Source organism: Camelus bactrianus, unplaced genomic scaffold (genome assembly GCF_048773025.1).
Source record: "Camelus bactrianus isolate YW-2024 breed Bactrian camel unplaced genomic scaffold, ASM4877302v1 HiC_scaffold_33, whole genome shotgun sequence".
NCBI lineage: Eukaryota > Metazoa > Chordata > Mammalia > Artiodactyla > Camelidae > Camelus > Camelus bactrianus.
The window spans coordinates 3,126,575-3,270,753 of NW_027413948.1; the positions used below are offsets into that span (position 1 = coordinate 3,126,575).

Genomic DNA, 144,179 nt, shown 5'->3' on the forward strand with positions numbered 1-144,179 from the left:
GGCATCCACACTGCCCCTGCCGTCCCCAAGCATCCCCGACGCCCCTCTCCCACTGGTGGCCCCCCAGCCTGTCAATGGTCTTCTAATGACCCTCCCAGTTGGTGGCACTCTCCCCCTCTTCCCCGCTTCACACACACACACACACACACACACACACACAGCCAGGACAGCCTTCCCAAAGCACAAATTTGATTACGTCACCCCCACTTCAAACCCTTCAGAGGTTCCCTGGTAGAGTTCTAGCCCCACCCCCGACCCTGCTCGCCCAGCCTCACCTCAGTACCCAGGTCCCCAATGACCTCAGGTGCCCCCTGACCTGCTGCTACTTCCCACTTGCCTCCAGGCTCATTTTGATGGTTTGTCAAGGAAGCCTTCCTTCCCTCGAACCTCTGCACTTTGGGTTAGGTGCCCCTGCTGTGTTCCTAGAACATTCTACGCTAAGACAACTTCTGACACTGCTAAGCTCTCAAGAAGCAATACATTTTGCTTACTACTGTGAGTCCACCCTCTCTCCCCTGGACACTCAGAATTGCATGTGTTATGAATAAATGAATGAAGGGGTGGGTCTCAAAGGGACGGGCAGAGCTGCTCTCGCCCACCCCGACCCCTTCTTTCTGTAGAACATCAGAAGCAAAACCAGGAGTACCTCTCCTGAGGGTCACTTTCTGCTGACACCCTTCACTGCCTCTTCTGTGTCAGTTCTAGTAAAAAACCAAGCTCCTCCAAAGCCCTCCATCCCTAGGCCCACTGCAGGGTCCTTCCAAGCAGGGGCACCCTCCACCCTGGACCACACAGTGCACTCTCCCCGAGTCCCCACCCCACAAGCCTCCAGGCCTCTACCCGGGCTGCTCCTGCCACCTGAGTCACCCTCTTGATTCCTCATCCTGGCTGACTCTTACTCTGTCCTCATAACTGAATGTAGAGCCCATTTCTTCAAGGAAGCCCTCTCTGATGATGTCCTTTAGCTCTTGGCTGGGCTCCCTCTACAGCAGGACTGCTTGGCGACCAACTGGTGTTTGTCCACCTGCTCCTCGGAGACCATGACCTCTTGGAGGCCACGTGAGAAAAAGGAGTGAGACAACAAGAGGGGTGGGAAGAGCAAAAAGCAAAATCACAGCCCAAGTCCCAGATTCAAGGATTCTGTCTCAGAAGAAAAGAATAAAATGTTTCATACGTATGTCATTTGGCTATGAGTTTTGTGGCTCATGGAAAGCAAGAGGTTGGTGTTCTAGTCTAAAATCCAAGTTACATGCAAAGAAATGTACATATTCATATCCAAAGGAAACCAGAGCTGCTCAACAACAGTTTGCAGTTAAAATCAAAGGAACTTTGATAAAGGCAATCTCTCTCTCTCTCTCTCTTTTTTTTTTTTTTTGTATCATATAGTTGTAGAAGTATTTGTGTAACTAAGTGATGGCTACAGCCTATGATTCTGCACTGGAGTGTTTGGGGCTGAGGAAGCCCAGATTACATGCACTGTGTAAATACAATCACACCAACACACTGACAGGCGCCCTACTGGCTGAGCTGAAGTTCCAAAGCAGACAACCTTACGTTGCAAGACATCTCTCATTAGAAAGTAAGGAATGCAATATTCTGTATTCAATTACATACGTTATATGGGCCATTAAGCGATAGTGCATCTTGTCTAATGAAACCCCAAAATAAATTGTTAACGTCGATTTTCTCCATCTGACCCTTCTTTGCTAACTTTGGATATCAAACCCTCACTCCATACGGAAAGCTCAGATCTACGCTGCAGCAGGTTACATCCCGTGGAAGAAAGCCTATCAAGGGAGAACTGGAGAGTTTCCCTTCAGAAGCTGCTAAGTCTGGTTTTGCACCTGTACGTCATTTGCAACCACGTCAGCGTCAAAGGAGTAAGACCGTACCTCTGTGGGGCGAAAAGCACTGCGGTGCTTCTGAACCATCAAAGAACACTGAGCTTTGTGAAACAGTCCTGAGGCACTTAAATCGTACTTTTTGAGAAAGGCTCCAAAACTGACCCAATTCACGAATCCAGGTAAAACAGGGAGGTACCGGAATTAGTAGATAGAACATGCCCTTGAAGTCTGACAAGGCCCTGCTTGAATCCTGCTACAGCATTGACTAGCCGCTAAACGGACCAATCCCTTAACCCCTCTGAGAAGGCTTCCCAATCTGCAAAAGGGGGCTGCCACCGCCCACCTGGGAGACATGGATGTGAATGCAACACGCAAGTAGTGCGGCCGACTGGTACCTGACACGAGGCCTGGCTAGTTTCCCTCCGCTGCCCTTCTCCCCCTTTAAACTTGCATTGTTCCCCCTGGTAAGGGTCAAACCCCCGGACCAGACTGCCCGATTCTTCTGTGTATCCCCGGATACATGCCTTAACTTGAGGAGGCCAGAAAAAGAACTATCTCCTCCAACGTCACTATCAATGTTCTTAAGAGTCTGGGTTTTTTTAACTCTATTTTGCAGGGAGACTATTCCAGAACTGTCCAACCACCATTCTCCACTTTGGCTCCTCTCCCAGCGCCCGTCCCTTCTCACCTCAAATCTTCTGCCTGCTGGCCTTTTGTTCGTGGGAAAGAGAGTCCGCTAGGGTGGAGACTCCCTAGGCCTCTGTCCCTCCCTCACAGGTGAGTGTGACTACCTTCTCCCCACTCCGACTCCAGCTTCCGAGGAGGTTCCCCTCCCGGACCATGCAGCCTCTGCATCATCCCAAGACGCGCACGCGTGGCCACAACCCTCCCTTCAGATTTCTTCCTGGGTGGCCCTGCCCACCCCCAGGACCCTTAAGGATAAATGCCATTGCTCTGAAAATCCCAAACGCCACTGACTGACACACCAAAGCTGCATGGTCTGGGCTTTCCTCCAACCCAGGCACAGCCCTGCCCCGCCTCAGCCTCAGTCTGCACCTCTCGAGATGAGCTCATCCACCTGCACGGCTGTGAACACCAGCTAAGAATGACGACTCCCAACGTGTATCTGTGGTCCGGCTCCTTCACCTGAGCCCCAGGGCCATAGACCAGAGTGCCTCTTTGAAGTCCTAACTTGGATGACAAATGGAATCTTAAAAATGCCTCATGTCCACCATTTACTCTAGAGTTCGATTCCTGGCAGGTACCTCCCAGGCTCCCGATTTTAGTAACAGACCCAGAACCCACCTAGGTGTTTGAGGTCACATTCAATTTCCCCTATTCCTCCCCCCGGCCCTGCCCTGGAATCAGTCCTGTCATTTCTATCGCTAAGCCAGTCTCAAGTCTGGTTCTGCAAGGACCACGGATGGAACCCCACAAGCTCATAGCAAGGTACAGTGCGTCACAGTCCTCCGAAGAGAGCTCCCTGGAGGGGGAGGTATCTCCTGCCGCTGGTCACCTCAGAAGGCACTGGATTCTCACAAAGGAGGCCCAGGAGAAGGGACTCAAGGTTCTCCTGTGGTCTGAACTTTGAAGGGCCCGAGGTTTGGGGCAGTTCCGAGTTAGCAGACACACCTGCCAGTGAGCAGATGAGGATGGGGGAACCCAGGCAAGGCTGTTCTCACTCCGACCCCTGGGCTATCAGGAACCACGGAAAAGGCCTGTGTCCAAGGCACAGCCCAGCCTTCACAGATCCCAGCCTGCATTTGCCAACCCAGATAGCCTAGACACCTACTTGCTACTCTTACTTCTGTTCTGTTCCCCCCCAGAATGTGATGGACTCTTTCAGAAAGTCTGGCCTGTCTCAAGCGAGACCAAGTCAGTGAAGGATGAAGTGTCCACAATTGGACCAGGGCATGAAAGGAGAAACAAGGTCTCATGGCCAGCATGACGGTGGTGGCCAAACCCTTTCCCCGGGTGAGATGAACCAGGGTGTGGGTGAGAATGCAAGGTCACTTCACGGCTGACTGGGGTGTTGGAGACTCACTACCGCAAACTAACGACACGGCCGTCAGTGGTGGACGTCAGCTGCAAAAGACACGGAGTCAGCTATTTACTGCCAACATGGGTTAATAGTAAAGGCTGGTACAGGGAGGCCTGCATGGCTGCTGAGGCAAACCACAGACCCGGCTCTGAATGCCCACTGGCTGGAGCAGAGAGGAAGCTACGGTCCCCTTTAGCGGTCCCTGTGTCCACCAGATCCATGTGAGCCAGCTACTTAGGAGAAGGCCATGTTGTTCTGATACTCAGAAAAACCAGCCTCGTAAAGGGAAAATAAGAGTGGCATGGAGTTTAGACCCGCTCCTGCCTCTCTATGAAGGCAAAGTAAAGTAAATGGCACGGGGAAGGTGAATGCAAAAACAAAAAACAAAAAAACATAAAACCGGTGACTGCTTCCTCCAACAGCATCCCCTGCAGCTGCTCATCTCCGAGCCTGCCACTTTCTCACCAGTGACCACCGGCCTGGAAGCTCCGTCACGCACGTCACACAGCAACAGCCCAGAACCGCGTGCAAAGCACGTTTGTGTGAAAGCCAGAATCAAGGAAGATGCTGTAGATTTTGACTTTCCAAGTTTAAATACTCCATGAAAAAAATCCCTCAGCAGCCACCTAAATCAATTCGCATCTCACTTCTTCAAAACAATCAAACAAATTTAATAAGGGCGCATTTGTCACCAAACATAAGGAGGACCAAACTGGTTCCTCAAAGCAAGGATTTTAACAGGTATCAAACACCAGTGGGTGATGTGCTAACAAAAACAAAAATTCCAAAAAACTAGAAAATAAAAAGATGACTAGGATAATATACGGATCAAGGCAACTGTTAAGGTTTTTGCTTTTTAAAGCGATGGGGACAGCACGGAGGACAATCTGGCTATTTCCAATGCAGGGTGTGCACAGTCCACTTTTCAGACGCAACAACATGCTCACAGGGCGGTACAAGATAGAAAGGGAAATAGAAAAAGGAAAAGAGGAACAGCGAAAATTAGAAACACATGAGAACAAAAATAACTGACAGCAATTACAAGAATTTAGGTGAGTTTGGTGAGGACAGGGACGAGGGGACGGTGAGACCCACCCTCACCTATTGTTCCAGGGAAGGCAGGGGCCTGAGGCGAGCGGCGCTGCCGGGGGACCCCAACGTGGTCAGCGCCCCAAACCTAAACTTCACCTAGATGCGTGTAGACAGCTTTTGAGCTACAAAATGTGGTCGCATTTCAAGCTGGACAATTTTACTCACTCCCACCAAGAGTAACAGGAGAGAATTAGGCTCTGTTCCTGCACCAAAGCATTGTTTAAAAAAGTAATGACTGTGGAATAGTAAAAGCAACAATGGAGTAAAAGTGACTGGAGGAGAGCGTACTTGACCCGAGCTCACTGGCCGCGTTATCTCACTGACGTTCAGATGCTGGCTGAGCCCTTATGGTACCAAAACAGACAGACCCACCAGGAGGGAGGTTTAATGCGCTGCTGTATTTTGATGCCGAGAGCCATGCCTGGTACACGAGGTTCTGGGTAAACAATGGTGACAGTGTCAACCACTATGGGCTAAGCACACAACCAGCTACTCCGCCAAATCCCAAGGACACACTTCAAAAGGCAAAAACAAGCTGGCATTCTCTGGTGGGTCTGCAGACTCAGAGCCAAGCAGTTGCTGAGCAAACATATCACCAGTGCCTCCTGTGACAAAAGAGGAGGCACTGGCCAGGGGGCTGGGGCAGGGCTCCAGGCTTCCACTGCTCACCCACCATTCTGTCCAGGGGGAGAAGGTGGTCCCTGCTTACGTTGCACCGATGCACCTACATTCACTGACGCCTGGGGACTGAGCAGGAGGTGACAGGTGACGGGAATGGAGCCAGCCTGGGAGTGGCACGGTGCTGGCATCTGTGCCCTCAGCTTTGCCCAGACCACTACATCTGCCAGCTCATCTACAAGAAGCAGAAGGGGAGAAAGCCGTGTAGATCACAGGGCCCTGCGAGGACAAGTACAGGTCATGGCCACGATATGCCTCGCCCCTTCCTTAAGCCATAGAGGTATGTCCGGGGAGGAAGTGAAAATTCATCCAGAGCCCGCCAGGCACCACAAGCAGGTGGGACTCGGGTCCCCTGTGCCTGTCACTCACAGGACTGGTCTGGACTATCTTTTTATCAATTCTCTGGCATCTTCTCCTCCAACTTACCAACAACCAGAAAGTAGAATCTGATTTTAGACTCACAGAGAATCGCAGAACACCTCCTCCACTTCGGGCCCGGCAGCACGTGCCAGGTCCTCCGACCGTCACCTGTGGGACCACCATGAGCCCTCTCCAGAGTCAAGGCCCGAGGCCGTAGGCCGGGGGGACACAGATTCCCACAATCTCCCCAGCAAAGGGGGACCACCTCTCGGCAAAGGCATCTCACCCTCTTCTTCTCGAGGGATATCTCAATAGATACACAGGGAAACAGAGCAGAAGGTAGGGGGGTAGGCAGCCCAGAAGAACTCGTCTGCACTTCCAAGGCAAAGTGGGTCCGTTGACCTAATCACAGGGACAAAGTGAGGACGAATCTTTCCCTGCTGTGCCCCATACTCCGTGACACGCCTTTCCCTGCGTAAGGAGCTCATTTGGAAGCCCCTGGCAGTGTTTCTGTTGTCCTAAATTGGCATGGTGGTTGTCAGGCAGGGAGAGAGGGCCTGAGCCGTGCAGGTGCTGGACCTGGGAAGCAGGAGACACTGGCTCCACCCCCAGCTCAACCAGCGCCTCATTCTGCATCTCAGGATTCAGCATGACATCTATAAGCACAGGGATGAGACTGTCCCAGGAGAGGCTGTCCAACAGGAATGAAATGTGAGCCATGTAAAGAAAGTTTCCCAGTTGCCACATTTAAGAGGTAACCCCCACCAAATAAAACCCCTAGAAACTGATTTTAAGAACATATCTTACTTATTCTACTGTATGTAAAATACTATCATTTTGACATGTAATCAATAAAGAAAGTAACAAGATAGTTTACATTCTTTTTACTAGACAAGTCTCAGCATCTGATGTGCATTTGACCTAGAGCACATCTCAGCTCAGAGCAGCCTCCTCCCCAGCTCTCCTAGCATCAGTGGCTTTGGCTACTCTATTGGACAGCAACTCCAGGGGTCACACCAGGGTAATTGGCTGAAAAGCGGGAGTAAGTGTCCATAATAACCCTAAAAGAATCTCTCCGAAACAAAGGCGGATTCACTTTTAAACGTCTGAAAACCGGCGGGTTGCTCCTCCCTCACGCCTTGGCTACAAGACAGCCCTCCTCCTTGCTGATCCCTTTCTGGATGTAGGGAAGCAACCCTTCACATAGCCAGGGTGGCCGGGCATCCAGGTAGACTTTCCTGCTCTCTGTGTCCAGTCCCACGAAGTCCTCATTCGCAAACAGGATGTAGAGCAGGAGGATCTTGTCCCCAGACTTGTCGGATGCACCGTCCAGCCACTTGGACTTGAGCATGATGAAGAGAGACTCAGTGAAGTCCTCGATCCTCTTCTCCACCACCCTGCAGTCCTCGTAAATTGAAGGCCACGTCGGTGCGCGGCTGCTCGGCCACCTCCCCATGCAGCACAAAGACAAAGAGCCGAGAGTCATAGAGCGTGGTGCCATACAGCTCCTCTGCACGTGGAGCTTCTCGAAGGTCTTGGCCAAGAGGCAGTCGGTAATGGTGACAAGGCCCACGACCTTGTGGTGGGTCTGGAAGTCGCTCCACCCATTCTCGGGCGCATAGTGGTGACTTTAGTGGATACAGAGTGCCCACTGCGAGCCGCACGGGCTGATCTGCCTCACCAAGGAGATTCGCTTATAGATGCACAACAAATTCTGCTCTGAGATGATCCCCACGGGTTGGACCACCACGGGGAGAGTCTGGTGGTCCTCAGCACACTGCACGTAGTCAGGGATGTTCATGTTGCAGGCCCTGACGAGAGGGAAGAGGAGACCGTGGTACATACTGTGCTGCGGGCTGCGGGCCTCACTGGGTTGCAGTGACCTGGTGTGTACCAGTCAGAAGGCAGGGGAAGCCCAAGCAAAGCCGGGGGTACAGTTTGTCCTCAGCATCTGCACATGGCTACCGCAGCTCAGATCACATTACGCAGCTTTTGGTCTAGGCCTCCGCCCTCTGCAGAAAAGGGTCATTTCTTGTTTTCTATTTCCAAGCACCTAGCCAGGCCCTGATGCAAAGTCAGTGCTCAAAATTGCTGAATAAAGGAATGAATAAAGGAACTGCTTTCACACCCCTCAGCAGGATATAATGCAAAGAAACACAGTAGGATCAAAAGACCTGGATTTCAACTCCAATTTATTTGAACTCCTAAGCTGCAGAATACTTGATAAGAAAACTTGCTTTGGGGAGGAGGGTACAGTTCAGTGGTAGAGCACATGCTTAGCATGTATGAGGTCCTGGGTTGAATCCTCAGTACCTCATTTAAAAAAAAATGAAACAAATAAATAAACCTATTTACCCCCCTCAAAAAATATTTTTTGAATTCCAAATTCAAGAAAAAAAAAAACACCTTGCAATTGACACAACGTTGTAAACATGAGTATACTTCAATTAAAAAAAAATCCTTGCCTTACAAGAATATATCTGGATTATGGAAGTTTACAAATGTAAAATGCCTAGGGTCCCACCCGCATAAGAAGAAGGAACTGTACAAATTTACTATCCCTCATTTATGAGCTATATTTCCTTTGGGGAGTTTATAACCTCTCAGAGCTAATTTTCTCAGATTAAAAAAAAGAAGGAAACATTACCGGATTCTCCATACTGCTGAAGAATCAGATAAACCTATGATAGCATCTGACCCACAGAGTTTACTCAATAAATGCTTGTTGAATGAATGAATAAACAAGCAAAGTGAATGCTGCTCCCTGCCACAGAGCATCATGATGGTACTGCCTGGAAATCCCAAGCCCACGTTTCACCCGACTCTACACTAAACATGGGTGACCTGGGCAGGCCTGTGTGCTCCTCTTAACCCCAGTTTAATCATGAATAGAAATGAGGGCAATAACACAAACCTCAAAGTGTTAGTGAGTCATTACTGAATTGTATCCCAACTTTGCAAGATGGAACCTTTAAAGAAACTTCGGCAAAAAGTCCGTAGGCCCTCTCCATATTATCTCTTACAACTACATGGGAATCTACATTATATCTCAAAATAAAAAGTCTAATTTATTAAAGAGGCTATTGAGGTTAAATGAGCTCACTGTCTCAAATAAGGAACACACAGTACAAATAGGTCAATGCCCAGCCCATGAGATACACTCAGTAAACATTCCCACTGAGCCCACTGGTCCCTCCAACTTCAGAGCACGATGATGTGTCCTCATGGCCAGAGGCCCCTGCACCTGAAACTAACAAAGCTAATGGTCCCAACTTTCAAGAGCCCCTGCCACCACCGTAGGTCTAATTTTGTACTTGTAATTTTTTTTCTTTTTATTAAATAGAAAAACGTAATTGCATAGCCTTCAGGTCACCAAAAGCTGACTACAGAGATCATGATGGCAGCCCTTCTTCGTGAAACAATAAAATGAAAAGCCATTTCCACAAGATCTCTGTGTAAATCTACTAGGGAACTTCATCCAGGACTGAGAGGAAGAGGACTGGGGAGGAGGGGGCAATCTGCGGCACACAGACCCATGGGCCACCTGTCTCACGATGGACTTTAGACCCAACACTCACCCTCAAGGAACTTCAAAATAGACACAGACAGAGTGCTGTGGACAAGATTTTTTTTTTTAAAGAAATCCCAGATTCTCTCGCAGGTTTTGTTTCTACCGAGAAACAAATGTCTTATGTGTATAATGTTTCACAAAAGACTTAAATTATTATCACTAGATAATTTCTAAATCTAGCTATCATGTGCATTTTTTCTTTGCTTTGGTTTTCTTAACTGCTAACAGATATTTTTAATTAAAAAATTAAATAAGGCCCCAAATAGGATAGAACATTGAAGAGGAAACAAAATTAAAGGGCAAAGACAGAAAAATGATAAGTACTCTACAAGGTTAATAGAAAACATACACTATGGATCAGATCAGCAATTCTCAGTAACAGCTAATTGAAACCTGACCATGAGGTAAAATGTCTCTCCTGTCAGGAGATGGCCAACAGAAAACAGAATTAAATCAACAAACTAAAATTCTAAGTCTGGCGAGGTAGAGAAGTCTACCAGCTAAATGTGTTTTCTTCTGGAAAAGAGGGAGACACACAAGACCTTTTCTGTGGAGCCTGAGCCCAGGTGAAGACAGTGAAGTGAGCTCTGTAAGTACCCAATTAGCAAAGTGAGTGATGAATAAAGAGACGTGAGCTTTGATGACAGAGATGATACTACTATTCACTTGTCCTGTATGTCTTCATGTTCAATGATCAATACCTCGGCGTCCTCAGGGATTGAGATTATAGGAAAATGCACAGCCAGGGCCTAGACCTCCTCTATGATTGTGGCACTGCACTTAGATGTTTCAAGGGCACCTCCAACTCCACCTGCAAATAGCCGATTTCATGGTGCTCCTCCCATAGCCGTCCTGCCCAGGGCCCCTGGTCGGGGGGCAAGGTCTCTCTGCCTCTCCCAGCTCAGTCCCATCACTCAGATGTGACTGGACCCCTCCTTCAGGGCCCAATTTCCTCAGTCAATGAGTCCCACCACCCACACCTCACCTACCAGATTCTCACTGGCACTCCCTCAGCACTGACTCTGTGCTGGGGACCACGCTGCACATTGTGCACACGTTATCTCACTGGATCTCCACAGAAGTCCTGGGAAGTTGGTATATCACTGTTTCAATTAATAAGATAAATTGTTTCACTTCCTTGAGTGTGCCATCCAAAGTGACACGGCTACTGAGCCACAAACCAGGGACTGAAAATCACTTGAAAATTGAACACTGCTACACCTCACAGCCACCCTACTCTGACTTATCACATCACCTCCTGCAGAAGCCTTCTAAATGTTTCTAAGCATTCTACGAGACAAAAGTGATCTACGAGAGCACCCCTCTCCCCTACTTAAAATCTGACAATGACGTTCCACTTCCCTTAGGAGAAAGCCCCACCGGGCCTGAGCACAGCCCAATGGCCCGGCATCCGCGTTCCCTGCGCGACCGCGCCGCCTCACCCACCACGCAGCGCTACATGTGCAGTGTCCAGGACAGGGATGCTGATTCCGTACAACCCGGGGCTCGTCTCACTCAAACAATGATCACCCTCTTCAGTGCTGACTCTCAGAAAATTGTTTTCTCAGGATGAATCAATATCTTTTTCCTTACAACTTCCCATCATTGATAATGAGCTCCCCCCAAAAGAGAGAAGACCTAATCCTCAGACTCCTTATCTGTAAAGTGTGAATAACAAGGAAATATGAGAGGTTTTAAGCGAAATAATATTCATGTGAAGCTAAAGGACAATTCCCAACATACAGTAAGCGCTCAATATGTGCTTACTTAATATTAATAAGAATATGAAGCATTCCAGCAACCTTAAATCAATGCTTTATGGCTTTGTCCAAAAGACTACCGACAAACTATTGGACGAACCCCTTTGAGCAGATCCTCCCAAGCGTACTGGGATAGGTAACCCTTGACTCCAGTTACAGCTGCAGCCAACCAGCACTACGGGGCGGGGGCAGTTTGCTCAAACTCGTACATGTTGTTTGAGCATTTAGTTGTAGTTATTGAATAAAGACAGGTATTATATAGTCAAAGCTCCTGAAACACAAATCTTCAAAGATTGATGCAAATTAGTTTCAAGTACAACACTCTCACTAGAAATTATTTGAAAATTATAGTCTTAGCTCCTCCACACATCAAAAGGGCATTTTCTTAATGTATCTGACTATATACACTGAGAGGATTGTTTAAAAGAAATTAAGATGAAGCCATCCTGAATAAGCTCTCAGTATCATCTACACAAAGCCCCACCCAAGGGTCTCACTTCTCAGTTACACATAGGTGTTCAGGTAGCTGAACCTGGGTCTTGGTTTCTTATGACACGGGGGTGGGAAGAATTGTGGATAGATTTATGTAGCAAATATAAATCTAGGGTATTTGCTGTGTAGGAATCCTAGAAATAAATAAATTGATATATAGTCCCACCCTTAGGAAGCTCAGCCTTTCCAATTACAACAGCATTAAAAATAAAATGAGAGATACATTTAACAAAATTTTACAAGATTTGCACATTGAAAATTTTGAAGTATCACCAAAAAAAAATTAAAAGATCTACATATATGGAAGGCATCCCATGTTCATGGAATGGTAGACAATATTGTTAAAAATGTTAAGACTCCCCAAAGTGATCTACAAATTTAATGGAATCCCTATCAAAATTCCAGCTGACTTCTTTGCAAAAATTGAAAAACTGATGCCAAAATTCATATGGAAGTTCAAGGGACCCAGGTCAGCCAGAACAATCTTGAAAAAGAGCAAAGTTGGAGGACTCACTCAAAGGTAACTACAAATCTATAGTACTCAAGTCATTATGGTACTGGCATACGTTTGGATGCATAAATCTATGAGACCCAATAAAAAATCCAGGGGGGAATGTTACATTTACAGTCATTTTTCCAGAAATGTGCCAACAACACTCCATTGAAAGAATAGTCTATTCAACAAATGGTGCAGAGACACCTGGGTATCTGAAGGCAAAAGAATGAATCTGGAATCTGGACCCCCGTATTTTATTTAACAAATAAAATATTACTTCAAAATGGATCACAGATGGAAATGTAAAAACTAAATGTATAAACTTTCTAAAAGAAGACATAGTTTAAATCTTTGTGGTCCTAGGATAGGCTATGGCTTCCTAGATACAATACCAAGAGCACAAGTGAAAAAAAAGAAAGATAAAATGGACTTCATCAAAATTAAACCATTTGTTACAAAGGACATCATCAAGAAAGTGAAATGAAAGGGGAAGGGGGTAGCTCAAGTGATAGAGTGCGTCCTTAGCAAGAAAAATAAAATGAATAAATCTAATTACCTCCCCTAGAAAGAAATTGTTTTAATGTTTAAAAAAAGTAAAGTGAAACGACAATCTGCAGAATAGGAGAAAAATTTTGCAAAGCATATATCTAATAAGAGACTTGTATCCAGGATATAAAACAAATGCTTACAAATGACCAATACAAAGAAAATCGACCCAATTTTTAAATATGCCAAGTATTTAAATAGATACACAATTGGCCAATAAGCATATGAAAAGATGCTCAGCATCACTAGCGAAATCAACATCAAAATGAGATCTGATTTTACACTCACTAGGATGGTTATAATCAAAACATGGACAATAACAAGTGTCAGTCAGGAGGCAGAGAAATGGGAACCCTCAATACGCAGCCGTTGGAAAGGGGCAATGGTACAGCTTCTTTGGAAAAGCCTGGTGTTTCCTCAAAAGGTTAGAATTATATGGCACAGCAATTCCACTCCTACATATAGAGTCATCCCTCAGTATCCTCGGGATTTCGTTTCAGGAAACCCTCACCCTGGATACCATAATCCAAGGATGTTCGAGTCCCTTTACAATCAGCCATCTGGATCCATGAAGTGGAAACTACAGATATGGCGGGCCATCTGTACAGCCAACAGAATGAAAATATATTCTCACAAAACTTGCACATCAATATTCATGGCAGTATCATTCAGAGTAGCCAAAGGTTACAAACAATATCCATCCATCAATGAACGGATAAACAAAATTACTAAGAATAGTCCCACAAACTTTTGGTCATTGAATCTTTGACAAAGGAGGTGAGAACATACAATGGAGTATAGACAGCCTCTTCAGAAAATGGTGTAGGGAAAAGTGGACAGCTGCATGTAAATCAATGAAGTTAGGCTACTCCCTCACAGCATACACAAAAATAAATTAAAAATGGATTAAAGACTTAAACATGTAGACAAGACACTATAAACCTCTTAGAAGAAAACATAGGCAAAACATCTGACATACATCTCAACAATGTTTTCCTAGAGCAGTCTACTCAAGAAATAGAAATACAAGCAAAGTAATACAAGTGGGATATAATTAAACTTACAAGCTTTTGCACAGAAAAGGAAACAAAAAGCAAAACAAAATTACAATGTATGGAATGGGAGAAAACAGTTGCAATAAATGAAACTGACAAAGGCTTAATTCCCAGAATATGTAAACAGCTTTTACACTTAATAAGAAAGAAAAACAAACAATTCAATTCAAAAATGGGCAGAAGTCCTAAAGAAACATTTCTCCAATGAAGACATACAAATGGCCAATAGGCACATGAAAAAAATGCTAAATATCATTATCAGAGAAATGCAAATCAAAACTGCAATCAAGTCTCACCTCTCACCAGTCCGAATAGCCATCATTCAGAAGTTCACAGATAAATGCTGGAGAGGCTGCGGAGAATTGGGAACCCTCCTACACTGTGGTGGGAATGCAGTTTGGTGGAGCCATTGTGGAAAACTGTACAGAGGTTCCTCAAAAGACAAAAAATTGACCTCCCATATGACCCAGCAATCCCACTCCTGGACATATATCCAGAAGGAACCCTAACTCAAAAAGACACTTTCACCCCAATGTTCACAGCAGCACTATTTACAATAGCAAGACATGGAAACAACCTAAATGTCCACTGAAAGATGACTGGATAAAGAGACTGTAGTATATTTCTCCAACAGACTACTATTCAGCCATAAAATAATAACAAAATAATGCCATTTGCAGCAACATGAATGGACCTGGAGAATGTCATTCTAAGAAAAGTAAGCCAGAAAGAGAAAGAAAAATACCATATGAGATCGCTCACATGTGGAATCTTAAAAAAAAAAAAAATCAAAAAACAAAGACACAAAAAGATAAACTTATCTACAGAACAGAAACAGACACAGACATAGAAACCAAACTATGGTTCAGAGGGGAGAGGGTGTGGGAAGGAATATATTGGGAGTTCAAGATTTGCAGATATTGAGTATGTATAGAATAAACCGCAAGTTTATACTGTATAGCACAGGAGAATATATTTAATATCTTATAGTAACTTATGTTTAAAAAGAATATGAAAATGAATACAGGTATTCCTATTTAACTGAATTGTTGTGCTGTACACAAGAAACTGACACAACATTATAAACTGACTAGACTTCAATGAAAATATTTTTAAATAGACCAAAAACGAAAAAAAAGAAAAAGGATATTATGAAACCAAAAGAATAAAGTACTGACTCAGGCTACAATATGGATGAACCTTGAAACTTTATGCGAAAATAAGCCAGACACAAAAGGACAAATAGTGCCCTTTAAGGTGAACTGTATCTAAGCGTTTACTGTACTACTTCTGTAAATTTTCCGGAGGTTTGAAGTCTATCAATATCAAAATAAAATGTATTATTCATTAAAATCATAAAACGCTTCCTCACAGGAGGGCTTTAATTATTAAATGCAGAAATGCATGTAAAGCTCCTGGAAAAACACTTTGCACGTCCACACACAGACACTGCTGTCACTGCCGCTCAGAGGGTGGTGCCAGCGCTGATGAGGGCTGCCTCCACTCGCTGCCCTGCAGACAGGAGTGAGGGCCTGGGCTCTGACAGGCAGGGTGAGCGTGACCCTGGGTCAGACACAGCCATGCCCCAGACTCTGCGTTACCCAACTTTCTTATACAAACTGCAACATGTAATGTAAACACGCTACAGGGATGTATCTTACAACACAGGGAATACAGCCAATGTTTACAGTAACTATAAATGGAGCATCTATTGTACACCTGAAACATATCATTTTAAATCAGCTATATCTTTGTAAAAAATTAAAAAATAATTTAAAAATGTTATCACTTTAATATTCAATTCGGTTTTTAAGTAACTACTAAACAGCTTAGAATGTATAAAAGCATTTAAGTGTGCTGTTTGTTTACATGTTTATTTACTTTCAGCCTCCTGCTAAAAGAGAAATTAAACAATTTTTTTAAACACACCTTAACAACCATAACAACAAAAAGGCAAAATTGAGAGTGAAGAGAAATTGGAGATTCAATACTTAAATGAAACCTGGGGGAGGTAAAGTCATAAAAATGGATTCCCTGGAGTCAGGGCAAGTGTTAAAGGCCGACTAGAAATTCAGCTGTCAGATTCTTGGCAGCTAAAGCAAAAAGAAAAGATCATGGGGGGGTGGTAGAGCGTGTGCTTAGCGTGCACGGGGTCCCGGGTTCAAGCCCCAGGGCCTCCACTAACAGATAAATACACCTAATTACCTACCCCCCCAAAAGAGTCCCAAAGAAAAGAAAAAGAGAAATTTCTTTCCAAAAAAACCTGATATTAAATTTGGATTAAATACTTTAAAAAAAAAAAGAAATATAGAAAAGATGAGTGACACTGTGAAGGAAAAGCCCAGCTGGGCTAACGAGCTAAGTCACAAATCTAAGTGTGATAAGTGTCGGTTTACTGATCTAAGTATTGCTGGGCTAACTCGTAAATCTGAAGTTTAGTGTCAGTTTACTGGGCTAATAAGCTAACTCGTAAATCCAAGGTCAACAATTGTCAGTAACGTGAACTGTTCCAAATTCATAAGCTTCAGTGTACTGATTCCTTGCTTTTTGTTGTTTGAGCCTTATTGGCTAATAGCCCCTTACTTGTAATTAACCCTATAGAACCTCATGTGCAGGTCTTGGAGGTGCTCAGAGCTTCGGAACAGGAGCCCCTCTGATCCCGCCAGGGTAATAAATCTCAGTGCTTGTTTCTTGGCTGGCCTGTTCTTTCCGTAACAACACAAGCGATAATGCCCTTGAGATAAATCTGTGATGGCTGCTGGCAGGTCCCCATGTCTCACGTGGCAAAATCTGAAACATCTTTCTCACCACTCAGAGTCATCATAAGCCCACTCCACACTTCCCGCTGTTAAATGCAGGAGCACAGGCGGGGCCCGGCCTTTGCTCTCTCTGTGTCATTACAGTGAGACAGGATGGAAGGGGCAGAGCACAGCCATTCAAGGAAGGCCACAGCAATTAACATCACAATGGTGAAGGATTCAACCCCCAGTAGGCCTTGAGGCTCAAGATGAAGAGATTTAACTTCTAGCAGAGCTTGAGCTTCATTATTCACCCATTGTAATAGTAACATGGTGAATTTACATGCCCCAAGGCACCATGGCCATCCCAAGGCTAGCCACAAAAGGTCACAGGGTGGGAAATGGCCAACTCCCTGGGAATCCCAGCCCCTTGCCCTTAGGCTGGTCCTTCTACATATTAGCAAATGAAACCACCAAGCCCAAGAAAACGAGCAACACAGCGCCACCTCGCGGTCACCCCTCTCTCTCCCTCTTCGGGGAAAGCCCACACTCTGTGGAGTGTGTACCTACTTTTAATCTGAGCACCCAAACCCCACACCTCGTGGCCTTTCTCTTGCCTTTCAATGTGTCTCTGTGAATAAATCTACCTTTCTCAACACTGGCTTGCTCTTGAATACTTTACTGCACGTAGCCTAGGAACAAAATCTGGTGGGACACATCCCAGGGGCTCAACCAAATCCTGGGACACAGCCCTTCTCATGCCTCACGTTTTTTTCCTTGTATCAACAGGACTGGATTGTGAAGGGAGCTCTGAGGCCCCAGCTAAGGGACAGAAGCCGCCCCCAGGTCTCGAATTGGCGGGCAAACTCTTCCCCAGCAGGGGCCTTGGGGTCTGCCCGGTTCTCTGTGTTTCTCTGTTGTGCTGACTCCCCAGCCACAGAGCGTTCTCCCTAGGCCTGTCCCCACAAAACCCTTCTCTCCAAAATACAAGCACATCATGTCACAGTCCTCTTGTTCAACCAGGAAATGCTTAACCCACTTTTTCCCTCCACAGTAAAATACCTGTCCTCCCTCCCATCCCAACACTTCTTTCTTTGTGAGAACTATGCACTCCCCACACACCATCCTGAACGCAGGTGCCTTGCTGGCTGGGAACGAGATGTATCAGTCTCACACAGCCTGCATTCTTTCACTTTCCCCTTGTTACCATAAAAAAGCCTTTCCTGAGTCACCCACAAATCTGATTCTGAACTTCATAAAGTGCTGAGGTTGTAGTCACTGTGTGCATACCTCCCAGGTTTTGACTAAGTTTCTTTCACGAGATCTTCATTAAGGAGCTGCATCAAGAAGTTGAAAGAGGATATTCTTACATCTGAGCGGAGGAGCGTGCAAGAAATTTAAATGGCTTTCAAGAGAGAGTTAACCAGTGACAGAGAGGTCGCAGGTCCTAGTCAAGAGTGTCATGAGGCAAAATGTTCTTCAAAGACTCAGAGTGGCTTCTGAACGTGGAGTCGGCAGGGAGAAGGTGACACGCAGTGAGTGGGGTGAGTGACACAGGGTACGCTCCCCCAGCTGGGGAAGAATTGGATTTTGTTCTAGTTTTCCAAACAATTTCTTAATACCTTTTTCTCCTATTGTCACATACTATTTCCTATGAATTAAGAATATCAATGTCAGTCATTTGGGCCGCTTGGGAGAGGCAACATGATGCCATTCACAGGGCTGGGACATGACAGCCACACCAGTCTAGGTTGAAAGACCAGTGGGGGTATTTCCATGGTGATCACGGGCATGCAGCAAACTCCCCAGCTTCAATGACCTCATCTCAAAGGTGGGGCAATAAAACTACCAAGAAAAGTGCGTGATGATTATGGCCAACATCTGTTTACTAGGTAAGTGCCCGTGACAGCTGCAGCTTAATGGGGAATGAGTATGATTAACAAGGCCCTGTCTACCTGGCCACACGCTCCCTGCCTTCCTGCCTTGGTGCAGCAGCAGTTTGTTTAGCTGAGTTGAACGCCCCCAGAGCAGCCCCGACGGGAAAGCTCGCAGCTCTGCATTGTGAGGCGTGTTCCTTTCCTTCTCAGTGCTGATCACAGTTTGCTGTCATCTGTTTTTATGTTTATCCCTTTTGTAACTTCCTCTCCTCCGGAGTTTTTGCTCAAGCAGCGCGGGGCCAGGTGTGTCTTGCGGCCTCCCCGATATTCTGGGCTGGGAAACAGCCGACCACACATCTGGCTCTGGTGCTGAACGGAGAGGGCAGAAGGCCCTGGGGCCCATGCTGAACCGAGGCCCATGCACCCAAAATTATGGTCTGACTTTGGGCAAATTACACAGTCTTTTTTACCCTGAGATTCCTCATCTGCCCATGAAAATAACTGCCCATGGCACACAGAGTTACCAAGATTAAAGGAAATCACCAAATTCACAACATATTCAAGGGGCTACCAGTGCATCCTCAACAGACAAATGCTGCCTTTATGGCTCTGACACACGCCAAGCGGGGCGGCCACACACAGTGAACACTGCTTAGTGCTTCATGTGTGCTACAATACTCTTTAGAACTTACAACAATCCCAGGAAGAAACGAATATTAGCATGCCCATTTCACAGATTCACCAACAGGTTAAGAGAGGTTACATTTTAGTCCAAGGCCGTATGGTTAGGAAATGGCGATTTAAACCGGAATCTGGGCCCAGGCTTAGGCTCCATCTCTCTCCCATCCACCTGACCACTTGCCTATGAATTCCACCTGTCCAATACACAAGTTTGCAGCCGGCCAGCTCTTAAATGCAATGTGTGCCACCATTTGTCAATGTTGGTTAATTACCATAAACTGTTCTCAGAAACCACTACAGAAAAGAAAGGTGGACTTAAGGAATTCTGCATTGCGTTCTCCTGAAATGTGCAGAAACCCTTCACTACACCACCAAATCCAAATTTATGCTTCCTCCATGTTTATGTTTGCACACGGCTTATTAAAGTAGAAGTTACCTGCAGTATTTCCATCTCGGTTGCTTTCCAAGGTTGCAGATTACCCATAATCAGTCCGTGAATGAAAATACTACAATGTGAATGAAAATACTGCAACCATGTCAGTAAACAAAGAATGCTGAAACCAAGTCATCAGCGGCTGCTGCCACCCCCCAGCGAGTGCATGCCTGCAGCCCAGCCTCTCAGCCACTCACAGTGGTGCCCTCTGAGCGGACTCAGAGTAAGAAAGGACAGGATACTGGCCCTAAATACCTAGGTACCTGCCAAAGGGATGAATTCAATGACACAAATGTTTGCTTCCTCCCATACATAGAAAAGCACTAAATACTTGATCTTGAGATATCTGGTTTTCTTTAGATAACAAGCAATATTTTATTGTTCCAACTACCTGGTCTTTCTTGTAAAACTTCTATATATCCTAGTTCCTCCCCTACCTCTTGGGAGCAGTCCCTCAGAGTGATCTGAGAGGTTGCCATCCCGGCTCGAGTCCTCCAGCCAAATAAAACATAACTCTTAACATTTAGGCTGAACGTTTATTTCAATGAAGACCCAGAATAGAAGGAACTCATCAATTCTGTAATGAACACACTGGATCAGGAAACAAAATCGTGTTTTAGTCTGGAAAAACTACGATTTCCTCTTTCTTCCTGTCATTATACAATCCCACCAGAACTCATTAATTTGCTGTCTGCTCATCTGGCAACCAAACTCAGAGAAGAGTCAACTCAGCAGAGTGCTCTACTCGGGAGAACAACCCGCAGCAGCACTGCAGGCTACCTGTCCTCCCGCACGCTCTGCTGAATCTTGGTGTCCTACATGACGAACAGGACAACAGAGCTGTTCCCAACAGCTGCGAAGTCACACACGTTAAATAAATCATTTTATTTTATAGGATATTTTACGTATATACCCATCTCTGAAAACAGCTTTGCTAGAAGCCCAAATCTGCAGCATCAATCTGCAAAGGCAAATCCGGTCCGCAAGGGAAAACAAGACTTAAGAGGAAGCTAAGGCGTCCAAAGTACTCTCCACAACCTAAGGCCTCCAAAGTCCCCTGCAGGACCTTCAACCAAACTGCCTGCAGGCCTGCAGCTGCAGGCGGCAACATGTCTGCTTTTAAAGAAACCCTTTCCTGCCCTCGGGCACTACAATGTCCCTCTACGCCCTCCCATCTCAGGGTAAGAGCAGCCGCTGCAGAACCTCACAGGGCAGCACTGACAGGACTGGACACAGAGGATCAGAGCTAAACTAAGCCTTCTGATGACACTAGCTTGTCACTCTGTCACTTTACAGATGAAGATATATATAGAGAGAGGTGGGGTGATCTTGCTCAAAGTCACACAGCTAATAAGTGGCAAAGTCTATAACTCTGCTCCTCCCTCCGGCGTGACGCCCCAGCTGGGACGCCCACAGGGTTCTCTCCTGCCTGCCGGACCAGTCCTTTACTGTCACTCAAACAACACCACAGGGTCTGACCCTAGCCTAACTTTTCAGCATCTTTTCCCTGCAGTCTTGCAGAAACAAGGTGGTTCGGGCCATTGTATGACTTCTGGCTCCCAGAAGCCTCCGTGCTCAGGCTGGTCTTGCCTGTGCATCCAGGACTCTGCTCAGAGGCTCTTCCTCCCCTGCGGGTACACGTTCCCACTCTCCGCATGACACCCCCTCAGGAAAGACCTCTTCTCACCCTCAGCTCAGCAGGTGTCCCAGGCCACATCCCGAGCTGCCCCATTAGGACTGCGGGTGCCCAGGTTTGCTAGTCAGACCAGCAGCCTCAGTGCCAGGGTTTATGCCCGGGTCACCCTGCAAACATACTGCCCGCCATACAGCCCCCAGCCAGCAGGTCACCTGAAAGTCACAGCAAGTGCCCCACCCAATCCCGAAGTCTCTTCATTTGCCAGCACCGCTGATGACTGGTCTCCAAACTTTGGTCAGTTTTGCACAAAACAGCAGCTTCCACTGTGAAGCAGGGGGTTTTCTCTTCTGCTCCCCATCCTTACTGGAAACGTCTAGGGAAATGAAAAGGCCTTTTCTCAACACTTTTCTGATGACACCCTCCCACCCACAATACTCACATGCTCAAGAGCTTTGGCTCAACCTGATTTTGTTTCCCTTATGCTAAGGGGCTCAAAACAGTGCGGGATTCTTTCTCTTTTGAGGGTATTTTTACTCAGTTTATCGGCTTTAATCTGTTTTTGTCTCTTTCTTCAATATCCCTAGAAGTTGCCAATTCTTATTCCCTTCAGCAGCCTCCCTCCCAACATCTAGTCTAGGAAATCAGCTGTGATGAGGGGCCCGGGAGCAGTCACAGAAGATGCATCTAAGGCACAGAGAGGTGACATAATTTGCCCGAGAAGATCAGCTTCAAGCCCCAACACTGTGTGTCACGTCCCTCTGTTTAACTCTTATGCTAAACAAGCGAAATTTTTGTAGATTATGGGTATAAACAGATGAGGTATGAAAATACATACAAGGACACACATCAACTCTAAGATATTCATTAACTCCACTATTTTGTTTCTATTTATTTTATTTCTATTAAAAATATTAAGAACTTCTGCAGTCAATATAGCAAAATGTTACTGGGCTTTAAATACAGAATATAGAGGTTTTAATTGTGTCATTACTCATCCTTATTTGTATGTTCACAAGACAAACTGATTTGAAAGTCTCTCTCCCCTCCCCCTACTCACTACTGGCTCTCACCTGAGCTCCCAAACCACACATCTAACAGCCTTTCACTTTACCCACAGCTGAACTCATCAGTTATCCCCCAGAACTCCCTCTACAGCTTTCCCTCCTCAGAGCACAGCAGGACCATCATTTACCTCATTAATCCACCCAGAAACCTGTTCCTTCCTCCATCCTACCTTCACAGACAGCATTCATCCTTTACTTTTTAGCATCTAAACATGCCTTCAATCTGTTCGCTTTTACCCACTGACCGTCCCACCGCTCAAGTGGAAGCCACCAACACTGCCCACCTGGACTCATGAGTCTCCCAAGTGGCCCCAAAGCCACTTTCCCCTACTTGAGACAAATGGGATTGTGTCACTCCCACGCTTTTAGGACTGTTTCAAACCCACTGTTCTTAGAAGAAACTCCAAGTTCTTCACCTGATGAATGTCTTTGCCATCAAATTGTCAGCTCAGGAGGGGAGGACAAGCCCTCTCCCCTAGGACCTGCCCTCTGGCAGAGCATCAGCTTGGGACGACCTGCTGAGCTACACCAGCCTGTATTCTAACCCTGGTCTTGAGTTCTTAGCAAACTGCTTCAACTATCCATACAAATCCAAGGTAGATTAGAAAGATTTTACATGTTGAGCTAGACTATTGATTTGGGGATTTTGCACTAGCAACCTGCAAGTACATGTTCTAATGATTCTGTCTTCTTAAAACCACACCCAGATTTAAGTAGTATTTGTGGAATGTCTTCGGAGTAAAAGGGACTGTACTTTTACAGACTATATGTTTTATACCATGAACAACCCGGACAGGGTCAGAAATGGAACCGCCTCACAAGTGACGGAAGACAGCTGACAGGCATATAGCAACAGGTCACAAAGATGGTAAGAGCAAAGTTGTTTCTCCAACCCCCCAAAAAATTTTTGAAAGAACCGAAAACTCTGAATTTTGAAAGTAAAATACTATCATATAAAGAAATAAAATAATCCTCTTCATCAGTGTTTCAAAATCTGACTCCAGAATTTTTAGCATGCCATATTGAATCCTAGCACAGAAAAATCAGATGGACTAGTGGTGAGTAAGTTCCAGGAAAACTGCAGTAATTCCTCCACTTGTAAAAGGATATAAACTCACCTGTCGAAGATGAAAGTAAACCGCATTCTGGAGAAATTCGGAAGCTCCCAGGCTCCGCTTCTGGATGGCAAGGACACGGACAGCTTTGAAGCATGCTTCTAACTCAGTCACCAGCATTCTTACACTGCAGGGGTAAACGGAGGCCCTCAGTCAAGAGCAGAGGTGTTCCTGTCGTGTCTCGCAGGCCGTGCCTCGGGGACTCAGTGCCCTGCAGCAGCCCGGCCCCAGGCAAGGACCCGCAGCATGGCCCACCCAAGCAGGAGGTGCACTGGGCTTGAGAAAGCCCATCCCCGCTGGGGGCAAGAGTGGCTGGTGGGTTTGAGTGAACATATAAATGCCCATAGAAATATGCCTGCATTCATTCAAGTGATACAAGCAACAGTAGAAGGCTATTTAACAAAATTTCAACTGTCAGTGGAAATTTAGAATTCCTTTCTGCTTGTCCCCTGCACTCTGAGACAGGCTTAGGCTCTCTCACACCGGCAGCTCTGATGCAATAGTTGTGAAGTCGTTTTAATTTGCTGCAAGTGTCCTCGCTCCCCGTGTGGCTGTGACTGTCGTCTCTTAACACAGTCAGATGTCTTCCTGGATCTCTCCCTGCGTTCCTTGCTCCAGCTTCTCAGATCCTAAGATAAAGGGCAAGTGAAGACACATGACCAGAAAAGGCACCGTGGACTTGAACGAAGTCCTCAGTGATCCCCTAGGTGAGTGCTGCCCACCCCTTACCTTCGATTCTCAAGGTTCTGCCCAGGGTGACATCCAGACAGGAGAGTGTCCTGGGCCAATTAAAAGCTGTGTGACTTGGGCCCTGGGACAGGTGCTGGAGCTGGTTCCAGAGCCGTGCCCCACCCCACCTCTGCTCCCCTCTCTCCCAAGGACCCACTGCCAAGCCCCCAGGGTCCCTGATATTCTGTCCTTCTCTTCTAATCTAATCCAAGCACTTTTCCTCTTCCTTTATTCCCTAATTATCACCAGCTGAAGTGGTTTTTCAGTCACAGTATCTGAAAAAATTTCCGGCAGCTGAAAAAGAGGTCTCCAGATTTCAAAGCCCATATGCTGGTTCCTGAAGAGAGCCCCTGGTTATGGGGTCCCTCACCAACACCCACGGGGCATCAGACATGTTGCAGAGTCGACCACCCCCAACAAGAGTTTGCTGTGACCCCAATGCCCGCACAGCATCTCTGCTCTCATAAATGTATTTGGCCCACTTATCCGTTACTCAGAAGCAAAAGTAAAAAAATTGCTCATGTTTCTTACTAAAATTATTTATGAGGTGGAAAAAGAAATTGTAATAGAAAAGAATAAATTTGACTGCATGTTAGATCTGTTCCTTTGGCTTTAAACCTTTGCTGTTTTCTAGGCTCAGACTTGGTAGCTCTGTACCTTTTGTAAAAGAAAGTTGCCTTTAGCCTGAAATATCCAGGAGAGCCTATTCTCCGGGCTCTGATCTTTCACGATGTTAACTCTTCTGCACTTATATAGAGATGGCAAGTTGCAAAATAGAGAATCAACTTTGTTTTTTTTTTTGGAGGTTTTAAAGGGGCACCATGATTTGACCCACGTGGACAGCTGCAAGAACAAAGAATTCCAAGGAGAAACAATTCGTACCGCAAGAAGTTTGCAACAACCAACCACATCCCCGCCCCTTTTTAGTATAAAAGCGGACTGATTTCTGACTTGGGGGAGACGGTTCTCCAGCATGTCATTCTGCCATCTTCTGGGTCTGCCAGCTTTTCAAATAAAGTCACTATTCCTTGCTCCAACACCTCAATCTCCCGATTTATTGGCCTGTCATGCAGCAAGCAGTACGAGTTTCGACTTGGTAACAAGATGACTGCATTGGAGGTAGTATGTCTCCACTCTTTCCTCGTTTCCAATATGTAACATGCACATCATTTATGATCTAGTGCAAATAATTCATCAAAGACTACCACAAAAAGAAACTACACTCACCTAGCTATCAACACTGAAGTCACAACCTATCAATTTTATATGCTGTTTAACAACACAACTAAAAAACCTAACAGAGGGAATTGATTCCACAGAAATAAAATTATTTCTACTCCTTCAAAACCTTTTTTCTTTTCTATTTTATTTTGTTTTGCATATTGAAAAGAAAATAAAGGACAAATCATTTTATTTCACGTATTTTGTTATAGCTACATAATTTAAATACTACAAAGAGATTTAAATTGCAATAAAAATTGTTCATATATTGTACAAAGATATATACACAATCAATGTGGATAAGGAAAGGAATGGACATTTACTAAAAATCCACTGCACATCCAGTCTTTTACAAGCATATCCTGGAATATAAGCTCTATGATCCAGGGGTCCCCCACCTGCATTCTCACTGCTGAGTCCCTTAGTAATCTTCTACCAAGGCACCAGCATAGAACCATGCGATCAGTATTTTCGGTATAAATGAGGGAATTAGCTCATTCAATTCTAAAACAAAAACACTAAAGTAAATACTGAACTTATTTACAGATAAAGAAAATTGGGCACAAACAAGTACAGTTTCTTCCCCAAGTTCACAAAGCTAATAACTGGTAAAGGCAAGATTTGAACTCGTCTGTCTGATTCTAAAAACTAAGGTGGAAATCCCTTATGACTGGGGAGGGTCCAGCAGCACAGCCTATCACCCTATCTTTGTTCAGATCTAGCCTTAGACAGCCTGAGACAGCACCCCATTCCTATGGAACTTGAGGGCAAATGATAACAATAAGGATTTTATATCCAGTAGTTTCTTAGGTATCATTTATATAAACTGTCAGCAGGACAGCAGAAAAACTCTGGGAAATATGAGTGGGTCCAGGGCTTTTTGCTGATTAGAAACTCAGTCTATCAGGACAGAGTGACCTTTCCATGAGAGGCCACACGGACCTAAACTAAAGGCAGCTGAGCAATGAAAACTAGCAAGACCCTGGAACTCAAGCAAGAAGGATCCCTGCCATCTCCCGCCCTGTTGCCTCTTCATCCACGTGGACACGAAGACAGAAGACCTAGGTTCTTGTCCAAGTTACACTATCATGAATTCTCACCCATAAAAAGTTACGACTCTATGCTGTCCTAAGTCCTTTCCAACTCAAATATGTTGACACCAATATCTCAGCAGAATGTCTATGTCTCCACATCCTCTCTTCTATAAGGAGAATAGTTCTATGGCCACAAAGCAGAAATCCAATTAAAAACACCATGCACTAAGCAAGGTGAAAATCTGCGTAAGAGACTTTGCTCTCACGCTCAGTGAATGAAAACTCAGAAAAATTGGTCCTTCTCCCTCAGCAAGTGGGAGGTAGGCTGATTGTGTGTGTGGGTGGGTGTGCGTGTGTGTGTGTAAATCAAATACAATGACGTCTGGGATCTGTACAGATTTTTTTTAAGTTACTGTCATTTCATGAGGATGAGACACCCTTTAAAGTAATTTGAATCTAGTGTTCTGAGAGAGTCTCAGGATCTTTTGGTGGAGGAGGGGAAAGGAAAGGAGGAAAGAAGTAAATGAAGCAAAGGAGTAATAATACTGCAAGGGAAAGGCAAGACATTAATTTTGTTCCTACTTGCATCACAAACAAATTACGGACTGGCTTTGCCCCGATGTCCTGTCGAGCACTGAGTTGCAGATGAAGAGGTGACAGCCCATTTCTCACTGAGCTTGTGACTGTACGTGGCATCTTATAGAAACAAATCATTTATCCTGATCAAACACTCTAGCAGCAGGCCTTAATTCTCCTATTTTGAGAGACAAGAAAATAGGAGTTCAAACAGGGTAGATAACTTGACAAAAGTCAGAGGACCAGTAAATAAGAGAGGATGAATTCAAACTCAGATCTGAATGCAGAGTCTGATCTTCCCACTCCCAGGACTGGAAAATCATTAACACACAGACTCCCCAGCTCCCCTGCAGGGTTCCTGGCACCAAGCATTTCCCATGGTGATGGACTCCAGTTCTCACAGACACAGTGCTCTGTGCAGCCAATGACCTTGATCAGACCTTGATCATCTACCTGCCACGCCCAACAGGTTTCACCATACAGGTAGGAAAGCTGGCTTTCAAGTGCATACAAAGCCACCCCTGGTCTAACGTGGGCTCTTCTGGGGCTTCTCCAGCGTAAATGCAGCCATAAAAGTGCTCAGAGTTTGTACATGAGCCACACTACCTCTCTCCATCTGTCTCCACACCTATACTTCTTAGCTATGACCATTTTGATAATATTGGAAACAAATTTTTAAAAACACAAAAGAAAGGATCCTCGAACAATTACTTAATACTTACAATTTTAAATGATTTCTTACAAAGTGAGTATTTACAAACCGAATCTGCCTTCCTAGGTGTCAGTTTAAACAGTTAAAAAATATAATAGCAAAAAATTCTCACTTACAAAATTAACAAAAACATCAACAATAATCTGGAATAAACTCACAATTAATGCCCATGTTGTACATGGAGAAAACTACAGGACTGTACTGAGGGATAAATAAGAGGTGTGAATGTAGAGACATCAACATATTGCATGGAGGAAAACAGTTATGTATATATGGAAGTTCTCCTAAAAATAATTCAAAACTTAATAAAAATCCCATGAATACTCTTATCTGATTTTTTTTTAACTTGAACAATATATTTTAGAATTCTTCAGGAATAATAAAGTCATAATAATAGCCAAGAAAGTTTGGGATGGAAGAAAAGAACAAAAAAAAAAAATCGCACTGTCAGATAATAATTAATTTTTACAATATGTAAGATATAGCGCTGGAGTAAGGAAGTAAGATTGACAGAAATAAAGCATGAGCTCAAAAAGAGACTCTAGTGTACATAAGTATTTTATACATGTGGGATTTCAAATCAAAGAGCAAAGTATGAATTCAATAATTGTCCTGGGACAATCAGAGAATCACCTGGAAAGAACAAATTCTATTCCTGTCATAATGACCACAAAAATAATTACAGATAGTGATGTAAATATTAAAATACTAATAACAGCAAATACAACTCTTTGCTCACATTAATTCAACTTCTCCTCACTATAACAAGTACTATTATCATCTCCATTTAGACATTAAATAAACCTACATAAGAGATTTATACCATTATAAGAAAGTATTTCTAAGAATAATAACAAAGATAAAACACAAAAGGAAGACATTTACTATCTTAAGAATATTTTGAGCCACAACAAATATAAACCTACTGAACAAAATGAAATGAAAGAAATGACAAGGAAAAACTCTGTGATAGATGTTGATGAAGACAAGGGATTAATGTTCATAACATACAAAGAGCTGTCACAAAGCAGAAAGAAGCTTCCTCACTTAAATTTGTGCAAAGGACAAAATGGATCATTCACTTTTCAAAAGTCAGATGGCTAATCAGTGAAAAATGCTCAATACCTCACTGGTCATCAAATGCAAACTAAAACAATGAAAAAGCACTTTTGCTCATCTTATAGGTAAATATTTTAACCTTTATGGAGGATGACATGTCAATGGATATGTAAACTCTGAAAAACGTGTGTACACACTGATTCAACCCCACTTCTAGGAATCGTTTCGTTTAGAAAAAAAATCAGTTCAAATAGATGTACTGTTTACACTGGTGGGAAGAAAAGCTGAAGTGAAATCATATCCAGCTATAGAGAATTGGTTACGTAAGTAATTCTACATTTCTCATTCCACACAGGAGAAGGAATTTCTAGTCACTTGAAAGTAGCCTGTGATGAAAGTAAATGTCACATCCAGGGAATAAATTTCCAGAAGACTTAACTAAAGGCATGACCATACAAGATCACAGGAATGTCTGTTAAAGAAAGATGCCAGTCAAACATCCTTTCTGACAGTGGAAAATGGAGAAAAGTTAAGTGTCCACCATCAAGACAATGAAGCGCCTAAATCACGGTGAGCTGTGGGCACTGAGGGGGCAGGCGTTTCCCCGTGGCCCAGGGCCTTGTCAACAGCATTCTCCCACCAAAGGTGTCCTTGCACAAGAGACCACACCTGCACATCAGGAGACCCCTCCACTCTATCTGAAAGGACCGGGTGGGTCTGGAGTTTGAGGACGTCTATGATATACCCCTGAGTGAATAAAGCGAGCTGCAGAAAACATATAGTATGGCCTTACTTTTCAAAAAAGAATATATACACACATATACATAGATTTCTCATATGTATATATGTACGTATGTATCGGTATATATATATGTCATAGGCATAAAGGTCATGAAATATATACACCACATTGGCAACAGCTTTTACACTCAGGAAATAAGGGGAAGGGAGGTAGGGCTCTTTCGGTACCACCACAGTTCTCTTTTCAGTATTTCAGTTAAGTACACTTGGAATTTAAAAGTTTATTTAAGCCCAAAGTAAAATGGAAGATGCCTCCACAAGACATAATGCTATACTGGTCATTAAAAATCATGCCAAGGGAGATAGAATATTGTAGAAAAACATGTAATAAGCCGAATGGAAAATGGAGGTCTCCACACAGTAAACAGGCACAGAGTGCTCACTGGTTTATATGACAGAGCTGATACACACTGATGAAAAGAACAGAAAGTAGATGTTAAAGTGTTAATTATTATTTCTGACTAGTGGGACCTGGATAGACTTTTTTGTCCCTTTTTTCAGACTTATTGCATTAAATATACATTATTTTTCATCTGAAAAAAGCATTTTTAGATGTGTAGTACCACACATTGGAGAATAATACACGAGTACTTACAGAAACAAATAACTAGGAGACACTGCAGCAGCGCCACACAATGTAGAACGGGCGATCCTGATTAACACCGCGCAGTTACATAAGGACCCACAAAGTGAGAGCAACTGCTGTAACAGGGCGCGGCCCCCTTCTATTTGTTACCTGTGTCTTCAGGGCTGAGGCAGTTCTGAGCATGGCCAGTGTCAGTGTTGGTGTCTGGATGGATGCCACTGGATGTGAGGGCACCTGCAAGCCGAGAGGAATAACAGAAATCATCCTCTGCCTTTTCTGTCTTGTTTCTTTGTTACTTTAAAAGAGAGGCATAAATAAGATAAACTGTGTATCTTCCCTACTGAAATTTCAGTAATGAAACCGTTTTCAAAGTGTTCACAACTTTTATTCTGCCTATAACCGTCTTTTCATCAAAGCTTCATATTTATTAAATGTTAATTAACTCAGTTAATTAACTCCCTGTTGAAACTTTCTACTATAGAACATGAAATGCACTATGTGAAAGAACCACTCCTGCAGTGACTAGCTTGGCTGTCTTGACGTCAGTGCAGTCAGCCCCCAATATCCCGTGGCTCTGAGCTCCTGATGCTGCTAAGAGAGCACGCTGCAGCCTCAGATGGAGAGAAAGTGTGAAAGCATTTCCTGAAATCTACAGCACTGACAAAACATAACTGACAAATCCCAGGCTCCTTTGAAGATGTCATTTTCGGTTTCTGGCCAACCCCCGTCAATGAGCAGAACCACCTCATTCCCGAGCAATGGCACTCACTTGGTAAGGAGATCTGGAGAAATTTCCAGGTATAGAATGTAACCAACTATACGTAGAACTCTGACAAAAGAAACAATGCAATACCCTGATTTTGGAAGACACTCAAAATATTCTCCTAAGCCTTTGTAGCTGGAAAGGTTGGGCTTCTCCTGAGCCACTTATTTATTTCACAGCCAGTGAGCATCTCCCACAAACCCTGTTAAACTGTGTCTGCTGGGAGCCTCAGGCACACTCTTGCTGTCGATCTTATAAGTCACATGGCAGAGGTGTGTGTCTCACGGCTGCAACCCTCACACAGGCTCGCCTCCTAGCCTCACAGTTTGAACTTAGCCCCATTTTCTAACCTGATTATTTGGTATCTGTTCTTCTGTAAGCTGCCTGAAATGCTATTTGGAACAAGTCAGAAGAATGAGTGGGTAGAGAAATGGACAGATGGGCAGGTGAGAGATGGGCAGACCGAAAGAGAGACTCCAAGAAAAGGGGAACAAATAAAATTTCCTGTGCAAAACCCTCTTCTAGTCAGGGAAGAAAACCACCACGGAGAACAGTGAAGAGGCAGGTAACTTAGGACTGTTTCCTGGATTCCATGAAAAGTCACACCAAGAGATGAGAGGGTAGAACTATAAATAATAAAAGAAAAAAAGCACACATGCTTGAAAAATATATCTACAATATGTACTTTCTAAAGAATAGATTCAAATCAGCAGGGCCCAATACCACAATCCTTGGGTATTTACAGAAATGAGAATCCCATCTCCAAACCACAAGGCATCCCTTTGGAGCACTGAGAGTCTACACGGGGCAGTCATAAAGCCATCACCGCAAAATTTATGCTATCCTGCACTTACGAGGAACGAGCAGTTGTGCACGTGTGACAGTTACACCCCACAGCACCTCTATGGGGGAGGGAAGCCTAGCGAGCCCCATCTCTGCAGGACAGAAAACCAGTCCTGGAGAGCCTAAGCCAACCTACCAGTTCTCCATCTCACAGGACTGGTCACTCCAGAGCAGGACTCGAACTCGGACACACGTCTGTAAGCACGATATTATCATGCTTTGTGTGATTTTTGTGTGTATAATACATTTGTTTCTGGCATGAAAGGATATTTAATAAATGATTCATTGTCTTGTCTATCTCATTAGCTCACAATCAATCTTTATACTGTTGAATTGTACTCTTTTCCACTGGAAAATGGAACGGAAAAAGCGGGGGTCAGAATGAGGTGGAGCTCCATTCTTTATCTGGTATCTCATCTCATCCAAGTCCCCAACCAGAGAGAAGGAGCCAATGTTCTCTTCATCTTTTAAAGAGAGGTCTCCACTGATGATGACTTACTCAACCCAAAAACCAAGGCTGGGAGAAGGGCACATGTAGCAACCAGAGCAGTATCAGATGTAGGAAAGTGAAGAGAGCTCACGGGAGGGCTCAGGGGGTCAGCCTGATTTAATTTCAATCGATAAAAATACCACACTGTAAAAATACTAGCATGAAATGGATTTGTTCTTTCTTGACATCTAGCAAGTTTCCACAGCCCACATGTAACATTATCGTGAACCAGTGAAAAGAAGAGTCTACAGATAGGGAAAATCAATGCCACAGGCAGGCTGAAACCCAGGCTGGAGTTTAGGAAGAGAAAGGGCATAGTTAAGAATTGGGGAAAGGCTGGAGGAAAAAATCACAAGGACTCTCAAGCATCATCCTACAATCATATAATCATTCATTCAAGAGAGAGTTACTGAGGTCCTATTTTGTGCAAGATTGTACACAAGGCAAAGCAAGAGCGCAGCGACCATGTTGGCAGCAAGGGGCGGGGCTAAAATACACTTCTGATCCCGGTACCTTGCACACTTGTTCTCAGTATAAAGGCAAAGAAAAAAGTAAAATAATATTCTGTAAACTCAAAGCATTGCTGAAAAAAAATTAAAGAAGACCTAAATACCTGGACAGACACGCCACGTACATTCCTGGATCAGAAGACAGTGCTCTTGGAATGGCAGCGCTCCCCAGAGTGATCAGTATATTCTACGTGGTCTCGATCACAATCCCAGCGGGCTCCTCTGGAAAAACTGATTAGCTGCTGTTATAATTCATATGGGAATTCGAGGGTCTCAGTAACCAAAACGATCTTGAAAAAGAAGAACAACATGAGAGGACTTGTAATTCTCAATTTGAAACTTTAATACTGTATCTCTAGGTGAGATTAGAGGCCATTTTTAAGTTATTAGTGTGTTTATCCTTATTTTCTAAATTTTCTAGAATGAATATAATTGTTATAATAAGGAAAATAAAAAGTAAGGTATCTTTTAAAACATGCACACCGATTCATTCATTGGAAAAAATGTATTTTAACTATAAAGGGGTAAACAAATATCTAGTGAAAAAGGACTACTTAAAAACAAGAGTGCATTTACATTTTTCATAAATTGAAAACTGAAAAGCACAAACACATCAAGTTTCTAGGGAGACAAATACAACATATTAACACTTATTTTCAAAAATTCTAATTGAACAATGAAAACTCAAGAAAGGGAAAATCGCGATTGACAGCCAAATGCAAACACATGGAGAGCAAAGGCCTAGAAATCACAGTTCCTTTAACTCTGCTACTACCTCAGTAGGGGAGGAAATTCCTCACTGAGGAGACAGTGGAATCCCATGCATAAGACAGGATACACAGTACAAACTGCGCTAGAATCGGGGGTGACTTTCTTAGAAGAATTCTAAAGTTAGAACATTGCTGAAAAACTATAAATACACTGACAGACAGATTAAAACACACAGTAATAAATATTATATAGAAACATATGAAGTCTGCTCCCATGTTACATAGAAATACAAACATATTTGTTCATTTATGGACACTGATTACTTTTTCCCAGGTAGAATATTTCAACTAAAACAAATAATCAATAATACACACCTCTTGTCAAATCTAGTTGATAAGTTATTCTGCTATGTAATCATAATATGCCTAAGATAGATCTAAAATAAGTGAAAAAGATCTTTGTATGGTTTCTTGAACTCTTCTCAACATTCCAAACTTAATTTTAAAATAGATCTGAGCAGTATTTCTATATTATCTTTTCCCTCGTGAAATGACCAATACAGTCTGTTGTCAAAATTCTGTCCTTACAATGATTCACGAACACCGTATCCTCACAAAACTGCTGGACAGCAAGTCACTATCCAGACACGGTGACCAAACAAACGAAACACAAGGAAGACAGTGACCCTATTCTGGAGGGCTTACCGTCTGCGTCAACAACGGGGTTTTAATTTGATTGGTTTGATTGGGTAGCAAAATAAAATCGATCAATTATTTTCTTCTCTGAGCATTCTGTAAGTCATGACTCTTTTCAGTGTCATGAGCAGGAAAGACTTAAGCATGACTTGATTAGGTCAAATAGCAACAATCATCACCGGAGAGTGAGTAATAAAGAAGTTAACTGATAGCAATTCTTCTGCCTACATGAGACCTAAAATAAACCTACACTGATATCCGAAAGGAAAATGAGGAGATGAGGTTCCCAATGAGAAAACAAACAAACAAGAAACCAAAAAATGAAAGACTTTTTCATTAACGATTCCAGGCAGTAGTGGAGCATGGTGGTGAAGAGCACAGATGCTTGGGGACAATCATGAGGCTCTGAATTCCCACAGCACTAGGAAGCTTTGACACTCATAACTCAGTGAAATTTTCTGCATCTCAGCCTCCTATCCATAGACTGGGTATAACAACAGCACCCGTCTCCTAGGACGGTCCTCAAAATTAAGATATTTTATATGTAAATTTTAAATAAAATACCTCAGATTTTAAATATTGCCCCAAAAGCACAAGGAAAAAAGAAAACAGAGATAAATTTGAGTTCATCAAATTTAAAACTTTGCTTCAAAGGACACCATCCAGAAAGTGAAAAAAACAACACTCAGGAGAAAATATTTTCAAATAATTTATCTGATTAGGAATTTGTATCTCCAAATAAAAAAGAGCTACTACAATTCAACAAAAAAGACAACTAAATTAAAAAATGAATAAAGGATCCGAAACGGTATTTTTAAAGGAAAATATACAAATGGCCAATAAGCACAATGAAACGATGTTCAAAATCATTAGCTGTAAGGGAAATCATGTCAAAACTACTAGGAGAAACCACTTCACACTCACTACATTAGGTTATAATTAAAGAAAGAATAACAAGAACTAATGAGGACACACAGGAATCAGAGATAGCAGCCCTTGCTGGTGAGATGTAACGCTGCGTGGCTACTTTGGAAAACAGCCTGGCAGGACCTCAGAGAGTTGAACAGTTGGTTTCTGAATGACCCAGCAATTCTACTCTGTGGGCACACACGTAAGAGAACTGAAAACAAATGTCCACATAAAAACTCCTACAGGAATGTTCACGGTGCCATTATTCATCACAGCCAAAAAGAAGAAAAAACCAAAATGCCTATCACCTGATGAATGGGTAAACAGAGGGGCCCAGCCATACAGTGGAATATTATTCAGCAATAGCAAAGCATGGAGTACTGACCCAGGCAACAACGTGGACAAACATTGAAAACGTTACTCAGTTTGAAAGAAGTCAGTCACAATAGACGGTTCCATTTACATGAATTGACTCGATTTACATGAAATGTCCAGCACAGGCAAATCCACAGAGAGAGAAGAGTGGCTCCCTGGGGCTGGGGGAGGATGGGGAAGATGGGAATGAGTGCTTATGCATATGGGGTTTCCTGTTAGGAGGATGAAAATATTCTAAGATTGACTGGGATGCACAATTCTTGGCATAGAGTAAAAACCGGTGTAAATATTAATGGGTGAATTGTATTAAAACTGTTAAGAACAAAAGCACCTCGGGCCATTACCTTCCCATAGTAGATGCAAATTGCTAACTTTTATTACAGGAAGAAGAAACTGCCCTCAGCATGAAAGCAGGAGATCAGCAAATGTGAGTTAACCGAAATTGGACAAGAGCAGTTCACTTGAAACAGTTGCTGAGTGTATACGAAATATTCAGAATGAAGAAAATCAGTTTGACATCAAGATGAAGCATTCTGCTTCAAATGCAGATCAAGGATTCGGCAAGCCCACCTGCTAGAAATAACCAGAGAAGAAACCTGGTTCTTAAAACAAGCACCACATCCAACAAGGAAATGGTGGTGAGGAAAGCAGTCAGCCAAAAAACTGGAACAGTTTGCTACAAATAATTTCTGCACTGAAATTTCAAAAATAAAATGAAAGTGATGCAATGCTGCGCTGCCCTCACGTGAATGGGCTTCCTCCGGTTCTCGACAGTTCTGTAACCCCGAATGAGAGACTCAGGAGAATCAGCATGGCTCCTGGGAGTCCCCAGGTGACTGCCCACCAGCACGCTGACCACCATCACATCTGCCAGGGTTGAATTGCAGAGAAGAGACCAACTTCTGAAAGGCACAGGAAATGTTGGCAAGGGAAAAAATGGCTGCAGTCAGTCCTGGGACAGAGGCCCTGAGAGCAGAGGCCAGAAGGCTGCAGGTGAACTGGAGTGGCCCTGGGGAAGGAAGGGACCACAAGGGAGCAGATCTCAATTCTCTTCTCTCTCTCCCTTGGGTAGGAGAGATAAAGCCTGCATCATTCTCACCTGGAACTGTGGGTTATGGCTGGCAGAAGTCCTACCGAAACGGAAAGATTATTCAAGACTCTGTGGGAAAAGTCCAGAAAAAGAGAAGGAGTAGGGAGCCAACTCCATGAGCCTCTCAAATGCTTCTATATTTACTGTGTATAACGAAAAGGAAAAGTCATTAACAGTTGTGTGATAGTAAGTAGGAACTTGAGGAAAGACGGGAGGAGACAGAGATTGTAGAATCCACAATGAGTACAAAGGCTTAGTGTATCTTTAGGGAAGTCATGGGGTGAGGGGAATAAGATACATTCTTTAGATATGTGAATTACAAAGCAGACCACGAGACCAGCCAGGTCCTTGTTTTGGGGATAATAGACTATCTAAAAGCACACAAGCCCAGCTTTTATAGCTGAGGGCCTGGGTCCTTGCTTTGAAATGAGCAGAGTGCTATTTAAAGCATCAACTATGCAAGCAAAGCATTGTCTCTGCTTTTTAAGGCAAGGAGACAGGAGTGAGGATGCACAGGCTCCTGTTTGCAAAGCAGTTACTAAGCACACATTTTTCTTCTGAACATTGACAGGCGGCTGGGATCTGTTACAATTTGTTAACCTAATCTTGGGCTCCCACATGTAACCATTATGGAACCATTATGGAGGACACCCTAGGATAACAAATCCTAGCCCTGGGTCTTTTCCTGCCACCTTCAGACACTCTAGCAGGATCTAGACACATCCCTGACTAACGATCCCACAGAACCACCCAGACTCTTAACTCCTGGCGCTTGAAACTTAATTTTAGCTCTACACAACTTAACAAAGAAAAGTTTCAGAAATAGAAGATATTACATTCTTTTATATCTCATCATATGAAGTAATTTTTCTGATTGCTCTAAGCTGCTTCTAATTGGCAAAGCACCTAATTCTGCAGGTGAATTCAGTACTTTCCATTGGGCATAACTTGCCAGTTTGGGCTCGCTGAATTCTATTGGTCAAATACTGATACACTTAATTGATTTCATTGTTCATCAGTTTCAGCCGGGAGGAGAGGGAGTGTCACTCTGTTCCTCAGCCCACCCTCAACTCTTTTCTCATCAGCAACTCAGGCCTCCTGAAAATAAAACAAAGAATTTGTTTCCCTTCTACGCTTTCCACAAACCCAACAGGAAACATCAGCTTGGAGAAAGAATTCAACAAAAATGTTCAAACAAAAATCTATAAAACCTGAAGCAACTCCATCTCCGAATCATGATACACAATGACATGAATGTAAGTGTGTCAAGCACAAAGCATGCGTGAGCCTGACCACCTCATTTCTATTCTTCAATGGAAGGAAGGTTTTCATATTTTTTATTATCACTCTTTCTCATTGCTTCTGATTAAGCCAAAAATTAGTTTATGAAATAATTAAGCACTGCAATAACAGATTTTTGTTGTATCAATTATAGAAGGCATTCAGAGGGGATAGGAAAACCCACCTTTGTAAAAAATGTAAAATTTCTTCCCCTGTTAAAAACACGTATACAAAATGCAACAGAGAATTCAAATTCTTGCGGAGAGGAGCAAAGCCACAGAATCTAAGCAAAGTCATTACTATGAGTCAATTCAAAATTCACTAGACAAGCATGCTCAAAGCATTCAAAGAATTTTAAAGGCACACTGCAAACCATTCACTTAATGATCTGCAGGCTAGAGGAAGAATTTCCCTCTTTAACAGACAACATAAATCAAAAGGGTGCCCCTCCAAACAAAGACAAAAGATCAATCAGGTTTTTAACAGTTCTGATAAATCAGCATGTTCTAAAGAACAAAATTCAGAAATTTTAAACATTCATTCAAACCACAATGAAACAAGCACTTAAAAAAAAGAAAAAAACCCCAAAGAAACTAAGCACATTGATCATGCACTTGGATAAATGAGAACGTCTTTTACCCTTCGAAGAAAGAACAGGCTATAGCCTTTTACTTGAAAATTAACACTACTTTAAAGATAACTCCTAAAACGGATTTCATCATTCATGTTGCCTTGAAAACTCTGAGGCACTTGTATCTGATCAGAAAAGCAATTCTGAGTAATAGTATGTTACAATTCAGCGCCAGTTTGCTTTAGAATAAAAAAGAATAGCTACTGTTCCTCAAATCCTGCACAGAGTGTGAAGTGCCTCCCGGCCTCTTTCTCCTCCCGTTTTCTAAGCTCATGCTCCCCAACACTTCTGAAACAAGTATGACAACCTCTTATTTCCAATATGCCAAATGACAAAAGAATATCAGTTTATTTGTGTAAATATATGCCTACATCTTGAACTGGAGGAGGAAGGTATCAGAGGGCTACATGGAACTTATTTCTACCTTCCTGAAATCACACACAAACACGTTCACACAGACACAAACACATACACACTGAATTACTGAGCACTTCACATGCTTAGGAATTCCAACTTCTAGAAGATAACTTTGCAGTTAGTTTAAAATACAAAACTGTCAAATTTTGAAAGACTTGATCATCTGCTAAATCATCCAAATATCAACGAGACCCAATTTGCCTTCTCTGTAGAATGTAATTTCCCATGATGTCAAAGCAGACCCTAAGAAGTACTGGATCCAAGACTCGTGTTTATCACTAGCTATTATCGTTTTTAAACAAGTAAACAGATTCAGAAAGGTATGTCCCAACATTTATTCTTATTGAAATAGCATATGTATTCAATTGTCTATACAGAAAATAGGTCCCATGATGGTGTTTAAGAGCTATTCTGTGTATTGCAATATTTATTTTTAAGTGAAGACAAGGAGGGTGGTTATTACTCAGTTGTAGAGCACTTGCTTACCATGCACAATGGGCTGGCTTCAATCCCCAGTAATCCCCCCCCCCAAAAAGTGCTTATTTAAAAATAAGAAAAAAGTTATAAAAAAATGCAGACTAAAAACCACTGCAATGTAGAAGCCAGAACTATAAAAAAAACATGTGTTTCTATCAAATACTGACTATATGTCAAACACAGGGACATCCACAAATCACCCCTGACAACCATCACGTGTGGTTCTCAGCAACCCTTCTAAGTAGACACGGATGAGAAGCCCAGCACTGCGGATGAGGAGACGGAGCTCGGAGGAGCCGGGGACGCTGACCGTCCTGCTCCCCGTGACACCACGTCAGCCCAGGACAATTGCTGACAGAGCTGCAGTGAGGGGACATGCAGCTGCGTGGAAACTTCGGGAGCTGGGAGTCCCAGAAAACACGAAAAATTGTTCAGTGAAAAACCAGCTCAAATATATTACACTGTGTCACATTCTTTAAACAGGGAACATGACTGAGACCTTTTTGATGCCTCCGTGTCCTTTATGCCATCATCAGTTATTTGCCCTCACAGCATGACCAGTGATGATCTGGACCCCTTATGAAGTGCACTCAGATGGCAGAGCTTTTAAAGCTGTTTTATGAAGTTTGTAAGACTCTGTCTATGCCTCACACAGGCGGTCATCCATCACTTCTCACCGGTGTGGACGTACCACCTGAAATCACTCCTTTCTGCTTTTTAAAATCCCTTCATCTAATCCAGACTTTTCAACAGCAATGAATCAGCTCAACCACAGACAGTGAACATCTTTTCACCAAATGGACTCGAACAGCCCATCGGACTACCTGGAAGCCCTTTTCTTTTATTAAACCCACTTCTGTGTACTTCATCATTTTCTGATTGGTGGACTTGGCCGCTGACTGGCCTACTCAGAGAGCTCCCAGCCTCACATCCGGGGATGGGAGAGGGCCCTGCTCTTGGGAGAAATCAGTGAGGAAGGCGGACATCCTCCAGTCAGGACTGCACGTGTAGAAGTGCCAGAACGTGCTCAGAAATTATACCGTCAGCACCCCTGGGCTCCCACGGACTGGTTTCACATTAACAAAACTCACGAGACACTGATGCAAGAAAACCAGAAACTTAAATTATTAATGTAACAGAATATGTGAAATTATGAACCAGACTGAAATATCAGAGTTCAACCATGAGTACAGATTCTCCTCCACGGCCTAATCCCGGGCAGGCAGTAACATGGCAACCATGGACAGAAGCAGAGCAGGAAGGGTTTCTAGATTAACTCAATGGACTAAATTTCTGTTATACCAACAGATCTACTGCCTGGAAAACAATTAACGCTAATCACAGTGCACTCTTCGTGGACAGTGGCTGAGACACGACTGTGAGCACCTGTGTAACTCTCCTTTCCCTGTCCTTATTGGGCATACAGATGCACAGAGGTACAGAGATCCAGGGATGCAGATACCTATAAACACCCAAAGCCCATCCCTGGGAGCCTCAAAACCAGACAGCCAGGGTTTAAATACCAGCTCTGCCACTTACTAGCTCTGTGACCTTGGCCAACTTACCCTCTGTGTGCCTCAGTTTCCACACTGTAAAACTGGGATAAAAATCAAACATTCCTTACTCGATTGTTGAGAAGATTGAAGGATTCATTTCTGTAAAACTCTCAGAAAAGAATGTAGCACATTATTGGTGCTCAACAAATGTCAACTTAATATTAAAGTGATTTACAAGTCTCCTTTCTAATTATCTTCTGTGTTTCCTGGCTAGACTAAGTCCCAAAGAAAATCCTTATTTCTCCTTTTATAAACTCTTGGGGAGCACCCTTCTGTTCCATACCACCACCTGTTTAAACTGAGGGAGGGGATGCCTCCTCCCCACTCCTCTTGGCCACGGAGAGTGCTTCTCCACACCACAGAACCATGGCCCACAGCTAGCCTTTATCACACTAACAGAGTGAGGTGTGAGTCCGGAGAGACAAGCAGGGTATGTGAAACCGTTCCTTTCCTTCCAGTGCTGGCCACACTTGCGAAGCACCCGGGTTGCTCAGCTCCATGGCAGGACAGCCCTGTGCATGATGGGGCAGGTCCTCTCAAGGGAAGGCTCGCTGTGGCCCAGTGTTACCTGGGACAGGGTGAGTCTCTACTTCTGGGACACAGTATAATGACACGCATTTTCCCACAGCCCTGAAGTTCATGGAGAACGTGGCTTCATCAGTAAAAATGAAGACATATATCGCCTGCTTACTCTTTTCTTTCATCTCTCAGTTGGCTGCTGGAGACAACATGTGTATAAGTATTTGATCCCATTAAGCCCCAACATATTTGAAGTAACAAAAAATTCTGTGGCTTAACGTTGGTTCAGGGCGACTGTGTAAAAGTTCTGACTTTGCTGATGCTAAATTATGGGTATAGGAACTATCGAACCTCCTCAAATATCTTTCATCATAAAATCAGCTTTCCTTATTTTCCTGTTTCTTAGTAATTGCCAAAGACTATCAAAAGATGGCTTCTCACAAAAATGTAGCTAAAGTTTATGAGCCCTCTTGACATACCCACTGTGGTAAACACTTTACATAATTTCTAATTCTCACAATTCTACAAAGCAGATATGAGCATCCCCATCTCACAGACGAGGTAAATCTCAGAACGAACTGACTTAGGCTCACGTGGCTCAGTGACAGCGTGTGCACGCAAACCCAAGTCAAAAAACTACACCCCTTCCTATATGTACCAAATCTCCTACCACTAATTAACACACAGCAGCGGGGTCAATACTCAGGGAACCCAGTACAATGTTCAGCTTTAAGGTGCTCCAGAGGCCGCTTCTAGCTGTTTTAAAAATTCCCGGCTCACTGGTTTCTAGCACTGGAAGAAAAGTCCGATTTTGCCATTGTTTGCACAGCAAGTCTGAGATGCTCACAGCGAGATGACAGAATAAAACTAAGATATAAGCAGAACAATTTTTACAGGTAGACAGACATAATGTAGACTGTGCTATTCTGAAGCATTAAGCAAAGAAATCAAAATAAAATAACGTTGTTTAAGCTTTCTTTAACAAATAGGAAAATTCAGAAGGTAAGACGGTGCAACATCTCCACCTGTGGCTAAAAAGACCTTCCAGGTTGCCGGGAAACATGCAACACAAAATTGCCTGTAGGATCAGAAACGAGAATCAGATAACTAAAAGCTTCTGTAGCACATACTTCACTTTGTTTCAGGGTAAGGGAGGGGTATTCAATATTTAATCTGATATTGCTAATACTCCTGAATATAAACAAAAGACATAGGCTTATGGAAACTCATCTTAGAGGAGGAAAGAAACCAGTCCAGCCTCTTCAGTTTATAGGAGGGGAGACTGGGACCTGGGATATGTCCTCCTGGCAATCGGCAGCAAAGCTCTCCTAGGCCTCATGTCTTGCACTGTAGCAAATACCAACAGATCTTTACTAGGCCTATATTCATAAAAGTAACGTCTGTATTTTTCCAACAGTAGGTAATCTAATTATCTTGCAAAATACTTCTCAAAGAGCCAGGAAATCTTAAAAGTTTGTTGAAATACAAAAACATTTATTTACATATTAAAACAGCATGAGATTTATTCTATTAAAAAAGTTACATGTCAAATCAATGTTTTGATATTTTAAACCTGTTAAAAGTGCAAGAAAAAAAATCAAAATTTTCTTTAATCACAAAAGAGAGAAGATTATTCCCTGAAAATGATAAATGTGGATTTTTTTAAACTTAATGGATCTGGTCAGAATCCACGAATTTAAATGTGTGAGTGGATGTTACACGGTAACATGAATTCTGAGTTGTAACAATACACATTCTGTGTAAATAATCTTCAATGTCGTCTGCTTAAGGCAATTTAAATAATCCCTGTCTCAATAGAATGATACAGATTTCATTAAAACTTAATAGTGTACTAAAAAAATAAATGAATCCTTGTTACTTTAAGCCATATTCATATATATCATTTATATACATATTGAATATGCATCAGAAATAAGCCACGCCCTTTAGTATTCAGAGTTGATCCTTCTAAAATACCTGTGATTGTGACAGCACATTTTTATTAAGCACCTTTTGGGTGCTTTGTATACAAGGCGTCTAAATCTCACAGACAAGAAAAACGATATTACTCAAATTTCACAAATGAGGAAATGTACTTAAGCCATAAAAACAACTTACCTATTCATCATCAGGAAAGAAAAGAGTAATGATTTTACTTACAATATTCACTGACAATCTTTTCTTCCATACAAAGACTACATAAAACCAATTCAGTCTTTCTAAGTATTTCTGTCAATAAGGGCCACTAGAGAAAAGCAAGTAACATCACTAGCAATGGTTGGACTTTCAAAGCCCACTTCTCTTTTGCACTATAATTATTTTTAATGTTTTGTTTGTAGTGCTCACAGAGCACTAAAATTAAAAAAAAAATTAACTTTTTAAGTCATTACATGAGAATAAAAGTTTTGTAAAAATGTACAATTTTAATTTATGCCACTCTGTCTCACATTCTCACTGGTGTCTCTCCTTTGAAGTCCTCATCAGGCTGAGATCACTAAAATTGGCCATTTATGGAGTCACAGGAGTTCGGGAATCCACTCAACGGGAGGCTGATTAGAAGAGCAATTAAAAATGCATTCTGTGCAGCCAGGGTTCCAGCACAGAGCTAGCCACTGCCAGCTGTGTGTAATTTGGGACAAGGTGCTCCATCTCTCAATCCCTCAGCTGCAAAAAAGGAGACACTGATACCTACCCTCAAACACCTGCTATGAAGTAAAACATGAGGAAAGCATTTTAGCCTTAGGCAGGTGTCCATTCAGAGCGAGTTTGGTCATTATGATGATGAGGATGGGTGTTAATAAATTAAGCTAGACCAGAAAGTAGAAATCACCATAAAGGAGAAACATTTAAAACAATGAGCATTTTCTTTTGGATGGATTGCAGAATATTCTATTGATTTTTTTAATAAACCAAGATTTGTCCATTAATAATAGATATACAGGTTCATGGACAAGTCTCCAGAAAAAGAATTAGAGGCCTCTAACCTCTGAATACTAAGAAAGTAAAGTTTAAAAAGAATTCTGGGGGAGATTATACCTCATTTGGGAGAGTATGTGCTTAGCATGTATGCGGCCCTCAGTTCAGTCCCCAGTAACTCCATTTAAAAACTCTTTTTTTTAAGAAATAGAGAATTAAAGCAAACAGATGGAGGAATGCAGAATTTTTTTAGAGACTCAACTCAGACTTCTGATGGGGAATAAAACATCCATTTCTCAGAGGAAATCTTGAAAACTATGTAAACTGGATCTGAGATGTCTAGTCTTTTAACATTATTGAAGAATTCATATTACCAAGTCTTAAAACTACCTGAAACCCACAGTGGTGATAGTGATCATAACAGCTGCCAACACGGATGGAGCTCCGGCTAGGACTGCTCTGTTCTGACATCACTGCCCCTGAGGCCTCACCAGGCTGAGAGCACTAACTTCGGACATTCATGAGCATCTCGTGTAAGTCCTCAATTTGTGCTTCTCACTCCCCCCTCACCAGGCCCTCTGAGGGAAGCACTGTTATCATCTTCCCCACCCGCAGTTAAGGCCACTAAGGCACAGAGACTAAACCCGATCCAGGTCACACTGGCATTAAAGGACGTGTGTATTTCTGCTGTTTTACTTTTTACAAAGGAATCTGAGATATCAATTCAAGGGAGACTTTTAAATAATCAAGTCTGTCTGGTCTCCACCTCAAAAAGCACATAATATAGATTCCTGATGTAGGATGAGGCTGCCGCCACAAACTGACCCAGTTTGAAATTAATATCCAAGATGAAGCAGCGAATACACGTAAATATTCACGATTGTCAACTCTACTCACGGGTTTGGGCCCTTCACTGCCTGAACGGCGGTGAAATCCCTACCCCTCTCAGGGAGGGAAGAGCGGCTCTTCCAGGTCGCACCCAGGCTTCACGGGCTGTTTCCCCTCACAGACTGTCGTCAACGATTAAAAAGCTCTCAAGAATTTTACACCATGCAAAACTGAAAGACATTTCTGCAGATGGAGCACTTTCTCAGGCTTAAACAATTTTTGCCTACACTCAGCATGGGGGAGAAAAGAAACATGACTCTGCAAAGTCTCTGAGCCTCACCACTCACAGGAGTAGAACAGCCTCAGCACAAGATGACTGTTCACATTGCAGGGTGAGAACAAAATAAAGCCGCCCCAACCACAGGCACTCCCAGAGACAGCGCTCAGCAGTCTTCTGCACACTCACGTTTGTGCAGCCCTCACCACCATCTATTTCCAGAACACTCCATCATCCCAGAAGAAACCCCCTGTCACTATCAGTCATTCCCTAATCCCCCTCCACCCAGCCCCTTGCAACCATCACCTGCTCTCTGCCTCTGCATTTGCCTATTCTGCGCATTTCAGATCACTGAAGTCAACAATATGTGGCCGTTTATGTCTGGTTCCTTTCACTTAACGTGCTATTATCAAGGCTTTTCCATGTTGAAGTGGTATCAGCATCTCTCTCTTTTTTTTTTTTTTTGAAAACGTTAGTTTATTAAAAGGTGGTAAGTACTATCAAAAAGAGTAAAGTGGAGCATAAGGAGTGGGGATTCAAAGGGAAAATGGTGGGTTGAGCAGTCAGGGTGGACTTCCCAGAACAGGTGGCCTTTTTCATCTTCCCCTTTATTTTTTTTCCTTTTTATTCACCCTTACGTATGAATAATGGAGATACTACATTCAGTTCATCCATTCAGCAGCTATGTATGGACGACATCCAGAAGAATGAGTGTAAGAGGTGACTAGCAGGGATGGCATTTAAGCAAAGGGCAAGATGTGCTTTAAAATAAAAAGCCAACAAACAGAGGCACAAGGAAATTCAGTCCGTTTCTGAGCAAAGTGCATGCTTGCTTCGGCAGGACTACCGTGCAGGGCTGGGGAGGATATTGGCAGGAATCACGGGGAGGGAGTCACCTAAGAAGACTCCCCACCGAAATCAGCTCAGCCAATTCTCCTCCCTCATGTTTCTAGGCTTCTCTTATTTCATGTAATAGCATTTTAACTACACATCTGATCATGTGCATCAGACCAACTTACCTTGAAGCCACAGAAAATCATTCACTGACCGGAGCAGATCCAGGACAAAACTGTGATGGACCAGGGAGTACTGCAGCATCCCAGCCTGCAGGCACAAACCCCACATGTGCCTTGGTGATGTCCAGAAAATAAAATGCATGGAAATATTTCACTGTTGGTGCACAACATCTGCCCCCAAATTGCCCCAAAATCATGCTGGTAAAGCACTACTCAACCCTCTCACTACAAAAAAAAAAAAAAAAAATGCTAAGAAGGCAAATTTAGGCTCTGCCATTGAAAACCAGCAACCATCAATGCCAGTATCTGAGCTGGAATGCTCCTGACTTCAAAAACCACTGCGGACTTATTTTTCAAACGGGAAAGCATATATGTATTCCACGTAGATGATATTACAGTAGGATTTTTATTTTCGAAACTTCCAGTTCAACATTAGCACAAGAAAGATTATGTTTCAGCTTTTAAAAAACTCAATTATCTTCCACTTTCTTAATTTTGAACCTATTATTATTTTATAAATGGAGCAATGCTTCATATTATAAACCAAGTGTTTGGCTTCTGCAAACAAAACCTTTATGACCTCACTATTTCAGAGCAAACTTTAATGATGTTTTGAGAGGTGGGGCCTGGGGCGCTCACTAACAGCCCTTTAAATACTGACAAGGATGTGCTATTAAGTAATGCAAAGGCACTAAGTCCACATTAACTAGGAAACCAAAGAAACTACACCAAAGCCTTACTTTATGATTTTTAAATATTCCTATTGTTTGAATATTAAAGTTCTTAAAAGATATGATTTTTTTGAGAAAGACAACAGCTGTATTAAATTTCCTCTCACCAAGAAAGCAATCTTTATCAAGAGTAAAAACCCCTATGGAAATTCAAAAGACAGGACGTTTCTAGCTAAGTGAACATGCAGATCTGAACACAAACATAAATCCTATCAGATCTCACTCGAACCAGCTCAACAAAGTCCTGGGCTACCCTGGAACTTAGCTCTTCTCTTCCAAATGTTGGCTGAGCTAACATCATCACACAAGGCAGGGAAGAAGAGAAGAGGAAAGTCCACCTGGCGGCCTCCATCTGTTTTCTTCAAGCCAAAAGGCGCCGCAAGGGCGGCCCAGCTAACAAGCCCTCCCCATAAGGAAATCCGGCATCCACACTGCCCCTGCCGTCCCCAAGCAGCCCCGATGCCCCTCTCCCACTTGTGGCCTCCCAGCCTGTGAATGGTCTTCTAATGTCACTCCCCAGTTGGTGGCACCCTCCCCCTCTTCCCCGCTACACACAAACAAACACACACACACACACACACACACACACACGCGCGCGGAGCCAAGGCAGCCTTCCCAAAGCATAAATTTGATTACATCACCCCACTTCAAACCCTTCAGAGGCTCCCTGGTAGAGTTCTAGCCCCACCCCCGACCCTGCTCACACAGCCTCACCTCAGTACCCAGGTCCCCAGTGACCTCAGTGGACCCCTGACCTGCTCCTACTTCCCACTTGCCTCCAGGCTCATTTTGACTGTTTCTCAAGGAAGCCTTCCCTCCCTCCAACCTCCGCAATTTGTTCCTCTGTTCCTAGAACATTCTAGGCTAAGTCAACTTCTGACACTGCTAAGCTCCCAAGGAGCATTTTGCTTACTAATGTGGGTCCAACCTCTCTCCCCTAGACACTCAGAAGTGTGTGTGTTATGAATAAATGAATGATGGGGTGGGTCTCAAAGGGACAGCCAGACCTGCTCTTGCCCGTCCCGACCTTTCTTACTGTAGAATATCAGAAGCAAAACCAGAAGTACCTTTCCTGAGGGTCACTTCCTTCTGACACCCTTCATTGCCTCCTGTGTCAGTTCTAGTAAAACCCAAGCTCTTCGAAAGCCCTCCACCCCAGGCCCTCTCCAGTGTCCTCCCCAGCAGGGGCACCCACAACCCTGGACCACACATGGCACTCTCCCCGATTCCCCACCGCACAAGCCTCCAGGCCTCTACCCGGGCTGCTCTGCCACATGAGCCACAGTCTTCATGCTTTCTACTGGCTGACCCTTACTCTGTCTTCACAACTGAATGTAGAGCCCATTTCTTCCAGGAAGTCCTCTCTGATAATATCCATTAGATCTTGGCATGTCTCCCTCTGTAGCAGCACTGCATGGTGACCAACTGGGTGTTTGCTTGCTCCTTTGGGACCACGACCTATTGGTGGCCACGTGGGAAGGAGTGAGAGATTACAAGAGGGGTGGGAGAAGCAAAAAGCAAAAATCACAGCTGAAGTCCCAAATTCAAGGATTCTTTCTCAGAAAAAGAATAAAATATTTCACACGAGTACAATTTGGCTACTATTTTTGTGGCTTGCGGAAAGCAAGGGCTTGGTGTTCTAGTCCAAAACCCGGGTTACATGCAAAGAAATGTATATATTCATATCCAAAGGAAACCAGAGCTGCTCAACAACAGTTTGCAGTCAGAATTGAAAGGAATTTTGATAAAGGCAATCTCTCTCTCTCTCTTCTTTCTTTTCTGGCATCATATAATTTTAGAAGTATTTGCATGACTAAGAGATGGCTACAGCCCGTGATTCTGCACTGGAGAGTTTGGGCTGAGGAAGCCCAGATTGCATTCACTGTGTAAATGCAATCACACCAACAAACTGACAAGCGCCCTTGTGGAGGAGCTGATGTTCCAAAGCAGGCAAACATATGCAGTAAGAAAACTCTAAATAAAAAGTAAGAAATTCAATGTTCTGTACTCAATTTCATTAGCTATATGGGCCATTACCTGATAGTATATCTTGTCTAATGAAACCCAAAAATAAATTGTGAACGTTGATTTTCTTCATCTGACTATTTTATGCTAAATTTGGATATCAAACCCACAATCCATACGGACAGCTCAGGCCTATGCTGCACCACAGCTACATCCCGTAGAAGAAAGTCTATCAAGGGAGAATTGGAAAGTTTCCCTTCAGAAGCTGCTAAGTCTGGTTTTGCACCTGTACATCATTTGCAACCACTTCATCGTCAAATGAGTAAGACCTTACCTCTGTGGGGCGTAAAGCACTGCGGTGCTTCTGAACAATCAAAGAACACTGAGCTTTGTGAATCAGTCCTGAGGCATTTAAATCGTACTTTTTCTGAAAGGCCCCAAAACAGACCCACTTCACCATTTCACGTACAACAGTGAGGTACAGGAATTAGTAGAGAAAACACGCCCTTGAAGTCTGACAAGACCCTGCTTGAATCCTGTTACAGCATTTACTACCCTCTAAACGGGCCAATAACTTAACCCCTCTGAGAAGGCTTGCCAATCCGCAAAAGGGGGCTGCCACCGACCACCTGGGAAGCATGGATGTGAATGCAACATGCAAGTAGGGCGGCCGACTGGTACCTGACACGGGGCCTGGCTAGTTTCCCTCCGCTGCCCTTGTCCCCCTTTAAACTTGTGCAGTTTACCCGGTACCAAATGCCCGGAAAAGACTGCACGAATATTCTGTGTATCCCGGGATACATGCCTTACCCTTAGGAGGCCAGAAAAACAACTGCCTCCTCCCCAGTCACTATCAATGTTCTTAAGAGTCTGAATTTTTTTAACCTCTATTTTGCAGGGAGACTATTCCAGAATTTTTCAAGCACCATTCTCCAGGTTGGCTCCTCTCCCAGAGCCCATCCCTTCTCACCTCAGATACTCTGTCTGCCTTCTGTTCATTGGAAAGCGAGTCAGGAAGAGCGGGGACTCCCTAGGCCTTCTTCCCTCCCTGATATGTTAGTGTGACTACCTTCAACCCACGCCCCACTCCAACTCCAGCTTCTGAGGAGTCTACCCTCCCGGACCCTGCAGACTCTGCAACTTCCCAAGACACACACGTGGCCACGACCCTCCCTTCAGATTTCTTCCTGGCTGGCCCTGCCCACCCCCCGGCCCCTTAAAGATAAATGGCATTAGTCTGAATATCGCAAACGCCGCAGACTGACACACCAAAGCTGCATGGTCTGGGCTTTCCTCCAACCCAGGCACAGCCCTGCCCCCCCTCAGCCTCAGTCTGCAGCTCTCAAGATGATCTAATTCACATGCGCGGCTGTGAACACCAACTAAGAATGACGACTCCCAACGTGTATCTCTAGTCCGGCTCCTTCAACTCAGCCCCAGGCTCATAGACCCGAGTGCCTCTATGAAGTCCAAACTTGGACGAAAAATGGCATCTTAAAAATGCCTCATGTCCACCATTTACTCTGGAATTCAATTTCTGAAAGGTACCTCCCATGCTCCCCATTTTAGTAACAGACCCAGCACTCACCTAGGTGTTTGAGGTCACATTCAATTTCCCCTGTTCCCTCCCTCCAGCCCTGGCCTGGAATATTAGTCCTGTCATTTCCGTCGCTAAGCCCATCTCAAGTCTGGTTCTGCAGGGACCACGGCCGGATCCCCACAAGCTCACAGCAAGGTGCACTGAGTCACAGTCCTCCGAAGGGTGCTCCCTGGAGGGGGAGGCATCTCCTGCCGCCGGTCACCTCAGAAGGCACTGGATTCTCACAAAGGAGGCCCTGGAGAAGGGACTCAAATTTCTCCCGTGATCTGAGCTTTGAAGGTCCCGAGGTCTGGTGGAGCTCCTATTAGCAGACACACTTGCCACTGAGCAGATGAGGATGGAGGAGCCCAAGCAAGGCTGTCCTCACTCCGACCCCTGGGTGCTCGGGAGCCAAGGGGAAAGGCCTGTGTCCAGGGCACAGCCCACCAATCACAGATCCCAGCCTGCATTTGCCAACCCGGACAGCCTAGACTCCTTCTACTTGCAAGACTTACTTCTGTTCTGTTCCCCCCGAGAATGTGATGGACTCTTTCAGAATATCTAGCCTGTATCAAGCGAGACCAAGTCAGTGAAGGATGAAGTGTCCACATTTGGACTAGAGCATGAAAGGAGAAGCAAGGCCTCATGATCAGCATGATGGTGGTGGCCAAACCCTTCCCCTGGGTGAGATGAACAAGGGTGGGGGTGACAATCCAAGGTCTTAGATTGGCCAAAGCATCTTCCTTCATGGCTGACTGGGGGTTGGAGACTCACTACCGCAAACTAACGACACGGCCGTCAGTGGGGGACGTCAGCTGCAACAAACATGGAGTCAGCTCTTTAATGCCAACATGGGTTAAAAGTAAAGGCCGGTGCAGGGAGGCCTGCACGGCTGCTGAGGCAAACCACAGACCCGGATCTGAATGCCCACTGGCTGGAGCAGAGAGGAAGCTACGGTCCCTTTAACAGTCCCTGTGTCCACCAGATCCATGTAAGCCAGCTACTTAGGAGAAGTAAATGTTGTCCTGATACTCAGAAAAACCAGCCTCGTAAAGGGAACAAAAGAGTGGCATGGATTTTAGACCCACTTCTGCCCCTTTATGAAGGCAAAATAAAGTAAATGGCACGGGGAAGTTGAATGCAAAAAAAAAAAAAATTATATAACCAAACGGTGACTGATTCCTCCAACATTGTCCCCTGCAGCTGCTCACCCCCAAGCCTGCCACTTCCTCACCAGTGACCGCCGGTCAGGAAGAGCCGTCACGCACGTCACACAGAGACAGCCAGGAACCGCGTGCTGAGCACGTTTGTGTAAAAGCAGGAATCGAGCAAGATGCTGCAGACTTTGACTTGACAAGTTTAAATACTCCATGAAAAGAATCCCTCAACAGCCGCCTAAATCAATTCGCATCTCACTTCTTCAAAACAATTAAACTAATTGAATAAGGGTGCATTTGTCACCAAATATAAGGAGGACCAAACAGGTTCCTCAAAACAAAGATTTTAACAGATATCAAACACCAGTGGGTGATGTGCTAACAAAGCAAATATTCCAAAAAATTAGAAAATAGCAAGATGACTAGGATAATGCATGGATCAAGGCACCTGAAAAGTTTCTGCTTTTTAAAGCGATGGAGACAGCACGGAGGGCGATCTAGCTATTTCCAATGCAGGATATGCACAGCCACCTTTTCAGACGCAACTGCGCGGTACAAGAGAAAAAGGAATAAAGAAAAAGGAAAGGAGGAAGAAGCGAAAATTAGAAACACACAAGAACAAAAATGACTTTGACAGCATGTACAAGAATTTACGTGAGTGTGTGAGGCCAGGGACGCGGGGACGGTGAGACCCACCCTCACCTCCTTCTCCAGGGAAGGCAGGGGCCTGAGGGGAGCGACGCTGCTTGGGGACCCCAACGTGGTCAGCGCCCCTAAACAAAACTCCACATACATGCGTCTAGGCAGCTTTTAAGCCACAAAATGTGGTCGCATTACAAGCTGGACAGTTTTATGCACTTCCAACGAGAGTAGCAGGAAAGAATTAGTCTCTGCTCCTGCACCAAAGCATTGTTTTAAAAATTAATGACTGTGGAATAGTAAAAGCAACAATGGAGTAAAAGTGACTGGAGGAGAACGTGCTTGACCCGAGCTCACTGGCCGCGTTATCTCACTGACGTTCAGATGCTGGCTGAGCCCTTATGGTACCAAAACAGACAGATCCACCAGGAGGGAGTTTAATGCGCTGCTGTATTTTGATGCCGAGAGCCATGCCTGGTACACGAGGTTCTGGGTAAACAATGGTGACAGTGTCAACACTATGGGCTAAGCACACATCCAGCTACTCCGCCAAATCCCAAGGGCAGACTTCAAAAGGCAAATACAAGCTGGAATTCTCTGGTGGGTCTGCAGACTCAGAACCAAGCAGTTGCTGAGCAAAAATGTCACCAGTGCCTCCTATGACAAAAGAGGAGGCACTGGCCATGGGGCTTGGGCAGGGCTCCAGGCTTCCACTGCTCACCCACCAGTCTGTCCTGGGGGAGAACATGGTCCCTGCTTACGTTGCACTGATGCACCTACCTTGACTAACGCCTGGGGGCTCAGCAGGAGGTGACATGTGAGGTGAACGGAGCCAGCCTCGGTGTAGCCCGGTGATGGCAGCTGTGCCCACAGCAATGCCCAGGCACCTAAACCTGCCACCTCATCCCCAAGGAGCAGAAGGGGTTGCGGACGTGTAGATCACAGGGCCCTGCGAGGACAAATAAAGATCATGGCAACTACATGTCTCACCCCTTACTAAAGTCATAGAGGTATGTCCGGGAGGAACAGAAAATTCATCCAGAGCCCGCCAGGCACCACACGCAGGTGGGACTCGGGCCCCCTGTGCCTCTCACTCACAGGGCTGGTCTGGACTTTCTTTTTATCAATTCTCTGGCATCTTCTCCTCCAACTTACCAACAACCAGAAAGTAGGATTTGATCTTAGGTAAGTTCAAGAATCACAGAGCACTGCCTCCACAGCGGGCCTGTGCCAGGTCCTCCGACCGTCACATGTGGTACCGCCATGAGCACCCTCCAGACTCAAGGCCCGAGGCCGTAGGCCGTGGGGGCACAGCTTCCCTCAATCTCCCCAGCAAAGGGGGACCACCTCTGGGCAAAGGCATCTCACCTCTTCTGCCCGAGGGAAAGCATGATAGATACACGGGGAAACAGAGCATAAGGTGGGGAGGTAGTAAGCCCAGGAGAGCTCGTCTGCACTTCCAAGGCAAAAGTGGGGCCGTTGACTTAATCACAGGGACAAAGTGAGGATGAATCTTTCCCTGCTTTGTCTCATACTCCGTGATACACCTTTCCCTGCATAAGGAGTTCAACCGGAATTCCCTGGAGGTGTTTCTGATGTCCTAACTTGGCATGCTGGCTGTCGGGGAGGAAGAGAGGGCCTGAACCCAGCAGGTGCTGGGCCTGGGAGCCAGGAGACACCGGCTCCAAACACAGCTCAACCAGCATCTCGTTCTGCCTCTCGGGATTCAGCATCTCATTTATAAGCAAAGGGATGAGACTGTCCCAGGACAGGCTGCCTAACAAAATTGAAATGAGAGCCATGTAAAGAAAGCTTCCCAGTTGCCACATTTAAAACGGTAAACAAAGAAACAATCAAACAAACAAACAAACAGATACTAGAAACTAATTTTAAGAACAGATCTTACTTAATCTGCTGTATGTAAAATACTATCATTTTGACATGTAATCAATATATGAATGTAACAAGATAGTTTACATACTTTTTACTAGACAAGTCTCAGCGTCTGATGTGCATTTGACCTACAGCACATCTCAGCCCAGACCAGCCTCTTCTCCAGCGATCATAGCATAAGTGGCTGTGGCTACTCTATTGGACAGCAACTCCAGGGGTCCCACCAGGGGTCTTGGCTGAAAAGCGGGAGGAAGTCTCCACACTGACCCTAAAAGGATCTCTCTGAAACAAAGGCAGATTCACTTTTAAATGTCTGTAAACCGTCGGGCTGCACCTCCCTCTGCCCTTGGCTACAAGACAGGCCTCTTCCTTGCTGATCCCTTCCTGGATGTAGGGAAGGAACCCGGCACACAGCTAGGGTGGCCGGGCCTACAGGTAGACTTACCTGTTGTCTGTGTCCAGTCCCATGAAGTCCTCCTTCTCAAACAAGGTGCAGAGGAGGGGGATCCTTTCCCCAGACTTGTCAGGGTCCCATCCAGCCACTTGGACTTGAGCAAGATTGACAGTGACTCAGTGAAGTCCTCGATCCTCTTCTCCACCACCCGGCAGTCCTCGTAGTTTGAAGGCCACGTTGGTGCGTGGCTGCTCGGCTACCTCCCCATGCAGCACAAAGACAAAGAGCTGAGAGTCATCAAGCGTGGTGCCATACAGCTCCTCTGCACATGGAGCTTCTCGAAGGCCTTGGCAGAGAGGCAGTCGGTAATGGTGACAAGGCCCACGACCGTGCGGTGGGTCTGGAAGTCACTCCACGCATTCTCGAACGCACAGTGGTGCCTGTAGTGGATACAGAGTGCCCACTGGGAGCCGCACGGGCTGATCTGGCTCACCAAGGAGATTCGTTTATAGATGCAAAAGAAATTGTCCTCTGAAATGATCCCCACGGGTTGGACGACCACGGGGAGAGTCTCGTATTCCTCAGCACACTGCACGTAGTCAGGGATACTCATGTTGCAGGCCCTGCCGAGAGGGGAGAGGAGATCAAGGTAAATATTGTGCTGAGGGCTGCGGGCGCCTCTGAGTTGCGGTGACCTGGTGTGTACCAGCCAGAAGGCAAGGGAAGCACAAGCAAACCCGGGGGTACAGTTTGTCCTCAGAGTCTGTACATGGCTACCGTAGCTCGGATCACATTACCCAGCTTTTGGTCTAGGCTTCCTGCCCCTGCATAGAAGGGTCATTTCTTGTTTTCTGTTTCCAAGCACCTAGCAAGACCCTGATGCAAAGTCAGTGCTCAACACTGCGGAATAAAGAAATGAACAAAGGAAATGCTTTCCCCACCCCCCTTCAGCAGATTATAAAGAAAAGAACCGCAGTAGGATCAAAAGATCTGGATTTCAACACCAATTTATTTGAACTCCTAAACTGCAGAATAATGGATAAGAAAACTTGCCTTGGGGAAGAGGGTACAGCTCAGTGGTAGAGCACATACATATCATGTACGAGGTCCTGGGTTCAATCCCCAGTACCTCATTTTAAAAAATGAAACAAATGAATAATCCTAATTACCCTTCTAAAAAAATATTTTTTAATTCAAAATTCAAAAAACACCTTGCAATTGACACAACATTGTAAACTTGACTATACTTCAATTTAAAAAAAAATTCTTGCCTTACAAGAATATATCTGGATTATGGAAATTTGCAAATATAAAATGCCTAGGGTACCACCTGCATAAAGAGGGGGGACTGTTCAAATTTACTATCCCTCCTTTATGAGCTATATTTCCTTTGGGGGGTGTTATAAACTCTCAGAGCTAATTTTCTCAGATTAGAAAAACAAAACAATACTTGATTCTCAGTACTGCTGAAGAATCAGATAAGCCTGTGAAAGCATCTGACCCACAGAGGTTACTCAATAAATGTTTGTTCAATGAATGAATAAACAAGCAAAGTGAATGCTGCTCCCTGCCACAGAACATCATAATGGTACTTCCTGGAAATCCCAAGCCCACGTTACACCCGACTACACACTAAACATGTGGGTGACCTGGGCAGGCCTGTGTGTTTCTCTAAGCCCCAGTTTAATGATAGATAGAAATGAGGGCAATAACACAAACCTCAAAGGGTTAGTGAGTCAGTAATGAATTGTACCCCAACTATGCAAGATGGAACCATTAAGGAAAATTGGGCAAAGGTTCCATAGGCCCTCCGTATATTATCTCCTACAAGTACAGGGGAACCTACATTACATCTCAAAATAAAAAGTCTAATATTTTAAAGAGGCTATTGAGGTTAAATGAGCTCATTGTCTCAAATAAGGAACACACAGTACAAGTACAACAATGCTTAGCCCATGAGATACACTCAGTTAACATTCCCACTGAACCCACTGGTCCCTCCAACTTCAGAGCATGAGGATGGGTCCTCTTGGCCAAAGGCCACTGCACCTGAAGCTAACAAAGCTAATGGTCCCCACTTACAAGAGCCCCTGTCAACACCCTTGTTCTAATTTTCTATTTGTAATATTTTTTTTTATTTAATAGAAACCCCCAATTGCATAGCCTTCAGGTCACCAAAACCTGACCACAGAGATCATGATGGCAGCCCTCCTTGTTGAAACAATAAAATGAAAAGCCATTTCCACAAGACCTCTGTGTAAATCTACTAGGGAACTTCATCTTGGACAGAGGAAGAGGACTGGGGAGGAGGTGGCAATCTGGGGGCACAGAGAACTATGGGCCACCTGTCCCACGATGGACTTTAGACTCAACCCTCACCCTCCAGGTAATTCAAAATACACACCGACAGAGTGCTATGGACAAGATTTTTTTTTAAAGAAATCCCTGACTCCCTAGCAGGTCTTGTTTCTACTGAGACACAGATGGCTTATGTGTATAATGTTTCACAAAAGCCTTAAAATATTATCACCCCAACTTGACACATTAAGAAACTGAGGTAGAGAAGTTTATCATATTGTACAAGATTAGAGAGAGGCCACGTCAGACACCGTATTTAAACCCAAGCCCCTGTTCCAGGGCTCACACTAGAAATTGTGACATGCTGCCCCTTTCCTGCCCTCTCCCTGCAATAAATTTCTGAAGAGTATTTTCTGTGCCATCTGGAATCACAATAACTTCAATTTTCCACAAAGAGCTATGTCACTCCATGGAGGACATATCAAAATCTAAAGGGTTGGGATGGGAGGAGAGATTTGCATTTTCTGTTTCTCAAAGGAAACATGGCTTTAAAAGAAACTGAAAAGCACTTATCTAGTCTAAGCCCTCATTGTGCAGAGAAAGAAACAGAAGTTCAGAAGAGATGAGGAAAGGGCCTTATTAACAAATATTGCTTCAGCGCAGCATCATGCCAGCCCTGGGCACTGCTGGGGGAGGATCTGGGAGGCCCAGGAGAATGAGTGTTAGAAAAAGGAAAGAGAAGAAGCATACAAGGCCCTGTCTCTACACCACCATACCATGAAATTCCACCAAATTACCCAGTATGGGTGCAGCCAATATTAAGGTGGGCTAAACAGGTTATAGAAACCTGGAATTCTCAACCATAGTGCAAATTCCAACATTTACTCTGCTTTCTTCCCCAGTTCAAGCATCAACTCAGTGGGCACTCTGTTCCAGGGACTACACGAGGCCTGGAGTTCTCCCAAGTATAAATCTCTATTACGTGTGCAAACCACATAAAGCCCCACCAGAAGAAAAGTGCCCACAGATAAGATGGAATTCCTGAAGCTGAAAGCAGTCAACCAGCGTATGTTACTAGGAAAAATGATGCTGCTAGAAATGGACTCATGGACTTAGAAAGCAAACTGTGGTTAGCAGGCAGGAAAAGGGGGATTAACAGATACACATTAATAAATATAAAATAAATGACAAGGACCTACTATATAGCACAGGGAACTATATTCAATTTCTTGTAATGAATTGTGCTAAAAACAATCTAAAACATATTTATATACATATGCATATGTTTATAACTGAATCTCTGCTGTACACCTGAAACTAACATTGTAAATTGACTACACTTCATTAAAAATAATTTTAAAAAATAAGTACAAATAAAATCAACGCCATTAAGATAAAATAAAAGAACACTCTTATCCCGTTAGCCGTAGGTGGTGGAGAATTTTGGTTACAAACACCAAGTCCACTGGATCACTCCAGCACTGGCTGTCACTCTTTCTGACCATCAGACAGTCACTTGGCTACACTGAGGTTACTTTTCTTTTCTGTGAAAAGCTACAGTGACAACTAATGATGTATAGATCTCATCATTCACAAGCCCAACAATTAGTGAGGACTTCCCATGGGCCAGGCTCTGGAGAGATGAAAAGATAGGGTCCCAGATATATTCAAGGGTAGAAGAAGTTTATGCCATAAAGACAATTATTCTTCCTGTTTTGATAGACAGATTCAATGCAATTCTGATTAGAATTCCTACCAGACTTTTCATGGAATGTAACAAGTTAATTTATGGTCAGGAACAGCCAAGAAACTTCTTTAGAACCACCACTGGGAGGGGTAGATAGGTCATTCATTTCCACTGGTCTTTCTGAAGTGATGAAAACGTTCTGGAATAATAATGGTTGCACCACTGTGAATATGCTAAAAGCTGCTGAATTGTACCATTTAAATGGGTGGAATTCATGGTGTGTGAACAATATCACAATAAAGCTGTTATATGAAAAAATATTCCTTGACAAATATTTTTCCCTCTATACAACTAGTCTACCCCACAATTTAAGAAAAACAAAAAACCAAAACAAACTAAACTGTGCCAGGAGCTTTTTAGGACTGCAATGTCCCTGGGTCTCCAACGCCTCTGGTGGTGCTGTTCCTGTTAACACACTAGCTGGGCTGGGCTAGTTAGGGACTGTAACTATGTTTTTAAAATCGACGGTCACACGTTTCACCCTGGGAGAGGGAAGGAAGGAGCATGTCACAGCCTCATGCCTTCAGCTCATTTTTAACTGAACCAAGCCTTGCTTTCAACACTGTAATCCCTGGCACTATAAAAACACGTGACATCAACAAGCACCGCCATCATAACACCTGAAAGTGTTCAAGGTACTTACCTGGGGCAGAAACACTGAGGGGGGAGACGGAAACTCCCTCAGCACTGGCGCTCACTTTTCCAGACTCCATCAGGAGAAACTGGGCTTTACAGCTTGAGGCTCTAAGCCCGGGAAGCAGCGCGCATGCCGCTGAGCTGGTCCTCAGGGAGCTGGAAAGGGAGAGGAGGGCAGCCCCGGGGTCGCAGGGCAGGGAAAGCGGGGGTGGGGTCGCGGGCTGCAGCCCCGCTCTGAGGCCAAACCCAGCCCCATCCGCCAGCCCCCGATCGGGTCCACAGAACCCGCCCACCCGGGACACAGCCCTCCCAGGGGCAGGGACGAGCCTGCGGCCAAGTAGAGGAAGCCCGGGAGGAGAGGACTCGTGGGCGGGATAGGGGAAGGTGTCGCCAGCCGCGGACTGAGGGGAGCCCGGCTGGGGCGAGAGGCAGCAGGTGCACACCTGGCCCTCGACAGCTGTGACCAGGGCGCCGGTGTAGGTGGCACGGGCAGAGGGGTCTGGCCCGAGAAATTCAGCTGAACACAGGCTGACTCACGCCCTCGCGGGCTTTGACGCGAGGACCGCCCTCCCGCAGACGCTTGACCCCTTTCCGGTGAGCCCCCACCTTGCATTTCCACAGCCAGAGGCCCCGGCCCCGGGCAGGAGCTAAAGGCCTACCGGTCGACAAAGCTGAGAAGAATTTGGGGCCGATTCCCAGCTCGGAGCTGGGGCTTCCAACCCCCGGTCCAGCTGGCACCGACTGCGCATGCGCAGGAGGGCCAGAGATCCTCTCTTGGTTCTGTGATAGAGGCTGGGGCATCGAGGGAGGGAGAAGAAGGGGGGAGGAGGAGAGGAGGGGAAAAGTGGAGGGAGACAAATGGACAGGAGGAGCAGAGTGTAGGTAGGGATCTGGAGAGGGGAGGGGAGTAGCGGAGATGTAGAGAAAAAGCTTTACTTCTGGGGCACCCCGAAGGAGGCGGCAGACTTGCCTCTGTACCATTCTGTAACCCTTCAAGGCCCGCAGCTCAAGTTTTACCTCCCTGGTCCAGCCCTCCAGGCGATGCCTCTGCTGAACCCCTACGGGGATCACGCCTGTTGTCCCCACGTGGAGCTGGGTTTCCTGTTGCTCTGGGAACCAAGCACCAGCAGGTGTTGTCTCTCAGAACTACCTTGGGAAGTGTACATATTCCCCTTTTACAGGCTTGGAAAAAGGCAGGCACGATCTCTGCCTTAGCTCCACTGTCCCAGGTGTTGGCCTTGCAGGGAGCGGGAGGTACAAGATCAGAGCCCCAGACAGAGCAGACTGCCTGAGTGTTGGTGCATAGTCCCATCCCTCCTGGGTAAAACACACCTAACCCAAGTGGAACCATCAAGGGCTCACAGTAGGTTCCTGGGTGTGGGAGAGCTGTCCTCAATTCCAGTGCCCAGCTTGCTAGGTAGATAGGAGTTTTACCGAGTCCAAATTCATTCTCCTCAGTGAAGGACAGGCCAATAAGTTGGGAGACCCGCTGCTGGGGCATGGAAAAGCAAGTTTCTGTAGAGCTAGATGGCAAACAAATGTCCTGAAAAACCATCTCCCCAAGTCAGAATTCAGGCTCCTTTCCTACGTGCTTGGTTGTTGCAATCTTCCTGGTGTAGGAATTCCTTGTTGTTAGAATCCTTTGTTCTTGCAGCTATCTGCCTGGGTCAAATCTCTGTAAACCTCCAACAAAACAAACGTTATTTTCTATTCTGTAATTTGTTATCTTTTTATGAATGAAAAAGTGTTAAATATCCTTAAAGGTCAGAGCCTTCAGAATAGGCTCTTCTGTATATTTCAGGCTCTAGGCAACATTGTTTTACAAGCAAGATGAAGCCTAGGAGACAGAGCAAAGGGTTAAATCAAAGGAACAGATCTAATATGGAGTCAGGTTTGTTTTTTTCTATTACCGAGGCAGAAGCCACTTGAGGATTTAAATCCCTTTAAGTTAAAAATAACTAAAACTTTAAAGGAATTTACATACATAGGTGGGAATGTGCATAGCATATCTGGAAAAGCACACAAAGGATAGTAAACAGTGGCATCTCCAGGGAGGGCTGGAAGAACAGGGGATGAGGGAAAACTTCTTTCACTTGTGTATTTTTGTGCTGTTTGAATTGTTTTTAACCATATGCATGTATTTCTTTTTCAGTTTAAAAAAAGTGTAATGGAGCAAAGGAGTAACAAGCTCAGCAAATACAGCAGCCATGGAATCACTGAGCCATCAATTTGATTTCAGCCAGGAAGCATTTATTGACTCTCTCCTATGTGCCCAGTGCTGTTTTAAAACTTCTTTTATTATTATTAATTTTATTATTATTAATAATAGTATTATTGATTTTATTAAGAATATTATTATTGATTTTATTTATTTATTATTCTTATTCTTATTCTTATTCTTATTCTTCTTATTATTATTATTTTATAAAATAGCAACATGCTATCCCTCACCCCTGCCCATGGCTGGTGGAAAACCAACTGAGTTTTTATTGAATTGTTTTCCAAGGAGTAGAGATGAGTTATAAACTGAACACATCTTCAGGGCAAAACAGATGGAGTGGTTTTACAGCACGCCAGACAGCTATGAAGGGTTTTCAATAGAGGCACCCAGACGCTGAGAGAGAAATCCTCCAGGACCCTACAAAAAGCTGCCCAAACTTCCTTCTCCATGGCACTACTGAAATAGGAAAGAACAAATCTGACTCCATAGTAGATCTGTTCCTTTGACTTTAAGAAAGCCAAGTTAATACGCTCCGGTCTTTTCATGGGTTATGATGTCACAGGGGAGATGGACAGGTTAACAAGGGACGACTCTGCAGTGATCACGGAGCCGGGGAGCGGGATGGGCGGCAAGATGTTTGACGGAGCCGCAGCTGTGACCGCGCTTCTAGGCAGGAACACAAAGTCACCTCGAAAAGGTGTCAAACACGTTTGTCCACGTCCTCATCACCTGAAATGTATTAACGAGAAATGGAAACCCATAAAATGCCAATATCCTTGGTGGATACACCGTCCAAATTGCAAAGTCACAGTTTGACAACTGGCCATCCCGGTTCCCTGGGATTCATTCTTGGAGAAACTTAAAAACCACTCCTCTGTCCTCAAGAAGTGCTTTCTACTTTTCCGATCTTTGGCTCAGGGATACAGCATGTTCAAGTGAACTTCAATGTCTGCACAGATTTGACTGTCTTTCTCCAGGTTCGCTTGTCCATTCTAAAGAGGCCTGAGCTAATTCCATCCTCCGTAAGATCTATTCCCTCCAGTGACTACTCATTGAGCCTGCAATTAAAAGTCAACTGAACAAGGCTGTCTGTCCTCAGCTAAAAAGTTCACCCACCCTTCACTGCTTTCTTAATCTCCTCTCCTGGCTAATTGCAACAGACTAACACCTCCCTCTACCAAGCTCCCCGACTATGTCAGTTTGTATCCCCAAAGAGAAAGTAAGGTCCATAAAATAGGAGACAACTCCATAGTTGTTGCCGACGAAATGAATCACAGAGCTGCTGTGGTGCAAAATGTCTCCCGAGATTCGGGTTCCTTTATTTTTTATACCATCTACACAAAGGAGTAACTCTTACCAAGCACAGAGATTAAACATTTTTTAGGTTGACGCATGTGCACTACATCTAAGGCTTCCTTATCTTAATTACATTCAGACTCTCCTGTTCCCAGGCCTGTTCTTTGTGAGGAACTAATAAACATTCTTGTCTGCAAGCAATGTTTCCCCTGGGAACGGGCAGAGTTCCTTGGCAGGAATTTCTGTTTGAAGACAAGTCCGGCCACTTCTGTGAAATGTCCCGCGTGCAGGCACATCCACAGCTTCTATGCTAAGTTTCCTTCACATAGTTACCTCTGAATTCCTAGCATATAGTAATGTCAATAAATAGATATATGATTGTGGCTTCTTTCCTTTAAAACATTTCTGGTTATTTAAATGACCCTTGGAAGAGAGGTGTTTGCGGTCCAGTATCTTGATCCACAATACTCTGGAGGCCTTTTTCAGAATGGCTGTTCACTGATCCATTCAAAACACAACTTCTCATTCCAGGAGTAGCTGTGCTTCTCTGCCAGGAGTTTGTGGTCACTCTCATGCCAGAACAGCTTTAAACTAATCCTTACTTTGGATTTGTTATTTTTCCCCTCTTCCAAAAATATTGACATTCCTTACTTTCTTGCCTTGAGGATTTTTTTTCCTAGTTCAACCTTTAGTAAACCAGGCTTCTCGGGATGGGCTTGGTCTTACATATGATCAGCCATCTAACTCCCAGTGTGAGAGGAATCGGGCTTACCTCCTGCCCTCCTGTCAGGGCAACTAAAACTCAGTTCAGGAGCCAACAGGCACCCTAGGGCTTCTAAGGCTCGCTTATCTCGCAGAATCCCTGCTTTCTGCTTTGTCTTGGCTTCTGAGGATTTCCCCTCACTTTCTTGACAATTAGCTGCATTGCTTGAAAGATGAGGAAGGAAGGTTTTATTTCTTAATCAGCATTTCAAGGAACTTGTGTAATGAAGGTTTTCACGAGATTCTAGAACACTCCATTGCCGAGACAGAAAACACACTAGATATTTTCTAAATTTAGATATCATGTGCATTTTTCTTTGTTTTTGTTTTCTTAACTGCTAACATACATTTTTTAATTAAAAAAAATAACGCCCCAAATAGGATAGAACATTGAAGGGGCATAAAAAATTAAAGGACAAAGACAGAAAAATGATAAATACTGTACAAAATTAATATAATACATACACTATTTATCAGATCAGCAATTCTCAGTAACAGCTAATTGAAACAAGATCATGAGGTAAAACGTCTCTCCTGTCAGGAGATGGCCAACAGAAAATAGAATAAATACAACAAACTAAAATTCTAAGTCTGGTGAGGTACAGAAGGCTACCAGCTAAATGTGTCTTCTTCTGGAAAAGAGGGAGGCTCACCAGCTCTTTACTGTTGAGCCTGAACCCAAGTGAGGGCGGTAAAGTGAGCTCTGTAAGTACCCAATTAACAAAGTGAGTGATGAATAAAGAGACGTGAGCTTTGATGACAGAGATGATACTACTATTCACTTGTCCTGTAAAGTATGTCTTCACGTTCAGTGATGAAACCTCAGCATCCTCAGGGATTGAGATTATAGGAAAATGCACAGCCCGGGCCCAGACCTCCTCTTTGAGCTCGTGACATTGCACTTAGATGTCTCAAGGGCACCTCAAACTCCACCTGCAAAGAGCTGACTTCACGGTTCTCCTCCAATAGCAGTCTTGCCCAGGGCCCCTGGTCGGGGGACAAGGTCTCCCTCCCTATCCCAGCTCAGACCCATCACTCACAGATGTGACTGGACCCCTCGTTCAGGGCCCAGATTTCCTCAGTCATGGAGTCCCACCACCCAAACCTGTCCTACCAGGTACTCAATGGCACTCACTCAGCACTGACACTGTGTTGGGGACCACGCTGCACACTGCACACACGTAATCTCACTGGATCTCCACAGCAGTCTTGGGAAGTCGGTACATCACTGCTTTAATTGATTAGATAAATTGTTTCACTTCCTTGAGTGCGTTATCCAAAGTGACACGGCTACTGAGCCACAAACCTGGGACTGAAAACCACTTGAAAACTGAATACTGCTACACCTCGCAGCCACCCTACTCTGACTCATCACATCACCTCCTGCCGAGACTTCTAAGTGTTTCTAAGCATTCTACAAGACAAAAGTGATCTACGAGAGCACCCCACTCCCCTACTTAAAATCTGTCAATGACGGTCCACTGCCCTTAGGAGAAAGTCCCACCGGCCTGAGCACAGCCCAACGGCCCGGCATCCGCATTCCCTTTGCGGCCTCACCGCCTCACACACCACGCAGCCCTACACGTGCCGTGTCCAGGACAGGGATGCTGACTCTGTACAACCCGGGGCTCATCTCAATCGAACAATGATCACCCTCTTCAGTGGTCACCCTCTTCATTGCTGACTCTCAGAAAAATATTTTCTCAGTATGAATCAATATCTTTTTCCTTACAACTTCCCATCAGTGATAATGAGCTCCCCCCAAAAGAGAGAAGACCTAATCCTCAGACTCCTTATCTGTAAAGTGTGAATAACAAGGAAATATGTGATGTTTTAAGAGAAATAATATTCATGTGAGGCTGAGGGACAATTCCCAACATACAGTAAGCACTCAGTATGTGCTTACTTAATATTAATAAGAATATATTGCATTCCAGCAACCTTAAATCAATGTTTTATGGCTTTCTCCAACAGACTGACAAACTGTTGGACGAACCACTTTGAGCAGATCAGCACAAGTGTACTGGGAGAGGTAAGTGCTGACTCCAGTTACAGCTGCAGCCAACCAGCACTACGGGACGGGGGCAGTTTGCTCAATCTCTTACATGTTGCTTGAGCATTTAGTTGTAGTTATTGAATAAAGACAGGTGTTCTTTAGTCAAAGCTCCTGAAACATAAATCTTCAAAGACTGATGCAAATTAGGTTTAAAGAACAACACTCTCACTCGAAATTATTTGAAAATTATAGTCTTAGCTCCTCTGCACATCAAAAGGCCATGTTCTTAATGTATCTTACTAAATACACCAAAAGGTATGTTTAAAAGAAATTAAGATAAAGCCATCCTGAATAAGCTCTCAGTATCAACTGCACAAAGCCTCAACCAAGGGTCTCATTTCTCACTTCCAGATAGGTGTTCAGGTAGCTTAACTTGAGTCTTGGTTTCTTATAACATGGGGGTCAGAAGAGTTGTGGATAGATTTATGTAGCAAATATAAACCTAGAGTATTTGCTGTGTGGGAATCCTAGAAATAAATTGATATATAGTCCCACCCTTAAGAAGCTCAGCCTTTCCATTTCCAACAGCATTAAAAATTAAATGAGAGATACATTTAACAAAAATTTACAAGATTTGTACATTGAATATTTTCAAGTATCTCCGAAATAAAATTTACAAGATCTACATATATGGAAGACATCTCATGTTCATGGAATGGGAGACAATATTGTTAAAAATGTTAAGACTCCCCAAAGTGATCTACAAATTCTGTGGAATCCCTATCAAAATTCCAGCGGACTTCTTTTCAAAAATTGAAAAACTGATCCCAAAATTCATATGGAAGTGCAAGGGGCCCAGGACAGCCAAAACAATCTTGAAAAAGTAGAGCAAAGATTGAGGACTCACTTTAAAGGGTACTAAAATCTATAGTACTCAAGTCAGTATGGTACTGGCATATTTTGTATTAATAAATCTACGAGACACTAAAAAAACCCAGGGGGAAAAAACTTACATTTACATTCAGTTTTCCACAAGGGTGCCAACAACACTTCATTGAAAGTATAGTCTATTCAACAAATGGTGCAGTGACACCTGGGTATCTGCAGGGAAAGGAATGAATCTGGAATCTGGACCCCCATATTTTATATAACAAATAAATTTAATTCAAAATGGATCACAGACAGAAACGTAAAAACTAAATGTATAAACTTTTTAAAAGAAGACACAGTATAAATCTTTGTGGTCCTAGGATAGGCTTTGGTTTCCTAGATACAATACCAAAAGCACAAGTGATAGAAGAAAAAAGCAGATAAACTGGACTTCATCTAAATTAAACCTTTTTCTTACAAAGGACATCATCAAGAAAGTGAAATGACAGTGGTAGGGGGTATCTCAAGTGATTGAGTGCGTGCTTAGCAAAAAAAATAAAATAAATCAATACATCTAATTACCTCCCCTATAAAGAATTTTTTTTTAATGTTTAAAAATCTAAAGTGAAAGGACAATCTGCAGAATAGGAGAAAAATTTTGCAAAGCATGTATCTAATAAGAGAGTTGTATCCAGGATATATAACAAATGCTTACAACTGATCAATACAAGAAAATAGACCCAATTTTTAAATTTGCCAAGGATTTAAATAGATATAGAAATGGCCAATAAGCATATGAAAAGATGCTCATCATCACTAGCCAAATCAAAACGAAAATGAGATCGCTTTTTACACCCACAAGGATGGTTATAATCAAAACATGGACAATAATAAGTGTCGTTCAGGAGGCAGAGAAACCTCATATGCAGCCAGTGGAAAGGGACAATGGTGTAGCTTCTTTGGAGAATTATGGTGTTTCCTCAAAAGGTTAGCCTTATATGGTTCAGCAATTCCACTCCTACATAGAGATTTATCCCTCAGTATCCTCGGGGGTTGGTTCAGGAAACCCCCACCCTGGATAACATAATCCAAGGAAGTTCGAGTCCCTTTACAGCCATCTGGATCCATGAAGTGGAAACTACAGATATGGCGGGCCAACTGTACAGCCAACAGAATGAAAATATATTCTCACAAAAACTTGCACATCAACATTCAAGGCAGTATCATTCAGAGTAGCCAAAGGTTACAAACAATATCCATCCATCAATGAACGGATAAACAAAATTACCAAGATTATTCCCACAAACTTTTGGTCATTGAATCTTTGACAAAGGAGGTGAGAACATACAATGGAGTAAAGACAGCCTCTTCAGCAAATGGTGTAGGGAAAACTGGACAGCTGCATGTACATCAATGAAGTTAGACTACTCCCTCACAGCATACACAAAAATAAATTCAAAATGGCTTAAAGACTTAAACATGTCGACCAGATAGTATAAAACCCTTAGAAGAAAACATAGGCAAAACATCTGGCATACATCTCAGCAATGTTCTCCTAGAGCAGTCTAATCAAGCAATAGAAATACAAGCAAAAATATACAAGTGGGAAATAATTAAACTTACAAGCTTTTTCACAGCAAAGGAAACAGTAAGCAAAACAAAAAGAAAACTTATGGAATGGGAGAAAATATTTGCAATAAATGAGACTGACAAGGGCTTAATTCGCAGAATATGTAAACAGATTTACACATAATAAGAAAGAAAAACAAACAATTCAATCCAAATATGGGCAGAAGTCCTAAAGAAACATTTCTCCAATGAAGACATACAATTGGCCAATAGGCACATGAAAATGTGCTCAATATCATTATCAGAGAAATGCAAATCAAAACTGCAATCAAGTATCACCTCTCACCAGTGAGAATAGCCACCATTCAGAAGTTCACAAACAATAAATGCTGGAGAGGCTGTGGAGAATAGGGAACCCTCCTACACTGTGGTGGGAATGCAGTTTGATGGAGCCATTGTGGAAAACAGTTTAGAGGTTCCTCAAAAGACAAAAAATTGACCTCCCATATGACCCAGCAATCCCACTCCTAGGCACATATCCAGAAGGAACCCTAATTCAAAAAGACACCTACACCCCAATGTTCACAGCAGCACTATTTACAATAGCAAGACATGGAAACAACCTAAATGTCCACTGACAGATGAATGGATAAAGAGGTTTTAGTATAATTGTAAAATAGACTACTATTCACCCATAAAAATATAATAAAATAATGCCATTTGCAGCAACATAAATGGACCTGGAGAATGTCATTCTAAGTGAAGTAAGCCAGAAAGAGAAAGAAAAATATCATATGAGATCGCTCACATGTGGAATCTAAAAAAAACCAAAAACCAAAAAACAAAAAAGAAAGAAACAAAAAGATAAAGTTATATACAGAACCGAAACAGACACAGAGACATAGAAACCAAACTATGGTTACCAGAGGGGAGAGGGTGTGGGAAGGAATAATTTGGGATTTCAAGATTTGCAGATACTGACTATGTATAGAATAAACAGCAAGTTTATTCTGTATAGCACAGGAGAATATATTTAATATCTTATAGTAACATGTTTAAAAAGAATATGAAAATGAATACAGGTATGTACCTATATAACTGAATTGTTGTGCTGTACCCAAGAAACTGACACAACATTATAAACTGACTAGACTTCAATCAAAATACTTTTAAATAGACCAATAAGAAAAAAAAGAAAAAGGATATTATCAAACCAAAAGAATAAAGTACTGATTCAGGCTACAATATGGATGAACCTTGAAACTTTATGCTAAAATAAGCCAGACACAAAAGGACAAATAGTGCCCTTTTAGATGAACTGTATCTAAGCGTTTACTGTACTACTCCTGTAAATTTTCCGGAGGTTTGAAGTCTATCAATATCAAAATAAAATGTATTATTCATTAAAAACATAAAAGGATTCTTTAAAGGAGGGCTTTAATTATTAAAGGCAGAAGTGCAAGTAAAGCTCCTGGAACAACACTTTGCACGTCCACAGACAGTCACTGCTTTCACTGCCACTCAGAGGGTGGTGCCAGCGCTGATGAGGGCTGCCTCCACTCGCTCCCCTGCAGAGAGGTGTGAGAGCCTGGGCTCTGACAGGCAGGGTGACGGTGACCCTGGCTCAGACACAGCCATGCCCCAGACTCTGCGATAACCAATTTTCTTATACAAACTGCTCCATGTAACATAAACACGCTACAGAGATGTAACTTACAACACAGGGAATATAGCCAATGTTTTACAATAACTATAAATGGAGCATAACATTAAAAATTGTGCATCTATTGTACACCAGAAACTTATATCATATTGTAAATCAGCTATACCTTTATAAAAAAATTAAAAAATTATTTAAAAATGTTATCTCTTTAGTAGGCAATTTGGTTTTTAAGTAAATACTAAACAGCTTAGAATGTATAAAAGCATTAAAGTGTGATGTTTGTTTACATATTTATTTACTTTCAGCCTCCTGCTAAAAGAGAAATTAAACAATTTTTTTAAACACAACTTAAAAACCATAACAACAAATAGACAAAGTGAGAGTGAAGAGAAAATGGAGATTCAATAATTAAATGAAACCAGGGGGAGGTAAAGTCATAAAAATGGATGCCATTAAGCCAGGGTAAGTGTTAAAGTCCTACTAGAAATTCAGCTGTAAGATTCTTGGCAGCTGATGTGAAGGAAAAGCTCAGCTGGGCTAACGAGCTAAGTCATAAATCTAAGTGTGATAAGTGTCGCTTTAGTGATCTAAGTTCTGCCGGGCTAAATCTGAAGTTTAGTGTTAGTTTACTGGGCTAACAAGCTAACTCGTAAATCCAATCTCAACAAGTGTCAGTAACGTGATCTGTTCCAAATTGATAAGCTCCAGTGTACTGATTCCTTGCTTTTTGTTGTTTAAGCCTTATTAGCTAATAGCCCCATACTTGTAATTAAACCTATAAAACCTCATGTGCACATCTTGGAGGTGCTCAGAGCTTCGGAGCAGAAGCCCCTCTGTGCCTGCCGGCATAATAAATCTGAGTACTCCAACCCTCCGAGTGGTGCTTGTTTCTTGGCTGGCCTGTGGTTTCTGTAACATTAAAGCAAAAAGAAAAAGATGATGGGGCGGGCGGGAGAGCTCAGCGTGTTCTTAGCGTGCACGGGGTGCCGGATTCAAGCCCCAGGGCATCCACTAACAGATAAATATACCTAATTACCTACCCCCCCCAAAAGAGATCCAAAGAAAATAAAAAGAGAAATTTCTTTCCTAAAAAAACCTGATATTAAATTTAGATTAAATATTTTAAGAAAAATAGAAAAAGATGAGTGACACAAGCGATAATGCCCGAGAGATAAATCCGCGGTGGCTGCTGGAAGGTCCCCATATCCCACGTGCAAAAATCTGAAACAAACTTCTCACCACTCAGAGTCATCCTCAGCCCACCCCACCCCTCCCCCTGTTAAATGCAGGAGCACAGGCAGGGCCCTGCCTTTGCTCTCTCTGTGTCATCACAGTGAGACAGGATGGAAGGGGGCAGAGCACAGCCATTCAAGGAAGGCCACAGCAATTAACATCAAAATGGTGAAGGATTCAACCTCCAATAGGCCTTGAGGCTCAGGATGAAGAGTTTTAACTTCTAGCAGAGCTTGAGCTTCATTATACACCCATTGTAATAGTAACATGGTGAATAACACGCCCCCAGGCACCATGGCAATCCCAAGGCTAGCCACAAAAGGTCAAAGGGTGGGAAATGGCCAACTCCCTGGGAATCCCAGCCCCTTACCCTTAGGCTGGTCCTTCTACTTATTAGCATATGAAACCACCAAGCCCAAGAAAACAAGCAACACAGCGCCGCCTCGCGGTCAACCCTCTCTCTCCCTCTTCGGAGAAAGCCCACACTCTGTGGAGTGTGTACCTACTTTTAATCTGAGCAACCAACCCCCACACCTCGTGGCGATTCTCTTGCTTTTCAATGTACCTCTCTGAGTAAATCTACCTTTACTCAACAGTTGTTTGCTCTTGAATCATTTCTTACACGAAGCCAAAGACCAACATCTGGAGGGACAAATCCCAGGGGCTCAATTAATGCGTGGGACACAGCCCTTCTCATGCCCCACATCTGTTTTCTTGTATCAACAGGACTGGGTTGTGAAGGGAGTTCTTAGGCCCCAGCTAAGGGACAGAAGCAGCCCTGGCATCGGCCCGGTTCTCTGTGGTTCTCTGTTGTGCTGACTCCCCAGCCACAGAGCGTTCTCCCTAGGCCTGTCCCCACAAAACCCTTCTCTCCAAAATACAAGAACATCATGTCACAGTCCTCTTGTCCAACCAGGAAATGTTCAGCCCACTTTTTCCTTCCCCAGTAAAAACCTAACTGTTCTCCCTCCCATCCCACCTCTTCTTTCTTTGTGAGAACTCTGCTCTCCACACAGACCATCCTGAACGCCGGTGCCTTGCTGGCTGGGACCGAGATGTTTCAGTCTCACAGCCTGCATCCTTTCACTTTACCCTTGCCACCTTAAGCCTTTCCTGAGTCTCCCACCACTCTGATTCTGAACTTCACAAAGTGCTGAGGTTACAGTCACTATGTTCATACCTCCCAGGTTTTAGCTAGTTTTCCTTCGCAATATCTTCACTAAGGAGCTGCATCAAGAAGTTTAAAGAGGCTATTCTTACATCTGAGCTGAGGAGCCTGCATAAAATTTAAATGGCTTTGAAGAGAGAGTTAACCAAGGACAGAGTTGTCGCAGGTCCTAGTCAAAAGTGTCATGAGGCAAAATGTTCTTCAAAGGCTCAGAGTGGCTTCTGAACACGGAGTCGGCAGGGAGGAGATGCCAGGAAGTGTGTGGAGTGAGTGACACTGGGTACACTTCCCCAGCTTGGGAAGAATTGGATTTTGTTCTAGTTTTCCAAACAATTTCTTACTACAATTTTCTCTTATTGTCACATACCATTTCCTACGAATTAAGAAAATCAATGTCAGTCATTTCGGTCACTTGGGAGAAGCTACGCGATGCCATTCACAGGGCTGGGACATGACAGCCACACCAGTCTAGGTTAAATGACCAGTGGGGGTAATTTCCGAGGTATACAATGGCATGCAGCAAACTCCCCAGCTTCAATGACCTCATCTCAAAGGTGGGGCCAATACAACTACCAAGCAATGCACGTGATGATTATGGCCAACATCTGTCTACAAGGTTATGTGCCCGTGACAGCTGTCGCTTAATGGTGAATGAGTACGATCAGCGAGGCTCAGTCTACCTGGCCACACGCGCCCTGCCTTCCTGCCTTGGTGCAGCAGCAGAGCTTGTTTAGCTGAGATGAACGCCCCCAGAGCAGCCCCGACGGGAAAGCTCCCATCTCTGCACAGCAAGGTGTGTTCCTTTCCTTCTCAAAGCTTATCACAGTTTGCTGTCGTCTGTTTTTATGTTTATCCCTTTAGTACCTGCCTCCCCTCCTGGGTTTTGCTCAAAAAGCACAGGGCCAGGTATGTCTTGCTGCCTGCTGGATATTCTGGGCTGGGAGAGAGGTGAGCCCACACCTGCTGAACGGAGAGGCCAGAAGGCCCAGGGGCCCATGCTGAACCGAGGACCCTGCACCCAAAATTATGGTCTGAGTTTGGGCAAATTACACAGTCTTATTTACCCTGTGATTCCTCATCTCTCCAAGAAAATACCTGCCCATGGCACATACAGTTACACGGATTAAAGGAAATCACCAAATTCACAACATATTCAAGGGGCCAACAGTGCGTCCTCAACAGACACATGCTGCCTTTACGGCTCTGACACACACTAAGTGGGGCGGACGGACGCAGTGAACACTGATAAGTGCCAGTGTGTTAAGTGCTTCATGTGTGTTATAATATTGTTTACAACTTGCAAGAAACTCAGGAAGAAATGAGTATTATCATGCCCATTTCACAGATTCACCAACAGGTTAAGGGAAGTTACACTCTAGTCCAAGGCCCTTTGGTGAGGAAATGGCTATTTAAGCCTGAATCTGAGCCCAGGCCTAGGCTACGTCTCTCTCCAATCCACCTGACCACTTGCCTATGAAAGCCACCTGTCCAAAACACAAGTTTGCACAGGCCAGCTCTTAAATGCAATGTGTGCCACTGTTTGTCATTGTTGGTTAATTACCATAAACTGCTCTCCGAAACCGCTACAGAAAAGACAGGTAGACCCACATCCCTGCCCACAAAGAAGAGGAGTTCTGTCTTGCCTTCTCCTGTAGTGTGCAGAACACCTTCCCTACACCACCAAATCTTTTTTATATGCTTCATCCGTGTTTATGTTTGCACACGGCATATTAAACTAGAAGGTAGCTGCAGTAATTCCATCTCGGTTGCTTTCCAAGGTTGCAGATTATCCTTAATCAGTCCGTGAACGAAAATACTACAATGTGTATGAAAATACTGCAACCATGTCAGTAAACAAAGAATGCTGAAACCAAGTCAACAGCGGCTGCCGCCACCCCCCAGCGAGGACAGGCCTGCAGCCCAGCCTCTGCAGCCACTCACAATGGTGCCCTCTGAGGGGACTCAGAATAAGAAAGGACAGGATACTGGCCCTAGATAGCTAGGTGCTTGTCAAATGAATGAATTCAGTGAGCCCAAATGTTTGCTTCCTCCCATAAATATAAAAGCACTAAATTCTTTAACTTGAGATATCTGGTTTTCTTTAGATAACAAGCAATCTTTTATTGTTCCAACTACCTGGTCTTTGTTGTAAAGCTCCTATATATCTTAGCTCCTCCCCTAAGTCTTTGGAACAGTCCCTCAGAGAAATCTGAGAGGCTGTCATCCCCGCTGGAGTCCTCTCACCGAATAAAACTTAACTCTTAACTTTTATGCTGAACATTTTTTTCAGTCGACACAACTTACAACAAACCCAGGAAGAAGTGAATTTTATCATGCCCATTTTACTGATTCACCAACAGGCTAAGTGAGGTTACATTCTATTCCAAATTCCTATGGTGTGGAAATGCCGATTTAAACCTGAAGCTGGGGTGCCCATGCCTGTGCTCCTTCTCTCTCCCATCTACCTCATCATTTCTCTGTGAAATCCACCTGTCCAATACACAAGTTTGCAGCCGGCCAGCTCTTAAATGCAATGTGTGCCACCATTTGTCAATGCTGGTTAATTACCATAAACTGCTCTCAGAAGCCATTACAGAAAAAACAGTTGGAGCCAATTCCCTGCCCACAAAGAAGAGGAATTCTGCCTTGCCTTCACCTGTAATGTGCAGAAACCCTTCCCTACACCACTAAATTCAAACGTATGCTTCATCCGTGTTTATGTTTGCACAGGACTCATTAAAGAACAAGGTGTCTGCAATAATTCCATCTCGGTTCCTTTCCAAATATACAGATTAGCCCAAATCAGATCCAGAACAGACACAACTCATCAAATGCGCAATGAAACACACTGGATTAAGAACAAAATGCTTGTCCTAGTCCAGAAAACTACAGGTCCCTCTTTCTTCCTGTCATTATAAAAACCCACCAGAACTCAATAATTTGCTGTCTGCTCATCTGGCAACCAAACTCAGAGAAGAGTCAACTCAGCAGAGCGCCCTACTGGGGAGAACACCCCGCAGCAGCACTGCGAGCTTCTTGCCCTCCCGCATGCTCTGCTGACCCTTAGTGTCCTCCGTGACCAGGCCAAAAGAGCTGTTCCCAACAGCTGCAAAGTCCCACACATTAAATAAAAGCATTTTATTTTAGACGATATGTTACATATATACCCATCTCTGAAAGCAGCTTTTCCAGAAGCTCAAATCTTCAACATTAATCTGCAAAGGCAATCCGGGTCCCCAAGAGAAAGCAAGTCTTAAGACGATGCTAAGGCCTCCAAAGTCCCCTCCAGAACCATCAATCAAACTGCCTGCATGTCTGCAGCTGCAGGCGGCTACATGTCTGTTTTTAAAGCACCCCCCTCCTGCCTTCGTGTGCTACAATGTCCCTCTACGCCCTCCCATCTCAGGGTAAGAGCAGCCGCTGCAGAACCTTGCAGGGCAGCACTGACAGTACTGGACACAGAGGATCAGAGCTAAACTAAGCCTTCTGATGACACGAGCTTGTCACTCTGTCACTTTACAGATGAAGATATATATAGAGAGGTGGGGTGATCTTGCTCAAAGTCACACAGCTAATAATTGGCAAAGTGTATAACTCTGCTCCTCCCTTCAGCGTGACGCCCCATCTGGGATGCTCACAGGGTTCTCTCGTGCCTGCCTGACCAGTCCTTTCCGGTCACTGATAACCCACCACAGGGTCTGTCCGCAGGCTGCCTTTTCAACATCTTTTCCCTCCAGTTTCTCAGGAAAAAGGCTGCTCCGGCCACTGTATGACTTCCGGCTCACCGAACCCTCCGTGCTCAGGCCAGTCATGCCTGTGTATCCGGCACCCTGCTCAGAGGCTCTTCCGTCCCTGCAGGTGGATTTTTCCACTCTCTGCAGGACACCCCCTCAAGGGAGCCTTCCTCTCGCCCTCAGCATGGCAGGTGTCCCAGGCCACATCCCGAGCTGCCCCATTAAGAATGCTTGTGCCCAGTTCTGCTAGTCAGACCAGCAGCTTCAGAGCCCAGGTTTATGCCCGGGTCACCAGGCAGAACTACTGCCCATCTCCCAGCCCCTACCCAGCAGGTCACCAGGAAGTCACAGTAGGTGCCCCACCCAATCCAGAAGGCTGTTCACTTGCCAGCACTGATGATGACTGCTTTCCAACCTTTGGTCAGTTTCACACAAAATAGCAGCTTTCACTTTAGAAGCGGGGGGGTTTCCCTTCTGCTGTCCATCCTTACCGGAAACATCAAGGGAAACCAAATCGCCTTTTCTCAAATCTATTCTGATGACACATTTCCACCCACAATACTCACATACTCAAGAAGTTTGGGTCCACGTGGTTTTGTTTCCCTTACGCTAAGTGGCTCAAAAGACTTTGGGATTCTTTCTCTTTGGAGGGTATTTGTTTGTACTCAGTTTATCGGCTTTAATCTGTTTTTGTCTCTCTCGTCAGGGTCCGTGGCAGTTGCCACTTCTCTCTCCCTACAGCAGCCTCCCTCCCAACTTCTAATCTAGGAAATCAGCTGTGATGAGGGGCCCGGGGGAAGTCACAGAAGATGGATCTAAGGCACAGAGAGGCGACATAATTTGCCCGAGAAGATCAGTTTCAACCCCCAACAGTGTCACGTCCCTCTGTTTAACTCTTATGCTAAACTACTTAACTTTTAATAGATTATGGTTATAAACAGATGAGGTATCAAAATACATACAAGGACACACGTCAACTCTAAGATTTTCATTAACTCCACTATTTTGTTTCTATTTATTTTATTTGTATTAAAAGAATTAAGAACCTCTGCAGTCAATATAGCAAAATGTTAATGGGTTTTAAATCCAGAATATAGAGGCATAAGTGTATTACTCACACTTTTTTGTATATTCACAAGGTAAAATGATTTGAAGGTCTCTCTCCCCTGCCCCCTACCCACTACTGGCTCTCACCTGAACTCCCAGACCACACATCTAACAGCCTTTCATTTTACCCACAGCTGAACTCATCAGTTTTCCCGCAGAACTCCCTCTGCAGCTTCCCCTCCTCAGAGCACAGCAGGACCATCATTTACCATACTAATCCACCCAAAAACCCTGGCCTTACTCCATCCTACCCACACAGACGTCATTCATCCTTTCATTTTACCATCTAACATGACTTCAATCTGTTGGCTTTTTCCCACTGACCGTCCCACTTCTCAGGTGGAAGCCACAAATACTTCCCACATGGAATCATGAGTCTCCCAGTGGCCCCCAAGCCACTTTTCCCTACTTGACACAAATGGGATTCTGTCACTCCCATGCTTTTAAGACTCTTTTCAAACCCACTGTTCTTAGAAGAAACTCCAAGTTCTTCACCTGGTGAAGGTCTTTGCCATGAAACTATCAGCTCAGGGAGGGGAGGACCCGCCCTCTCCCCTCAGCCCCACCCTCTGGCAGAGCATCACCTCTGGAGGACCTGCTGAGCTACACAAGCCTGTATTCTAACCCTGGTCTTGAGTTCTTAGCAAACTGCTTCACTTATCCGTACAAATCCAAGGTAGATTAGAAAGATGTTAGATATTTAACTAGACTTTTGATTTGGGGATTTTGCACTAGCAACCTGCAAGTACATGTTCTAATACTTCTGTCTTCTTAAAACCACACCCAGATTTCAGTGGTATCTGTGGAATGCTTTCAGAATAAAAGGAACTGTACTTTCACAGACTTTATGTTTTATAATATGAACAACCTGGACAGGGTCACGAATAGAACCGCCTAAAAAGTGACAGAAGACGGGTTAGAGGCATAAAGCAACAGGTCTCAAGGACAGTAAGAGCAAAGTTGTTTCTCCAAATCCACCCTAAAAAGTGAAAGAACAGAAAATTCTGAATTTTGAAAGTAAAAGACTATCATATAAAAAATAAAATAATCCTCTTCATCAGGGTTTCAAGATCTGACTGCAGAATTTTTAGCAGGCCATACTGAATCCTAGCACAGAAAAATCAGATGGACTAGTGGTGAGTAAGTTCCAGGAAAACGGCAGTAAAACCTCCACTTGTAAGAGGACACACAACCACTTGTCGAAGGTGATTGTCAACCACATTCTGGAGAAATTCAGAAGATTCAGGTTCCACTTCCAGATGGTGATGACAAGGAAGAACCGCTTGGATGCACGCTTCTAACTGAGTCACCGGCATTCTAACACTGCAGGGGGAAAAGGAGGCCCTCAGTCAAGAGCAGAGGTGTTCCTGTCGTGTTTCGCAGGGCGCGCCTCGGGCACTCAGCGCCCTGCAGCAGCCCGGCCCCAGGCGAGGACACGCAGCGTGGCCCCCCAAAGCAGGAAGGGCACTGTGCTTGAGAAAACCCACCCCTGATGTGGGCAAGAGGGGCTGGTGGGGTTGAGTGAACCTATAAATGCCCACAGAAACACACCTGCATTCATTCAAGTGATACAACCAAAAGTAGCAGGCTATTTTGCAAAATTTCAATTGTCAGTGGAAATTTTACCATTCCTTTCTGCTTGTCCCCTGCACTCTGAGACAGGCTCAGGCTCTCTCACACCTGCAGGTCTGATGCAATAGTTGTGAAGTCATTTTACTTTGCTGCGATTGACCTCGCTTCCCGTATCACTCTGTCTGTCCTCTCTTAACACAGTCAGATGTCTCTCCCTGAGTTCCTTTCTCCTGCTCCTCAGATCCTGAGATAAAGGGCAACTGAAGACACATGACCAGAAAAGGCACTGTGGACTTCAACAAAGTCCTCAGTGACCCCCTAGGGGAGTGCTGCCTACTTGTCAACTTCAGTTCTCAAGGTTCTGCCCAGGGTGACATCCAGCCAGGAGAGTGGCCCAGGCCAATTAAAAGCTGTGTGGCTTGGGTGCGGGGACAGGTGCAGGAGCTGTTTCTGGAGCCGGGCCCCTCCACACCTCTGCTCCCCTCTCTCCCTAGGCCCAGCTGCCAAGCCCCCAGCCTCCCTGATCTTCTGCATTTCTCTTCTACTCTACTCCAAACAATTTTCCTCTTCCTTTTTTCCCAAATTATCCCCAGCTGGAGTGATTTTTCAATCACAGTATCTGAAAAAATTTCCTGCAGCCGAAAAAGAGGTCTCCAGAGGGCAATGCCCATACGCTGTTTCCTGAATAGAGCCCCAGGCTGGGGGGACCCTCACCAACACTCCTGGGGGCATTAGGCATGTTGCGGGGTCAACCACCCTCAACAAGAGTTTGCTGAGACCCCAAGGCCCGCACAGCATCCCTGCTCACAAAAATGTAGTCAGCCCACTTATCAGTTATTAAGAAGAAAAAATACAAAATTGCTTATGTTTCTTACTAAAATTATTTATGAGATGGAAAAAGAAATTGCAATAGGAAAGAAGAAATCTGACTCCGTGTTGGATCTGTTCCTTTGGCTTTAATCCTTTGCCCTGTTTTCTAGGCTCAGACTAGTTAGCTCTACACCTTTTTTGAAAGAATGTTGACTTTAGCCTGAAATATACAGGAGAGCCTATTCTCTGGGCTCTGATCTTTAAGGATGTTAGCTCTTCTGCACTTATGTAGAGTTTCAAGTTGCAAAGTAAAGAATAACCTTATTTTTGTTGAAGGTTTTAAAGGGGCACCATGATTTCACCCACATGGACAGCTGCAAGGACAAAGGACACCAAGGACAAACAATTCGTACAGCAAGAAGTTTGCAACAACCAACCACACCCCCTCCCCTTTGCAGTATAAAAGGAGCACGAATTCTGACTTGGGGAAGAGGGTTCTCCAGGAAATCAGTCTGACATCTTCTGGGTCTGCCAGCTTTTCAGATAAAGTCACTATTCCTTGCCCCAACACCTCATCTCCCAGTTTATTGGCCTGTCATGTGGCAAGTAGAATGTGTTTGGACTCGGTAACAAAATACATTGGAGTTAGTATGTCTCCACTTCTTCCTCATTTCCAATATGTAGCATGCACATCATTTATGATCTAGTGAAAATAATTCATCAAAGACAACAATAACAAGAAACTCATCTAGCTATCAACACTGAAGTCACAACCTATTAATTTTACATGCCATTTAACAACAAAACCAAAAAACTTAATATAAAGGCTTGATTCCATGGAAATAAAATTATTTCTAGTCCTACAAAACTTTTTCTTTTCTATTTTCTTTTGTTTTCATTATTGAAAGGAAAATAAAAATCAAATCATTTTATTTCACGTATTTTTGTTATAGCTACATATTTTAAATACTACAAAGAGATTTAAATTGCAACAAAAAAAGTTCACATATTAGTATAAATATATATATACAATCAATGGGGATTAGGAAAAGAATAGACATTTACTAAAAACCCACTGCACATCCAGTCTTTTACAAGCATATCCTGGAATATAAGCTCTATGATCCAGGGGTCCCCCACCCCCATTCTCATTGCCAACTCCCTTAGTAATCAACTACCAAGGCACCAGCTTAGAACCACGCAATCAGTATTTTAGGTATAAGTGAGGCAATTAGCTCATTCAATTCTAAAACAAAAACCCTAAAATAAACACTGAACTTATTTACAGATAAAGAAATTTGGACACAAAAAAGTAAACTTTCTTCCTCAACGTCACGAAGCTATTAACTGGTAAAGGCAAGATTTGAACTCGTCTGCCTGATTCTAAAAACTAAGGTGGAAATCCCATTCCACTTGTGATGGTCCAGCAGCACAAACTATCACCCTATCTTTGTTCAGATCAAGCCTTAGACAGCCTGAGACAGCACCCCTTTCCTATGGAATTCGAGGGCAAATGATAAAAATAAGGGTTTTATATCCAGCAGTTTTCTTAGGTCTCATTTACATAAAGTGTCAGCAGGTCAGCAGAAAATCTCTGGGCAATGTGAGTGGGTCCAGAGCTTTTTGCTGATAAGAAACTCAATCTATCAGGATAGAGTGACATTCCCATGAGAGGCCACATGGACATAAACTAAAGGCAGCTGAGCAATGAAAAATAGCAAGACCCTGGAACTCAAGCAAGAAGGATACCTGCCATCCCACACCCATTTGCCTCTTCATCCATGTGGACACAATGTCAGGAGACCCAGGTTCTTGTCCAAGTTACACCATCATGGATTCTCACCCATAAAAAGTTACGACTCTATGCTGTCTTAAGTCCTTTCCAACTCAAATATGATGACACCAATATCTAAGCAGAATCTCTATGTCTCCACTTCCTCTCTTCTAGTAGGAGAATAATTCTATGGCCACAGAGAAATCCAATAAAAAACAATGCATGAAGCCAGGAGAAAGTCTGCTTAAGAGACTTTGCTCTCACGCTCAGTGAATGAAAACTCAGAAAAAGTGGTCCTTCTCCCTCAGGAATTGAGAGGTAGCCAGATGTGTGTGTGTGTGTGTAAATCAAATACAGTCAAGTCTGGGATGTGAACAGATTTTTTTTATGTCACTGTCATTTCTAGGGAATGAGCCAACTTTTAAAGTAATTTGAATCTAGTGTTCTGAGAGAGTCTCAGGATCTTTTGGTGGAGGAAGGGAAAGGAAAGGAGGAGAGGTAATGAAGCAAAGGAGTAAGTATACTGCTAGGGAAAGGCAAAACATCAATTTTGTTCCTACTGGCATAACATACAAATTAGGAACTGTCTTTCTCCCGATGTCTTGTCGAGCACTGAGTTGCAGAAGAAGAGACAGCCTATTTCTCACTGAGCTTGTGACTATATGTGACATCTTGTAGACACAGATAATTTACCCTGAACAAATGCTAGCAGCAGGTTGTAATTCTCCTGTTTTGAGAGACAAGAAAACAGGAGTTCAAAGAGGGTAGATAACTTGACAAAAGTCAGAGGACCAGTAATCAAGAGAGGATGAATTCAAACTCAGATCTGAATGCAGAGTCTCATCTTCCCACTCCCAAGACTGGAAAATCCTTAACACACAGGCTCCCCAGCTCCCCTGCATTGTTCCTGGCACCAAGCATTTCCCATGGCAGAGGTCTCCAGTTCTCACAGACACAGCGCTCTGTGCAGCCAATGACCTTCATCGGATCTTGATCACCTACCTGCCACGCCCACCAGGCTTCACCATACAGGCAGGAAAGCTGGCTTTCAAGTGCATACGAAGCCACCCCCTGTCTAACCTGGGTTCTTCTGGGGCTTCTCCAGCCTAAAGGCAGCCATGAAAGTGCTCACAGTTTGTACATGAGCCACACTACCTCTCTCCATCTGTCTCCCCACCTATACTAGTTAGCTATGACCATTTTGAGAATCTTGGAAACAAATTTTTAAAACACAAAAGAAAGGATTCTGTAACAAGTACTTAATACTTACAATTTTAAATGACAAGTTACAAAGTGAGTATTTACAAACCGAATCTGCCTTCCTACGTGTCAGTTTGAACAGTTAAAATATATAATAGCAAAAAATTTTCACTTACAAAATTAACAAAAACATCAACAATAATCTGGAATAAACTCTAAAACAATGCCCATGTTTTACATGGGGAAAGTACAGGACTGTACTGAGTGGTAAAGTAAGAGGTGTGAATGTAGAGATATCAACATATTGTATGGAGGAAAGTAGTTTTGTAAAGATGTACGTTCTCCGAAATATAATTCAAAACTTACTAAAAAATCCCATAACAACTCTTATCTGTTTTTTTTTAACTTGAAAAAAATATTTTAGAATTCTTCAGGAATAATAAAGTCATAATACTAGCCAAGAAAATTAGGGATGGAAAAAAGAATAAAAAAAAATCGCATTGTCAGATATTAAATAAATTTTTACAATATGTTAGATATAGCACTGGAATAAGAAAGTATGATTGACAGAAATAAACCATGAGCTCAAAAAGAGACTCTAGTATACATAAGTATTTTTTACAGGTGGGATTTCAAATCAAAGAGCCAAGTATGAATTCAATAATTGTCTTGGGAAAATCAGAGAATCACCTGGAAAAAACAAATTCTATTCCAGTCATAATGACCACAAGAAAAATTAGATATAGTGATGTAAATATTAGAAAGGACTAATAACAGCAAATATAACTCTTTGCTCATATTAATTCAACTTCTCCTCTCTATAACAAGTACTATTATCATCTCCATCTTAGAGATTAGAAAAACCTACAGAAGAGATATATACCATTATAAGAAAGTATTTCTAAGAATAAAATCAAGGATAAAACCCAAAGAGAAGACATTTACTATCTTAAGTTTATTTTGGGCCACAACAAAAATAAACCTACTGAACAAAATGAAAGGCAAGATATGACAAGTAAAAGCTCTGTGATACATGTTGATGAAAACAAGGGGTTAATGTTCATAACATACAAAGAGCTGTCACAAAGCAACAAGAAACTCCCTCACTTAAATGTGTGCAAAGGACAAAAGGGATCATTCACTTTTTAAAAGTCAGATGGCTAATGAGTGAAAAATGCTCAATACCTCTCTGGTCATCAAGTGCAAACTAAAACAAAGAAAAAGCACTTTTGCTCATCATATTGGCAAATGTTTTTAAAAGATATTCTAGCTAGTGTCCATCTTTGAGAGAACAAACTGTTAGCGAACTTTTTGGAAGACGACATATCAGTGGATATGTAAACTCTGAAAAACGTGTGTACACACACACTGAACTCCACTTTTAGCAATCGTTTCACTTAGAAAAAAAGATCAGTTCAAAAACATGTACTCATCAGAGCATTTACACAGCACTTTTTACAATGGTAGGAAGAAAAGCTGAAGTGAAATTATATCCAGCGATAGAGAATTGGTTACATAAGTTATTCTACATCTTTTCATTCCCCACAGGAGAAGGAATTTCTAGAGTCACTTGAAAGCAGCCTGTGATGTATGTATTTGTCACATCCAGGGACTGAATTTCCAGAAACCTTAACTAAAGGAATACTCATTCATGTTCACAGGAATGTTTGTAAAGGAAGGATGAAAGTCAAACACCATTTCTGACAGTGGAAAATGGAGAAAACTTAAGTATCCACCATGAAGACAATGATGCCGTAAATCAAGGCGAGCTGTAGGCACTAAGGGGCCAGCGTTTCGGCGTGGTCCAAGGCCTTGTCCACAGTACTTTCCCACCGAAGGTGTCCTTGCACAAGAGACCAAACCTACATATCAGGAGACCCCACTACTCTATCTGAAAGGACCGGGTGAGTCTGGAGTGGGAGGAAGTCTATGATATACCCCTGAGTGAATAAACTGAGCTGCAGAAAACATATAGTATGGCCTTATTTTTCAATAAAGCATATATAAACACACATATAGATAGATTTCTGATATACGTGTATGTATGAATGTGTATATATATATGACATAGGCATAAAGGTCATGACATATATACACCACATTTTCAGCAGTTTTTACACTCAGGAAAAAAGGGGAATGGATGTAGGGGCTTTTTGGTACCACCACAGTTCTCTTTTCAGTACTTCAGTTAAGTATACTTGGAATTTCAAAGTTTATTTAAGTCCGAACTAAAATGGAAGATGCCTCCACAAGACAGAATGCTATACTGGTCATTAAAAATCATGCTAGGGGGGATAGAATATTGTAGAAAAACGTGAAATCAGCACAATGGAAAATGGAGGTCTCCACACAGAAAAAGGCACAGAGTGCTCACTGGTTTTTATGACAGAGGAGATACACAATGATGAAAAGAACAGAAAATAGATGTTAAAGTGTTAATTATTATCTCTGAGTAGTGGGATCAGGATAGAAACTTTTGCACCTTTTTTCAGACTTTTATATTAAATACACATTATTTTTCATCTAAAAAAAGCATTTTTAGATGTCTAGTACCACACATTGAAAAAAATACACGAGTACTTACAGAAACAATAACTAGGAGACACTGCAGCAGCGCCACACAATGTAGAACGGGCGATCCTGATTAAAACCACGCAGTTACATAAGGACCCACAAAGTGAGAGCACCTGCTGTAACAGGGCGTGTCTGCCTTCTATTTGCCAGTTGTGTCTTCAAGGCTGAGGCAGTTCTGAGCACGGCCAGTGTCAGTGCTGGTGTCTGGATGGATGCCACTGGAGGTGAGGGCACCTGCAAGCCGAGAGGAAGAACAGAAATCATCCTCTGCTTTTTCTGTCTTGTTTCTCTGTTACTTTTAAAGAGAGGCATAAATAAGATAAACTAAATCTTCCCTACTGAAATTTCAGTAATGAAACCGTTTTCAAAGTGTTCACAACTTATATTCTGACTATAACTCTCTTTTCAACAAAGCATCATATTTATTAAATGTTAATTAACACAGTTAATTAACTACCTGTTAAAACCTATTAAAGAACATGAAATGCACTACGTGAAAGCACCACGCCTGCAGTAACTACCTTAGCTGTCTTCACGGCAGTGCAGTCAGCCCCCACCATCCCGTAGCCCTGAGCTCCTGATGCTGGTAAGAGAACACGCTGCCGCCTCAGATGGAGAGAAACGGTGAAAGTGTTTTCTGAAATCTACAGCACTGACAAAACATAACTGACAAATCCCAGGCTCCTTTGAGGCTGTCATTTTATGTTTCTGACCAACACCCGTCAATGAGCAGAACCACCCCATTTCCGAGCCATGGGACTCACGTGGGAAGCAGTTTTGGAGAAATTTCCAGGTATAGAATGTAACCAACTATACATAGAACTCTGAAAAAATAAAAGATACAATACCCTGATTTTGGAAGACACTCAAAATATTCTCCTAAGCCTTAGTAGCTGGAAAGGCTGGGCTTATCCTAAGCCACTTATTTATTTCACAGCCTGTGAGCATCTCCCACCAACCCTATTTCCCTGTGTCTGCTGGGAGCCTCAGGCACACTCTTGCTGTCGATCATATAAGTCACAGGGCAGACGCGTGTGTCTCACGCCTGAAACCCTAACACAGGCCCACCTCCTAGCCTCACAGTTTGAACTTAGCCCCATTTTCTAACCTGTTTATTTGGTATCTGTTCTTCTGTAAGCTGCCTGAAATGCTTTTTGGAACAAGTCAGAAGAATGAGTGGGTAGAGAAATGGACAGTTGGACAGGTGAGAGGTGGGCAGACAGACAGAGAGACTCCAAGAAAAGGGGAACAAAGAAAATTCCCTATGCAGAACCCTCTTCTAGTCAGGGAAGAAAACCGCCACGGAGACGTGTGAAGAGGCAGGTGTCTTAGGGCTGTTTCCTGGATTCCATGAAAAGTCACACCAAGAGATGAGAGGGTAGAACTATAAATAATAAAAGAAAAAAGCATGCATGCTTGAAAAATATATCTACAATATGTACTTTCTAAAGAATAGATTCAAATCAGCAGGGCCCAATAACACAATCCTTGGGTATTTACAGAAATGAGAATCCCATCTCCAAACCACAAGGCATCCATTAGGAGCACTGAGAGTCTTCACGGGGGGGTCATAAAGCCGTAACCGCAAAAGCTATGCTCTCCTGCACTTACGAGGAACGAGCAGCTGTGCTAGGGCTGCCCACGTGCGTCACTTACACCCCCCAGCACCTCTATGGGGGGGACGCCTAGCGAGCCCCGTCTCTGCAGGACAGAAAACTAGTCCGAGAGACGCTAAGCCGGCCTACCAGTTCTCCATCTCACAGGACTGGTCATTCCAGAGCAGGACTCTAACTCGGACCCACGTTTGTTATCACGGTTCTACCGTGCTTTGTGTGCTTATTTTGTGTATAATACATTTGTTTCTGGCATGAAAGGACATTTAATAAATGATCGGTTGTCTTGTCTATCTCATTAGCTCACAATCTTTATATTTTTGAATTGTACTCTTTTCCCCTGGAGAAAGGGACGGAAAGAGCAGTGGTCAGAATGAGCTGGGGCTCCATTCTTTATCTGTTACCTCATCTCATCCAAGTCCCCAACCAGGGAGAAGGATCAAATGTCCTCTTCATCTTTTAAAGAGAGGTCTCCAGTGATGGTGACTTACTCAACTCCAAAACCAAGTCTGGGGGAAGGGCACATGCAGCAACCAGAGCAGTATCATGTATAGGAAGGTGAAAAGAGCTCAGGGGGTCAGCCTGATTTAATTTCAATCGATAAAAGAATACCACACACTAAAAATACTAGCATGCAATGGATTGGCTCTTTCTTGACATCTAGCAAGTTTCCACAGCCCATATGTAACATTATCGTGAACTAGTGAAAGGAAGAGTCCACAGATAGGGAAAATCAATGCCACAGGCAGGCTGAAACCCAGGCTGGAGGAAAGGAAGGGAAAGGGCATAGTTAAGAAAAGGGGAAAGTCTGGGAAAAAGATATCATCACAAGGATTCTCAAGCATCATTCAGCAATCATAAAATCATTCATTCAAGAAAGAGTTACTTAGGTCCTATTTTGTGCAAGATTTTAGAGGGCAAAGAAAGACCGCAGGGTCCATGGTAGCAGCAAGTGGTGGGGCTATAATACAGTTCTCATTCTGGTACCTTGCACATTTTTACTCAATATAAAGGGAAAAAATAAAGTAAAATAATACTATGTAAACTCTACACATTGTTGAAATAAAATTAAAGAAGACCTAAATACCTGGACAGACACACCACGCACATTCCTGGATCAGATGACAGTGCTCTTGGAATGTCAGTGCTCCACAGAGCGATCCATATATTCAACGTGGTCTCGATCACAATCCCAGTGGGCTCCTCTGCAGTAACTGACTAGCTGCTGCTACAATTCATATGGGAATTCGAGTGTCTCAGTAACAAAAACGTACTTGAAAAAGAGGAACAACGTGAGAGGACTAGTAATTCTCAATTTCAAACCTTACAACTGTATCTCCAGGTGAGATTAGAGGCCATTTTAACTTATTACTGTGTTTATCCTTATTTTCTAAATTCTCTACAACGAATATACCTGTTAGAATAAGAAAAATAAAAAGTAAGGTATCTTTTAAAACATGCACAACGATTCATTCATTGGGAAAAAAATTATTTTAACTATAAAGAGATAAACAAATATCTAGTGAAAAAAGACTACTTAAAAAAAAGGGTGCATTTACATTTTTCATAAATTGAAAACTGAAAAACAGAAACACATCAAGTTTCTAGGGAGACAAATACAAAGTATCAACACTTATTTTCAAAAATTCTAATTGAACATTGAAAACTCAAGAAAGGGAATATCGTGATTGACAGCCAACTGCAAACACATGGAGAGCAAAGGCCTAGAAATCACAGTTCCTTTAAATCTGCTACTAACTCAATAGGAGAGGAAATTCCTCCCTGAGGGGACAGTGGAATCCCATGCATAAGAAAGGATACACAGTACAAACTGCAGTAGTATTGGGAGTGAATTTCTTAGAAGAATTCTAAAGTTACAACATTGCTGAAAAACTATAAAAACACTGACAGACAGATTAAAACACACGGTAATATATATTATATAGAAACATATGAAGTCTGCTCCCATATTACATGGAAATACAAATATATTTGTGCATTTATAGGCACTGATTACTTTATCTCAGATAGAATATTTCAACTAAAACAAAAAATCAATAATACACACCTCTTGTCAAATCTACTTGATAAGTTACTCTGCTATGTAACCATAATGTGTCTAAGATAGATCTAAAATTAGTGAAAAAGATCTTTGTATGGTTTCTTGAAATCTTCTCAAAATTCCAAGCTTAATTTTAAAATAGATCTGAGCAGTATTTCTATATTATCTTTTCCCTTGTGAAATGAACAACATAGTCTGTTGTCAAAATTCTGTCCTTACAATGATTCACGGGCACCGTATCCTCACAAAACTGCTGGACAGCAAGGCGCTATCCAGACACTGTGAACAAACAAATGAAACACAAGGAAGACAGTGACACTATTCTGGAGGGCATATAATCTGTGTCAACACCGGGTTTTTATTTGATTAGTTTGATTGGGTAGCAAGATGAAATCAATCAAGTACTTTCTTCTTTGAGCATGTTGTAAGTCATGACTCTTTTCAGTGTCATGAGCAGGAAAGAGTTAAGCATGACTTGATTAGGTCAAATAGCAACAATCATAACCGGAGAGTGAGTAATAAAGAAGTTAACTGATAGCAATACTTCTGCCTACATGAGACCTAAAATAAATCTACACTGATATCTGAAAGGAAAATGAGGAGATGAGGTCCCAAATGAGAAAACAATCTAACAAGAAATCAAAAACGGTAACAGTTTTTCATTAAAGATTCCAGGAAGGAGTGGAGCATGTTGGTGAAAAGCACAGATGTTGGGGACAAACATGAGGGTCTGAACTCCCACAGCACTGGGTAGCTGTGACACTGATATGTCAGTGAAATTTTCTGCATCTCAGTCTCCTATCCATAGACTGGGGACAACAACCGCACCCATCTCCTAGAACGGTCCTACGAATTAAGTTATTTTATATATAAAATTTTAAATAAAATACCTCAGATTTTATATAATACCCCAAAAGCACAAGGAACAAAGAAAACAGAGATAAACTGGAGTTCATCAAAATTTGAAACTTTGCTTCAAAGGGCACCATCCAGAGAGTGAAAAACCAATACACAGGAGAAAATTTTTTCAAATCATTTATCTGATTAGGAATTTGTATCTCCAAGTGAAAAAAAAAAAAAACCCTACAACTCAACAATAAAAAGGCAACTCAATTAAAAGGTCAATAAAGATCTGAAAAGGTATTTTTCAAGGAAAATATACAAATGGCCAATAAGGACAATGAAACGATGTTCAATATCATTAGCTCTAAGGGAAATCAAGTCAAAACCACTAGAAGAAACCGCTTCACACCCACAACAATAGGTTATAATAAAAAAAAAATAACAAGCACTAATGAGGACACAGAGGAAGCGGAGCAGGCAGCAGTTGCTGGTGAGGACGTAACACAGTGTGGCCACTTTGGTAAACAGCCTGGCAGGTCCTCAGGGAGTTGAACATTTGGTTTCTGAATGACCCAGCAATTCTGCTGTCTGGGCACACACGTAAGAGACCTGAAAAGAAATGTCCACATAAAAACTCCTAAAGGAATTTTTGCGGCGACACTACTCATAACAGCCAAAAAGCAGAAACAACCCAAATGCCTATCACCTGATGAATGGGTAAACAGTGGGGCCCAGCCATACAGTGGAATATTATTCAGCAATAGCAAAGCATAGAGTACTGACCCAGGCCACAACGTGGACAAACATTGAAAAAGTTACTCAGTGTGAAAGAAGTCAGTCACAATAGACGGTTCCACTTACATGAAGTGACTCGATTTAAATGAAATGTCCAGTACAGGCAAATCCACAGAGAGAGAAGAGTGGCTCATTGGGGCTGGGAGAGGATGGGGAAGATGGAAATATCTGCTTATGCATACGGGGATTCCTGTTGGGTGGAAGAAAATGTTCTAAGATTGAATGGGATGCACAATTCTGGGCATAGAGTAAAAACCGCTGTACATTTTAATGGGTGAATTGTAATAAAACTGTTAAGAAAAAAAGCACCTCGGGCCAGTACCTTCCCATAGTAAATGCAAATTGCTAAATTTCATTACAGGAAGAAGAAACTGCCCTCAGCATGAAAGCAGGAGATCAGCAAATGTGAGTTAACCGTAATTGGACAAGAGCATTTCACTTGAAACAGATGCTGAGTGTACACGAAATATTCAGAAACAAGAAAATTAGTTTCACATCACGAAGAAGCATTCTGCTTCAAATGCAGATCAAGGATTCGGCAAGCCAAGCTGCTAGAAATGACCAGAGAAGAAACCTGGTCTGTAAAACAAGCACCAGAGCCAGCAAGGAAGTGGTGATGAGGAAAGCAGGCGGCCGAAAATCTGGAACAGTTTGCTACAAATAATTTCTCCACTGAAAATTCAAAAATAAAATGAATGTGATGTAATGCTCTGTTGACCTCACGTGAATGGCCTTCCTTCGGTTCTCGACTGTTCTGTAACCCCGATTGAGAGACTCAGGAGAATCAGCATGGCTCCTGGGAGTCCTCAAATGACTGCCCACCAGCACGCTGACCACCATCACATCTGCCAGGGTGGAATTGCAGAGAAGAGACCACCTTCTGAAAGGAAATGTTGACAAGGGAAGAAAAGGCTGCAGTCAGTCCTGGGACAGAGGCCCTCTGAGCAGAGGCCAGAAGGCTTCAGGTGAACTGCAGTGGCTCTGGGGCAAGAAGGGACCACGGGGGAGCATATCTCAATTCTCTCCTCTCTCTCTCTCTCTCTCGGGTAGGAGAGATAAAGCCTGCATACTTCTCACCTGGAACTGTGGCATCTGGCTGGCAGAAGTCTTACCAGCACGGAATGATTATTCAAGACTCTGTGTAAAAAGTCAAGAAATCGAGAGGGAGTAGGGAGCCAACTCCACGAGCCTCTCAAATACTCCCATATTTATTGTGTATAATCAAAGGAAAAATTCATCAACAATTGTGAGATAGTAAGGAGGAACTTCGGGAAAGACGGGATGAGGCAGAGATTGTAAAATCCACAATGAGTACAAAGGATTAGTGTATCTTTAGGGAAGTCATGGGGTGAGGGGAACAAGATACATTTTTAGATATGTGAATTACAAAGCAGACCACCAGACCAGCCAGGTCCTTGTTTTGGGGATAATAGACTATCTAACAGCACACAAGCCCAGCGTTTATTGCTGAGGGCCACGGTCCTTGCTTTGCAACCAGCAGAGTGCTATCTAAAACCTCAACTATGCAAGCAAAGCATTGTCTCTGCTTTTTAAGGCAAGGAGACTGGTGTGAGGATGCACAGGCACTTGCTTGCAAAGCAGTTTCTAAGCATATTTTTTTCTTATCAAAGTTCACAGCCGGCTGGGGTGTGCTACAGTTTGTTAAACCAATCATGGGCTTTCACATGGAACCATTATGGAGGAAACCCTAGGATGACAAATCCTGCCTCTGTGTCTTTTCCTGCCATCTTCAGCCACTCTAGCAGGGTCTAGGCACATCCGTGAATAACGAACCTACAGAACCACCCACACTCTTAACTCCTGGTGCTTGAAACTTAATTTTAGCTCTACACAACTTACCGTAGAAAAGTTTCAGAAATAAAAGCTATGATATCCCTTTTATATCTCATCATATTACTGATTTTTCTGATTGCTCTAAGCTGCTTCTACTTGGTAAAGCACATAATTCTACAGGTGAACTCAATAATTTCCATTGGGCATATCTATCCTTTTTGGGCTCGCTAACTACTATTGGTCAAATATCGATACACTTAATTGATTTATTTGTTTATCAATTTCAGCCGGGAGGAGAGGGAGTGTCACTCTTTTCCTCAGCCCACCCTCAACACTTTTCTCATCAACTCAGGACTCCTGAAAACAAAACAAAGTATTTGTTTCCCTTCTACTCTTTCCACAAACACAACAGGAAACATCAGCCTGGAGAAAGAATTCAACACAAATTTTAAAACAAAAATCTACAAACCTGAAGCAACTCCGTCTACGAATCATGATACACAATGAAATGAGAGTAAGTGTGTCAGGCACAAAGCAGGCGTGAGCCTGATCACCTCATTTCTATTCTTCAAAGGAAGGAAGGTTTTTGTATTTTTTTTATCATTCTTTGTCATTGTTTCTGATTATGCCAAAAAATAGTTTATGAAATAATTATGCACTGCAATAACAGATTTTTATTGTATCAAGTATAGATGGCATTCAGAGGGGATAGGAAAACCCAGCTCTGTAAAAAATGCAAAATTTCTTCCCCTGTTAATAACACGTATACAAAATGCCACAGAGAATTCAAATTATTGTGGAGAGGAGCAAAAGCCACAGAACTAAAGCAAAGTCATTACAATGAGTCAATTCAAAATTCACTGGACAAACATGCTCAATGCATTCAAAGAGTTTTAAAGGCACACTGCAAACCATTCACTTAATGATCTACAGGCTAGAGGAAGCATTTCCCTCTTTAAAAGACAACAGAAATCAATAGGGTGCCCCAACAAACAAGGACCAAAGAACAATCAGGTTTTTAACGGTTCTCATAAATCAGCATGTTCTAAACATCAAAATCCAGAAATTTTAAACACTCATTCAAACCACAATGAAACAAGCATTTCAAAAAAAAAAAAAAAAAAAGAAACTAAGCACACAGACCATGTACATAGATTAATAAGCATGTCTTGTACCGCTGGAAGAAAGAACAGGCTATAGCCTTTTACTTGAAAAATAAAACTACTTTTAAAGATAACTGCTAAAACACATTTCACCATTCATGTTGCCTTCAAAAATCTGAGGCAATTGTATCTGATCAGAAAAGCAATTCTGAGTAAAAGTATGTTACAATTCAGGGCCAGATTGCTTTAGAATAAAAAAGAAAAGCTACTGTTCCTCAAATCCTGCACAGAGTGTGAAGTGCCTCCCGGCCTCTTTCTCCTCCCGTTTTCTATGCTCATGCTCCCCAACCCTTCTGAAACAAGTATGACAACCTCTTATTCCCAATATGCCAAATGACAAAAGAATATCAATTTATTTGTGTAAATATATGCCTACACCTTGAACTTGAGGAGAAAGGTATCAGAAGTCTATATGGAACTTATTACTACCTTCCTGAAATCACACACACAAACGTTCACACAGACACAGACACATACCCCCTGGATTAATGGACACTTCAAAAGCTTACGAATTCCAACTTCTAGAAGATAACTTTGTAGTTAGTTTAAAATACAATTCTGTCAGCTTTTGAAAGCCTTGATCATCTGCTAAACCATCCAAATATCAAAGAGACCCAATTAGCCTTCTCTGTAGAATGTAATTTCCATTGATGGCAAAACAGACCCTAAGAAGTACTGGATCAAAGACTCGTGTTTATCACTACCTATGATCGTTTTTAAGCACATTAACAGATTCAGAAATGTATGTCTCAACATTTATTCTTATTGAAATAGCATACGTGTTCAATTGTCTATACAGAGACTAGGTCCCATGATGGTGTTTAAGATCTATTTTGTGTATTGAAATATTTATTTTCAAGTGCAGACAAGGAGGGTGTGTATTACTCAGTTGTAGAGCACCTACTTAGCATGCACAATGTCCTGGCTTCAATCCCCAGTACCTCCAAAAAAATAAATAAAAATAAGTGCATATTTAAAAATAAGAATAAAGTTATAAAAAAATACAGACTAAAAACCACTGCAATCTAGCTGCTACAATTATACTAAAAAAACAAGGGTTTCTATCAAACACTGACTATATGCCAATCACAGAGACAATCACAAATCACACCTGACAACCATCACGTGTGATTCTCAGCTAACCTACTAATTAGACACGGATGAGCAACCCGGCACTGCGGATGAGGAGACGGATCTCGGAGGAGCCGTGGACGCTGACCGTCCTGCTCCCCGAGACAACACGTCAGCCCAAGGCAAACGCTGACAGAGCTGCTCTGAGGGGACACCCAGCTGCATGGAGCCTTGGGGCACTGGGAAGTCCCAGAAAACACTCAAAATTGTTCAGTGAAAAACCAGCTCAAATATATTACATTGTGCCACATCCTTTAAACAGGGAACATGACTGAGACTTTTTGATGCCTCCGTGTCCTTTCCGCCATCATCAATTATTTGCCCTCTCAACGTGACCAGTGATGAACTGGACCCCATATGAAGTGCACTCAGATGGCAGAGCTTTTAAAGCAGTTTTATGAAGTTTGTAAGACTCTGTCTATGCCTCACCCAGGCGGTCATCCATCACTTCTCACCGGTGTGGACGTACCACCTGAAATCACTCCTTTCTCCTTTTTAAAATCCCTTCATCTAATCCAGACTTTTCAACAGCAAAGCAGCAGCTCAACCACAGACAGTGGACAGCTTCTCACCAAATGGACTCGAACAGCCCATCGGAATACCTGGAAGCCCTTTTCTTCTATTAAACCCACTTCTGGGTACTTCATCATTTTCTGATTGGTGGACTTGGCCACCGACTGGCCAACTCATAGAGCTCCCAGCCTCACATCCGGGGGTGGGAGAGGACCCTGCTGTTTGGAGAAATCAGTGAGGAAGGCGGACATCCTCCAGCCAGGTCTGCACGGGTAGAAGTGCAACAGTGTGCTCAGAAATTATACCTTTAGCTTCCCTGGGCTCCCATGGACTGGTTTCACATTAACCAAACTCATGACACACTGATGCAAGAAAACCAGAAACTTATTAATGTAACAGAAGAAGTGAAACTATAAACCAGACTGAAATATCAGAGTTCAACCATGAGTACATTTTCTCCTCCACAGCCCAATCACGGGCAGGCAGTCACATGGCAACTATGGACAGAAGCAGAGCAGGAAGGGTTTGTAGATTAACTCAATGGACTAAATTTCTGTTATACGAACAGATCTACTGCCTAGAAAATAATTAACGCTAATCACAGTGCACACTTCGTGGACAGTGGCCGAGACATGACAGTGAGCACCTGTGTAACTCTCCTTTCCCTGTCCTTTCTGGGCTAACTGATGCAAAGTGGTACAAAGATTCAGGGATGCAGATACCTCTAAACACCCAAAGCCCATCTCTGGGAGCCTCAAAACCAGACAGCCAGGGTTTAAATACCAGCTCTGCCACTTACTAGCTCTGTGACCTTGGCCAACTTACTTACCCTCTCCGTGCCGAAATTTCCACACTGTAAAACTGGGATAACATTCAATCCTTCCTTACTCACTTGTTGAGAAGATTGAAGGATTCATTTCTGTAAAACTCTCAGAAAAGAATGTAGCACATTTTTGTTGTTCAACAAAGGTCAACTTAATATAAAAGTGATTTTCAAGTCTCCCTTCTAATAATATTATGTGTTTCCTGGCTAGTATAATTCCCAAAGAAAATCCTTATTTCTCCTTTTATAAACTCTTAGGGAGCACCCTCCAATTCCATCCCACCACCTGTTTAAACTAGGTAGGTGATGCCTCCTCCCAACTCCTCTGGGCCATGGAGAGTGCTTCTCCCTTCATACCCCTGGCCGCTGGATCACAGCAAGCCCTCGTCACACTAACAGGGTGAGGTGTGAGTCCAGGGAGACAAGCAGGGAATGTGAAACCCTACCTTTCCCTCCAGAGTTGGTCACCATTGGGAAGCACCTGGGATGCACAGCTCCATGTCAGGACAGCCCTGTGCATGAAGGGGCAGGTCCTCTCAAGGGAAGGCTCGCTGTGGCCCAGAGTTACCTGGGACAGGGTGAGTCTCTAATTCTGGGACACAGTATCATGACACACATTTTCCCACAGCCCTGAAGTTCATGGAGAACGTGGCTTCATCAGTAACAAAGAAGACATTTATCGCCTGCCTACTCTTTTGTGTCATCTCTCAGTTGGCTGCTGGAGACAACATGCATATAAGTATTGGATCCCCTTAGGCCCCAACATATATGAAGTAACAAAAAATTCTGTGGCTTAACGTTGTTTCACGGTGACTGTGTAACAGTTCTGACTCTGCTGATGCTTAATTATGGGTATAGGAAGTATGGAACCTCCTCAAATATCTTTCATCATAAAGCCAGCATTTCTTGTTTTCCTGTTTCTTAGTAATTGACAAAGACTATAATATGATGGCTTCACACCAAACAGCAGCTAAAGATTATGAGCCCTCTTGACATACCCACTGTGGTAAACACTTTACATAATTTCTAATTCTCACAATTCTACAAAGCAGATACCAACGTCCCAATCTCTCAGACGAGGGAAAAACTCAGAACGAACTGACTCAGGCTCACATGGCTCAGTGGCAGCGCGTGCACGCAAACCCAAGTCAAAAAACTACACCCCTTCCTATATGTACCAAATCTCCTACCACCAATTAACACACAGCAGCGGGGTCAATACTCAGGGAAACCAGCACACTTTTCAGGTTTAAGGTGCTCCAGAGGCCGCTACTAGCTGTTTTATAAATTCCCGGCTCACTGGTTTCTAACACTGGAAGAAAAGTCCGATTTTGCCATTATTTACACAGCAAGTCTGAGATGTTCACAGCGAGATGACAGAATAAAACTAAAATATAAGCAGAACAATTTTTCCAGGTAGACAGACATAATGGACATTGTGCTATTCTGAAGCATCAAGCAAAGGAATCAAAACAAAATAACGTTGTTTAAGCCTTCTTTAACAAACAGGAAATTAAGACGGTAAGAAGGTGCAACAAGCGCCACCTATGGCTAAAAAGACCTTCCAGGTTGCCAGGAAGCATGCAACACAAAATTGCCTGTAGGATCAGAAACGAGAATCAGATAACTAAAAGCTTCTGTAGCACATACTGCACTTTGCTTCGGGGGAAGCGAGGGTAACTCAGTATTTAATCTGATATTGCTAATACTCCTGAATATAAACAAAAGACACAGGCTCATGGAAACTCATCTTAGAAGAGGAAAGAATCCAGTCCAGCCACTTCATTTTACAGGAGGGGAGACTGAGACATGGGATCTGTCCTCCTTGCAATCGGCAGCAAATCTCTCCTAGGCCTCATGTCTTGCACTGTAGCAAAAACGAACAGATTTGTACTAGGCCTATATTCATAAAAGCCGCGTCTGTATTTTTCCGAAAGTAGGTTATCTAAGTATCTTGCAACATACTTCTCAAAATCCAGGAAATCATACGTTTGTTGAAATACAAAAACATTTATTTACATAATAAAACAGCATGAGCTTTATTGTCTCTATTAAAAAAGTTACATATCAAATCAATGTTTTGATATTTTAAACCTGTTAAGAGTGCAGGAAAAAAGATCAAAATTTTCTTTAATCACAAAAGAGAGAAGCTTATTCCCTGAAAATGATCAATGTGGATGTCAGAATCCAACGAATTTAAATGTCTGAGTGGATGGTTACACGGCAACATGACATCTGAGTTCTAACAATACACATTCTGTGTAAATAATCTTCAAGGTCGTCTGCTTAAGGCAATTTAACTAGTCCCTGTCTCACTAGAATGATACAGATTTCATTAAAACTTAATAGTGCAATAAAAATTAAATCAATCCTTGTTACTTTAAGCCATATTCATATATATCATATATATACATATTAAATATGCATCAGTAATAAGCCACCCTCTTTAGTATTCAGAGCTGATCCTTCTAAAATATCTGTCATTGTGACAGCACATTTTTACTAAGCACCTCTTGAGTTCTTTGTATACAAGGCTACTAACTCTCACAGTCAGACAAGTTAAACGATATTACTCAAATTTCACAAATGAGGAAATGTACTTAAGCCATGAAAACAACTTATATATACATCATCAGGAAAGAAAAGAATAAAGATTTTCTTAAAATATTCACTGACAATCTTTTCTTCCATATTAAGACTACATAAAACCAATTCAGTCTTTGTAAGTATTTTTGTCAATAAGGGCCACTAGAGAAAAACAATAACATCATCAGCAGAGGTTGGACTTTCAAAGCCCCCTTCTCATTTGCACTATAATTATTTTTAATGTTTTGTTTTTAGTGCTTACAGAGCACTAAAATACATAAAAATTAACTTTTTATGCCACTACCTGAGAATTAAACATCTGTGAAAATGTACAATTTTAATTTATGCCACTCTGTCTCACATTCTCACTGGTGTCTCCCCTTTGAAGGCCTCATCAGGATGAGATCACTAAAATCGGCCATTTATGGAGTCACAGGAGTTCGGGTAACCACTCAACGGGAGGCTGATTAGAGAAGCAATTAAGAATGCATCCTGTGCAGCCTGGGTTCCAGCACCGAGCTAGCCACCGCCAGCTGCATGTGATTTGGGACAAGCTGCTCCATCCCTCAATCCCTCAGCTGCAAAAAAGGAGACACTGATACCTACCGTCAAACACATGCTATGAAGTAAAACATGAGGAAAGTATTTTAGCCTTAGGGAGGTGTCCACTCAGAGCGAGTTTGGTCATTATGATGATGAGGATATCTGTTAATAAATTCAGCTAGACCAAAAAGGAGAAATCACCTTAAAGGAGAAACATTTTAAGCCAATGAACATTTCCTTTTGGAAGGATTGCAGAATATTCTATTCATTTTTTTAATAAACCAAGTTTTGTCCATTAATAATAGATTTACAGGTTCATGGACAAGTCTCCAGAAAAAGAATTAGAGGCCTCTAACCTCTGAATACTAAGAAAGTAAATTTTAAAAAAAATCAGGGTGGAGATTATACCTCATTTGGGAGAGTATGTGCTTAGCATGCATGAGGCCCTCAGTTCAGTCCCCACTAACTCAATTTAAAATTTTTTTTTTAAGAAATGGAAAATTAAAGCAAAAAGATGGAGGAATACAGAAATTTTTTAGAGACTCATCTCAGATTTAAGATGGGGAAAAAACCATGCAATTCTCAGAGGAAATCTTGAGAACTATGTAAACTGAATCTGAGATGTCTAGTCTTCTAACATTATTCATGAATTCATATTACCAAGTGTTAAAACTACCTGAAAACCCACAGTTGTGATACTGATCACAACAGCTGCCAACACGGATCTAGCTCTGGCTAGGAATGCTCTGTTCTGACATCTCTGCCCCTGTGGCCTCAACAGGCTGAGAGCACTAAATTCAGTCATTCATGAGCATCTCCTGTAAGTCCTCCCTTTGTGCTCCTCACTCTCCGCTCACCAGCCCCTCTGAGGGAAACAATGTTATCATCATCCCCACCCGCAGATAAGGCCACTGAGGCACAGAGACTAAACCCTTTCCAGGTCATATTGGCATTAAAGGACGTCTGTATTTCTGCTGTTTTGCTTTTGACAAAGGAATCTGAGATATCAATTCAAGGGAGACTGTTAAATAATAAAATCTGTCAGGTCTTCACCTCAAAGAGCAGATACTATAAATTCCTGATGTAGGATGAGGCTGCCGCCACAAACTGACTCAGCTTGAAATTAATATCCAAGATGAAGCAGCGGATACACGTAAATATTCACGATTGTCAACTCCGCTCACGGGTCTGGGCCCTTCACTGCCTGAACTGGGGTGAACACTCCACCCGTGTCAGGGAGGGAAGCGCGGCTTTTCCAGGTCTCCCCAAGGCTTCACGGGCTATTTCCCCCCACAGACTGTCCTCAACAATTAAAAAGCTCTCAAGATTTTTACACCATGCAAAACTGAAATACATTTCTGCAGATGGAGCACTTTCTCAGGCTTAAATTTATTTTGCCTACACTCAGCAGGGGGGGTAAAAGAAACAAGACTCTGCAAAGTCTCTGATTCTCACCACTCACACTAGTAGAAAGGCCACTGCACAAGATGTCCCTTCAGACTGCAGGGTGAGAAGAAAATAAAGCCGCCCCCAACCACAGGCACTCCCAGAGATAGCGCTCAGCAGTCTTCTGCACACTCACGGTTGTGCAGCCCTCATCACCATCTATTTCCAGAACACTTCATCACCCCAAAAGAATCCCCCTGTCACTAGCAGTCACTCCCTAACCCCCCAACACCTAGCCCTTTGCAACCATCACCTGCTCTCCGCCTCTGCATGTGCCTATTCTGGGCATTTCAGATCACTGAAGTCAACAATATGTGGCCGTGTGTGTCTGCTCCCTTTCACTTAACATGCTCTTGTCAAGGCTCGTCCATGTTGAAGTGGTATCAGCATCTCTTTTTTTTTTTTGAAAACGTTAAAGTTTATTAGAGGGTTGTAAGTACTATCAAAAAGAGTAGAGTGGAGCATAAGTGATTGTGTTTCAAAGAGAAAACTGAGGGTTGAGCAGTCAGAGTGGACTTCCCAGAAGAGGTGGCCTTTTTCATTTTCCTCTTTTCCTTTTTTATTCACTCTTACGTCTGAATAATGTTTCACTAAATGGAGATTCTACATTCTGTTCATCAATTCAGCAGCTATGTATGGACAAGTTCCAGAAGTATGAGTGTATGAGGCGACTTGCAGGGATGGCATTTAAGCAAAGGGCCAGATGTGCTTTCAAAAAAAAGCCCACAAACAGAGGCGCAAGGAAATTCAGCGTGTTTCTGAGCAAAGTGCATGCTTGCTTCGGCAGGACAACCGTGCAGGGCTGGGGCGGATATTGGCAGGAATCACGGCGTGGGAGTCACCTGAGAAGACTCCCCACTGCACGCAGCTCAGCCAATTCTCCTCCCTCATCCTGTATTGTTAGAGCCATATTTCTAGGTTTCTCTTATTTCAAGTAATAGCACTTTAACTAAATATCTGATCATCTGCATCAGACCACTTTACCTCCAAGGCACAGAAAGTTATTCACTAACCGGAGCAGCTCCAGGACATAACGGTGATGGATTAGGGAGTCCTGCAGCATCCCAGCCTGCATGCACAAACCCCACATGTGCCCTGGTGATGTCCGGAAAATTAAACGCATAGAAATATCTCACTGCTGGTACACGACATCTGCCCTCAAATTGCCCCAAACTCATGCTGGCAAAGCACTACTCAGCCCTCTCACTACAAAGAAAAAAAAATGCTAAGAAGGCAAATTTAGGCTCTTCCATTGAAAACCAGCAACCATCAATGCCAGTATCTGAGTTGGAATGATCCTGACTTCTAAAACCACTGCGCCGTTACTTTTCAAATGTGGAAGTCATATATGAATTCCACGTAGATGATATTACAGTAGGATTTTTCTTTTCAAAATTTCCAGTTGCAACATTAGCACAAGAAAGTTTATGTTTCAGCTTTAAAAAAATCAATTATCTTCCACTTTCTTAATTTTGAACCTATTATTATTTTATAAATGGAGCTATGCTGCATAATATAAACAAACTGTTTGAATTCTTCAAACAAGACCTTTATGACCTCACTATTTCAGAGCAAACTTTAATGGTGTTTTGAGAGGTGGGGCCTGGGGTGCTCACTAACAGCTCACTAAGGATGTGCTATTAAGTAATGCAAAGGCTCTAACTCCACATTAGCTCAGAAATCAAAGAAACTACACCAAAGCCTTACTTTATCATTTTTAAATTTTGCTATTCTTTGGAATATTAAATTTCTTTAAAGATATGATTTTTTTGAGAAAGACAACAGCTGTATAAAATTTCCTCTCACCAAGAAAGCAATCTTTATCAAGAATAAATACCCCATGGAAATCGAAATGACAGGAGGTTTCTAGCTAAGTGAACATGCAGATCTGAACAGAAATCTAAATCCTATCAGATCTCACTCGAACCAGCTCAACAAAGTCCTGGGCTACCCTGGAACTTAGCTCTTCTGTTCCAAAAGTTGGCTAAGCTAAGATCATCACACAAGGCAGGGAAGGAGAGAAGAGGAAAGTACACCTGGCAGCCTCCATCTCTTTTCTTCCAGCCAAAAGTCGCCTCTCGGGCGACCCAGATAACAAGCCCTCCCCATAAGGAAATCCGGCATCCACACTGCCCCAGCCGTCCCCAAGCAGCCCTGACGCCCCTCTCCCAGCCTGTGAATGGTGTTTTAGTGGCCCCCCCAGTTGGTGGCACCCTCCCCCTCTTCCCCGCTACACACACACACACACAGAGCAACGGCAGCCTTCCCAAATCACAAAGTTGATTACATCACCCCACTTCAAACCCTTCAGAGGCTCCCTGGTGGAATTCTAGCACCGCCCCCGACACTGCTTACCCAGCCTCAACCCAGTTTCCAGGTCCCCAGTGACCTCAGGGACCCCCTGTCCTGCTCCTACTTCCCACTTAACTCCAGGCTCATTTTGAATGTTTCCCAAGGAAGACTTCCCTCCCTCCAACCTCCGCAACTTGTTCCTCTATTCCTAGAACATTCTAGGCTAAGTCAACTTCTGACACTGCTAAGCTCACAAGAAGCAAATACATTTGGCTTACTAATGTGGGTCCACCCACTCTCCCCTAGACACACAGAAGTGCGCGTGTTATGAATAAATGAATGACGGGGTGGGTCTCAAAGGGACAGACAGACCTGCTCTCGCCCGTCCCGACCCTTCTGTCTGTAGAATATCAGAAGCAAAACCAGAAGTACCTTTCCTGAGGGTCACTTCCTGCTGACACCCTTCACTGCCTCCAGTGTCTGTTCAAATATAACCCAAAGTCTTCCAAAGCCCTTCACCCCAGGCTCTCTCCAGGGTCCCCCAAGCAGGGGAACACTCCACCCTGAACCACACAGGACACTCTCCCCAGGTCCCCACCCCACAAGCCTCCAGGCCTCTGCCCGGGCTGCACCTGCCACCTGAGCCACACTCTTGACTCCTTATCCTGGCTGACACTTACTCTGTCCTCACGATTGAATGTAGAGCCCATTTCTTCCAGGAAGTCCTCTCTGATAATGTCCTATAAGTCTTGGCAGGGCTCCACCTATAGCAACAGTACATGGTGACCAACTGGGTTTTTGCCCACTCCTTTGAAACCACGAACTCTTGGGGGCCACGTGGGAAGGAGTGAGAGATTACAAGAGGGGTGGGGGAAGCAAAAAGCAAAAATCACAGCCCAAGTCCCAAATTCAAGGATTCTTTCTCAGAAAAAAGTATAAACTATTTCACACCTGTGCAATTTGGCTACTATTTTTGTGGCTTGTGGACAGCAAGAGATTGGTGTTCTAGTCCAAAACCCGGGTTACATGCAAAGAAATGTATATATTCATATCCAAAGGAAACCAGAGCTGTTCAACAACAGTTTGCAGTTAGAATAGAAAGGAACTTTGATAAAGGCAATCTCTCTCTCCCTCTTCTTTCTTTTCTGGCATCATATAATTTTAGAAGTATTTGCGTGACTAAGAGATGGCTACAGCCCGTGATTCTGCACTGGAGTGTTTGGGGCTGAGGAAGCCCAGATTACATTCACTGCGTAAATGCAATCACACCAACACACTGATAGGTGCCGTGGTGGTGGAGCTGATGTTCCAAAGCAGGCAACCTTACTCTGTAAGAGAACTCTAAATAGAAAGTAAGAATTGCAATGTTCTGTACTCAATTTCATTCGATATATGGGTCATTAACTGATAGAATATCTTCACTAATGTAACCCAAAAATAAATTGTCAACGTCGATTTTCTTCATCTGACCGTTTTATGCTCTTTGGTTATCAAACCCTCACTCCATAAGGAAAGCTCAGGCCTATGCTGCAGCAGTTACATCCCGTGGAAGAAAGCCGATCAAGGGAGAACTGGAGAGTTTCCCTTCAGAAGCTCCTAAGTCTGGTTTTGCAATTGTACGTCATTTGCAACCACGTCATCGTCAAAGGAGTAAGACCTTACCTCTGTGGGGCGAAAAGCACTGCGGTGCTTCTGAACCATCAAAGAACACTGAGCTTTGTGAAACTGTCCTGAGACACTTACATCGTATTTTTTGTGAAAGGCTCCAAAACTGACCCAATTCACCAATCCAGGTACAACAGACAGGTACCGGAATTAGTAGAGAAAACATGTCCTTGAAGTCTGACAAGGCCCTGCTTGAATCCTGCTACAGCATTGACTAGCCGCTAAACGGACCAATTCCTTAACCCCTCTGAGAAGGCTTCCCAATCCGCAAAAGGGAGCTGCCATCGCCCACCTGGGAGGCATGGATGAGAATGCAACACGCAAGTAGGGCTGCCGACAGGTACCTGATACGGGGACTGACTAGCTTCCCTCCGCTGCCCTTCTCCCCTTTAAACTTGCACTGTTCCCCCTGGTAAGGATCAAACCCCTGGAAAAGACTGCCCGAATCTTCTGTGTATCCCTGAATACATGCATTACCCTTAGGAGGCCAGAAAAACAACTGCCTCCTCCCCAGTCACTATCAATGTTCTTAAGAGTCTGGGTATTATCAACTAAAATTTTCAGGGAGAGTATTCCAGAACTTTGCACGCACCATTCTCCAGGTTGGCTCCCCTCCCAGTGCCCATCTATTCTCACCTCAGATCCTCTGTCTGTCTTCTGTTCATTGGAAAGCGAGTCCAGTAGGGTGGCGACTCCCAAGGATGCCCTCCCTCCCTCACAGGTGAGTGTGACTACATTCTCCCCACTCCAAATCCAGCTTCTTAGAAGTCTACCCTCCCGGACCCTGCAGACTCTGCATCTTCCCAAGACACACACGTGGCCACGACCCTCCTTTCAGATTTCTTCCAGGCTGGCCCTGCCCAACCCCCGGCCCCTTAAGGATAAATGGCATTAGTCTGAAAATCGCAAACGCCGCAGACTGACACACGAAAGCTGCATGGTCTGGGCTTTCCTCCAACCCAGGCACAGCTCTGCCCCGCCTCAGCCTCAGTCTGCAGCTCTCAAGATGATCTAATTCACATGCGCGTCTGTGAATGCCAGCTAAGAATGACGACTCCCAACGTGTATCTCTAGTCTGGCTCCTTCACCTGAGCCCCAGGGCCATAGACCCGAGTGCCTCTTTGAAGTCCTAACTTAGATGACAAATGGCATCTTAAAAATGCCTCATGTCCGCCATTTACTCTGGAATTCGATTCCTGGCAGGTACCTCCCAGACACCCCATTTTAGTAACAGCCCCAGCACCCACCTATGTGTTTGAGGTCACATTCAATTTCCACTGTCCCCTCCCCCAAGCCCTGCCCTGGAATCAGTCCTGTTATATCCGTCACTAAGCCCATCTCAAGTCTGGTTCTGCAGGGACCACGGCCGGAACCCCACAAGCTCACAGCATGGTGCACTGAGTCACAGTCCTCCAAAGGGTGCTCCCTGGAAGGGGAGGCATCTCCTGCCACTGGTCACCTCAGAAGGCACTGTATTCTCACAAAGGAGGCCCAGGAGAAGGGACTCAAGGTTCTCCCGTGGTCTGAGATTTGAAGGGCCCGAGGTGTGGGGGAGCTCCTAATTAGCAGACACAGTTGTCAGTAAGCAGACGAGGATGGAGGAACCCAGGCCAGGCTGTTCTCACTCCGACCCCTGGGCTCTCGGGAGCCACGGGAAAGGCCTGTGTCCAGGGCATAGCCCGGCCATCACAGATCCCAGCCTGCATTTGCCAACCCGGACGGACTAGACTCCTTCTACTTGCGACATTTACTTCTGATCTGTTCCCCACCCACAATGTGATGGACTCCTTCAGATATTCTCTCCTGTCTGAAGCGAGACAAATTCAGTGAAAAATGAAGTGTCCACATTTTGACCAGAGCATGAAAGGAGAAACAAGGCCTCATGGTCAGCATGATGGTGGTGGCCAAACACTTTAACCGGGTGAGATGAAACATGGTGGGGGTGAGAATCCAAGGTCCTAGGTCGGCCAAAGCATCTTCCTTCACAGTTGACTGGGGTGTTGGAGACTCACTACCGCAAACTAACGACAAGGCCGACAGAGGTGGACGTCAGCTGCAACAGACACGGAGTCAGCTATTTACTGCCAACATGGGTTAAAAGTAAAGGCCGGTGCAGGGAGGCCTGCACGGCTGCTGAGGCAAACCACAGACCCGGCTCTGAATGCCCACTGGCTGGAGCAGAGAGGAAGCTACGGTCCCTTTAACAGTCCCTGTGTCCACCAGATCCATGGAAGCCAGCTACTTAGGAGAAGTACATGTTGTCCTGATACTCAGAAAAACCAGCCTCGTAAAGGGAACAAAAGAGTGGCATGGATTTTAAACCAACTTCTGCCTCTTTGTGAAGGCAAAGTAAAGTAAATGGCACGGGAAGTAAAATGCAAAAAAAAAAAAAATTAAATAACAAAACGGTGACTGCTTCCTCCAACAGCTGCTCACCCCCGAGCCTGCCACTTCCTCACCAGTGACCGCCGGCCAGGCAGCGCCGTCACGCGCGTCACACAGCGACAGCCAGGAACCGAGTGCCAAGCACGTTTGTGTAAAAGAAAGAATGTAGCAAGATGCTGCAGAATTTGACTTTACAAGTTTAAATACTCCATGAAAAACATCCCTCAGCAGCCGCCTAAATGAATTCGCATCTCACTTCTTCAAAACAAACAAATTTAATAAGGGCGCATTTGTCACCAAATATAAGGAGGACCAAACTGGTTCCTTAAAGCAAGGATTTTAAGAGGTATCAAACACCAGTGGGTGATGTGCTAAAAAAAATTAGAAAATAAAAAGATGAAAAGGATAATACATGGATTAAGGCAGCTGTTAAGTTTTTGCTTTTTAAAGCGATGGAGACAGCACGGAGGGCGATCTAGCTATTTCCAATGCAGGGTGTGCACAGCCCACATTTTCAGACGCAACAACATGCTCACAGGGCAGTACAAGAGAAAAAGGAATAAAGAAAAAGGAAAAAAGGAACAAGAGAAAATTAGAAACACACAAGAACAAAAATGACTTTGACAGCACGTACAAGAATTTACGTGAGTGTGTGAGGCCAGGGACGCGGGGATGGTGAGACCCACACTCACCTCCTGCTCCATGGATAGCAGGGGCCTGAGGGGAGCGGCGCTGCCGGGGGACACCAACGTGGCCAGCTCCCCTAACCAAAACTCCACATACATGGGTCTAGGCAGGTCTTAAGCTACAAATTGTGGTCACATTTCAGGCTGGACAGTTTTATGCACTTCCACCAAGAGTAGCAGGAGAGAATTAGGCTCTGTTCCTGCACCAAAGCATTGTTTAAAAAATTAATGTCTGCGGAATAGTAAAAGCAACAATGGAGTAAAAGTGATTGGAGGAGAACGTGCTTGACCCTAGCTCACTGACCGCGTTATCTCAATGACGTTAAGATGCTGGCTGAGACCTTACGGTACCAAAACAGACAGACGCACCAGGAGGGAGGTTTAATGCGCTGCTATATTTTGATGCCGGGAGCCATGCCTGGTACACGAGGTTCTGGGTATACAATGGTGACTGTGTCAACCACTATGGGCTAAGCACATATCCAGCTACTCCTCCAAATCCCAAGGGCAGACTTCAAAAGGCAAAAACAAGCAGGAATTCTCTGGTGGGTCCGCAGACCCAGAGCCAAGCAGTTGCTGAGCAAAAATGTCACCAGTGCCTCCTGTGACAAGAGGAGGCACTGGCCTGGGGGCTGGGGCAGGGCTCCAGGCTTCCACTGCTCACCCACCAGTCTGTCCAGGGGGAGAAGGTGGTCCCTGCTTACGTTGCACCGATGCACCTACCTTGACTGACGCCTGGGGGATCAGCAGGAGGTGACATGTGAGGTGAACAGAGCCAGTCTCGGTGTAGCCCGGTGCTGGCAGCTGTGCCCTCAGCAGTGCCCAGGCTCCTAAACCTGACACTTCATCTCCAAGGAGCAGATGGGGAGCGCGGTCATGTAGATAACAGTGAACTGTGAGGACAAGAACAGATCATGGCCATGACATGCCTTGCCCCTTCATTAAGCATGTTCCGGAGGAACAGGAAATTCATCCAGAGCTCGCTAGGCACCTCACGCAGGTGGGACTCGGGTCCTCTTGCCTATCACTCACAGGGCTGATCTGGATATTGTTTTTATCAATTCTCTGGCATCTTCTCCTCCAACTTCCCAACAACCAGAAAGTAGAATCTGATCTTAGTTAATTTCAAGAATCACAGAGCACCGCCTCCACAGCGGGCCCGGCAGCACGTGCCAGGTCGTCCGACCATCACCTGTGGGACCGCCATGAGCCCTCTCCAGACTCAGGGACCGAGGCCGTAGGCCGGGGGTACACAGATTCCCTCACTCTCCCCAGCAAAGGGGGACCACCTCTCGGCAAAGGCATCTCACCCTCTTCTGCCCGAGGGACAGCACAATAGATACACGGGGAAACAGAGCAGAAGTTGGGGGGTTAGGCAGCCCAGAAGAGCTCGTCTGTAATTCCGAGGCAAAGTGGGGCCGTTGACTTAATCACAGGGAAAAAGTGAGGATGAACTTTTCTCTGCTCTTTCCCATACTCCGTGATACGCCTTTCCCTGCATAAGGAGTTCATTCGGAGGTCCCTGGCGGTGTTTCTGATGTCCTAACATGGCATGCTGCCTGTCGGGCAGGAAGAGAGGGCCTGAGCCGAACAGGTGCTGAGCCTGGGAGGCAGGAGACACTGGCTCCAAGCCAGCTCAACCAGCACCTCGTTCTGCCTCTCGGGATTCAGCATCTCATCTATAAGCAAAGGGATGAGACTGTCCCAGGAAACGTTGCCCAACAGAAATGAAATGAGAGCCATGTAAAAAAGTTTCCCAGTTGCCACATTTAAAACGGTAAACAAAGAAACAAACCAACAAACAAAAAACAAGTACTAGAAACTGATTTTAAGAACATATCTTACATAATCTACTGTATGTAAAATACTATCATTTTGACATGTAATCAATAGAGGAAGTAATAAGATAGTTTATATGCTTTTAGTAGACAAGCCTCAGCGTCTCATGTGCATTTGAACTACAGCACATCTCAGCTCAGACCAGCCTCCTCCCCAGTGCTCCTAGCATCACTGGCTGTGGCTACTCTATTGAACAGCAACTCCAGGGGTCCCACCAGGGTCCTGGCTGAAAAGCAGGAGTAAGTGCTCTAACAATATCACTAAAAGGATCTCTCTGAAACAAAGGCGGATTCACTTTTATATGTCTGTAAACCGGCGGGCTGCACCTCCCTCCCCCCTTGGATACAAAAGAGTCCAATTCCTTGCTGATCCCTTTCTGGATGGAGAGAAGAAACCCGGCACACAGCCAGGGTGGACTGGCCTCCAGGTAAACTTACCTGCTGTCTGTGTCCAGTCCCATGAAGTCCTCCTTCTCAAACGGCATGCAGAGGAGTGGGATCTTGTCCCCAGGCTTGTCAGGGGCCCCATCCAGCCACTTGGACTTGAGCAAGATGAAGAGTGACTCAGTGAAGTCCTCGATCCTCTTCTCCACCACCCTGCAGTCCTCGTAAATTGAAGGCCACGTCGGTGCGCGGCTGCTTGGCTTACCTCCCCATGCAGCACAAAGACAAAGAGCTGAGAGTCATTAAGCGTGATGCCATACAGCTCCTCTGCACGTGGAGCTTCTCGAAGGCCTTGGCCGAGAGGCAGTCGGTAATGGTGACAAGGCCCACAACCATGCGTTGGGTCTGGAAGACGCTCCATCCATTCTTGGGCGCATAGTGGTGCCTGTAGTGCGTACAGAGTGCGCCCTGGGAGCTGCACGGGCTGATCTGGCTCACCAAGGAGGTTCGCTTATAGATGCAAAAGAAATTCTCCTCTGAGATGATCCCCACTGGTTTGACCACCACGGGAAGAGTCTCTAGGTCCTCAGCACACTGCACGTAGTCAGGAATGCTCATGTTGCAGGCCCTGCCGAGAGGGGAGAGGAGATCGAGGTAAATATTGTGCTGTGTGCTGTGGGCGCCTCTGGGTTGCGGTGACCTGGTGTGTACCAGCCAGAAGGCAGGGGAAGCCCAAGCAAATCCAGGGGTACAGTTTGTCCTTCAGAGCCTGCACATGGCTACCGTAGCTCGGATCACTTTACCCAGCTTTTGGTCTAGGCTTCCTGCCCCTGCAGAGAAGGGTCATTTCTTGTTTTCTGTTTCAAAGCACCTAGCAAGGCCCTGATGCAAAGTCACTGCTCAAAAATGCGGAATAAAGAAATGAAAAAAGGAACTGCTTTCCGCAACCCCCTTCAGCAGAATATAAAGAAAAGGACAACAGTAGGAGCAAAAGATGTGGATTTCAATTCCAATTTAATTGAACCCCTAAGCTGCAGAATAATGGATAAGAAAACTTGCCTTTGGGAGGAGAGTACAGTTCAGTGGTAGAGCACATGCTTATCATGTACGAGGTCCCAGTACCTCATTTTAATAAATGAAACAAATAAATAAACCTAATTACCCTCCTCAAAAAATACTTTTTTATTCAAAATTCAAAAAACACCTTGCAATTGACACAACATTGTAAACTTGACTATATTACAATTAAAAAAAAAAATCCTTGCCTTACAAGAATATATCTGGATTACGGAAGTTTGCAAATGTAAAATGCCTAGGGTACCAACTGCATAAAAAGGGGTGACTACAAATTTACTATCCCTCCTTTATGAGCTATAATTCCTTCGGGGGTGTAATAACCTCTCAGAGATAATTTTCTCAGATTTAAAAAAAAGTAAATATTACCTGATTCTCAGTACTGCTGAAGAATCAGATAACCCTATGAAAGCATCTGACCCACAGAGGTTACTCAATAAATGTTTGTTGAATGAATGAATAAACAAGCAAAATGAATGCTGCTCCCTGCCACAGACCATCATAATGGTACTGCTTGGAAATCCCAAGCCCACGTTCCACCTTTCTCTACACTAACCATGTGGGTGACCTGGGCAGGCGTGTGTGCTTCTCTAAGCCCCAGATTAATCATGAATAGAAATGATGGCAATAACACAAACCTCAAATTGTTAGTGAGTCAGTAATTAATCGTACCCCAACTTTGCAAGATGGAACCATTAAGGAAAACTGGGAAAAGGGTCCATAGGCCCTCTCCATATTATCTCTTACAACTACATGGGAATCTACATTATATCTCAAAATAAAATTTCTACTTTTTTAAAGAAGCAATTGAGGTTAAATGTGCTCACTGTGTCAAAAAAGGAACACACAGAAAAAATAGGACAATGCCCAGCACATGAGATACACTCAGTTAACATTCCCACTGAACCCACAGGTCCCTCCAAATTCAGAGTAAGAGGATGGGTCCTCGTGGCAAGAGGCCACTGCACCTGAAGCTAACAAAGCTAATGGTGCTCACTTCCAAGAGTCCCTGTCACCACCCTTGTTCTAATTTTCTATTTGTAATTTTTTTCCTTTTTATTACATAGAAACTCCCAATTGCATAGCCTTCACCTGACTAGACATCAAGACGGCAGCCCTTCAAAACCTGACCACAGAGATCATGATGGCAGCCCTTCTTGGTGAAACAATAAAATGAAAAGCCATTTCCACAAGACCTCTGTGTAAATCTACTAGGGAACTTCATCCTGGACTGAGGAAGAGGACTGGGGAGGAGGGGGTAATCTGGGGCATAGAGAACTATGGGCCACCTGTCCCACGATGGATTTTAGACTCAACCATCACCCTCCAGGAAATTTAAAATACACAGCGACATAGTGCTATGGGCAAGATTTTTTTTTTTAAAGTCCCTGAATCCCTTGCAGGTCTTGTTTCTACTGAGACACAAATAGATTATGTGTATATTGTTTCACAAAAGCCTTAAAATATTATCACCCCAACTTGACACATCAAGAAATTGAGGTAGAGAGGTTTGTCACATTGTGCAAGATTAAAGAGAGGCCACGACAGACACCATATTTAAATCCAAGCCCCTGCTCCAGTGCTCACACTAGAAAGTGTGACATACTGCCCCTTTTCTGCCCTCTCCCTGCAATAAATCTCTGAAGAGTATTTTCTGTGCAACCTGGAATCACAATCACATCAATTTTCCACAAAGAGCTATGTGTCTCCTTGCAGGAAGTAACAAAATCTAAAGTGTTGGGATGGGAGGAGAGATTTGCATTTTCTGTTTCTCAAAGGAAACATGGCTTTAAAAGAAACTGAAAAGCACTTATCTAGTCTAAGCCCTCATTGTGCAGAGAAAGAAACAGAGGGTCAGAAGAGATGAGGAAAGGGCCTTATTAACAGATATTTCCTCAGCACAACACCAAGCCAGCACTGGGAACTACTGGGGGAGGATCTGGGAGGCCCAGGAGAATGAGTGTTAGAAAACGGAAAGAGAAGAAGCATACAAGGCCCTGTCTCTACACCACCATACCATGAAATTCCACCAAATTACCCAATATGGGGGCAGCCAATAATAAGGTGGTGTAAACAGGTTACAGAAACCTGGAAGTCTCAACCATAGTGGAAATTCCAACATTTACTATGTTTTTTTTCCCAGTTCAAGCATCAACTCAGTGGGCACTCTGTACCAGGGACTACACGAGGCCTGGAGTTCTCCCAAATACAGATCTCTATTACCACGTGTGCAAAGCACATAAAGGCCACCAGAAGAAAAGCGCTCACAGATAACATGGAATTACTGAAACTGAAAGCAGCCAAATAGCATATATTACTAGGAAAAATGGTGCTGCTACAAATGGACTCATGGACATAGAAAGCAAACTGTGCTTAGCAGGCAGGAAAGGGGAGATTAACAGATACACGTTAATAAATATAAAATAAATGACAAGGGCCTACTATATAGCACAGGGAACTATATTCAATTTCTTGTAATGAGTTCTACTAAAAACAATATAATACATATGTATATACATATGCATATGTTTATAACTGAATCTCTGCTGTACACCTGAAACTAACATTGTAAATTGACTACACTTCAATAAAAAATAAATTAAAAAAATAATTAAAAATAAAAGCAACGCCATTAAGAAAAAAAAAAAGAATACTGCAATCCCCTTAGCTGTAGGTGCTGGAGAATCCTGGTTGCAAGCACCAAGTCCACTGGATCACTCCAGCACTGGCTGTCACTCTTTCTGACCATTACAGAGTCACTTGGCTTCACTGAGGTTACTTTTCTCTTCTGTGAAAGGCTACAGTAGCAACTAACGATGTATAGAATCTCATCATTCACAAGCCCAACAATTAGTGAGGACTTCCCATGGGCCAGGCTCTGGAGAGATGAAAAGATACAGTCCCAGATATATTCATGGGTAGAAGAAATTTATGCCATAAAGACATTAATTCTTCCTGTTTTGATACACAGATTCATTGCAATTCTGATTAGAATTCCTACCAGATATTTCATGGAATGTAACAAGTTATTTTATGGTCAGGAATAGGCATGAAACTTCTTTAGAAACACCACTGAGGAGGGGTGGGTATGTCACTCATTTTCACTGGTCTTTGTGATGTGATGAAAACGTTCTGGAATAATAATTGTTGCACCACTGTGAATATGCTAAAAGTTGCTGAATTGTACCATTTAAATGGATGGACTTCATGGTGTGTGAACAATATCACAATAAAGCTGTTATATGAAAAAATATTTCTTGACAATTATTTTTCCCTCTATACTACTAGTCTGCCCCACGATTTAAGAAAAACAAAAAACCAAAATAAACCAAACTGTGCCAGGAGCTCTTTAGGACTGCAATGTCCCTGGGTCTCCAACGACTCTGGTGGTGCTGTTCCTGTTAACGCACCCTAGCTGGGCTGGGCTAGTTAGGGACTGTAACTATCTTTTTAAAATCGACGGTTACACGTTTCACACTGGGAGTGGGAAGGAAGGAGCATGTCACAGCCTCATGCCTTCAGCTCATTTTTAACTGAACCAAGCCCTGCTTTCAACACTGTAATCCCTGGCACTATAAAAACACGTGACATCAACAAGCACCGCCATCATAACACCTGAAAGTGTTCAAGGTACTTACCTGGGGCAGAAACACTGAGAGAGGAGTCAGAAGCTCTCTCAGAACTTAGGATCCACTTTCCCGACTCCACCAGAAGCTGCGCTTTACAGCCGGAGGCTCTCAGCCCAGGGAGCAGCGCCCACACCGCTGAGCTTGTCCTCAGGGTGCAGGAAAGGAAGAGCAGGGCAGCCCCGGGGTCGCGGGGCAGGGAAAGCGGGGGGGGGGGGGTTGGTGGAAACGCGGGCTGCAGCCCCGCTCTGAGGCCAGCCCCTGCCCCAGCCGCCTGCCCCCGTTCGGGTCCGCAGACCCCACCCGCCCGGGACAGAGCCCGCCCAGGGGCGCGGACGGGCCGGCGGCCGAGGAGAGGCAGCCCGGGAGGAGAGGACTCGCGGGCGGGAGAGGGGAAGGGGACGCCAGCCACGGACTGAGGGGAGCCCGGCTGGGTGAGATGCTGCGGGTGCACACCTGGCCATGGACAGGTATGGCCGGGGCGCCGGGGTAGGTGGCGCGGGCAGAGGGGTCTGGCCAGAGCAATTCAGCTGAACACAGGCTGACTGGCGCCCTGGGGGGCTGTGACATGCCGACCGCCCTCCCGCAGCCGCATGACCCATTTCCCGGGAGCCCCCCACCTTGCACTTCCACAGGCAGAGGCCCCGGCCCCGGGCAGGAGCTAAAGGCCTACCGGTCGACAGAGCTGAGAAACCTTTGGGGCCGATCCCCGGCTCGGAGCTGGAGCTTCCAACCCGCGGTCCAGCTGGCACCGACTGCCCATGAGCAGGAGGGCCAGCGATCCACTCTGGGTTCTGCGAGAGAAGGAGGGGCAGCGAGGGAGGAAGAAGATGGGAGGGGGAGGAGAGGAGGGGAAAAGTGGAGGGAGACAGATGGACCGGAAGAGCAGAGAAAAGGGATGGATCTGGAGAGGGGAGGGTCGTAGCGGAGATGGAGAGAAAAAGACTTACCTCTGGGGGCACCCCGAAGGAGGCGGCAGTCCTGCCTCTGTACCATTCTGTTACCCTTCAAGGCCCGCAGCTCATGTTTTACCTCTCTGATCCAGCCCTCCATCCAATGCTTCTGCAGAACCCCTATGGGTATCACACCCGTTGCCCCCACGCGGAACTGGGTTTTCTGTTGCTCTGGGAACCAAGCACCCGCAGGTGTTGTCGCTCAGAACTACCTTGGGAAGAGTACCTATTCCCCTTTTACACGCTGGGAAACAGGCAGGCATGATCTCTGCCTTAGTTCCACTCTCCCAGGTGTTGGGATGGCGGGGAGCGGGGTGGTACAAGATCAGAGCCCCAGACAGAGCAGTCTGCCTGAGTGTTGATGCACAGTCCCCATCCCTCCTGGGTAAACCACACCCCACCCTAGTGGAACCATCAAGGGCTCACAGTAGTTCCCTGGGTGTGGGAGAGCTATCCTCATGTAAAGGAAAAGCCCAGCTGGGCTAACAAGCTAAGTCACAAATCTAAGGGTGATAACTGTCGGTTTACTGATCTAAATTCTGCTGGGCTAACTCGTAAATCTGAAGTTTAGTGTCAGTTTACTGGGCTAACACGCTAACTCGTAAATCCAACCTCAACAGGTGTCAGTAACGTGATCTATTACAAGTTGATGAGCTCCAGTGTACTGATTCCTTGATTTTTGTTGTTTGAGCCTTATTGGCTAATACCCCTTACTTGTAATTAACCCTTTAAAACCTCATGTGCATGTCTTGGAGTTGCTCAGAACTTCAGAGCAGAAGCCCCTCTGAGCCCGCCGGCATAATAAATCTGAGTACTCCAACCCTCCCAGTGGTGCTTGTTTCTTGGCTGGCCTGTTGTTTCCATAACACTCAGTTCCAGTGCCCTGCTTGCTAGGTAGATAGGAGTGTTACCGAGTCCAAATTAATTCTTCTCAGTGCAGGACAGGCCAATAAGTTGGGAGACCAGGTGTTGGGGCAAGGAATAGCAAGTCTCTGTAGACCTAGATGGCAAAACTAATGTCCTGGAAAACCATCTCCCCAAGTCAGAATTCAGGCTCCTTTCCTACGTGCTTGGTTGTTGCAATCTTCCTGGTGTAGGAATTCCTTGTTGTTAGAATCCTTTGTTCTTGCAGCTATCTGCCTGGGTCAAATCTCTGTAAACCTCCAACAAAACAAACGTTATTTTCTATTCTGTAATTTGTTATCTTTTTATGAATGAAAAAGTGTTAAATATCCTTAAAGGTCACAGCCTTCAGAATAGGCTCTCCTGTATATTTCAGGCTCTAAGCAACATTGTTTTACAAGCAAGATGAAGCCTAGGAGACAGAGCATAGGGTTTAAGTCAAATGAAAAGATCTAATATGGAGTCAGATTTGTTCTGTTCTATTACCCGGGCAGAAGCCACTTGTGGATTTAAATATCTTTAAGTTAAAAATAACTAAAACTTTAAAGGAATTTACATACATATTTGGGAATGTGCATAGCATATCTGGAAAAGCATCCAAAGGATAGTAAACAGTGGCATCTCCAGGGAGGGCTGGAAGAACAGAGGATGAGGGAAAACTTCTTTCACTTGTGTAGTTTTGTGCTCTGTTTGAATTTTTTTTAACCATTTGCATGTATTACTTTTTCAGTTAAAAAAAATGTGTAATGGAGCAAAGGAGTAATTAGCTCAGCAAATACAGCAGCCATGGAATCACTGAGTCATCACTTTTGACTTAAGCCAGGAAGCATTTATTGACTCTCTCCAATGTGCCCAGTGCTGTTTTAAGAATTCTTTTATTATTATGATTTATTATTATTATTACTATTATTATTATTATTGTTATTTTTATTTTATGAAATAATAACAAGGTATCAACCAACCCTGCCCATGGCTGGTGGAAAACCAACTGAGTTTTTATTGAGTTGTTTTCCAAGGAGTAGAGATGAGTTATAAACTGAACACATCTTCAGGGCAAAACAGGCGGAGTGGTTTTACAGCACTCCAGACAGCTATGAACGGTTTTTAATAAAGGTGCCCAGAGGCTGAGAGAGAAAGCCTCTAGGGCCCTAGAAAAAGCTGCCCAAACTGCCTTCTCCATGGCACTACTGAAGTAGGAAAAAACAAATCTGACTCCATATTTGATCTGTTCCTATGAATTTAAGAAAACCACGTTAATATGCTCCGGTATTTTCATGGGTTATGATGTCACAGAGGAGACGGACAGGTAAACAAGCGACCACTCTGCCGTGATCACTGAGCCGGGGAACGGGATGGGCGGCAAGATATATGACGCAGCCATAGCAGTGCCCGTGCTTCTAGGCAGGTAATCAAAGTCGCCTCGACAAGGTGTCAAATACTTGTGCCCACGTCCTAATCACCTGACGTGTATTAAAGAGAAATGGAAACTTATAAAAGTCCAATACCCTTGGTGGGTACACCGACCAAAGAGCAAAGTCACAGTTTGAAAACTGGCCATCCCCGTTCCCTGGGATTCATTCTTGGAGAACCTTAGAAACCACTCCTCTGTCCTTAAGAAGTGCTGCATATTTGTCCTATCTTTGGCTCAGGGATAGAGCATGTTGAAGTGAACTTTAATGTCTGCACAGATTTGACTGTCTTTCTCCAGTTTCACGTGTCCATTCTAAAGAGGCCTTAGCTAAGTCCATCCTCCGAAATATCTATTCCCTCCAGTGACAGCTCATTGAGCCTACAATTAAAAGCCAACTGAACAAGACTGTCTGTCCTCAGCTAAAAAGTTCACCCACCCTTCACTGCTTTCTTAATCTCCTCTCCTGGCTAATTGCAACAGACTTACACCTCCCTCTACCAAGCTCCCCAACTATGTCAGTTTTTCTCCCCAAAGAGAAAGTAAGGTCCATAAATGAGGAGTCAACTCCATAGTCACCTCTGAATTCCTAGCATATAGTAATGTTAATAAATAGAACTATGATTATGGCTTCTTTCCTTTAAAACATTTCCAGTTATTTGAATGAGACCTTGGAAGAGAGGTGTTTGCCGTCCAGTATCTTGATCCACAAGACTCTGGAGGCCTTTTTCGGAATGGCTGCTCACTGATTCATTCAAACCACAGCTTCTCATTCCAGGAGTAGCTGTGCTTCTCTACCAGGAGTTTGTGGTCACTCTCATGCCAGAAGAGCTTTAAACTATATCCTTACTTTGGATTTGTAAATTTTCCCCTCTTCCAACAAAATTGACTTTCCTTACTGTCTTGCCTTGAGGAATTTTTTTTTCCTAGTTCACCCTTAAGTAAACCATGCTTCTCGGAATGGGCTTGGCCTTACATATGATCAGTCATCCAACTCCCAGTGTGAGAGGCTTTGGGCTCACCTCCTGCTCTACTGTCAAGGCAACTGAAACTCAGTACAGGAGCCAAAAGACACCCCAGGGCTTCTAAGGCTCATATATCACCCAGAATCCCTGCTTTCTGGTTTGTCTTGGCTTCTGAGGATTTCCCCTCAGTTTCTTGACAATTAGCTGTGCAGCTTGAAAGATGAGGAAGGAAGGTTTTATTTCTTAATCCGCATTTTAAGAAACTTGTGTAATGAAGGTTTTCACAAGTTTCTACAACCCTCCATTGCCGAGACAGAAAACACACTAGATATTTTCTATGTTTAGCTATCATGTGTATTTTTTCTTTTCTTTTCTTAACTGCAAACAGACATCTTTTAATTAAAAAAAATTAAGGCCCCAAATAGGATAGAGAAAGGGCATACAAAATTAAAGGGCAAAGACAGAAAAATGATAAGTACTCTACAAGGTTAATATAATACTTACTCGATGGATCAGATCAGCAATTCTCAGTAACAGCTATTTGAAATATGACCATGAGGTAAAAGGTCTCTCTTGTCAGGAGATGGCTAATAGAAAATAGAATTAAATCAACAAAATAAAATTCTAAGTCTGGCGAGGTACAGAAAGCTACCAGCAAAATGTGTCGTCTTCTGGAAAGGAGGGAGGCTCACCAGCTCTTTACTGTGGAGCCTGAGCCCATGGGAGGACGGTGAAGTGAGCTCTGTAAGTACCCAATTAGCAAAGTGGGTGATGAATAAAGAGACGTGAGCTTTGATGACAGAGATGATACTACTATTCACTTGTCCTGTAAAGTATGTCTTCACGTTCAGTGTTCACTACCTCAGCGTCCTCAGGGATTAAGATTATAGGAAAATTCACAGCCTGGGCCCAGACCTCCTCTTTGAGCTCGTGACACTGCACTTAGATGTCGCAAGGGCAACTCCAACTCCACCTGCAAAGAGCTGACTTCATGATGCTCCTCCCATAGCCGTCCTGCCCAGGGCCCCTGGTCGGGGGGCAAGGTGTCTCTGCCTCTCCGAGCTCAGGCCCATCACTCACAGGTGTGACTGGACCCCTCCTTCAGGGCCCAGATTTCCTCAGTCACCGAGTCCAACCACCCACACCTGTCCTACCAGATACTCACTGGCACTCACTCAGCACTGACTCTGTGCTGGGTACCATGCTGCACACTGTGGACACGTTATCTCACTGGATCTCCACAGCAGTCCTGGGAGGTCGGTACATCACTGCATTTATTGATTAGATAAATTGTTTCTCTTCCTTGAGTGCATCATCCAAAGTGACACGGCTACTGAGCCACAAAACTGGGACTGAAAACCACTTGAAAATTCTACACTCCTACACCTGGCAGCCACCCTAATCTGACTCATCACATCACCTCCAGCTGAGCCTTCTAAATGTTTCTAAGCATTCTACAAGACAAAAGTGATCTACGAGAGCACACCACTCCCCTACTTAATATCTGTCAATGACTGTCCACTGCCCTTAGGAGAAAGCCCCACCGGGCCTGAGCACAGCCCAATGGCCCGGCATCTGCGTTCCCTGCGCGGCATCGCCGCCTCACCCACCACACAGCTCTACACTGGCTGTGTCCAGGACAGGGATGCTGACTCCGTACAACCCGGGGCTCGTCTCAATCGAACAATGATCACCTTCTTCAGTGTCCACCTTCTTCACTGCTGACTCTCAGAAAAATGTTTTCTCAGGATGAATCAGTATCTTTTTCCTTACAACTTCCCGTCATTGATAATGAGCTCCACCCAAAGAGAGACTTAATTCTCAGTCTCCTTATCTGTAAAGTGAGAATAACAAGAAAATATGTGAGGTTTTAAGAGAAATAATATTCATGTGAGGCTGAGGGACAATTCCCAACATACAGTAAGCACTCAATATGTGCTTACTTATTATTAATAAGAATATAATGCTTTCCAGCAACCTTAACTCAATGTTTTATGGCTATGTCCAACAGACTACAGACACACTGTTGGACGAACCGCTTTGAGCAGATCAGCACAAGCATACTGGGAAAGGTAAGCGCTGACTCCGGTTACAGCTGCAGCCACCCAGCACTACGGGGCGGGGGCAGTTTCTCAGACTATTACATGTTGCTTGAGCATTTAATTGTCACTAATGAATAAAGACAGGTGTTCTTTAGTCAAAGCTCCTGAAACATAAATCTTCAAAGATTGATGCAAATTAGATTTCAAGTACAACACTCTCTCTAGAAATTATTTGATAATAGTCTTAGCTCCTCTGCACATCAAAAGGGCATGTTCTTAATATATCTGACTACACCGAAAGTGTTGTTTAAAAGAAATTAAGATGAAGCCATCTTAAATAAGCTCTCAGTATCATCTTCACAAAGCCCCACCCAAGGGTCTCATTTCTCACTTCCACATAGGTGTTCAGGTAGCTTAACCTGGGTCTTGGTTTCTTATAACATGGGGGTGGGAAGAGTTGTGGATAGATTTATGTTGCAAATATAAACCTAGGGTATTTGCTGCGTAGAAATCCTAGAAATAAACAAATTGATATATAGTCCTACCTCAAGAAGCTCAGACTTTCCATTTACAACAGCATTAAAAATTAAATGAGAGATACATTTAACAAAAATTTACAAGATTTGTACATTGAATATTTTGAAGTATCACCAAAACATTTTAAAAGATCTACATATATGGAAGACATCTCATGTTAATGGAATGGTAGACAATATTGTTAAAAATGTTAAGACTTCCCAAAGTGATTTATAAATTCAGTGGAATCCCTATCAAAATTCCAGCTGACTTCTTTGCAAAAATTGAAAAACTTATCCCAAAATTCATATGGAAGTGCAAGGGGCCCAGGACAGCCAAAGCAATCTTGAAGAAGCAGAGCAAAGAGGGATGACTCACTTTAAAGTGTACTAAAAAGCTATAGTACTAAGTCAGTATGGTACTGGCATAAGTTTGGATAAATAAATCTATGAGACACAATAAAATCCCAGGGGGAAAAAACTTACATTTACAGTCAGTTTTCCACAAGGGTGCCAACAACACTCCATGGAAAGAACTGTCTATTCAACAAATGGTGCAGGGAAAGCTGGGTATCTGCAGGCAAAAGAATGAATATGGAATCTGGACCCCCATATTTTATATAACAAATAAAAATTAATTCAAAATGGATCAGAGACAGAAATGTAAAAACTAAACCTATAAACTTTCTAAAAGAAGACACAGTATAAATCTTTGAGGTCCTAGGATAGGCTTTGGTTTCCTAGATACAATACGAAGAGCACAAGTGATAGAAGAAAAAAGCAGATAAACTGGACTTCATCAAATTTAAAACCTTTTTGTTACAGAGGACATCATCAAGAAAGGGAAATGACAGGGGAAGGGGGTATCTCAACTGATAGAGGGCGTGCTTAGCAAGAAAAATAAAATAAATCAATACATCTAATTACCTCACCTGTAAAGAAATTGTTTTAATGTTTAAAAGAACTAAAGTGAAAGCACAATCTGCAGAATAGGAGAAAAATTTTACAAAGCATGTATCTAATAAGAGACTAGTATTCAGGATATATAACAAATGCTTACACCTGAACAATACAAAGAAAATCGACCCAATTTTTAAATTTTCCAAGGATTTAAAAAAATACACAAATGGCCAATAAGCATATGAAAAGAAGCTCAGCATCACTAGCCAAATCAAAATGAAAATGAGATCTTATTTTACAACCACCAGGATGGTTATAATCAAAACATGCACAATAACAAGTGTTGTTCAGGTGGCAGAGATACCTCATATGCGGCCAGTGGAAAGGGACAATGGTGCAGCTTCTTTGGAGAAGTCTGTTGTTTCCTCAAAAGGTTAGAGTTATATGGCTCAGCAATTTCACTCCTACATGTAGAGTCATCCCTTAGTATCCTCGAGGGGTTGGTTTCAGGAATCCCCCATCCTGGATTCCATAATCCAAGGATGTTCGAGTCCCTTTACAATCAGCCATCTGGATCCATTAAGTGGAAACTACAGATATGGCTGGCCAACTGTACAGCCAACAGAATGAAAACATATTCTCACAAAAACTTGCACATCAATATTCATGGCAGTATCATTCAGAGTAGCCAAAGGTTACAAACAATATCCATCCATCAATGAACGGATAAACAAAATTACCAAGAATAGTCCCACAAACTTTTGGTCATTGAATCTTTGACAAAGGAGGTAAGAACATACAATGGAATAAAGACAGCCTCTTCAGAAAATGGTGTAGGGAAAACTGGACAGCTGCATGTAAATCAATGAAGTTAGACTACTCCCTCACAGCATACACAAAAATAAATTTAAAATGGCTTAAAGACTTAAACATGTAGACAAGACACTATAAACCTCTTAGAAGAAAACATAGGGAAAACATCTGGCATACATCTCAGCAATGTTCTCCTAGAGCAGTCTACTCAAGCAATAGAAATACAAGCAAAAATATACAAGTGGGATGTAATTAAACTTACAAGCTTTTTCACAGCAAAGGAAACAGTAAGCAAAACAAAAAGACAACCTATGGAATGAGAGAAAATATTTGCAATAAATGAGACTGACGAGGGCTTAATTCCCAGAATATATAAACAGCTTTTACACTTCATAAGAAAGAAAAACAAACAACTCAATCCAAAAATGGGCAGAAGACCTAAAGACACTTTTCTCCAATGAAGACATACAAATGGCCGATAGGCACATGAAAAAATGCTCAATATCATTATCAGAGAAATGTAAATCAAAACTGCAATCAAATATCACATCTCGCCAGTCCGAATAGCCATCATTCAGAAGTTCACAAACAATAAATGCTGGAGAGTCTGTGGAGAATAGGGAACCCTCCTACACTGTGGTGGGAATGCAGTTTGGTGGAGCCATTGTGGAAAACAGTATAGAGGTTCCTCAAAAGACAAAAAATTGACCTCCCATATGACCCAGCAATCCCACTCCTAGGCACATATCCAGAAGGAACCCTAATTCAAAAAGACACCTACACCCCAATGTTCACAGCAGCAATATTTACAATAGCAAGACATGGAAACAACCTAAATGTCCACTGACAGATGACTGGATAAAGAGGTTGTAGTATATTTGTACAATAGACTACTATTCACCATAAAAAAAAATAATAAAATAATGCCATTTGTAGCAACATGAATGGACATGGAGAATGTCATTCTAAGTGAAGTAACCCAGAAAGAGAGAGGAAAATACCATATGAGATCGCTCACATGTGGAATCTAAAAAAAAAAAAAAAAAAAGAAAAAACAACCAAACAAAAAGATAAACTTATCTACAGAACAGAAACAGACACAGAGACATCGAAACCAAACTATGGTTACCAGAGGGGAGAGGGTGTGGGAAGGAATAAATTGGGAGTTCAAGATTTGCAGATAGTATGTATAGAGTAAACAGCAAGTTTATACTGTATAGCACAGGAGAATATATTTAGTATCTTATAGTAACTTATGCTGAAAAAGAATATGAAAATGAATACAGGTATGTTTCTATATAAATGAAGTGTTGTGCTGTACACAAGAAACTGATGCAACATTATAAACTGACTAGAATTCAATGAAAATATTTTTAAATAGACAAAAACGAGAAAAAGAAAAAAGATATTATCAAATCAAAAGAATAAATTACTGATTGAGGCTACAACATGGATGGACCTTGAAAGTTTATACTAAAATAAGCCACACACAAAAGGGCAAATAGTGCCCTTTTAGGTGAAATGCTCTAAGCGTTTGTTGTACTATTCCAGTACATTTTCTGGAGGTTTGAAGTCTATCAATATCAAAATAAAATGTATTATTCATTAAAAACATAAAATGATTCCTCACAGGAGGGCTTTAATTAATAAATGCAGAAATGCATGTAAAGATCCTGGAACAACAATTTGCATGTCCACAGAGTGTCACTGTTGTCACTGCCACTCAGAGGGTGGTGCCAGCGCTGATGAGGGCTGCCTCCACTCACTCCCCTGCAGAGAGGAGTGAGGGCCTGGGCTCTGACAGGAAGGGTGACCATGAACATGGGTTAGACAGAGCCACTCCCCAGACTCTGCGTTACCCAGCTTTCTTATACAAACTGCTCCATCTAACATAAACACGCTACAGGGATGGATCTTACAACACAGGGAATATAGCCAATGTTTTACAATAACTATAAATGGAACATAAAAATAAAAATTGTGCAACTATTGTACACCTGAAACTTATATCATATTGTAAATCAGCTATACCTTTATAAAAAATTAAAAAATAAATTAAAAATTTTATCACTTTAGTATTCAATTCGGTTTTTAAGTAACTACTAAACAGCTTAGAAAGTATAAAATATTTAAGTGTGATAAGTTTGTTTACATATTTATTTACTTTCAGCCTCCTGCTAAAAGAGAAATTAAACAATTTTTTTAAACACAGCTTAACAACCATTCCAACAAAAAGACAAAAGTGAGAGTGAAGACAAAATGGAGATTGAATACTTAAATGAAACCAGGGGAAGGTAAAGTCATAAAAATGAATGCCATGAAGTTAGGGTAAGTGTTAAAGGCCGACTAGAAATTCAGCTGTAAGATTCTTGGCAGCTAAAGCAAAAAGTAAAAGATGATGTGATGGGTGGTAGAGCTCAGTGGTAGAGCGTGGGCTTAGCGTGCACGGGGTCCTGGGTTCAAGTGCCAGGGCCTCCACGAACAGATAAATACACCTAATTACCTACCCCCTAAAGAGCCCCAAAGAAAAGAAAAAGAGAAATTTGTTTCCTAAAAAAACCTGATATTAAATTTAGATTAAATACTTGAAAACAAAAAAGTAAAATAGAAAAGATGAGTGACACAAGCGATAATGCCCGTGAGATCAATCTGCAGTGGCTGCTGGCACGTCCCCATGTCCCACGTGGGAAAATCTGAAACATCCTTCTCACCACTTAGAGTCATCCTCAGCCCACACCACCCCTCCCCCTGTTAAATGCAGGAGCACGGGTAGGGCCCGGCCTTGGCTCTCTCTGTGTCATCACAGTGAGACAGGATGGAAGGGGGCAGAGCACAGCCATTCAAGGAAGGCCACAACAATTAACATCAAAATGGTGAAGGATTCAATCCCCAATAGGCCTTGAGGCTCAAGATGAAGAGATATAACTTCTAGCAGAGCTTGAGCTTCATTATACACCCATTGTAATAGTAACATGGTGAATAACATGCCCCAAGGCACCATGGCAATCCCAAGGCTAGCCACAAAAGGTCACAGGGTGGGAAATGGCCAACTCCCTGGGAATCCCAGCCCCTTGCCCTTAGGCTGCTCAGTCTACTTATTAGCATATGAAACAACCAAGCCCAAGAAAACGAGCAACACAGCGCCACCTCGCGGTCACCACTCTCTCTCCCTCTTTCGAGAAGGCCCACACTCTGTCTGTGGAGTGTGTACCTACTTTTAATCTGAGCACCCGAACCCCACAACTCGTGGCCTTTCTCTTGCCTTTCAATGTGTCTCTGTGAATAAATCTACCATTACTCAACAGTGGCTTGCTTTTGAAATCTTTCCTGCATGAAGCCAAGGACCCACGTCTGGTGGGGCACATTCCAGGGGCTCAACCAAAGCCTGGGACACAGCCCTTCCCATGCCCCACATCTGTTTTCTTGTATCAACAGGACTGGGATATGAAGGGAGTTCTGAGGCCCCAGCTAAGGGACAGAAGCAGCCCCCAGGGCTCAAAATGGCGGGCAGCCCCTCCCCCAGCAGGGGCCCTGAGGTCGGCCCTGTTCTCTGTGTTTCCATGTTGTGCTGACCCCCTAGCCAGACAGCGTTCTCCTAGGCCTGTCCCCACAAAACCCTTCTCTCCAAAATACAAGCACATCATGTCACAGTCCTCTTATTCAACCAGGAAGTTTTCAGCGCACTTTTTCCTTCCCTAGTAAAGAATCTATCTGTCCTCCCTCCCATCCCACCCCTTCTTTCTTTGTGAGAACTCTGTACTCCTCACATACCATCCTGAACGCAGCTGCCTTGCTAGCTGGAACCGAGATGCTTCAGTCTCACACAGCTTGCGTCCTTTCACTTTCCCCTTTCTACCTTAAAAAGCCTTTCCTGAGTCTCCCACCCCTCTGATTCTGAACTTCACAAAGTGCTGAGGTTGCAGTCACTGTGTGCATACCTCCCAGGTTTTGGCTAGATTTCCTTCGAAAGATCTTCACTAAGGAGCTGCATCAAGAAGTATAAAGAGGCTATACTTACATCTGAGCTGAGGAGCCTGCATAAAATTTAAATGGCTTTGAAGAGAGAGTTAACCAGGGACAGAGAGGCCGCAGGTCCTAGTCAACAGTGTCATGAGGCAAAATGTTCTTCAAAGGCTCAGAGTGGCTTCTGAACACGGAGTCGGCAGGGAGGAGATGCCAGGCAGTGAGTGGGGTGAGTGACACTGGGTACGCTTCCCCAGCTGGGGAAGATTTGGATTTTGTTCTAGTTTTCCAAACAATTTCTGACTACCTTTTTCTCTTATTGTCACATACCATTTCCTACGAATTAAGAAAAATCAATGTCAGTCATTTGCACCACTTGGTAGAAGCTACACGATATCATTCACAGGGCTGGGATATAACAGCCACACCGGTCTAGGTTGAAAGACCAGTGGGGGTATTTCCAAAGTAATCACGGGCATGCAACAAACTCCCCAGCTTCAATTACCTCATCTCAAATGTGAGGCCAATAAAACTACAAAGCAAAGTGCGTTATGCTTATGGCCAAAATCTGTTTACTAGGTAAGTGCCCGTAAGAGCTGCCGCTGAATGGGGAATGAGTATGATCAACGAGGCCAAGTCAACCTGGTCACACGCGCCCTGCCTTCCTGCGTTGGTGCAGGACCGGAGTTTGTTTAGCTGAGATGAACGCCCCCAGAGCAGCCCCGAAGGGAAAGCTCCCAGCTCTGCTTGGCGAGGCGTGTTCCTTTCCTTCTCAGAGCTGATCACAATTTGCAGTTGTCTGTTTTTACATTTATCCCCTTAGTACCTGCCTCCCCTCCGGAGTTTTGCTTAAGCAGCACAGGTCCAGGTTTGTGTTGCTGCCTACTGGATATTCTGGGCTGGGAGACAGGCGACCCCACGTCTGGCTCTGGGGCTGAACGGAGAGGGCAGAAGGCCCAGGGGCCCATGCTGAACCGAGGCCCCAGCACCCAAAATTATGGTCTGACTTTGGGCAAATTACACAGTCTTCTTTACCCTGAGATTCCTCATCTGTCCATGAAAATAACTGCCCATGGCATATAGAGTTTCAAGGATTAAAGGAAATCACCAAATTCACAACCTATTCAAGGGGCTACCAGTGCATCCTCAACAGGCACATGCTACCTTTACGGCTGTGACACACGCTAAGCGGGGCGGACAGACACAGTGAACACTGCTAAGTGCCTGTTTGTTAAGTGTTTCATGAGTGTTATAATACTGTTTACAACTTACAACAAACCCAGGAAGAAACGAATATTATAATGCACATTTCACAGATTCACCAACAGATTAAGGGAGGTTACACTCTAGTCCAAGGCCCTTTGGTGAGGAAATGGCGATTTAAACCTGTATCTGAGCCCAGGCCTGGGCTACTTCTCTCTCCAATCCACCTGCCCAATACACAAGTTTGCACAGGCCAGCTCTTAAATGCAATGTGTGCCACCGTTTGTCAATGTTTGTTAGTTACCATAAACTGCTCTCAGAAACCGCTACAAAAAAGACAGGTGGACCCAAATCCCTGCCAACAAAGTAGAGGAATTCTGCCTTGCCTTCTCCTGTAATGTGCAGAAACCATTCCCTACACCACTAAATTCAAATGTATGCTTCATCCGTGTTTATGTTTGCACACGGAATATTAAAGTAGAAGGTACCTGCAGTAATTCTATCTCGGTTCCTTTCCAAGTTTCCAGATTATCCACAATCAGTCTGTGAATGAAAATACTACAATGTGAATGAAAATACTGCAACCATGTCAGTAAACAAATAATGCTGAAACCAAGTCATCAGCGGCTGCCGCCATCCCCCAGCGAGGACAGGCCTGAAGACCAGCCTCTACAGCCACTCACAACAGTGCCCTCTGAACAGAATGAGAATAAGAAAAGACAGAATACTTGCCCTAGATAGCTAGGTGCTTGTCTAAAGAATGAATCCAGTGAGCCCAAATGATACATAGAAAATCACTAAACTCTTTAACTTGACATACCTGGCTTTCTTTAGATAACAAACAATGTTTTATTGTTCCAACTACCTGGTCTTTGTTGTAAAGTTCCTATATATCCTGGCTCCTCCCCAACCTCTTGGGAGCAGTCCCTCAGAGTGATCTCAGAGGCTGTCATCCCGGCTTGAGTCCTCCCGCCAAATAAATCATAACTCTAAACTTTCAGGCTACACATTTCTTTCAGTCGACAAGTCCCAGAATAGACACAACTCATCAATTCTGTAATGGAACACACTGGATCAGGAACCAAAAGCATGTTCTAGTCCAGAAAATCTACGGGACCCTCTTTTTTCCTGTCATTATACAATCCCACCAGAACTCATTAATTTGATGTCTGCTCATCTGGCAACCAAACTCAGAGAAGAGTCAACTCAGCAGAGTGCCGTGCTGGGGAGAACACCCCACAGCAGCATGGCGAGCTGCCTGCCCTCCCGCAAGCTCTGCTGACGCCTAGTGTCCTCCGTGGAGACCAGGCCAACAGAGCTATTCCCAACAGCTGCAAAGTCCCACACATTAAATAAAAGCGTTTTATTTTATACGATATGTTACGTATATAACCATCTCTGAAGACAGCTTTGCAAGAAGCCCAAATCTTCAACATTAATCTGCAAAGGCAAATGCTGCCCCCAAGGGAAAACAAGTCTTAAAACGATGCTAAGGCCTCCAAAGTCCTCTCCAGGACCATCAATCAAACTGCCTGCAGGCCTGCAGCTGCAGGCAGCTACATGTCTGTTTTTAAAGCAACCCCTTCCTGCCGTCAGGTGCTACAATATCCTTCTACGCCCTCCCATCTGAGGGTAAGAGCAGCCAATGCAGAACCTTGCAGGGAAGCACTGACAAGACTGGACACAGAGGATCAGAGCTAAACTAAGCCTTCTGATGACACGAGCTTGTCACTGTGTCATTTTACAGATGAAGATATATAGAGAGAGGTGGGGTGATCTTGCCCAAAGTCACACAGCTAATAAGTGGCAAAGTCTGTAACCCAGCTACACCCTCCAGTGTGACGCCCCCGCTGGGACTCCCACAGGGTTCTCTCGTGCCTGCCGGACCACTCCTTTACTGTCACTCATAACCCACCACAGTGTCTGAAACTAGCCTGCATTTTCAGCCTCTTCTCCCTCTAATTTCTCAGAAACAACGCTGCTCGGGACACTGTGTGACTTCCAGCTCCCCAAATCCTCCGTGCTCAGGGTGGTCTTGCCTGTGCATCCAGCACCCTGCTCAGAGGCTCTTCCTCCCCTGCAGGAGGACGTTTCCACTCTCCTCAGGGACACCCCCTCAGGGAAGCCCTCTTTTCGCCCTCAGCACAGAAGGTGTCCCAGGCCACATCCCAAGGTGTCCCAGGCCACATCCCGAGCTGCCCCATTAGGACTGCGTGTGCCCAGGTTTGCTAGTCAGACCAGCAGCCTCAGAGCCAGGGTTTATGCCCGGGTCACCCAGCAAACCTACTGCCCGCCACACAGCCCCCAGCCAGCAGGTCACCTGGAAGTCGCAGCAAGTGCCCCACCCAATCCCGAAGTCTCTTCATTTGCCAGCACCGCTGATGACTGGTCTCCAACCTTTGGTCAGTTTTGCACAAAACAGCAGCTTCCACTTTGAAGCAGGGGGTTTTCTCTTCTGCTCCCCATCCTTACTGGAAACGTCAAGGGAAACCAAAAGGCCTTTTCTCAACCCTTTACTGATGACACCCTCCCAACCACAATATTCACATGCTCAAGAGCTTTGGGTCCACGTGGTTTTGTTTCCCATACGCTAAGTGGCTCAAAACACTGCGGAATTCTTTCTCTTTTGAGAGTATTTGTTTGTACTGAGTTTATCGGCTTTAATCACTTTTTGTGTCTCCCTTCAGTGTCCCTAGCAGTTGCCACTTCTTATTCCCTTCAGCAGCCTCCCTCCCAACATCTAGTCTAGGAAATCAGCTGTGATGAGGAGCCCGGGGGCAGTCACAGAAGATGGAACTAAGGCACAGAGAGGCGACATAATTTGCCTGAGAAGATCAGCTTCAAGCCCCAACACTGTGTGTCACGTCCCTCTGTTTAACCCTTATGCTAAACTAGTTAACTTTTTATAGATTATGGTTATAAACAGATGAGGTATCAAAATACATACAAGGACACACATCAACTCTATGATGTTCATTAACTCCACTATTTTGTTTCTATTTTTTTTATTTCTGTTAAAAAAAATTAGGAACCTCTGCAGTCAATATAGCAAAATGTTAATGGGTTTTAAATCCAGAATGTAGAGACGTAAGGGTATCATTAATCATAATTATTTGTATGCTCACAAAATGATTTGACAGTCTCTCTCCCCTCCCGCTACTCGCTACTGGCTCTCACCTGAGCTCCCAGACCACACATCGAACAGCCTTTCACTTTACCCACAGCTGAACTCATCAGTTTTCCCCCAGAGCTCCCTCTGCAGCTTTCCCTCCTCAGAGCACAGCAGGACCATCACTTACCTCATTAATCCACCCAGAAACCTGGGCCTAACTCCATCCTACCTTCACAGACATCAATCATCCTTTCCTTTTTACCATCTAAACATGCCTAAAGTCTGTTCATTTTTTCCCAGTGACTGTCCCACCGCTCAGGTGGAAGCCACCAACACTGCACACCTGGACTCACGAGTCTCACATGTGGCCCCACAGCCGCTCTCCAATACTAGACACAAAAGGGATATTGTCACTCCCGTGCTTTTATGACTCTTTTCAAACCTACTGTTCTTAGAAGAAACTCCAAGTTTTTCACCTGGTGAAGGTGTTTGCCATGAAACTTTGAGCTCAGGAACGGCAGGACACCCCTCCTTCTTGGCCCTCCCCTTTCCCCAAGGCCCAGCCCTCTCCCCCTCAACCCCACCCTCTGGCACGGAGCTGGATCAGGAGGACCTGCTGAGCTACACCAGCCTGTATTCTAACCCTGGTCTTGAGTTCTTACCAAACTGCATCACTTATCCATACAAATCCAAGGTAGATTAGAAAGATTTTAGATGTTGAGCTAGACTATTGATTTGGGGACTTTGCACTAGCAACCTGCAAGTACATGTTCTAATGATTCTGTCTTCTTAAAACCACACCCAGGTTTTAGTAGTATTTGTGGAATGTCTTCGGAGTAAAAGGGACTGTACTTTAACAGACTATATGTTTTATAACATGAACAACACGGAGAGGGTCACAAATGGAATCGCCTCACAAGTGACAGAAGACAGGTGAGAGGCACAAAGCAACAGTTCTCAAAGATGGTAAGAGCAAAGTTGTTTCGCCAACCCCCCAAAAATTCCTGAAAGAACCAAAAATTCTGAATTTTGAAAGTAAAAGGCTATCATATATAGAAATAAAATAAATGATCCTCTTCATCAGTGTTTCAAGATCTGACTCCAGATATTTTAGCAGGCCATACTGAATCCTAGCACAGAAAAATCAGATGGACTAGTGGTGAGTAAGTTCCAGGAAAACGGCAGTAATTCCTCCACTTGTGTAAAGACATACCGTCACCTGCCGAAGGTGAATGTAGAACGCATTCTGGAGAAATTTGGAAGCTTCCAGGGTCCGCTTCTTAATGGCAAGGACACGGACAGCTTGGGAGCATGCTTCTAACTCAGTCACTGGCATTCTTACACTGCAGGGGGAAAAGGAGGCCCTCAGTCGAGAGCAGAGATATTCCTGACGTGTCTCCCAGGCCGCGCCTCGGGGACTCAGTGCCCTGCAGCAGCCCGGCCCCAGGCGAGGACACGCAGCGTGGCCCACCCAAGCAGGAGGGGCACTGTGCTTGAGAAATCCCATCCCCGATGGGGGCAAGAGGGGCTGGTGGGGTTGAGTGAACCTATAAATGCCCACAGAAATATGCCTGCATTCATTCAAGTGATACAAGCAACAGTAGCAGGCTATTTAACAAAATTTCAATTTTCAGCGGAAATTTTGCCATTCCTTTCCACTTGTCCCCTGCACTCTGAGACAGGCTTAGGCTTTCTCACACCTGCAACTCTGAAGCAATAGTTGTGAAGTCATTTTAATTTGCTGCAAGTGTCCTCGCTCCTCGTGTCACTGTGTCTGTCCTCTCTTAACACAGTCGGATATCTTCCTGGATCTCTACCTGAGTTCCTTTCTCCTCCTCCTCAGATCCTGAGATAAAGGACAAGTGAAGACACATGACCAGGAAAGGCACTGTGGACTTGACCGAAATCCACAGTGACCCCCTAGGTGAGTGCTGCCCACCCCTTACCTTCGATTCTCAAGGTTCTGCCCAGGGTGACATCCAGCCCAGAGAGGTGGCCCAATTAAAAGCTATGTGGCTTGGGCACGGGGACAGGTGCAGGAGCTGGTTCCGGGGCCAGGCCCCTCCCCACGTCTGCTCCCCTCTCCACCGAAGCCACGCTGCCAAGCACTCAGGCTCCGTGATCTGATGTCCTTCTCTTCTACTCTACTCCAAACCCTTTTCCTTTCCCTTTTTTCCCTAATTATCCCCAGCTGGAGTGATTTATCAATCGCAGTATCTAAAAAATTTCCTGCAGCCGAAAATGAGGTCTCCAGATATCAATGCCCATATGCTGGCTCCTGAAGAGAGCCGCTGGCTAGGGGGACCCTCACCAACACTCACGGGGCATCAGACATGTTCCAGGGTCGGCCACCCCAACAAGAGTTTGCTGTGACCCCTATGCCCGCACAGCATCCCTGCTCACAAAAATATAGTTGGCCCACTTATCGGTTATTAAGGAGCAAAAATACAAAATTGCTCATGTTTCTTACTAAAATTATCTATGAAGCGGAAAAGGGAATTGTAATAGAAAAGAACAATTTTGACCCCATGTTAGGTCTGTTCTTTTGGCTTTAACCCTGTGCCCTGTTTTCTAGGCTCAGACTTGTTATCTCTGCACCATTTGTAAAAGAAAGTTGCCTTTAGACTGAAATATCCAGGACAGCCTCTACTCCTGGCCGTGATCTTGAAGGATGCTAACTAATCTGCACTTATGTAGAGATGGCAAGTTGCAAAATAGAGAATAACTTTGTTTTATTTTTGGAGGTTTTACAGGGGCAACATGATTTGATCCACATGGACAGCTGCAAGAACAGCGGATTCAAAGGACAAGCAATTCATACAACAAGAAGTTTCCAACAACCAACTGCAGCCCCGCCCCTTTTTTGTATAAAAGGAGACTCAATTCTGACTTGGGGAAGATGGTTCTCCAGGACATCAGTCTGCCATCTTTTGGGTCTGCCAGCTTTGCAAATAAAGTCACTATTCCTTGCTCCAACACCTCATCTCCCAGTTTATTGGCCTGTCATTTGGTGAGCAGAATGTGTTTGGACTCGGTAACAAAATGACTGCATTGGAGGTAGTATGTCTCCACTCTTTCCTCGTTTCCAATATGTAACATGCACATTATTTATGATCTAGTGCAAATAATTCATCAAAGACAACCACAAAAAGAAACTATACTCACCCAGCTATCAACACTGAAGTCAAAACCTGTCAATTTTATATGCTGTTTAAGAACACAACGGAAAAACCTAACATAGAGAGTCGATTCCACGGAAATATAATTATTTCTACTCCTTCAAAACTTTTTCTTTTCTTTTCTATTTTATTTTGTTTTGCTTATTGAAAAGAAAATAAAAGTCAAATCATTTTATTTCACGTATTTTTGTTATAGCTACATACTTTAAATACTACAAAAAGACTTAAATTGCAATAAAAAATTGTTCATATATTAGTATAAAGATATATACACAATCAATGGGGATTAGGAAAGGAATGGACATTTACTAAAAATCCACTGCAATCCAGTCTTTTACAAGCATATCATGGAATATAAGCTCTTTTATCCAGGGAGCCTCACCCACATTCTCACTACTGAGTCCCTTAGTAATCAACCACTAAGTCACCAGCATAGAACCATGTGATCAGTATTTTAGGAATAAATGAGGGAATTAGCTCATTCAATTCTAAAACAAAAACCCTAAAATAAATACTGAACTTATTTACAGATAAAGAAAATTTGTCCCCAAAAAAGTAAAGTTTCTTCCTCAAGGTCACAAAGCTAATAACTGGTAAAGGTAAGATTTGAACTCATCTGCCTGATTCTAAAAACTAAGGTGGAAATCCCATTCGACTGGGGAGTGTCCAGCTGCACAGCCTATCACCCTATCTTTGTTCAGAGCTGGCCTTAGACAGCCTGAGACAGTACCCCATTCCTGTGGAACTCGAGGGCAAATGATAACAATAAGGATTTTATATCCAGCAGTTTCTTAGATCTCATGTATATAAAGTGTCAGCAGGTCAGCAGAAAATCTCTGGGAAACATGAGTGGGTCCAGACCTTTTTGCTGATTAGAAACTCAATCTATCAGGATAGAGTGACCTTCCCATGAGAGGCCACATGGACATAAATTAAAGGCAGTTGAACAATGGAAACTAGCAAGACCCCGGAACTCAAGCAAGGATCCCTGCCATCCCCCACCCAGTTACCTCTTCATCCGCGTGGACATGAAGACAGAAGACCCGGGTTCTTGTCCAAGTTACACTATCATGGATTCTCACCCATAAAAAGGTACGACTCTATGCTGTCGTAAGTCCTTTCCAACTCAAACATGATGACACCAATATCTCAGCAGAATATCTATGTCTCCAATTCCGCTCTTCTAATAGGAGTCTATTTCTGTGGACACAAAGCAGAAATCCAATTTAAAAAACCATGCAAGAAGCCAGGCGAATTTCTGCTTAAGAGACTTTGCTCTCACGCTCAGTGAATGAAAACTCAGAAAAAGTGGTCCTTCTCCCTCAGCAAATGGGAGGTAGCCTGATTGTGTGTGTGTGTGTGTGTGTGTGTGTGAGTGTGTAAATCAAATATAATCATGTCTGGGACGTGTACAGATTATTTTTAATTTCACTGTAATTTCATGGGGATGAGCCAACATTTAAAGTAATTTGAATGTAGTGTCCTGAGACAGACTCAGTCTCTTTTGGTGGAGGAGGTGAAAGGGGAGAGTAAAGGAGGAAAGAGGTAAATGAAGCAAAGAAATAAGAATACTGCTAGGGAAAGGCAAGACGTTAATTTTGTTCCTCATTGCATCACATACAAATTAGGGACTGGCTTTCCCCCGATGTCTTATCGAGCACTGAGTTGCAGAAGAAGAGGCGACAGCCCATTTCTCACTGAGATTGTGACTGTACGTGGCATCTTATAGACACAAATCATTTACCCTGATCAAACACTCTAACAGCAGGCTGTAATTCTCCTGTTTTGAGAGACAAGAAAACAGGAGTTCAAAGCGGGTAGATAACTTGACAAAAGTCAGAGGACCAGTAAACAAGAGAGGATGAATTCAAACTCAGATCTGAATGCAGAGTCTCATCTTCCCACTCCCAGGGCTGGAAAATCCTTAACACACAGGCTCCCCAGCTCCCCTGCAGTGTTCCTGGCGCCAAGCATTTCCCATGGTAATGGTCTCCAGTTCTCACAGACACAGTGCTCTGTGCAGCCAATGACCTTGATCAGACCTTGATCATCTACCTGCCACGCCCACCAGGCTTCACCATACAGGCAGGAAACCTGGCTTTCAAGTGCATACAAAGCCACCCTTGGTCTAACCTGGGCTCTTCTGTGGCTTCTCCAGCCTATAGGCAGCCATGAAAGTGCTCACAGTTTGTTCGTGAGCCACACTTCCTCTCTCCATCTGTGTCCCCACCTATACTACTTAGCTATGAACATTTTGAGAATCTTGGAAACAAATTTTAAAAAACAGAAAAGAAAGGATTCTGGAACAAGTACTTAATACTTACAATTTTAAATGACAAGTTACAAAGTGAGTATTGACAAACCGAATCTTCCTTTCTAAATGTCAGTTTTAAACATTTAAAAATATAATAGCAAAAAATTCTCACTTACAAAATTAACAAAAACATAAACAATAATCTGGAATAAATTCAAAAATAATGCCCATATTCTAAATGGAGAAACTTCAGGACTGTACTGAGGGTTAAAGTAAGAGGTATGAATGTAGAGACATAAACATATTGCATGGAGAAAAGCAGTTTTGTAAAGATGTAAGTTCTCCTAAGAATAATTCAAAACTTACTAAAAAATCCCATGAAAATTCCAATCTGATTTTTTATAACTTGAACAAAATATTTTGGAATTCTTCAGGAATAATAAAGTCATAATACTTGACAAGAAAATTTGGGATGGAAGAAAAGAATCAAAAAAAATCAGACTGCCAGTTATTAAATAAATTTTTACAACATGTAAGATATGGTGCTGGAGTAAGGAAAGGAGATTGACAGAAGGGAACCATGAGCTCAAAAAAGACTCTAGTGTATGTAAGTATTTTGTACAGGTGGGATTTCAAATCAAAGAGAAAATTATGAATTCGATAATTGTCCTGGGACAGAGAATCACCTGGAAAGAATAAATTCTACTCCTGTCATAATGACCACAAGATAAATTGCAGATAGCGATGTAAATATTAAAAAGTACTAGTAACAGCAAATACAACTCTTTGCTCTTATTAACTCAACTTCTCCTCACTATAACATGTACTATTATAATCTCCATCTTAGAGATTAAAAAAAAACTACAGAAGAGATTTATTCCATTATAAGAGAGTATTTCTAAGAATAATGTCAAAGATAATACCCATAAGGAAGACATTTACTATCCTAAGAATAGTTTGAGTCACAACAAAAATCAAAAAACTTCCTGAACAAAATGAAAGGAAAGAAATGACAAGAAAAAGCTCTGTGATACATGTTGATGAATTCACGAAGTTAATTTTCATAACATACAAAAAGCTGTCACAAAGCAACAAGAAGCTCCCTCACTTAAATGTGGGAAAGGATAAAAAAGAATCATTCATTTTAAAAAAGTCAAATGGCTAATGAGTGAAAAATGCTCAAAACTTCACTGGTCATCAAATGCAAACAAAAACAATGAAAAAGCACTTTTGCTTATCATATTGGCAAATATTTTTAAGATATTCTAGCTAGTGTCCATCTGTGGGAGAACAAATCATGAGCGACTTTTTCAGAGGATGACATATCAATGGATTTGTAAGCTCTGAAAAACGTACATACACACTGACTCAACTCCACTTCTAGGAATCGTTTCCTTTAGGAAAAAAAAAATCAGTCCAAAAAGATGTACCCATCAGGGCATTTACACAGCACTGTTTACAAAGGTGGGAAGAAAAACTGAAGTGAAATCATATCCAGCGATAGAGAATTGGTTACATAAGTAATTGTGCATTTTTTCTTTCCCCAATGGAGAAGGAATTTCTAGTCACTTGAAAGGAGTCTGTGATGAATGTAAATGTCACATCCAGGGACTAAATTTCCAGAAGCCTTAACTAAAGGAATACACATACAAGATCACAGGAAGTTCTGTACAAGAAGGATGCAACTCAAACATTCTTTCTGACAGTGGAAAATGGAGAAAACTTAACTGTCCACCATCAAGACAATGATGCGGTAAATCAAGGCGAGCTGCGGGCGCTGAGGGAGCCGGCGTTTCGCCGTGGTCCAGGGCCTTGTCCACAGCACTCTCCCACCAAATGTGTCCGTGGACAAGAGACGACACCCACACATCAGGAGACCCCTCCAATCTATCTGAAAGGGCCGGGTGAGTCTGGAGTGGGAGGATGTCCATGATATACCCCTGAGTGAATAAAGCGAGCTGCAGAAAAACATATAGTATGGTCTCATTTTTAAATAAAGCATATATACACACACCTATACATTGATTTCTCATATGTGTATATATATGTATCTCATAGGCATAAAGGTCATGAAATATATATACCAAATTTTCAAAAGCTTTTACTCTCAGGAATTAATGGGAAGGGAGTTAGGGGCCTTCCTGTACCACCACAGTTCTCTTTTCAGTATTTCAGTTAAGTATACTTGGAATTTAAAAGTTTATTTAAGTCCGAAGTAAAATGGACCATGCCTCCATAAGACAGAATGCTACACTGGTCTTTAAAAATCATGCCAGGGGAGATAGAATATTGTAGAAAATCATGTAATAAGCCGAATGGAAAATGGAGGTCTCCGAACAGTAAACAGGGACGGAGTGCTCACTGGTTTTTATGACAGAGATGCTACACACTGACGAAAAGAACAGAAAATAAATGTTAAATTGTTAATTATTATCTCTGAGTAGCGGGACCAGGATAGAATCTTTTGCCCCTTTTTTCAGACATATTATATTAAATGCACATTATTTTTCATCTGAAAAAAGCATTTTTAGACGTGTAGTACCACGCATTGGGGAATAATACATGAATAATTACAGAAACAAATACCTAGGAGACACCGCAGCAGCGCCACACAATGTAAAACGGGCAATCCTGATTGACACCGCTCAGTTACATAAGGATCCAGAAAGTGAGAGCACCTGCTGTAACAGGGCGTGGTCCCCTTCTATTTGTCAGTTGTGTCTTCAGGGCTGAGGCAGTTCTGAGCACGGCCAGTGTCAGTTCCGGTGTCTGGATGGATGCTACTGGAGGTGAGGGCACCTGCAAGCAGAAAGGAAGAACAGAAACCATCCTCTGCCTTTTCTGTCTTGTTTCTTTGTTACTTTAAAAGAGAGGCATAAATAAGATAAACTGTGTATCTCCCCTAGTGAAATTTCAGTAATGAAACCGTTTTTAAAGGCTTCAGAGCTTATATTCTGTCTATAACTGTCTTTACAACAAAGCATCATATTCATTAAATGTTAATTGACTCAGTTAATTAACTCCCTGTTGAAACATTCAAGTAAAGAACATGAAAGGCCTTACGTAAAAGAACCACACCTGCAGTGACTAGCTCAGCTGTCTTGACGGCAAAGCAGTCAGCCCCCACCATCCCGTGGCCCTGAGCTCCTGATGCTGCTAAGAGAGCACGCTGCCGCCTCAGATGGAGAGATACTGTGAAAGCATTTTTTGAACTCTACAGTACTGACAAAACATAACTGACAAATCCCAGGCTCCTTTGAAGCTGTCATTTTCGGTTTCTGGCCATCCCCAGTCAATGAGCAGAACCACCCCATTCCCGAGTCATGGGACTCACGTGGGAAGAAATTTTGTAGAAATTTCAAGGTACAGAATGTAACCAACTATATGTAGAACTCTGACAAAAGAAAAGATGAAATAATCTGATGTTGAAGACACTCAAATTATTCTCCTAAGCCTTAGTAGCTGGAAAGGCTGGGCTTCTCCTCAGCCACTTATTTATTTCACAGCCAGTGAGCATCTCCCACACACTCAGTTTCCCTGTGTCTGCTGGGAGCCTCAGGCACACTCTTGCTGTCGATCTTATAAGTCACAGGGCAGACGCGTGTCTCTCATGCCTGCCACCCTCACACAGGCTCGCCTCCTAGCCTCACTGTCTGAACTTGGCCCCACTTTCTCACCTGTTTATTTGGTATCTGTTCTTCTGTAAGCTGCCTGAAATGCTTTTTGGAACAAGTCAGAAGAATGAGTGGGTAGAGAAATGGACAGTTGGACAGGTGAGAGGTGGGCAGACAGACAGAGAGACTCCAAGAAAAGGGGAACAAAGAAAATTTCCTATGCAGAACCCTCTTCTAGTCAGGGAAGAAAACCGCCACGGAGACGTGTGAAGAGGCAGGTGGCTTAGGGCTTTTTCCTGGATTCCATGAAAAGTCCCACCAAGGGAGAGGGTTGAACTATAAATAATAAAAGAAAAAAGCATGCATGCTTGAAAAATATATCTACAATATGTAGTTTCTAAAGAATAGATTCAAATCAGCAGGGCCCAATTACACAATCCTTGGGTATTTACAGAAATGAGAATCCCATCTCCAAACCACAGGGCATCCCTTCGGAGCACTGAGAGTCTACACGGGGCTGTTATAAAGCCTTCACCACAAAAGCTATGCTCTCCTGCACTTACGAGGAACGAGCAGCTGTGCTCGGGCTGCCCACGCGCATTATTTGCACCCTACAGCACCTCTACGGGGGAGGGACGCCTAGCGAGCCCCATCTCTGCAGGACAGAAAACAAGCCCGAGAGAGGCTAAGCCGACCTACCAGTTCTCCATCTCACAGGATTGGTCACTCCAGAGCAGGACTCGAACTCGGACCCACGTTTGTAATCACGGTACTACCGTGCTTTGTGTGCTTTTTGTGTGTATAATACACTTGTTTCTGGCATGAAAGTATATTTAATAAATGATCGGTTGTCCTGTCTATCTCATTTGGTCACAATCAATCTTTATAGTGTTGAATTGTACTCTTTTTCCGTGGAGAAAGGAAAGGAACGAGCGGGTGTTAGAATGAGGTGGGGCTCCATTCTTTATCTGGTACCTCATCTCATCCAAGTCCCCAACCAGGGAGAAGGAGCAAATGTTTTCTTCATCTTTTAAAGAGAGGGCTCCACTGATGGTGACTTAACTCCAAAACCAAGTCTGGGGAAAGGGCACATTCAGCAACCAGAGCTTTATCACATGTAGGAAGGCAAAAACAGCTCACGGGAGGGCTCAGGGGGTCACCCTGATTTAATTTCAATCGATAAAACAATAATGCACTCTAAAATTACTAGCATGCAATGGATTGGCTCTTTCTTGACATCTAGCAAGTTTCCACAGCCCACATGTACAATTATCGTGAACCAGTGAAAGGAAGTGTCTACAGACAAGAAAAATCAATGCCACAGGTAAACTGAAACCCAGGCTGGAGGAAAGGAAGAGAAAGGGCATAGTAAAGAAGTGGGGAAAGGCTGGGGAAAAAAAATCATCACACGGACTCTCAAGCATCATCCAACAAGCATATAATCATTCGAGAGAGAGAGTTACTGAGGTCCTATTCTGTGCAAGATTGTAGAGCGGGTGAAGCAAGAGCGCAGCGACCATGGTGGCAGCAAGTGGCGGGGCTCAAATACACTTCTGATCCCGGTACCTGGCACACTTGTCCTCAGTATAAAGGCAAAAAAAAAAAAAAAGTAAAATAACTCTGTAAACTCAAAGCATTGTTAAAAAAAAATATGAACAAAACCTAAATACCTGGACAGACAAACCAAGCACATTGCTGGATCAGAAGACAGCGCTCTTGGAATGGCAGTGCTCCCCAGAACGATCCGTATATTCAACGTGGTCTCGATCACAATCCCTGCGGGCTCCTCTGCAGAAACTGACTAGCTGCTGCTACAATTCATATGGGAATTCGAGGGTCTCAGTAACCAAAACGTACTTGAAAAAGAAGAACAATGTGAGAGGACCTGTAATTCTCAATTTCAAACCTTACAACTGTATGTCTAGGTGAGATTAGAGGCCATTTTAAGTTATTAATGTGTTTATCCGTATTTTCTAAATTCTCTACAATGAATATAACTGTTACAATAAGAAAAATAAAAAGTAAGGTATCTTTTAAATCATGCACACCGATTCATTCATTGGGAAAAAAATATTTTAACTATAAAGAGGTAACCAAATATCTAGTGAAAAAGGACTACTTAAAAACAAGTGTGTATTTACATTTTTCATAAATTGAAAACTGAAAAGCACAAACACATCAAGTTTCTAGGGAGATCGATGCAACATATTAATAGTTATTTTCAAAAATTCTAATTGAACAATGAAAACTCAAGAAAGGGAAAATCGCGATTGACAGCCAACTGCAAACACATGGAGAGCAAAGGCCTAGAAATCACAGTTCCTTTAACTCTGATACTAACTCAATAGAAGAGGAAATTCCTCCCTGTGGGGACAGTGGAATCCCATGCATAAGACAGGATACACAGTACAAACTGCACTAGAATCTGGGGTGATTTTCTTAGAAGAATTCTAAAGTTACAACATTGCTGAAAAACTATAAAAACACTGAAAGACAGATTAAAACACACAGTCATATATATTATATAGAAACATATGAAGTCTGCTCCCTTGTTGCATAGAAATACAAACATATTTGTTCATTTATGGGCACTGAATATTTTATCCCAGGTAGAATATTTCAACTAAAACAAATAATCAATAATACACACCTCTTGTCAAATCTACTTGATAAGGTACTCTGCTATGTAACCATAATGTGTCTAAGATAGATCTAAAATTAGTGAAAAAGATCTTTGTATGGTTTCTTGAATTCTTCTCAAAATTCCAAGCTTAATTTTAAAATAGATCTGAGCAGTATTTCTATATTAACTTTTCCCTCGTGAAATGAACAGCACAGTCTGTTGTCAAAATTCTGTCCTTACAATGATTCACGAGCACTGTATCCTAACAAAACTGCTGGACAGCAAGGCACTATCCAGACACTGTGACCAAACAAATGGAACACAAGGAAGACAGTGACCCTATTCTGGAGGTCTTACCGTCTGTGTCAACTCTGGGGTTTTTATTTGATTGGTTTGATTGGGTAGCAAAATAAAATCAATCAAGTACTTTCTTCTTTAAGCATTCTGTAAGTCATGACTCTGTTGTTAGTGTCATGAGAAGGAAAGACTAAAGCAAGACTTCATTAGGTCAATTAGCAACAGCCATCACTGGGGAGTGAGTAATAAAGAAGTTAACTGATAGCAATGCTTCTGCCTACATGAGACCTAAAATAAACCTACACTGATCTCTTAAAGGAAAATGAGGAGATGAGGCCCCAATGAGAAAAACAAAAACTAACAAGAAATCAAAAAAGTAAAGACTTTTTCATTAACGATTCCAGGAAGGAGTGGAGCATGGTGGTGAAGAGCACAGATGCTGGGGACAAACATGAGGGTCTGAACTCCCACAGCACTGGGTAGCTTTGACACTGATAAGTCAGTGAAATTTTCTGCATCCCAGTCTCCTATCCATAGACTGGGGACAACAACAGCACCCGTCTCCTAGAACGGTCCCAATAATTAAGTTATTTTATATATAAAAGTTTAAATAAAATACCTCAGATATTAAATATTACCCCAAAAGGACAAGGAAAAAGAAAACAGAGATAAATTGGAGTTCATCAAATTTCAAAACTTTGCTTCAAAGACACCATCCAGAAAGTGAAAAAACAACACACAGCAGAAATTTTTTCAAATCATTTATCTGATAAGGAATTTGTATCTACCAAAAAACAAAAACAAAAACAAAACAAAAACAAAAAGAACCTCCTACAACTCAACAATAAAAAGGCAACTCAATTAAAAAATGAATAGAGGATCTGAAAAACATTTATCAAGGAAAATATACAAATGACCAATAAGCACAACGAAACGATGTTCAATATCATTAGCTGTAAGGGAAATCAAGTCAAAACCACTAGGAGAAACTGCTTCACACTCACTACAATAGGTTATAATCAAAAAAAGAGTAACAAGCACTAATGAGGACACAGAAGATGCAGAGGTCGCAGCCGTTGCTGGTG

At 43.5% G+C, this 144,179-nt stretch overlaps 3 long non-coding RNA genes across 3 annotated transcripts in view; all 3 read right to left on the reverse strand.

Moving 5' to 3' along the window:
• Window positions 1–23,915: 23,915 nt before the first annotated feature.
• Window positions 23,916–53,491, reverse strand: LOC141576773 (uncharacterized). Its single transcript, XR_012505191.1, has 4 exons — window positions 53,352–53,491; window positions 32,907–33,092; window positions 30,348–30,431; window positions 23,916–24,108 (listed from the first exon to the last, which is right to left on the reverse strand). It is a non-coding gene; the product is annotated as an uncharacterized LOC141576773 (long non-coding RNA).
• Window positions 53,492–59,551: 6,060 nt separating this feature from the next.
• On the reverse strand, window positions 59,552–87,947 carry LOC141576775 (uncharacterized). Its single transcript, XR_012505193.1, has 3 exons — window positions 87,789–87,947; window positions 85,099–85,322; window positions 59,552–59,695 (listed from the first exon to the last, which is right to left on the reverse strand). It is a non-coding gene; the product is annotated as an uncharacterized LOC141576775 (long non-coding RNA).
• Window positions 87,948–137,698: 49,751 nt separating this feature from the next.
• Window positions 137,699–144,179, reverse strand: part of LOC141576771 (uncharacterized) — an 18,067-nt gene continuing 11,586 nt past the window's right edge. The window contains exons 2-4 of the long non-coding RNA XR_012505190.1: window positions 141,845–142,030; window positions 139,239–139,359; window positions 137,699–138,500 (exon numbers count right to left, since the gene is read on the reverse strand). This is a non-coding gene — a long non-coding RNA (uncharacterized LOC141576771). The remainder of the gene's footprint in view (window positions 138,501–139,238; window positions 139,360–141,844; window positions 142,031–144,179) is intronic.